Source organism: Perca flavescens, chromosome 9, assembly GCF_004354835.1.
Source record: "Perca flavescens isolate YP-PL-M2 chromosome 9, PFLA_1.0, whole genome shotgun sequence".
Taxonomy (NCBI): Eukaryota; Metazoa; Chordata; class Actinopteri; order Perciformes; family Percidae; genus Perca; species Perca flavescens.
Window position 1 is genome coordinate 3,901,888 of NC_041339.1, and position 119,504 is coordinate 4,021,391.

Genomic DNA, 119,504 nt, shown 5'->3' on the forward strand with positions numbered 1-119,504 from the left:
GTATTTCTAAACCTGAACTATCTCATAAATGTGAGATGCAGACTGTGTGCAGTTAAATGTTTCTCATTAGAGAATGATAAAATCATCACAGGGGGAATAGTATGCAAACAACGAGAGTGCATTTTCTGAAGGAAATGTGTTTTGAATGCTGGGATCTGAAATGTATTAGTGGAAAAGCTTTGAGTTAAAGGGATATGCCACCGTTTGTTGAAATAGGGCTTATCACGGTCTCCCCTAGCTGTAGATAGGAGGGCCAACGCATTTTTTGTGCATGCATCGTTTTAGTCCGGTGCGACACAGGCAGCGCTGCTGCTAGTTAGCTTAGCGTAGTGAATGGAATCCTATGTTGCCGGTTAGCATGTTGTGAGTAAAAGTGAGCCAACAAAAGACAAAAAAAAACTACCTAATTACTTGCACTGAGACAAAAAATGCGTTGGCCCACCTATCTACAGCCAGGGTAGACCGTGATAAGCCCTATTTCAACAAACAGTGGCGTATTCCTTTAAGAAATAGCTGAAGGAGAATGAACTGTAGGACGAGTAAGGGTGCATTCACACCAAAACAGGCGTTGTTGTGGCGATTAGCGCAAGGTTGTGTGGCGGTGTGGGAGTGTCACTTAAATTGCCCATTTGTGTCTCCATTGTGTTCCCCACTCCGTTGTGTTTTATCTGACCGGTAGGATCGGCAGGTTACGTGATGATGTCGGGTTACATTCTCCAGAGGTTGATTCTGTTTCAACTTTTCGCAGCAGGTCCCTGCGCTTTTCTCCAGCGTCCCCTGCGGTCCACACCACTGCAGCCTAAACGCACTACCTACATTCAAATAAATGGGAGGGCTGGCGTTTTTGCAGCAACGCCCGATTTGGTGTGAATGCAGCCTAAGGGTGTTGTAATAATGGAAGAATGAAAGGAGGATAAAACACTGAAAGGAGATGAAGCGTAAGCACAAAAGAAAATGTAGTACTCTTCTCATTGCCTTTCTTATTGTGTCTCTCACTCTCTCTTCAGGAGGTTGGACCGAATTCGCCGAGAGATGTCAGAGGACTCGGTCCCCAGGGTGCTGGAGCCTGAACCCTCCCTCCCATCCACCCCTCCACCCTGGACTATGGAGCCGCCTCCATCCTACGACACAGTGATGAAGAGCCAGGAGCACAGCGAGCCGGACATCTATGCTTTGTGTTAGTGCCTTTTATCTTCGGGTTCTCAGCGGGAACTTTGAATGAGCGGTGTTATGAGGTGCTACGGATGAACTCGCTGCAAGGGGGCCTCTTCTGCGCCTTGACAGCCACCCTGAACCCAAACAGAAGTCAAGAAGCGGGACGAGACTGCAGCTGGTTAAAGGCTTAATATTTGTACAGACTGAGCCCCAGTGTCACCTCTGTGTCTACGAAACATGTGTCGCGACTGATTGGGAAAGGAATTTGAAATGATCACTCAAACTGCTCCGCTCTCTAAACGAAGGGCCTTTCTTGAGACCAGACTTTCACAACCAAGTTAAGGGTTTCATGTCAACAATAAGGATATATTATTGGCCTGCTTGAGTTGTATGTGACCTACTACTGTGTCTGCACAGCAGTCTTCTTCAAACACAATAAGAACTTTTCTCACAGCTCCTCTTTGTATCTGCACTCTCTCCTGTCATAACTTTGCTCAAGGATCATTGACAGCTTATTACAATGCAAAGTGCCGTAACCAGTGACGACAGAATGTCAACAGTTTGTATCCTCTATTTGCAGAATGTCCAGTAATTTTTTCTATGTTTGTGATGATACTATAAACTTGCGTTAATGAACAGCTACTGAGCTCTTTGTGGGTGGGAGGCGCACTTACAAATAATGGATTTTTTTTAAAGAGGGAAAACCCCCTGACAGAAAAGAGGAATGTCAACTTATTTAAAATCATCCAAAACCAAGCAAAACATAAAGCACTCAGCTTAATAGTGTTCAAAAGCTCAGTTGCCAGCCACTTGAGGCAAGGTGACCTATCAGGTACACACACACACACACACCTGCAATTGTATACCTGACCAGGCTGTCTGCAGGCTGTAATAACCAGCAGAGTGGAACCCTAACCTAGCTTTCTCCACCCTCACCTTCAAGCTCGGACACAGAACAAGACCAAACCCTCTCTCACTTTACGACTTTACTTTGCTTGAGTTTCAAGTTTACACAAATAAGAGTTCCATTAGCCAGCAGTGGTTGTAGCGATGGTTGAGGGGAAACCATATCGATACGGGCTGATAGCGGCGGGGCTGTGTGTGTCGGCAGTAGGCCTCTTCATCATGACTCAGGAGCAACCGCACATCTATGTTGCAATGTGCGCTCTGGGCATCGCCATGGTGTGTATCGGGACAGCATGGAGCCTCTGCCAGTGCTATCCCAAGGTAGATAAAGACTATGCGTGTTTTTTTTTTTTGGGGGGGGGGGGGAGGGGACACGGGAAATAACTTGTGATTGCTGTCACTTCGAAATCGATTTGGTAATGGAGAGTGTCTGTTTGTTAGGTCATTTTGGCTGATGAGATTCAGGAGAAATGTCTTCAGGATGTGGTGTGTACTGCAGTTGGAGCCAGGTACTGTCTCTCTCTCTCTCTCACACACACACACACACACACACACACACACACACACACACACACACACACACACACACACACACTGTCCTAATAGTGTTCATTCAGGCCTTAATGATTGTCTGTGGTTGGTCTGTGTATCAAGATGCTAAGCGACCATCATCTAGTGGCCGTACATGGCGACAGCAGTGTAATGTGTCTGCGGGGGGGAAAGATCTGTACTAATCTGTAGATACTAATGTTATTATCTTAACAGGAAAATTAATGGTGATATAATGGAGTAGCTATGGCAGCAGAGGAGGGAATGACAGAAGAGTGGCCAGGACAGGAAATGTGCAATAGAGGAAAAAGGAGACATGGTGGCTTGAAGGTTGTGACTAAAAAAGGAAGATTAGTTGAAAACATATGAGTAATATTCCACCCCCCCCCCCCCTTCCATTAATGTTCCTCAGCAGCCAGATAAAGACATGCATGCTCAGCAAAACCTTCCCTCAGATATATATATATATATATATATATATATATATATTTTTTTTTTTTTTTTTTTTTTTTTAAAGTAAGAAAATGAGGACAAAACACTAGAACCAGACTTCTATTTCTGTCTCTCCTGCTCCTCCCCCCTTTTGATTTAATTTTAGGCTTGCTGAGGCTCTGCCAGGTTTCTGTGGCCAAAAGTCAAGTAGCAGCAGACTTCTTCCCGAAGCCCTAAAGAGCCATAGCTGTCCTGCATTGCACCTGGTCTGAGGGAGGGACAGCTTCAACAGAGGACTCCTCAAAAAACCCTCCAGCACACTGCACTCAGGACAGCGAAGAGATCCTCTGGTGCATTTGTATGACCTTTAATGGTTGAATACATTTTGTGTGTGTTTGTTTATGTGTTTTTACAGCTAATAAAAGTTACTGGTTATGCATCAACTGTATAACTTGATGTCAGTGTGAAGTTATTAAAGTTGAATGTGTATTGCATGTGTATTCCAGAAGGTGGCACTATTAACCATATCACAGAGAGAGACGCTGTGTGTTTAGTACACTTGGGGGACTGTGAGTGACACTGCGTTGACCTACATTAATTCCATGAAGACTCAATTTTTGTCCCAATAAAGTAATTAAATGGGTCCTCCGCCAAATTGGTGTCTCTTAAAATTGTTGGGGGTCTAGCGAGAGACCGTGGTCAAAATCAGTGCAACAGATATCCTAACTTTTAATCTCTAGTATGAAGCATGGGTCCCAAAATGCTGGACCCTACAATTCCTATAATGCAACTCAACCGTGTCTTCCATTACGCCCTCACACATTTTTCATGAAAACCTTTTATTGTGATAATATGCCGTTGTTGCGTTTATTAGCTTCTTTTCAACATGTTTCACTCCAGTTGGAGTTACATAACTGGAATTCACTGGATGCACAATATTAACTTCATTCTCCTACAGTGAAACTGTTGCAGTCACAACTTCTGCAGCTGGAATGCCAGATGTGTGCCGTAGTGTTCACATATTTGGAGTCAAAGTTCAATTAAGTTAAACTTTTGCTGCAGGAAATCATAGTGTGTGCCGCTACGGCTAACCGTCTAACATGTCTCTATGCAGTATCAAATGTGCACTTTTGGTGTGAGAGCCATGTTAGCCCAATCCATGATAACTGTGATGACATCATCAGGGTTATTTTCTCAGTCAAAGCCCCTAAAGAGCTACAAGACATCCTGGAACTGTTTAGATAGGCTGAGTAGTAAGCTACTGTATATGGATAATAGTTTGAAGTGAGACACAGAGAGATACAAAGAGAAGGTTTTATTGAGATTTAGGAGTTTTGGCATCTTAGCACAAAGTTTAAACAGAAGTGCATTGCAAAGGCACTACAAGTATAGGCTACATTAAAAATAATAATAATAAATGAGAGACTGAGCTCACCATGGTCAGCCTCTAGGCACACAATCACGCAAAAAAACAGTTCATAAACAAGTACTTGCACTTGCATGCATAACTCACATAGTTCATATTATTACAGTGTGGTTCAGGGGGTGTATGAAACATGACTCCTCCACAGTAAGAGGTGTTTTTAACGGAGGACAATCATTCGATACAAAAGCGGTGGCGTGAGCCCCGGAGACGTCAGCAGTCCCCGCCTTAAATTATAAAAATCAATTGTTCGATTTTTTTTTTTTTTCTTTTTTTCCCCACCAAATCAGAATAGATGGTTGGTGTTATCTGACTGCGAGGACGCGCGGCTGTCGGATGCACTAAAAACATCTGGAGAACTCAGACTGGAATCATAACTCTCATTTGTGCATTTTTGTAATTTAATAGTCATCCTGATAATTTGACTGGAAACAATCCGAGCGGTTTTGAAGAGATGCATCTCACCTCAGCCTGGGTTGGCTGGGCGCTGTGCTGCTTGTGGGCATCTTTGGCCGCGAGCGCGCAGGACTACCCCGAGGACGACGAGATGATCCTGGACCTGATCCGCGAGGACGGGACTCAACCCGAAACCGGAGCCGAGCCCGCTGCTGAGTTCCTTAAGTGCAACAAGGTAATAATCATTGTCAGGGGCATTGAAGCGCGTCTTGTCCAGACTGCCAACAGCACACAGCCTCTGAGGTTACCTGACAAGTTTGAAGCCCTTATCTCATTATTATGCAGAAATATATTTTATTTTATGATATAGGCTACTATATGTATTTATCTCGATGTTTTTCAGCCTTTTAAGGTATTGGGTCAAATAATCCACGAGGCAATATTTGCTGATTGGTTGACCGAGCCAAAGCGAAGAAAATAAATGTGATTTACTATCTATAACAAAGTATTGAGTGACATTAAAAAATTACTTTTTGTAAGCATGCCTCGTTTCTCCTGTACGTGCATTGGAACAGAGCACCTGTCCTCTTATGTTCCCTGCGCTCCGCTCCAGGCAGCGTGGCGCATGCCCGGTCAGTACCTGGTCGTGCTGCGTCAGGGGACGCACGACTCTCACGTGCAAAGGACCATCAGGAGACTGAGAGCCAAAGCAGCCAGGAGAGGTTACCTGTTGGAGATCCTGCAGACATACTCTGGAGCTCTGCACGGCTTCCTGGTCAAGATGAGCAGTGACGTCCTTCACCTGGTAACTGCTTCATCTGTCCTTGTGTTTAACAGCAAACTAACAAACTAACATGGTGTTGGTGAATAAAAGCAGTGGTGTAGTCTAATGCATTATAGTGGGTATACTGTACTGTGTATATATATATATATATATTGGCCAGAATCTGCCTATTGGGGGGGCATATTATAGTGGGGGGTCTGGGAGTTCTCCCCCAGGGAAGTTTTGAGCATCAACGACTTCATTTCCTCTATTTGGATACACTTTTATGCACCAATTTATGGTGGAAATACCTTTATTTATCCTATGTGAAGAAAGTAAAACACAGGTGACAATTCAAAATATATCAAAACTGTAATGGAAAGTATGTTGTTGCGTGTCATTGCACATTTTTAATTGGGTATAAATCCTGGAGCTTTCTTAGTGGGTATACTGCGTATGACTACACCACCGAATAAAAGTGTGGTTTCAACTTCTTGTAGGTGATCAATGTGAGGAAAATAGAAAAAGTCTATTAACTTATATTAACATTAATGTGTTTCTTTGTCTCTTTCTAAAATACACAGTTGGCTTTAAAAGTATTTGGAAGTTGTGGCCGGGTTGGCTCAGCGGGTAGAGCAGGCGCATATACTGAGAGGTTTATTCCTCGACGCAGAGGTCCAGGGTTCGAATCCGACCTGTGACAATTTCGTGCATGTCTTCTCCCCTTTCTCACCTAGCGGTCCTGTCAAAAATGAAAGGCGGAAAAGCCCAAAAAATAATCTTTAAAAAAAAGGTATTTGGAAGTTGTATTGTTGTACCTCTTTGAATCACAGTGGATGTAATGAGGCTTATTTTACATTAATCAACAACAATGTCAATGCGAATCAAACACACACTAAAAATTGCATTACTTATGCTGTTATTATATTATATCATATTCTATTTAAATACATGGCAAGTAAAACAAGAAAGTACCTTTTTTTAAATCAAAATTTTAAAAGATCAATTATGAGGCTTTATGAGGCAGTTGATGTCTTAAGTTTGCGTCATTCAACTGTAGGACATTTTTGGACAACCTGAAAGACAGGTCAGTAGGACCAAGCTTTATCAGAACATACAGTTGCATGTTGTAGTTGATGTAATCTGGATAACAGTAGATGTCTATATTATGTCTGCGGGTTATATGCCTCAAGGGTAGCATGTAGATGAAGAATAATAGGGGATCCAGGATAGACCCTGGGGGAACCCCTCAAAAAATAGGGTCACGAGAGGATGAGGCATCTTCAACCACAAAAGAGAAGAACCTGCTGGACAGAATCAAGCCAATTTGAGTCACATCACTGATGCCAATCCAGCCTTTCAGATGGTTGATTAAGACATCATGGTCCAGAGTCAGTATGATGAATAAAATGTTCATCACACCATAGAACCTTCCTCCACTTTGATCCCTGTCCTAGTTACATCCATTGTGATTGAATTAAAAAAAATAAAAACATAAAAAAGTTCCAGTAGTGGATGGGCAGCTTCAATCCTCATCAACTTCCTGTGCAGACTTTTACTTTTTGCTTTAGAACTAAGGGGGTAAGCAAGCATCCAGAAAGCATACCTGCTATGGGGAGATTCTGAGGCTAACAAGCCATCACCTTCGGCTAGCATTCCATTGACTCCCATTCATTTTGGCGTCACTTTGACAGCAAATAACTTTTCATCTGAAGTGTTTAAAGACTCTCTTTGTTCATTGTTTATTTCTAAAGAAACACGACAATGTATAAAAGGCTCCATTACCTTATACCTCACGTTATGGCCCCATAGCAGCCGTTTTTGTAAAAATAGGCTAACGATTGTATCATGACCACGCGACTTTCTTTCGCACAGTAGAGAAATGATCGTATAGTCAGGAGAAGCTTGCATGCAATCGGGGGGACATGGAGGCATACAGTCAAGGGAAAAGCCCATAGAGAGTGCATGAAAGCATCGGAACAAAATATTTCAGCAACGTTTTGCTCCTGCTCCTACGCTAATGGACAGCTCCTACTCATGCTCTCCATCTCTGCAAGATTCGGAATGATTGAGATTTCTCTTGGCACAGCTACCAGAAGACTTACAACTTTCAGACAGGTTGCTCATGTCATATCTACGTCGTCAAGCTCAGTTTGAGGCTGCACAGCAGTCAGCCGTCACCGGAAAAGTGACTTCTAATTGACTTCACTGGTCTCCGTCCAAGTCTATGGCGTCGCTGTGTCCATTTCTTTTACTATCTATGGTTAGAACCACAACTGAAATTTGATCATATACCTCCCAGGCGGTGAAGCTCCCTCAGGTCCACTACATAGAGGAGGACTCGTCCGTCTTTGCTCAGAGTGCCCCCTGGAACCTCCAGAGGTTACTGCAGCCTCATGGTGGGACCTCTGAAAACGGAACATACAGGCCACCTAGTGAGTCAGCCACTGTGTCCGTCTTTTACACACAAACACACACCTGAAGTAATCACAGCTCAAATCCACACACCTTCTTCTGCAGACGATGGAGGGATGGCGGAGGTGTATCTGATGGATGGCAGTGTTCAGAGTTCTCACAGAGAGGTTGAAGGACGAGTGCTCATCACAGACTTCAACAACGTCCCTGAAGAGGATGGAGTCAGAGTTCACAGACAGGTTAGACACGCCAAAGAAATACTTGCATTAGGTGTCATTGCAGCTTAATAAAAAAAGCTTTTGGGTTCACTTGTATGTCCAACCCTCTCTCCTACAGGACAGTCAGTGTGACAGTCACGGCACACACGTGGCGGGGGTTGTGAGTGGGTCGGATTCTGGTGTTGCTCGAGGCGCCGGTGTTAACCTGGTCCGTGTGCTCAACTGTCAGGGGAAAGGGACCGTGTCAGGAGCTCTGGCGGGTAGGACTCTCACTGATCCGTTGTACTATGGAGATTATGTGTTATCATGACCAATGCCACCCAACATTATCCACTGCAGTGGGCACCAGCTGCATGTGGCGCGCAGAAAGTTTTCTAGCATGTAGGACAGTTTATACAGCCCGGCATCACGTTTTCTCCACTAACCCTAGAGCTGTGTTTTTTTAAACCTTTTTCAATAATGTACCCTCTTTGAAATATTTTTTTAGCCAAGTACCCCCTGACCAGAAAAAAAAAACCTATAAAAGAAGTACATTATACAGCGTTGCACCATTTGTGTCTGATTTACTAAACAACAACAACCTTGTAACTGAAAAATCTGAAAGAATCAATCACCAAAGTCCTCCATTATTGTAGTATAATTATTTTAGGAATTATGTTAGTGGACATATTGATATCTCATTCTCACCCATATCAGCACATCTTGGCCTATTCAAAAGTAATGAAACATTCATAGCTCATGAACACGCAGTCTCACTTAATTACACGGCAGAGGCACAGGGACCGATTTACAGGAAAGAAAGTGCATAGATAAGATGAATACATTTGCGTCTCTTTACCAAGTTTCTCATTATGGTGACATTGTTATGCTATGAAAGAAAGACATACAAGAAAAATAATATTCTAGCACTCCTGGCTCAGGAAAGGAGTCATTTGTAGGAAATGAGGCTAGTCATTATCATGGTCTAAAAGCTGCATCTACTGATATAATCTGTCCTCATTTGGCTACACAGGCACATAGACATCATTTATTTTCTTCCACAGTTTCTCTTGAATTCTGTCTGTCTGATGATCGCCAGATAAGTTCTACCGGCAACATAGTGACATTTCTTATCAGCAATCTGTGATTTGCAGAATTATATCAGGAAAGGAAAGGTGTGGGAGAGAGAAAGCCTACAGAACAGCAAAGAGCCCCCTACATGCTGTAGATTATAACATTTTTGTTCCGGTGTCCCATTTTGTTGTGTTTTGCTTTTTTCCCATGCTGGGTTTTTGCTTGGATTACCTCCCACAGTCTGAAGACATGCAGGTCCAATAAGGTGGAATCTCTAAACTGCCTGGAGGTTGCAAGTGTGAAATGGTTTGTCGATGTGGTGGTCCTGTGATGGACAAACAACCTGCCCAAGGTGCCTTGTTTTTTCTACAGATGGCAATGTCGGTCTGTCTGTTGGACGCTTGGTCCACTGCTTCGGTACAGACTGAGATAACGATCATATGGATTGCCTTGAATTATTTTTTATTACACACATGTATGCTCCCCAGAGGATGAATCCTATTGATTTTGGTAATCCTCTGACTTCTGGTTTATGAGCAAATACTTGTAAACTAATAACATCCCCATCAGCCTGTACTTGGTGTACTCTGTGCTAATTAGCAAATGTTAGCGAGCTAACACGCTAAACTAAGATGGTGAACATAGTAAACATTATACTTGCTTAACATCAGCATGATACCATTGTCATTGTGAGCATATTAGCATTTAGTTCAAATCATGGCTGTGCATAAGTACAGCCTCACCGAGCTGTTAACATGGCTGTAGACTGCAGGTATGGCAAGTTTAGGGAACTTAAAATACTTTTCAACAATAAACAGTATGGCTCTATATAAAGTAATTCAATATAACCTATCCTTCTAAGTTGATTTATTTTTGTTTAAAACCACAATAAAAAAACAATTTTAGTTTGTTCCACAGAAATATACAAACCTTGACTGTCCCTGTGACTGAAAATCAAGTAACCAGTGGTGGATCTCAGTACAAATAACCAGAGACATATTTACTTTAGTAAAAGTAGAAGTACCAAAATGACAACCCTACTTAAGTAAAAGTAAAAAGTACCTGATTTTAAATGTACTTTAAGTATTAAAAGTAAAAGTACTTGCATGCATAACGATTTATTCTATTAATGTCTATGTCTATGAAAAATAAACTAAAAACTAAACTCTGGTCTGTCCTCCATGTAATGAACCCCCCTCTCTTTACGGAGTCACTTTTCGAGACAAACATTCAGGAAATGACAACCAGGCTGTAAACCATCCTAAAGCCTCAGAGCAGCGGAGCTCTCATCAGCAGTCAGGGCGCCGCCAGCGGGGTTCGGCAGCTCCACGACCCCGCGGAGAGCTACGGGGTTCACCATCACTTGCCATCCCTGACCTGCTCACCCACTCCCACTTCGGGCTCCGGGTCGGCTCGTGCCGTATGTGACGGTCAGGAAGACGTTTTTGGCTGGGGGTAAAACTGATCAGAAAATGTAACGAAAATGTAACAGAACGTTGTAGAAATGTAGCGGAGTAGAAAGTCCAAAGTATGCACTATTGATTCTACTTAAGTAAAGTACAGATACGTGAAAAATGTACTGAAGTACAGTAGCGAAGTATTTGTACCTCCTTACATTCCACCACTGGTTAGGACTGATTTTTTTTATTTTTTTATTTACCTATACAATAATATCTCACATACCCCCTGCGGTAAACAAATGTACCCCTAGGGGTATGTGTACCTCAATTTGAGAAACACTGCTGCAGTGGTTGCCCCCCTGGCCCATTCTTCTGGTTAAGCCCAGCAGCATCTTTGCTTTTTTTTTTTAAAGCCTGCTATCACACTCTAAACCCATTCACAGTAGTCATTTTGGTGTGGAAATGGAGCTGCTGCATACAATTTGCAAAGGGAAAAGGAAAGGCCACTACTTGTGCTGCAGAGAGGGTTTACGTTTGTGTATTATCTTTTCTGAACATCCCTCTCCTGTCCTGCCCAGGTATGGAGTATATCCGAGCAACTTTGCTTGTCCGTCCAGTGGACGCTGTGGTTGTTTTGCTGCCTTTCATTGGTGGTTTCAGCCGTTCGCTAAACGCAGCCTGTCGGGACTTGGTGGCGAACGGAGCTGTTGTCATCGCTGCTGCGGGGAACTACAGAGACGATGCCTGTCTCTACTCACCTGCTTCAGAGCCTGAGGTTACATAACACCTTACCTAAAGAGCCTGATGGATGCATTCACAAACAACCCTTACCTCAACTTCTTATGTGTGTATGTGTGTGTGTGTGTGTGTGTGTGTGTGTGTGTGTGTGTGTGTGTGTGTGTGTGTGTGTGTGTGCAGGTCATCACCGTAGGGGCAGTTAACTCAGCGGACCAGCTCATGTCACAGGGAGCGGGTGGCACCAACTTTGGCCGCTGCGTTGATCTGTTTGCACCCGGCGATGACATCGTCAGTGCCAGTAGTGACTGCAGCACCTGTTTCACCTCCCGGAGTGGAACCTCCCAGGCTGCTGCGCACGCTGCTGGTATGCGCACACACCTAAAATGAAGACGAAACACGAGCTTAGTAGATGCAGCGCAAGAAGTGCTTTATACTTTGGTTTGTGCGTGTGCAGGTGTAGCAGCAGTGATCCTGTCGTCCAATCAGAACCTGTCGCCGGTGCAGGTCCTGCACGTGCTGCTGCATTATTCCATCGGCAACACAATCGACTTCCTCTCTCTGTCTGACACACATCGTCTCGGTACTCCAAACCTGGTAGCAGCCATGCCTCCTGCCAACAGCACAAGTTAGTGACGCACAAGACTAGATAGATCACTCACACACACACACACACACACACACACACACACACACACACACACACACACACACACACACACACACACACACACACACACACACACACACACATAGTTTCACTATCTTTGTGTGGACCAATCATTGACATAAAGCATTCCCTAGCCCCTTACCCTAACCTTAACCATTACATCTAAATGCCTAACCTTAACCCTTACCCTCACCATAACCATAACCTAATTCTAACCCTAAACCTAAACCTAAAACCAAGTAACCCTCAAACAGCCCTTTAAACTTGTGGGGTCCAGCATTTTGGCCCCACAAAGCTGTCCGGACACCACAAGTATATTCCCGTTTTTTGGACCCCACAAATGTAGTTAAACGAGAATACACACACACACACACACACACACACACACACACACACAATTCACACTATGTGCCTGTTTGGGTGTGCAGATGGCGAGCTTCTGTGTCGGTCAGTGTGGTCAGAGAGGTCAGGGGTCACGAGTACCGCCAAGGCTATGAGTCGCTGTCTCCTGGGGGAGGAGATGATGAGCTGCAGCAGCTACACTCCTGACGGTGTTCACGCGGGAGAAACCATCACTGTGAGTTTAAACTGCCCTCTCATTATCACCAAAAAAATGACTTCAATCTAAGGGCCTACTGTTTAAAAACCCTTCCCTCTGTGTTTCCAGGTGAACAGCGGGCAGATGGAGTGCGTTGCCTATAACTCTCGGGGGGGTAAAGGTGTGTATGCCGTGGCGCGTTGCTGTGCGTATGGGGGTCTGCAGTGCCAGGTCCATGCTAGTCCTGAGCCCGGACGAGATGCTGAGTGTGTGAGCCCGCAGCACCACCTGACCGGTAAGTCCACAGCTACAATCTGCTGTTCTGGTGTGTGGAGTTGAAAGCATTATTTTGACTTTTTGGGAAATACACTTTTTTTCGCTCTCTTGCCGAAAGTTAAATGAGAAGGTCAATACCGCTTTCATGCCTGTCCATTACATTTGAAGTTAAAGCCAGCAGATGGTTAGGGACTGTGAGAAAATTATTGACGTGGGGAGAGCGGGCAGAAGTTTATGTTAGACTTTTTTTTTTAAAAAGCAAGACCCTCCCTGGGGTTATTAATACTTCTTTTTTTTTTTTTAACTCAAACCTGATTTGTAGCTTAAAATGTGAATAAAGCAATATTTTTTTTTTTTTTTAGGAGTGGAATGAGCTATTGTGGATCCTGAATTTGATGGAATAAAAACATAATCTGGGGCATTAAAAAATACCCTTTCCGCCCCCCCCCCTCCAAAAAAAAGAAATCTGACTACCCTCTTTTCAGAGAGAAGAAGAAATAGTCTTCCTCTTTTCTGACCCTAGCTCCCCCACTAATCATTTCCAAACAGTCCCTTAGCTTAGCATAACAACTGGAAACAAACAAAAGTGTGTCATTATCACACTCCAATTAATTCATTAATAGGTGATGCTGGTGCCTTTGGAGAGAGCCAGCCTAGCGGTTTACTTCCGTTTCCAGTCTTTATGCTAAGCTAACTGTCTCTTGTATCCAGCTACATATTTAATGGAGAAATATAAAAGTGGTATCAATCTTCGGGTACACTTTCCTTGAAGGTATCTACCTAAGAGTGACATGACACTGTCGTGAACGTGTCATAACATTATAAACAAGTCATGAACGTTTATGATGTAACGCTTCTGTCATTAAGTGTCATTCGGTTTTTGTCATGACAAGTTAGGGTTAGGGTTCATGTGTCACTCTTATGTAGATACCTTCAAGTAAAGTGTTACCCAATCTTCTCATCTAATTCTTAGCAAGAAAGCGACTAAACATTTATTTTTGTTTTTTTTTAAACATTGACCTATTCTTTTAAAAGAGATATCTGCTGACCTTGTAAGTCAGATGCTGTACTGTATATGAAGTATGCTTTCAACCGAGTACAAGCTGCATTTAGAATACCTTGGTCAATTATGCCAGTTACCATGGCAATCACCCTGAAAGGAGAATGTACTCCCCGCCAACATAAATACCAGCTAGGTGGGCAGTATAAAACACAGGGTTGTCAAACGTCATAACATTTGATTGGTTTCTAAGTTTACATTACTTGCCTTAGTGATGAATCCTGTGTGGTGAATGTGTCCGTTTCTGGTCTGAGAATCACTGATGGACAATCCTGTCAAGGTTTTGGCTGTCTGAGCTCATTTAAAGGTGCTCTAAGCGATGTTGGGTTGACATTCGAAATATAGTCAAACAAAACTGAGGCTAGCTCGCCCCTCCCTCCTCCTCATCCCCAAATCCTTCTTGTAGGTTATTGGCTGGAACACTGTTTGTTATGTTTGGTGGTGCAGGTTGGCGCAGTTTGTTTTTGTTGCTGTTTGTGGAGCCTGGGCTGTCTACAGAGACCGCGGTTTTTACGGTGTGTTCCGGGGACAGGCAGCTAGTGGATAGTGAGGAGGTGTGTGCTGTGTGTGACAAAAAATGTTGTAGCTAGGGCTGCTCGATTATGGAAAAAAATATAATCACGATTATTTCGGTCAATATTGAAATCATGATAATTTAAAGGTCCAATGTGTAGGAATTTCTCCCATCTAGCTTTGAGATCATATTTCGCAATCAACTCTCTCGCGCCACGCAGTTCAAAGTACGTATTACAGCTACGGTAGCCTTCACGCTTCAAAAAGCCGATCTCTTGCTCTTTTCAATATCCTTTTTATTTTTCTGGACAAAGAAGAAGACTCCTGTTCCTGAAATTTGGATTTTTAATACGTGTGGTCCTCCATGTTTCCTTCTCCAAACCTGCCGGGGTCGGGAAGCTACAATACCCGTTAGCAGCGTTAGCAGCACCTGTGAGTTTATCGTATGACAGCGAAAACGCGAAAGGCGGAGCAGCATGTCCTGTATGTCCCTTACTGGCTAACGTATTTCAAGATGGAGCATGAATATGGAGCGTCTACCCCAGGTCATGCAAATGCAAATGTAACATTTCAAGCCAAAAGGAATACTGGGAATTGATGGTGGAGGTAAATATTCATGAAGGACAAGTTTGTGAACGGGAAACAGATTTTTGATAATGAACAACTAAAAACGTTACACACTGGACCTTTAACACGATTGCTCGTTGACTTCTGGAAAGATGTTGCAATTATTGAACTTAAAAAACTGTGGAAAAAGTTAAATAAATCAACAGTAAAAAAACACAACTGTAAAATTTGCCTTAATACTTTTCCTAATTTAAACTTTACTTTACTCAGAACACAAGAGAAAATAAGATTTTACTTGCAAAACGTAACGAGCTAAATATTTGTTTTTCCCGATTATTCCGTTTTTGTGATCATTGGGAGCCGAAATCATAATAACGATTACATTTTGATTAATTACACAGCCCTACTTGTATCCTAAAAAAAATATGACATCACTTAGAGCACCTTTAAGCATGTAGCTCGTGTCTCTCTAGGCTGTACGTCTCGGTCCGCTGCTGAGATCTCGTCTGGCTCGCGCCCCCATCACGGGGATCGGAAGCGCTGTGTTGTAAAAGACGGGGGGGTGTCATCTCATGCCGTGTGCTGCCACGCTCCATCTCTGGAGTGCCACCTGTTGGAAAACACATCAGCTGATAAAGATCAGGTAAACATTTTCAACAGATAGAAACATCTTCGATGATCACATCCTAAACTTTTCCCCCTCAGGCCTTTTACCTGTATTGCTGCTTGTTGTGTTGCAGCTCCAGGTGTCCTGTCCCTCTGGCTGGACTCTGACAGACTGCAGCACCATCGCTGGCTCTGTCATCTTGTGGTCAGTTGCTAAGGGCAACAGTTGCCACGTCCGCAGTGCCACGGGAGTCGATGGGGCAGCTGGAATCGCTGTCTGCTGTCGCGTCCGACCACCACCGGACCAGCCCGCTACAACTCCTCAGTGATCGGGTCTCACGCCACTTTAGTCCAACAGCTTTGATTTTGTTTTTCTCTAATGCAGATGTCTCTAATGTTGTCATCTTTGTCTGTAATCAGTGACTGTACGCACTTCTGTAATGCCGTTTGTGTGTTTCAGTTTTAGGATTAGGTCAAAAATATGATCCAGCACACATTTGTATTACTGTCTCAGACTTATGTCTCATCTAGTAGACTTCTGTCTTGTTAGCTATTTTAAAACCATATAGTTTGTAAAATGTAACCAAATATTTTTGTACCTTGTAAAAAACAATTATGATAAATAGAGCCTTAACGTACATCATTTATGTATTTAAAAAAAAAGAAGGAAAAAAACGAGGCCTATTTTGTTTTTTGAGACTTCAGGCAGTCCCGTGGAATGTGTAAATGACTTAATGAAGTAAATGTAATACACAGTTCCTAACCAAAGGGTATCCAAATAATCAGCCTTTTTGACAGCGGACGTTGACATCTCGAGGATTTTCATTTAGATAAAGGTCTGTTCAGTCACTATCTATCGGCGAATGAGGTAACCCAATGGCGACTGATCCTATGGCCCACTGATGAAAGTTGCATTTGCCGTATTATGAACTGGTCGTCCGTGGCGACATTCCCGGGAAAAACCACAAGCGGCGCACAGTGACACGTTTTCCATCCCTTAGTAGTAGCTGGTCCAGCAGAGAGGCTAAGCGGTGCTAACGCAACAGACTCACCCTTTTATTCACTCGTGTGTGAAGTGGTGTGTCACTACCCGATCTGTACTGGAAACCCAATTTGATCAGGTCCTATCCCGACAATGGGCTATCCTGACCCTAGTCTATATCGACAACGTTTCATTTACGGTATTGTTCCGGTGCTGCCAGAAGTTCCGCCGGATGTCCCTCACATTCCACTTTCTTTGTGTTGGCATTCTAAACTGGATTTATGAGGACTATGGTTAACCGCTCCTCAGATCTCTGCATGGTAAATCCAGACAGCTAGCTAGACTATCTGTCCAATCGGAGTTTTCTGTTGCACGACTAAAACAACTTTTAAACGTACACGTTCCACCAAAACAAGATCCTTCCCGAGGTTATTTAGCAGAGGCACCGGGGCTCCGTCCAGAGCTTAGCCCCGCCCAAGACGATTGTGATTGGTTTAAAGAAATGCCAATGAACCAGAGCACGTTTTTCTCCCATCCCTGAATGCTGTGTGGACTAGCCAGACCCCCCTCCGCAGCGCGGTGGAGGAAGGTCTGGCAATGTGAGACTAGCCTGACCATAACCATTCGAGGTCAATGCTTAACCTCAACCATCTTTGCATGTGTAGAAAAAAATCGGGTTCCGGATCGGGCAGTGACACGGTTTACCGCTTTTTCCGGTCCCGTTTCCAACTGACGGCGCCACTGTTTGGATTTTTGGAACTGGGAAAACGGAGATCTTCAAGCTCCGTAACATTCAAGAATCCCACTAAGCCATGATGGCGAGCCAGTACAATACCAGGACCCTGAAACTGAAGCAACTAAATGGAATTCAGTCATAATTAATTTTATTATTTACACATAATTTTCCTATTATCATGTCAGAATTTGTGTAAAAGGTAGTCAACACCCAGGACAGTTAGCGGTTCAGTCAAATCACATCTTAAACACCCATCAGACCACACACACGTTTTTCTGAGTGTGGCAGAGGAGAGGATTTCAGGTCTGACTGTAGGTGAAGAACCAGGCAGCAGCACCGCTGGGATAATCAGCCTGATCTGCAGCTCGATTAATAAGCCAGCTATCTTCTGTTCACTTTGTTTTTGCATTTAGTCTGGAACAGTGGCTGACACAAAACAGGTTTATTAGCTGACTTTATGCCACTTTATGCTTGAATAAAAACACATCTGTCTGTCCTGAGCATTCAACTGCATTTATGTGACAGTAAATTAAATAAAAAAAAATGGAGTGAAAAACAGAATGCCATTTAAACCAAAGACACGCACAGGACTTTAATCCTCATTGATGTTACTGATTCAAACAGATAGCCTTCAGTCTGGAGAGCACCGCACTGCCAGCTGCGGTGCATTGATGAGTGGACTGAAGTTTGATTGGCACAGGAAATCCGATACCATTACTGCTAAATTGATACAACTCTTAATGGCAGTTGTTTTATCAGTGAATGGATTATTATTCTCAGCAGGGATCATAAGCCAATTAAAATGAGGCTGGGGTTAAAGTGAATTAATAAGTGGAGCTCACCTGATTACCGATTCTCATTTGGACTTATCATAGTAGGAAAAGCACAGGTGTTACTAATAAAATTACAGGGATAATTAGGATTTTTTGAAGTGGGGTTGTGTGAGGTACTTATCCAGTCAGTGTATTTCCTCCAATAGATGGCGCTTGGCCCGCCCCCAGTTTGGAGAAGCCAGGTAGGAGGACCGGCAAGGAAAGCCACGCAATGTACTGCCGTGGATGGGGGCAAGCAGCTAAACACATTGAAACACAAAGCCACCGAAAAACACAAATCAATATAATTTTAAGTGTACATTATATTCAGAATATTTGCCTTGCTGTTAAACTGCCCTGTTTAGGTTCACGCAGGGTGAACTGAAGCCGTTATCTATGCTCTCCTCAAAGTCACTTTACCTTGCAGAACAGGGGAGAGGCTCATCTATCGCTGCCTCGGTCGGTTAGTTTGGCAACACTTCTAGGTATTGACATAATCGTGACATGACATGGTCATAACTATGACATGACACTGCCATGAACGTGTCATAAACAAGTCATAAACGTTTATGACTTCTGTTTTTGTCATGACAAGTTGACATTAAATTTCTTTGGAGTGTCCTTATTAAGACAACTTGACAGTAAACAGGATGACATTATATCAAGTTGTCATTACAAAGACAACTTCTGGTAATGTCACTTTGATTAATGTCAAGTTGTCATAATCAAGATAACCCAAACAATGTCCACTTGTCATGACGAAAACCGAAAGACACTTAATGACCGAAGTCATAAACCTTTATGACTTGTTTATAATGTTTAGGACACGTTCATGACAGTGTCATGTCATAGTTATAATAATACATTTTATTTAAAAGGTGCCTTTCTCGGCACTCAAGGACACCGTACACGTACAGGGATACATTTACATTTAAAAGCAGCAAAAAATAAAAATAAAACAATAGAACAGTGTTATGTCGATACCGTTACGTGTTACCGTTTGTTTGTTAGTTCCTAACCCACACACCGTACACAAACTAACCGATCAAGGCGGCGGTAGACCAGCAACTCCCGTGTTCTGCGAGGTAAAATGTTTTTGCCAGTAGTCTGAAACAGGGCTGTCTCACAGCAAGGTAAAGCGGTAGATATTATTCTAAATGTAGCGTGCACTTATATTGATTTATTTTTAAGGTGACTAAAATACGTTAAACAGCTGTCTCCATCCACAGTAGTACATTGCTTAGCTTCCGTGTCGGTACTCCCGTCTGCTTCTCCAAACTGGGGGCATGCCGACCGCCATCTACTGTTGGTAATACACTGATGGAGATACGGATAAGTACCTCATACAACCCCACTTTAAAAAAAAAAAATCGGAACTATCCCTTTAATAACGATGGCTTTGTCCTAATCCATTGTCCCGGTGAGAGTATGACAGTGAGCCAGCATGCAAAAGACCAGGACCCTAAAACGTAATCAACTAAATGGAATTAATTCTTTATTATTCATCATTCATTTGATTATTTACACCTACGCTTTTCCTGCTAAAACTTGTCAAAATGGCTTCAATTTAAAAAAAAGGCATATTCATTGTCAAACGAGTTAAGAAGAAATCCTGCATGAATCAACATATAAAAAGAAAATCTCAATGAAGGTGCACCAACATTTTGTAAGGTGACAATGTCCAAACATAGATAAAAAGTTTACAAAAGGTTGTGCATTCCAGTTTATTTTATATCAAATTTCCTTTTAATCAAACTCTGATGTACAAATTAAAACGGAGTTTTAACATGCATTACAAAATCTTGCGATGGCAGAAGTGAATTTTCAAAATTGAATGACAATAAAAACCCGTACAGATGCCAATCCCTACCCACGCACTTAGCCATCCCTCCCTGCATCCCAGGATTAAAAGAAAAGATTTTTTTCTGATTTGTTTGTGGTGATATAGCAGTGGGGGCAAACCAACGACAGGAGAGACTCTCGGCTGAGTGTGACTCATGTTGCCATGGCCATGTATCACTTGGCACAGACTGCATGCAGCTCCATCAGAACCAGCCACGGAGAAGGGGCCTATGTTTGTGACAATGAGCGCCAATGAAATTAATTACACAGCAAACAACACAGGGCTGTTTACCCCCCCGTCACACAGAAAAGACTAACTTGACCACCACTTACTGCCACACATGCAAACGTGCCGGAGAGCACGACGTGACATTCACATCTAGTGAGATAGAGAGGGACATGGGCTGGGTGGGGTGGGGTGGGGTGGGGAGAGAGGTTGGAAGGGCCCTTCTCAGGCTTTGAGGACGCAGAGGAGCCTCAGTGGATTGATCGTGTGACGACTCCCAACAGAAAACTATTTTTGCATGATTGCTTGATAGGGTTTTCACACTGTAAACATTGACCTGTTAAAGCTGAGAGCTAATCTGCTAAGCTAGTTTAGGATCATGTCTTCAGAACATCTGCGTGAAAAGTGTGGCTTCCTTAAAACTATTTAGCATAACTCAGTATCTACAAATTGGCTCTGCTTGAGCGCAGAGTGAAAAGAAGCAGCATTTTACCATCACCCAAAAACCCTGTCCTGTCACCTACAGTAAAACCCTGTTTTATTAGGGTAAAACTTATACCCCACCCCCTCCCCCATACACACACACAGAATCAACAACCAACAGTTACATTCCTACAATCCTTTGTCACAACACACAGAGGAAAAGGCCCCTGTTATTATTTTGGGGTCTAATGGGGATGAAGAAGCTGTAGTTGCACTCCTACAGCGAAAAACTTATTTGACCACAGGAGACACTGGCTGGGTGTCATGGTCAGGACAGGCGGAGCGGACGTTAACCTACGCGAGACATGGCGTCGCGGTATCGGAGGTGGGCTGAGGGGAGAGATCGGGAGGTTAAGGCACTTCAAGTCTCCCGATGATTGGGGGGGTGGGGACGATGGAAACACGAGCGCTGTTCTTGTGTGAAAGTGGAGCTACATTTGGGTCAGCTCCTCTGTGTGTGTGTGTTTCCAAAGGTAGACAAAAGTGAAAAGGCAAAGCGAAAAGAAAACTCCATTGAAAGAAAAGAAGAAAAAAAAAATCCAACCTGATAAAGCAGAGGTAACAGTGAGGCGAGGAGGATCTGTTCTTTGCGTTTGTGAGCGAAGTGAATGAGTGACACACGCTTGCATGTTTTTCACAAGTTCTAGTATCTGTGTTATTTGTGTGTGTGTGTGTGTGTGTGTGTGTGTGCGTGTGTGTGTATGTAACCTTGGCACCTAAAAATAAAACATGCTCCTGAGCTCCCCCCTCAGTTGGCACTGATGGCCCACCACGATTGATCTGTGCGCTTCCAGATCGGCTTGACTTGCATAAGGCTTGAGTCCCTAAACATCCTTTCCAATATTCAATTCATCCAGAGTCAAAGCAAAGTGGCAACGGAAATAAAACACAGCGATGAAAAGAATAAAAATCCAGCACATGCGGCTGCCTGACGGCGAGAAGACTAGAGTAGAGGGAGAGTGCTGCCCACGGCGCTGCCTGTTTCGGAGTTGCCGAGGGTCGGGACTTGTCCCGTTTATGGGACAGGGCCCGCCCTGTGCCGCGTCCCCATGGCTACACTGTGGTCACCAGGGTGAAGGGTCAAGTCGCAGGCAGAGTGGCTTGCTATAAGGGCGTTCCATGTGTCTGCATATGTGGCACTGAAAATAGAAGTTGTTAAAAGCAAAAGAAGAAGAGGACACGGTTGCGAGGAGGCTCTAGAGGAACTGACCAGTGCTGCTGTACGTCACAATAGACTGGGCTGGACTATAAAGTGCATACTTAACCCCACCCGTCCCAAGTGCTCGCGTGTGGGGGTGTTCCTGTACAAGTGCACATGAGTCTAAGTTCCTCTAGAGCAGCTAACGTGACCTCTCGCAATTTGCAAGGCTGTGGAGCACAGGAGACTTTAAAATATTATCTTACACTTGAAAGTACATCTATGGAACACATCTTTACAATATGAATATGTCTTATGTAGATACATTGGCAAATATGAGCAGAAAATTGTTAAAACACAACCCAAACCCATCCTCCACCTTGCTGTCATTCTGAGTGAATGAATGAATAAAAGGATAAACTGAAGTCATCCGTGACTGAGGAAGGTTTTTCTACTTCCCACCGTAATCAACTCTGCTGCCCTTAATGATAATGCATCTCCATCGTCGCCTCGGCTGCTTTGAAAGGAAGTATTTTATGATTTAGTCATAGCTCCTCCGTTGCCATAGCGACCAAGAGAATACGTTTTCCCGATTGGCTTGTTGTGGAGTCCTAAATGTCCTCACCAATCAGAGGCAAAGTGCAGCCCTTTCAATTGGCTGCCCGGAGCTGTGCTGCCTCTCCTTCGGAGGGATCCTGCTGGTTGGAGGGGCTAGGGGTCTACATCTTCCAGATCGCTCTTCGAGTCCCCGAGCATCATGGGAGACTCCGACCCCTGGGAGAGAGACAAATAATAAGAATTATTATTATTATTATTAACATGAGAACTAAGGAATGTGGTGTTGTTGGGAGGAAAAGGAACACATATTTCTCTGTGCTAAGCAGTGACAGTGGGATTACGACTTCTATTATCTGGAGTATTCATGCCTGTGCCAAAACAAGTCTGACAGTCTTGTGTTGTGTGGGCCTCCTGTCAGGCACAGCAGGAGTCAAGAGAAGAATGGAGCAGTTTTCAAATCCACCGCTATTAACAACCGTGGGAGGTAACAAACGGCCTTTTCAGCTTTTGACAGAAGCTGGCGAGATGTTCCATTTTCTGTTCCATTCTTCTCTTTTTGGCTGCGTGAACCCAACAGGAGCCGCTGCAACGCGATGAGTCATGTAAGAAGCCCGCTGTGCTGAGGGCTACCTGTCGGAGGCTGCGGTCGGCGTTTTCATTTGCTGGGCTGCCATCAGAGCCGTTGCTGCTGCCAGACTGCTCCTTCTCGTTTAACAGCGCTGTGGCGTAGGCCAAGGTATCCTGCAGTTTGATACGCACACAGTGGAACAGTGAGCCAAGTCCAGAGCAGAAGAGAACATCAAGTACAAGTGACAGCATGTGTGTTTGTGTAGTGGTGGTGGAGGAACTAGAGGGGGGTCAGAGGGGGTGTGTGTGTGTGTGTGTGTGTACCTGCGCAGAGATAGTACGCTGGAAGGTTTTGTTGGTGGATGTCTCATTGGAGACGTTGCTCTGTGGAGTCCAGTAATGTTCAGTCATCTGAGGGCAGAGAAAACATGATGCAAAAACAATGAGCATACAGTACCAGACCAGTACCAGATCTCACGAAGTGGCGTATGTATGACACGCCAATTTGTATGCCATTTTTGGCGTGTTATCAAGACGCATACTCGCTTTGTAGCGTGTTTATCAACGCCGTTTGGCCTCCATTGACTTACATTACCTTGCGACTGCGTGTGAATTGACGCCGTAGCGAGTAGTATGAAAGGGCGAAAATCCGCGTAGGGAGGTTGGTCAGGGTGGAGGATGGGTCAAACACAGGACTTTCACCCAGGAGACCGGGGATCGGGTCCCGCGTGTCACGTTTCCTAAACTCAACCGTCGCTTTCTTCTTTTCCTAAACCCAACCTGTCCGCAGTATACGGCGCTCAAAATGCGTACAGATAACACGCCACTTGGCTTTAGAAAGTGCCGTGTCTGTTTATCTGTTTATTATTTAGATCCCCATTAGCTACTCCATTAAGCAGCAGCTATTCTTCCTGGGGTCTTAATTTTTACCAAAATATTAACATCAAAGCTGTACAACAATGAAGACAAATACAGAAGTGTACATAACATCTTCTAAATCATATAACTAAAACAACACAACATAACACATATACACTAAACATAACATAACCATATAACAATATATAAGCTCTTACATGTACAAAATATTACCACTCTCTAGGTATAATATAAAATAAAAATCACATTTCCATTGCCGTAGCTCATTATGAAGTCATTTTCATTTATGCAGTCACTGTTTACGTCCGCTGTATACAGCGTAGACATACACGCGGATAGCTCAAAATGCGTACAGATAACACGCCACTTGGCTTAAGGAAGTGGGCGTGTATGAGCATACAGGTTAATTAAAACGTATCTAATCACAGTGCATGAAATGTATTTCTCTGGGGTGTTCTGGTGGTTTAGGGCAACCAGGGGTAGGTATACCCCAGAGGGCACCTGTGACTACACCTGCATGAAATCTAGTTAGCAGGTGAGCAGAGAAGTTGAAACAGTCACGTATAAACTGTTAACATAGTAAGCTAAAAGTCATGTGTAAATAGTTCTGTCAGATATAAAGGGTTGGAATTAAGGAACCACTGGTGTACATGTTTAAGGTGCTTTGCATGTCATCTCCGATCTCTCTTGTTCTCTCCTTGTTTCCGGTCAAAAAAATGCCTAAAAATACAACAAAAACACTAAACATAGTTCTCTGATGTATGTGGCGACACAGCAATTCAGAAGCTTGCCTTTTTTTGCAGCCACTGTACAGCCCAGCTCCAGTGACCAGACAAGTCCTTGAAGTAATCCTTGGCAGGAGCACACCTGGTGGGACAAATAAAAGGAAGGCTCAGAATTATGTCCCCGGTTTATTTATAAAAAAAGAAAAGAAAAAAAGAAATCATGAAAGTATCCCCCAGAATAAAGCATATTTAAGACAAGTACTACTACTGGACAACTCTTAACATTTGACCCTTAGATGAACTCACTTCTGGGCTAATGTGACCAGGAACTTCACACACTGGTAGCAGCGTCTGCTGTCCACATTGTTGCTCTGGTGCATCAAAGCTGAGAAGAAACTCAGTTAGGTTTTTATACATTCAATAAATCCAAGCAACACACACACACAAACGGACGATGTTGCCACCTGGCATGGCAGTCTACCAACAATGTTGATAAGAAAAATATTACTATATTGTAGATGACTGTCCAAGACGGTTTTGCTCTGTGGTTTTACTCAGTGGACATTAGAACAAAACAGTAACAAAAGTACAAAGACATACCTAAAAGGCCTTTCTCAGACTCAAAGGCATACTTGAGTCTCTGGGTTTGCAGAGGTTCTTCCATTACCTGATGTAAAAGATGTAACTGACGTTAGCAAAGCTGGTCGCAATAGCAATTACATTTTTTTACAAAGTGATGGATCAAAAGGTGAAGGGATGACTGTCACTGACTAGAAGCTCCTGCAGCATCTGAAAAATGTTCTTCAGTTCATGAGGGGGAGCCGTCTCCAGCTGTGTCTATGAGACACAAAGAAGATTCTAAAACAAAGAATACTCATCATTGACTACATGAATAAATGTCTGTCAGCTCTGACTACGTGTCTCTCAGGTTTATTCTGAAGCTTCTTTTTTTCTTTTTCTTTTTTTACCTTGAGCAACTGCAGCACGCCCAGAGAGAAGGGCTCGTTACAGTAGGCGGTGTAGGTCACCATCTCTATCAGGAGGGACAGGGGACCGGACAACTCGCGCATGGCAAACATCACCTGTAAATGTCCACCATTAAAAAAACATCCGTCAAAGAGCTTTTTTCACATTTATTATGTAGTTTAGGCCATAACCCCGTATGGATTGTGCGATTCTTTTACTTCCCTGTATGAATCGAAAAAACAGGCAAAAACACAAACAACTCGGAAAAAGGTTTAAGACTGAGTTGCCGGTGTGTACGTTACCTCTTGAAGGTAAGGCTGTCCCTCTGGAGTGAAGAGCGAGGCCAGGATGTCTGCGTGGAGGGCGAGGAGCTTAGTGGAAGCCGGGACGCAACTCACTCGCAGTTTAAACCCTCCGGGAGCTACGCGGGTGAGAAATCAGAGGATCAGACGGAGAGATGGATTGTACCAAAACATCAACCCTCCAAGATTTGGTTTGAGTGTCTCACCCTGCGTCCGCTGGGCATTGAGGTCAGAGTGTAGCGTCATGAGGGCCAGAGTGTTGTGGAGGTGAAGGAACTCCCGAGCCTGTGCTGGACTCCACCGGCGGTTCTGTGGAGAAATTGGAATACACTGCACTCAGTACAGTTGTGGATAATAAACACAATTTAATTGCCATTCTTGCATCTTAAATCAACATTTTGCTACTTCTAAATGCAGACCACATTTTACATTGCTCAAAATAATTAAACAATTACATTTTTGTTTCTACACTTTACGCATTTCGTGGATGCTTATTTCCTAGGTGACCTACAATAAGTGCAAAGGGAGAATAAAAAGAAAAAGAAAATACTGAGCGGAAAAAGTGTATGGGTGAAAGTGAAAGTAATATTGTGTCTTGGATCAAAAAGTACTACTACACTCTGTATATCGCGTAGTTCTACTGCACCTGGTTGTTTTGCCTATTGGGTCCCAACAGGAAGATGAGCATCCGGCGATAAGCTGAGTGTTTCAACAACAGCTGACAAGGACCACATCCCTGAGAGAGAGAACAGAAAGACAAAAGACATTGTCATTTAACTTAACATTGTACTTTGAAAATTAAAAGATCGCAGAAACGTCTGAATCTACTTATTTGTTGATGGTTTATTACCCTCTGAGCGAAGTTACTGAAGAGGCCGAAGTACTGTGCGCAGTTTTTCACGTTCTCCGGAACATCTTTGTCCAATAAGGAAAGCATAGTGTCGGTCAGGTTGTCCAGTCCCGGGTCTCCAAAGTGAAGCGCGCTCTCCAGAGTCTTTTCAAGGATAGATGCGACCACCACCCTCACCTCCCTTACACTGCACTCTAACAGACAAACCCTGAGGAGGAGATACAATGATCATTAATATCAGTGTTGTAAATGATGGGCACAATCAATGGAAGAAAAACATGTGACAATGATGGATAAACATCCTTTTGAGAGAGAATAAGGCTGACAAACAGAAATAGCAGTCTAAATTACCATTTGTGTAAGGAAAAAAAAACATTGTCCTTTTAGACAAACAGCTGAGTGGGACACTCTGTATCTCCTCTCTGTGGGAATGGCCGTGTGGTATGTAAAGGGGGCCGGGGAGTACAGTTGCCCTAAACATCCGATGTGCGATAACCAATAATGTCCGACAGCCATATCATAAACACAGAGTAGTGTAAGACAACAACTTTTCCCAAAACGCATACTTTTGGGAAAACTATCCTGACTCTTAATGTTAATTAAGCTAACAGTGACCTGCTTTCTCAGCCAGTCAGCATGCAGACAGTGAGCAACACACACACACACACACAGGTGTTTTTCAATACCCCCACTGTCAGTGCAGATGCAATTAATAGCTTGTTCAAGGGCACTCCACAGGCTCAGATGTGGTGTGTGTGTTTGTGTGAGATTACAACATACTATAGAGATCTAAGGGACAGTTATATATAAAGTATGTAGGTATGTGTAGAGAGAGAGAGTGCAAGAGCCAGAGAGAGAGAGAGCGAGAGCGAGAAGTTTTAGAGGCTGCAGCAGCATTACCAGGGTGGAATAATGTGACCGAGGTCAGAGAGTTCAACGGGCATTGATTAGAATGAGGGAGCAACGTTGGGAGCTGCCAAGTCTGTAGCATCGCATATCACTAGGACAGCTACAAAACTGCTGCAGTGGTTAAACCCAGGTCAAGGCCCTGCAATAAATCAATAAAAACAACCCTACAAAACATACAGTATATATAAGCTAGTATCGTTTTTATCGTGGTTGCGAGATTTTTTTTAAAGAAGCAACTGTCATTCCTTTTTTTATTTTCAATTCAATGTTCAAATTGTTCAATTAATGAATGTTGGAAATGATTTCCTTTCATTTGTTTTAAATTCAACAAGCAATTTATTGTATTTTAGCAGAATAGTAAAAGCAGCAAAAATGCAGAACAGAGTACACTTCAATACAGGGGCGAGTCTAGGATCAGCCCTTAGAGGGGCGGGGGCCTAATGAGAATGGGACACAGATACAGTGCCTTGCAAAAGTGTTATAACAGAGGATAAATGCAAACTATTGAACATATGAAAAAACTACGAAAGTCCCTTTATGGACTACCAGACTCAAATGAAATGATAATGAGGTGTAAACAATAAATAAATAAAAAATATAAATGTCCTTGACTGGGTGACAGGTGCATAGCATTGGCGACAGAGACACAGGATATTAAACCCGTTTATTTGAACCTGTAATTGTTCCCAAACTCTCACTTGAAGCACTAAAATTAGATTTTTTATTATTATTATTATTAATATAATTTTTAAGGGGGCTGAGATTGAGCCCCCCTAAAAAGGGTCTTAAAAAAATGGGTCGCCACTGCTTCATTATCTGTTCATTTATCGCAAGTGATATCGTTATCGTGATATTCAACAACGTATTGCATATTTTCCTCATATGGTGCAGCCCTAATCCAATGTGTCCATATAGGTCATTTTGGCTGCAGAGCTCAAATACAGTCACTTATACACATCTATACATGTCTGACAAATGCTCGTGAGGCTTAAGCTTTTTGGAGACCTTTTTATGTACCCTTTTCACTAAAAACTGGCCGTCAAACAAATACAATGGAAGTTATGTTAATCTGTAAGTAATTACAAAAGTAGGCATTTTTAAAAGTAATTTCTTTCTGTAATTTTGAACGACAAAATGGTCTATTCTACAAACCCTTTTCTTTTGATGGCACAGTATGCATCACATATGTAAATATAAATGTATTGCACATATGTAACATGGCCAGCAAGCACTGACCTGGTGATCTCTCGTCCCTCTGGTCCAACCAGGTACTGCACCATCCACTGGCACGCTTCGCTGCTCTTAGACAGCAACACGTCCACTGTCGCCATCCACTCCTCTGTGTCCACCCTGCAGGAGATACAGATGTAATACACGCACTACATTTCTGCTTATAAGTGATGTTTACTATTGACAGGTGTAGGACTGGGTACTGAATTCAAAACATTTTAGGCACCAACCGAAATGCCTCTAAAGTACAGATTATCGAAAAATGCCTCATCTGCCCCCAGGCATTGCTAAATCAGAAGCTGGACTGATGTTAACAGGTTTTATTGTAGCTGCCAGAATCATTTTGTGTAACTGGAAGAGTCCAAATAGACCAGACATTACGAACTGGCTTAAACGTATGACTGAAATAGCGGCCTTTGAACTTCTGATCGAAAGGGTACAGAATGTTCCAAGCAAAAACAGACAAGCATGGATGTCTTTTCAATATAGGATTACTACTGACTTTTAGAGGGGAAGTGGGGCATTTGTGGATAGAGGATGATTATGGATGTGCAGGCACACATATGTGTGTTTAAATATCTGTGGGTAACAGTGTGTATGTAATGGGTATGAGGATGCTGCGCGGGTTCCTTTTTTTTTGGCTGCCTTTTGTTTTTATTTGTTTTATCTCATGGTTTTATTTTCTATTGTTTGTATTTGCAAATGTGAGATATTACATTTGTACCATGTATATATGTGTATGGTGTTGCATTACCAAAATAAATAAAAAATGTTAATGACAAAAAAAGAAAAATGCCAGCAGCTCAATACCTAAGGAGTAAATCTCATCAGCGTCAGTGAGCCAATAAGCACGCAGCATGAGCACCATGAGGAAGGCTCAAGCCAACATGCGTTGGTATATTTTTTATGTCTTGCCCTATTTATAAAAAGGCCTTTTATCACTTTTTGTAACCAACCTTGAGTGCCTGGGCTTGATTGTTTATGACTTTTTTGGTCATAATTCTTCTTCCTTTTTGTGAAAAGCATGCAGCATGCTTCTACCAAGATCTAATGCTGCTGCTGATTGGCTGTCTAACGTTACACGTCGTAGAGTCACACGGGAAAATCTCTACGTCACGCACAGAGACGGGCTCACGTAGTAAGAGCTGAAAAATGACTACAAAGATTTGTGCAGGAATGTGTAATGTTATTTATTTTTGTTTTATAAAATTAGCATTGAAAAAAGTAATGTTTAGGAACCGGTATCAAAGTCATGGTATTGGTATCGGTATCGACATTGTCAAACGATACCCAGCCCTAGACAGGTGTGGATGTGTGTGTGTGTGTATACATACCGGAGTTTCTTTTTGGTGTGCAGGTAGGTGTGAAAGAGGAAGTGAACAGCCAGCTGAAGACTCTCTTTGGCCATCGGCTGGTAGTCTGGATGCTTCAGCTTTGTCTGTAACACACACAAACACAAACATGAAAACCACTGACTGCTGGCGGCTTTATGTTTCCACCATAAACAATTGTGTAGTTTAGTGATATTGCTGTAGTAAATGGTGTATTCAATTTCCCGGGTAGTCCTAGTGTGGTGCTTTCATTACATGTCACCACACTCAATGTTTAAATGAGCTACATGCACGTACTGTATGTCATCAAAGGAAGAGGTAGGATTGGGCATCGAGAACCGGTTCCAACTTGGAACCGTTTCAAAAATGACGATTCCCGTGGAATACGATGTACGAATACGATCACTGGTTCCAAATTTAACACGTGCAAGTTTTGGTTACCGTAGCGGCTGCCGTACTTCCAGGCGCTTGTTGTGTTGCAGCCATGGAGCACAGTAAGCGGAGCTCTAAAGTGTGGCTTTATTTTACGTTGAAAAAGACCGGTCTGTGAAAGAAGCCTCTGACATGTTTCAACTCCACCCCTTAAAGAATCGAGAACCGATAAGAACCAGAATCGAAAGGAATAATCGGAATTGGAATAAGAATTGTTAAAATCAAAACGATGCCCAACCCTAGTGAGAGGTGGATTAAGAGAACATTTAAATAGCATTTAAGTTGGGGATAAAAGAACCTAAAGAAACATTACATACATGCTCGAAGAGAAACAAACTAACTAAATACAACAAACTAAATACAAGAGGACAAAATAGTTCTTTTGAGTATGAACATGTAAACAGCAGCTCTACTTTGTAACGATCATGTTACTATCATAAAACCAAACACAAACAGTAGAAGCACATACTGCATTGACGGAGGCCAGGGACAGGGTGAAGTTGAAGTAGTCGCTGTTGTAGACGTCTCTGTTCCTCATGAACTTGAGATTCTCATCCCTCACCATCTGCACAACACAAATGGAGAGAGCTCAGATGAACCTGGACGTTCCAGCTGATGACTTACAGAACAAATGTTAGGTTGGTGTAAAGATCTCTTGGTCTCTATGGCCTCCATGGTACTCCTCGATGCCGCTTTACCTGATAGATGCTGGCTGGCATCTTCTCTACAAACAGGCCCTTCTTCTCTCCCTTGCGGACCAGGCGGGTGAGGAGGGTGAGGCGGTCGTTGTTGGCCCTGGGGGGGCGAGGAGAGGACTGCGGCGAAACATCAGGAGAGGACGGGGCAGACCTGGAAAATAGAGAGCCACAGGTAAGATCATAATTTGTTTTCTGGTGCCCTTCCTAAATGCTGGTTGTGACAGTGTTACATGTATAAATAAATAATTGATTTCCTGCAGACATAAATTACATCTAAATGTTTCATAAAATGTTCTGACTTCTGTCCGTATGTATTCTGCTCGGTTCTAAAAAACAACATCAGACAGGAGCTGTCAATTGCAGATAGATGCCTTACAGTGCTTTTATTCTGCTGACTGCTGAGGGAAATTGGCTGATACATTATAAATGACGCAAAGGGAATGTTTATGAGGCGAGTATAGTATATGATGAGGATCACTCACAGTGTAAGGTCCTCAGCCTCCTGCCGCATGATGCTGACTCTGCTTTTTTTGGGCAGGACGGGCGAGTTCTGGTCACTGATCTTCTGATAGAACAACATGTAGGCGTTCCAGTACCTCCTCCGCACATCAGGGTATGGGTTGGCTGCGCACACATACACACAAATTAAGGTTACCAAGTGCATGCCGCATGAGAAAAAAAAAAACTGTGCAGTAGTTGAGTTTCACAAGTCCCTCTTCATTCAAACATGTTTTGCTTATTGTTGGAGGTTTGGATGATGGAGGAATGTTTCTCTGTGCTCTCCTTAAATAGAAGTTTACCACGTGTACAGTACACATACAAGAGAAATTTGTGACATCACAACTAATTTAAAAGCCATTCATGGTCTAGTAATTTACACAAATAGTATATGGAAAGGAAGGAAGCGTTGAATCCCACTTGGTTTCTTCTTTTTTTTGTTGGGATTTTTGGGCATTTTTAGGCCTTTAGAGAGGATAGCTGAAGACATGAAAGGGGAAAGAGGGGGGAATGACATGCAGCAGAGGGCCGAAGGTCAGGTGGCGAACCTGGGCCTGCTGCGTCGAGGATCAAACTCCCACATATGGGTGCCCGCTCCACCTATCCGGGCGCCCCCCACTTGGTTTCTTGGCAAGACCCGCCCTACGTAGCAGCCCGATTGGTTGGTGTTAGGCATTAACTTAAAGAGCTAAATAGCCCATTGATCAGGGGATAGGACTTGAACAAATCGATTTCCGGTACCTCGCATGAGGATGAACGGCTGGCCAATCCTAGCGCTTAAATGCTTCTTGGCAAGACACCTACCAAGTGGGATTCATAATAACGCGGAAAGATAGCCTCCAGCACACATACACTGAGAATGGACAGTGGAATAGGAGACATCTTGTGTCTTTCAGAAAAGTATTTGAATATTCATGAATGTTTCAGACATCATTTTTATATAGGTAAAAAAAAAATTTTAAAACACTAAACCCATTAAATGGGATCTTTATGTTTAGATCTTTAATGCACTTTGTTACATAAATGTCAGAGTTTATGCATTACTTACATTGGTCGTAAACTTTGGGACGGTACTCTCCCCCAAAGCATTCATACTCCAAAGTTTCGTCATTCATATCAAACTCCTCCACCACGTTGTCGTTGAACTTGTACCAACGTCCACGAGCGCTACCACTTTAAAGAAGGACAAATAAAGATGGAGGGAGGGCAAAGGGGGGGGGGGGGACAAGGAAAGTGGCAGATTAGATTATGATTCATCACAATCTGCTAAATCAGAACTGGAAACTCGCACACTTGAATGAATAATAAATCAACAATACCAAAAACAAATAGGCATGCATAATAAAACATGCACCCAATGTTCTGACTCTGTTTGCAGACGGGGCAGAAACAAGGTAGTTTCTCCCAACAGATTTAGCCTTTTCTGCTTTACTAAATGGTTTACAGTGAAGCATGGCAGGGCTATATGTGCATACCACACTGGACTGTAGCATATAGCACACCTGGTCGACATACTGCAGTACAGGTTTGCCACCAGGACGCGGTGTCCACCTGCACGCAAACCAGCCTGTCTGACACACAGATTTTGACAGACTTTGAAGCGGCTCCAGAATGTGTCTGAAAGTCTGGAAAGTGATCTACGTCCTGAAGACAAACTTTCTCGGTCGCAGTCTTTAGAGTGGATTGGAACAAACAAGTAAGCTAGAGAGAGAGAGAGAAGGGTGCCAAATATTAGCTCCTGTGGTCTCTTTATGTTCCACTTCTCCAGTGAGCAATCTTGCCTTAGAGAGCCAGACATCTGGAGATGCTTACAAACTAAACCAAGACAGCCCACACAAAGTCTGATGCTGCATTCATGTGCCTCAAGGAGGTCCTCTAAAATCTGCTTAGAAAACTAAAACCAAAACCAAACAGCTTAATGTGCTCCCTTAATCACTGGTTATGTGATTCTTATGTAAAGTAGAACAGGAGCTGGAAAATACCATCAGAAAACTTTGCAGCACATAACTCTGAGCGGCAAATGAAAAAAGAAATGCGTTTGATTTTCTGAAAATATTGGCCCCTTTTTTAAATGAGGGAGAGGTGGAGGAACTTCGGCGCTACAGTGTCTCTTACCGTCTATCTTTAATGAAAGAGTAATAGTGGCCAGCATGTGCCTGACCACTGTGGACAACAACTCCCACGAGCTCATAGTTCTCAGAAATCGTGACTTTCTTCCTGGGCGATCCTCCCGAGGTCCCGTCGCCCCGCCCCTCGCCGCCCTCTCCGCTGCAGTCTTGACGAGCCATCCCAGAGACGGTGTAGGGCTCCATGTTCAACACCCAAGGGAACTGTGCACCAACAAGACAGAATTCACATAAATCATATTCAAATTTCCTCAGATTATGAAAATCAGAAAAGTGTATTTTAGTGACTAGAGATTTGTGATTTTGTGATTAGAAATACTTGGTACCCTAATCTGTTCATCATATTTGATGGAGCGCCCGCTTTCCCAGTCAAAGCCGAAGCGCATGAGGTGAATACAGAGAACGCTGGGCAGGGATTTGATACAGGTTCTCTTCACGGTGGTTCTCTGCGCAGAGGAACACATGTACACGTTGACACATCAGTCCACATGCTAGCAGTGTAGTAGAACAAAAGCACGCAGAGAGCGATACACACCTTCTCCTTGCATTTCTCACAGTAGTAGGCGTTGCTGCCCTCTAGCACCTCTCCTCTGACAAACTGGTCCAAGGAAATCTCTAAGCTTTGACAGGATGTCACTCCAAGGTTCAAAGCCATGAATGTTTCTTCACGCTCGTACCTGTATAATAAGAAGGTCAAAGGTCAAACGTCACCTGTGATGTGTGTCTCAGAATGAAACAGAAGTTTGGGAAAGAAAAAAAGGAAAAACATTCTCGCTCACCGGTGAGGACAGTCTTTACAAATCTTCTGATCGGAGAAGATTCCCTGAAATGTGTTTTTGAAGATCTGCTCTCGACCCATTTTCTGGTGGAAAGGAGTCTCATCATTAATAATAAAATAACCAATTAGGTATTATAAGTACTAAAAAAATAAAAGGTCTGGAGTGTAGAAGTTTTACCTTGAGATGTTCGTCTAGCTGATCCACCAGGCTAGTAAAGAACTCATAAGCATCCTGCTGTTCTCTTACATACAACTCCTTGTTCCACATCTTGAAGATCTGCAACAGACATCACACGTTTGCACGTGGATAAAAGTGGATGTTTTGGGGAGAAGTGTACTTTTTGTTTGATTGATTTATCGTTTAGAGAGAGAAATATATGAAAGAGTGATCGTTACAGCTGAGAAAGTTTGTGAATGTGTGTAGTATAGGGCTGTAGGAACAAATTCCGAAAGTCAAATCAATACTATTTGAATGCGGGAATTACTATTCCATTGTGATTTTTTAAATAAATGTTGGCTAACATTAGCTAATCTCCCTCTTCTCACCTTGGCCTATCCGCATATGAAAACGAAATGCTTTTGTCATGTACCGTCTGATGAACAATATGTTAGCGGGAGTGAGAAACACAAGGCATTGTGAGGACTTAAGATCACGGAACTAACGTTACGTACTGAGCAACGTTAGTACAGGGGGAGTGACAGGCTGCTGCTGGGAATCGGAAGAAGGATGGGAAATAGCTTTAACATGACTTTAAAGTTGCCATCCACCGAGCCAAAATGCTTCGGTTAGCATCATTTAGCTCGTGCTGTGCTTTCTAACATGATGTCATTGTGCTAACCGAGCACCGTTAACCTTTACAACAGAGCTGCTTCACTACACTTGTTAGATCATGTTTCATTACAGAGTTCTGTGTTGATTTGTGTTTGTCGCTGTGTGCTCGTGGTGGAAAATGAATCAGAGCAGCGTGCAAGAAATGCAATGGCCATGACGCAAGTCCCCTTCAAGGCCAGGCTAATGTTGGAGGTCCCTCTAGTGGACAGAACGTGTAACAACAACCACATGCTTATAGTGGCATTGACAATGAATAAGCCTGAGGAGTGTAGTACATATTAATAACAGGCTGCATTTGAGCATTAAATCTTACTTTGCATCCTAATAACAATGGCCACACTCGGAAGGTGAAAGGTCAAGCGCATTACAATCAGATCACACTGAACTGTCAATTACCTTCCAGAAGTTCTCAGGTATGTAGTACTGCAGTTTGCTCTCCATCAGGTGACCAAACAAAGACTGCACCTGGTAGAAGACGCTCTCTTCTGGCTGATCGGTGTCGTCCTCGATGGACAGGAAAGCCTTTAAACCAAACATACATGGATTCACTCTGTGGAACTCAGTCTGGACACAAAGAGCAAATGCCCTCTGGTGAATACAGAAGGTAAACACTAAACAGCACATTAGAACACAATGTGTACCTCTGGCAGGCCGGGCTGCATGTAGAGCTGCTGAAACACAGCATTCATGTAACATGTGGCTCCACCGTTCTTCAACCCAACAAAACCTGAGACTGACCGGCTCTCTACGGGGGGTAGGTACTGAGAGAAACACACAGAGAGTTAGATTCACAGCTAAACTCTATTCCAACCACATGTACCAACAAATATTATTTCAATTGGTGCCATACATCAAACTCCTTGCAGAGCGAAGGATCAGACTGGTGATGCATGGACATCAGCTCTTTGGTGATCAGTCGGAGGTTGGAGAGAGAGCTGTCTGTGAGCATCACCAGCACCTCATAGGCTGCCAGCCTGCTGCTGGCTGTGCTGCACCTGACCACACACAAATGCACACGCGCACACAAAAGATTAACATAGCGGTTCACAGGAGAATAACTAAATGTAACTGATGGATAGGATTAAACGTGCCGTACTTTGGGTGGAAGTCGTGGCTGGGGGCCGGCGAGGGTGTGGGGTTTGAACTGTTGATGATGATGCGAGAGGCGCGAAACAGGAAGTCATCCAATAACTGCTGGATCAGAGATGGCCCTGAACAAAAGAGTTACACATCCTCCCATTACATATTAGTGTTCTCAACTTCATTCACTTCCAAAACGTGTTCAGTGGGTGCAGATATGTACATCCTTGCGTGTGCTTACCGAGATGCTCCTTCTCGTTACCACAGAGGGAGAGCAAGGTCTTGATGAGTCGGAGGTGTCCTGCCAGGAGGATGTTGTCCGCCTCGCTGGTCTCCATCTCAGAGCTCCAACTAGGCTCAAAGTTGTCAAGCCAAGAGATCTCGTCCTCCAGCATCGTGGCTGCACTCACTTTTAACACCTCCATCTCGGACGCTGGAAGAGGCAGAGAGAGAGAATACAAGGCACAGAGATTTTTATGACACACTGGAACCTCTCTATTAAATCAATTCTTACATCTGGGACAATACTTCATATATAGGTGTTGATAAAAGTGACTGTAAGGGGATATGATTTACTTGTTAGGTCATCCAAAAGCTGACATCTTAGGTCAAAGTACTCTGTGCATTGAGACAGCAACCTAAGAAGAAAAGCCACACATTAACACAAGACCTCTGCAGATTTCAGGGATGTATATCCTGTGCGTTTCTTGCTTAAGTACCTCTGGTTGACCCCTCTCATGATAGACGTAGGACTCCATAATGGCAGCTGAGCAGCGAGAATGACTGAGATGAGGAACAAGTTGGGTTTCTGGACTTCGGCGAAGGCTGAAGTGTCAGACTGGCTCAGAGTGTAGAGCTGATCGCAAGCTACACGGCGGATCTGATATAGGAAGGGACAGGGACTACAAGTGTAAACACACACTGCAATGTTGAGGATACATTCCTTCTCTGCAGTCTATTGAACAAAAGAAAGGGTGTCGTTTACCTCTCCGCTGGGAGATCCCAGCAGCACGTCAATGATGAAATCATTGACGGAGGGAAGGTTATAAAAAGAACCTGGAGAGAGAAACCGACCACAGGATTTATGGTCATTGTAGAAGTCTAAATGAAATGTACATACTGCAGCATCATTCCGCTGCATAGAGGACTAATGGCTATGTGTGTATGTGTGCTTGTTGTGTGTTTTACTCCTGCAGGAATCTTACTTAGCTGCTGACAGCGTAACTGCAGACAGGTGACCAACAGTGACAGAGCCTCGCGGGCGATGATGGTATCTTTAGTAGAGACACACTGCTGCCTCACACATATCCCTGCGTGCAATGCTGTTGGCGTGGTCTCCCCCTCGCTGCTGGAGCTGCAGTTACTTCCTGTGAACAAAACAAACGCAAGACATTTGTTTAACTTTCATTTATTTGGCTTTTCTTTGTAGCACTGGAAATGCTTCGACCGTGAGCTGTTGGCAAGAAAACGCAAATCAGGAATAAAGTTGTGCGGGATAATTACCACACCTACTGACGGTAAACATTTGGTAACACCAAAACATCTTCTCAGATTATGGGTAAGTAGGGCTGGGCACAATATTGATATTATATCTATATCGTGATATTAGGCTAGGTATTGCCAAAGATTGTGAATATCGTAATATGACACAAGTGTTGTCTTTTCCTGGTTTTACAGGCTGCAATACAGATGTGATGTAATTTTCTGAACTTCCCAGACTGGTCTAGTTGTTCTATTATTTCCCTTTACCTACTTTATATCCACATTATGGATAATTTTTATCTAAAATGTTATTGCGAAAATATTTTGTTAAAGCACCAACTGTCAACCCTACAATATCGTCGCAATATCAACATCGAAGTATTTGGTCCAAAATATCGTGCTATCTGATTTTCTCTGTATCGCCCAGCCCTATGTCACCTTGTGGAGAATGAGAAGAGACCTAAAATAACATTGAAAGTGTGTTTTTGTGTCACCTGTACTGCTAACTCTGGTGCGGACTCCCTGTGGCAGAAGGGAGCTGTGGGTCTCTCTGATTGGCTGTGGGCTGCCAACCAGATCCAATCGGCCGGCTGCAGCTGCCCAGGTCAGACGCATGAAACAGGCCACGGTGGAAGTAAAGTCACCCACTTCCATGGTCTAGAAAACAGACGGAGCAAACATTGTACTTGAAAAAAATCCTACAGTTAAAAGATTAATCTGGGTGCTGAATTAACTGTGGGGTTACCTGAATAGCTACGCGAGCAGCCGGTATGATCTCCTCGACTCTTATGGAGGAGCGCTCAGAGAGAGACATCTGTCTGTAGGAGGACTTCTCTGGAGTTCCACAAAGAGATAGCTGACGCCCCGCCCGTCCGGCGTTTCGGAACGGACGAGATGACAGCGCCTCGCCATCCCTGATGACATCATCATCCAGCGCAGCAGGCATGCTCTGGCCAACCAGAAGAAACCTGCAAACACAAACAATTGAGTATGAAGTTTAACTTGGGCCCAGAATATCCATCTGTGTGTGTGTGTGTGTGTGTGTGTGTGTGTGTGTGTGTGTGTGTGTGTGTGTGTGTGTGTGTGTGTGTGGCCATTTTGCACCTGGCCAACTGAAGACAGATAGAGTAGACTCCTTGTCTTGTCTCATAGTCCACCTCTGAGGGAATGGAATCTCTTTGCATAACATTCACCACCAGGCTGCAGAGGAAACACAGTGAAATACTACGGTCAGACCTAAAAATAAAAACTTTTTTGATATAAGCTTACATTAAAAAGCCTCTGTGTGCTGGTATCATGTAACGCAGCTTGACAAGTCTGCTGACGCGTGCCACAGTCAAACAACGCAAACACCAGACAGTGAGGGAACTTTTCTCCAACAGGTCTGTTACCTGAGGCCTCCTGCTTTGAGGAAGTTTTCACAGAAGGACTTGCTGCTGGTTTTGGCCATCTCATCATCTGACGTTGGCATGAGCTTTGAACTCAACACCTGACGCAGAGAGAGAAGAGGGAGGAAAACACATGTCAAAGTAATTGAGTTGAAAGCCTTTATTGTCATTGTACTTTACAGCGAAATTAGGAGCGCTACTTCACTGGGTGCATACAATAAATATAATAAATAATCCTTACAGGACATATAAAAACAGAATAAAAATAGTAGCGCAATGATCAGATAAGCCAGTATCGAAGTGCAGGAGTTAACAGTGAGTGACTGGGTTTTGGGAAACTATTGCATTTGGGAAGAACCTATTTTTAAATCTGTTGGTGCTGCATTGTATAGACCTATAAGGTCTACCAGAGGGTAACAATTGAAACAGGTGGGAGCCAAGATGAGTATTGTCCTTGATGATGTTCTTGTCTCTTTAGGGAGTGCGGATGAGTGCAATATCTGATAGGGAGGGAAGGGGGCGACCAATGATTTTTTTTCTGCAATCTTGATAATTCTCTGCAGAGCCTTTTTGTCTGCAGCGGAACACGCAGCAAGAGATGCAGTATGAAAGGATGCTCTCAATGGGGCATCTGTAAAAGGACACCAGGGGCTTCGCATTTGTGTCGTTTTTCCTGAGTATCCTCAGGAAGTGAAGGCGCTGCTGTGTTTTTTTGACCACTCTTGTGGTGTTAGTTGACCATGAGAAACAGTCCGTGATAAGGATGCCCAGGAATTTGAATGAATGAACTCTCTCCACGCACTCACCATTTATGAAGAGAGGTTGGGGGTGTGTGTTATGTTTTCTAAAGTCTATTATGAGTTTTGTTTTTGTGGTGTTTAGGATGAGGTTATTGGCAGAGCACCACTCAGACAGATTCTGCACTTCATGTCTGTAGGCGGACTCGCTCCCGCCCGTTATAAGTCCTACCACAGTAGTGTCATCTGCAAACTTTATGACAGAGTTGGTGGGAAACGTTGGTAAACAGTCAAATGTGTATAGTAGTTAAGCCAACTAATTTACCTTTTAGGTTTGGGAAGAGCGGTTATATACTGGAAAATGATGTGCTGTGTTTAACAGTGTGTATGTTCACGTGTGCGCGTACCTCCAGGTTGTACAGCACTCTGAAGGTGGACATGCCCGGGGCCGAGGATCTGAAGAGGGCCTCCAAGATGGATGCAGCACTGGGCTGGTGCTGCTGCTTGGAGGCCATAGACGGGGAACGAGAGCCTGTACCCTGGAACAGTGTCTTCTATAGAAAAGAGACAGGAGGGAATGTGTAAACCAGAGAGCTAGGGCAAGATGTATATGGATGTATTACAACACAGGTACTTGGACCAAAAACATAAAATGAGAATAGAAAGGTAGAGAACTGAGAGTGTCAACGTTCAGCCAAGGTAGTTACCATATGACCAGAACGCATCTGATGTACCTGGTGGCTCCAGACACTGGATTCTTTGGGAACAAAGTTGTCTAGAGCATCCTGCACTTCTGGATCTGTTGGTATCAGCAGCAGCAGCTTCCTCACACGAAGAGTGATCCTAGAGATTATAATATACTGACTAAATATACAGTCCCGTCTTGTTGGCAACAAGGTCTATGTAACTTTACTATCTTACCTGGTTTCATCTAAATTAGCCAGCTGGTAAAGCATCTCAAACACATTACACACCAAAGCCATCACCACGCCAGGCAGGGACTTTTCCTGGAGACAGAAAGACATGGGCACAGTGTGTCAGAACCGATGTAAGCCCGAGTGTGTCCACAACTTCGTTATGTCTCAGCTGGTACCTGCTCCAAGGCGTAGGCGGAGTTGAAGACGGCGGAGCTGGAGCTGCTCGAGGCGGAGGCCGAGGACTCGGAGCTGCCAGAGGGAGTGCCAGTGCCTGAGCTCTTCACAGTCAGGCTCTGCTCGTCGCTGAAGCTGAGCTGGGACAGCAGCTTCTGGTCCCGATTCATGGTCAACTAACACATGGTGGAGGAAAAGTGGAGGGTAGGAGTGAGAGAAAAACAGGGAGTGAGGTTGTTCGAGCCTGGGTTTCCTCTGCCACACAATAGATACAGCGGACCAACAAGAATTTACTGTGCATTGTAGCTTGCAATGTTGTAATGTACTGGCTTTAGCGAAAACATGATTGGGAGAGGAGTGAAATAATTTGATGAGGGAATGAGGGGATTTTTAAAACAAAGAGGGGGGGGGGGGTCCCTGTCACTTACCACGCTGTCATTGGCAAAGATCTGGACATTATCCACCGGACAGCTCAAGTGCTCAGCTATCTTCCACCGGATACTTCCTATTGTCTCATTACTGTGGGTCTGCAGGACACACAAACACACAGAGAAGGGTTATTTCCTCTGTAGATGTAACCCCACACCACAAAATGGTGTATTACAGGGCACTAGGAAAAGTCTTACCTCTAAGCTGAAAGTGTCTTTGGTTGACTCATAGGTGATGTGAAGAGTGACAGGGTGTCCATTGAACGAGGCCCCGTGAGGTAGAATAGTGCGAGGAACTGAGTACATATCCTACACAGAAACACACAGACACACAGAAACACACAGAAACACACAGAAACACACACACACACACACACACACACACACACACACACACACACACACACACACACACACACACACACACACACACACACACACACACACCAAGAGGCTTAAAAGTACATAAATATTATAAAATATCTTCCTTGAAAGGATCCACATGTATTGTCAAAATGATAACAGTCTTAAAAGGGATGGTTCGGATTTACAGTAGATGGCGGTTGGCACGCCCCCAGTTTGGAGAAGCAGGCCCTTGGTGTTTCAAAGGGCCCCATCTTGCACCCGGCGCAGCACAGCGCAGCGCAAAGACCAACGCAAGTGTCTTTGCTATTTTAAGACCAACGCAATTTCAACGCAATGTCAGTTTCCCGTCCAGCGCCCGCGTCGTTTAAATAGCAAATGCACCTGCGCCCATCTTTGCTCCCATGGTGCTGGTCTTACAGGGAGGTGTGTTCAGGTGAATTCTGTGTGTATTGCTATCTTGAGGCAGCGGTAAGTGATCGTGCCATTGACCAACAAAAACCTGGTCTGAAGTCAATAGACTTTAGACCAGTTACTTTAACAGCGAATTAGTAAAATGTGCATAGGCTCATGCACAGCGCGTGCACACTATGCTTGTTACACACACATAGGAACGCGCAGCAGCACACACACAGAGGATTAGAAATAAAAATATTACGGTGCAAATCTGCCATAATAATAGCAATGCGCCGAGGTACAAACGCGCCTGGCTTTTAAAGGGAATGGGAGATTACTCTCTGATTGGTTTATTGCATGTTACGCCCAAAACACACCTATGAATTAATGAAGACACTAAGTACAACCCTTTTGAACCATGCGCCCGGGGCACGGAACCTTTTTTCCGCTGTCAAACTAGCAAAAGTGGATTTGGACACGCCCTAAACACACCTACGCCGTGTGCTTAGATCGTTACAACAGGGCCCAATAACTCCAACTAACAGATGGATGCAGCGGGACATCAGCTTCACTCGGTACTCCTTCCCGCTTCTACAAACTGGGGCATGCTGGCCGCCATTTACTATTGGTAATACACTGATTACTTCCAAGTGAAGAAGACAGGACCTACCTCTATAGTGATGACGTAGCGTTCAGCCAGTAGCAGCAGTCTTTCGATTATCACCAGCTTTGTGGATCTACAGATTAACACACGCACACACACGCACACACACACAGAAGAGTTTCAACAGACTGAAGAAAAAAAAAACATGTTTAACTTGTCAAGTGTAAATGTACTCTCTATGCTGTCTAGGAACACTCTTAAACAAATGTGTTTTAAATAGGTTTATTAACTATGTTCTTACCCAAACCCCCCTCTGTACCTGGATGGTGATTGTACAGATGTGGCCACAGTCGGCATGGCAGTTGCCGTCAGCATCTTAGTTGCCCTGGTAACAGCATGAGTCAAAGTAGGCCCACCCAGGGCCGAGCTGGCTGCCTGAGAAAAAGAGAAACAGATATGAGCTTTCGGGTGTTGCTTTCTGTGAAATGGCACAATCGCTCCTAACATTAACATATTCCTCTCCTTACCTCCAGTCGCTTGTAACAATCAGCTATGAACTTCTTGTGCAAAGACACGGAGTCCTGTAACAAAGTAAAAGTTAATATTATATGTGGTCTCAAGTATCATAAAAAGGGACAGAGCACACTAATTCACTCAAATTGGTTTACTTTTAACTTCTAACAAAATACTCCAATGAATCACTTAATACAAAATGATGGCTTGAAACAAGATGGCAGCATCTTAAGTTATGCTGTTCTTCTCAGACAGTAAGACACACATGAGGAAACTGCTAGAAGAGTGAGCCACAGGAGAGCGTGCGCAGACACGTATACTGACCTTCTTCATTTTGGGATTGAGGTTGGTGTAGCTATACGTGATAATGAGCTGGATCGCTTCATTGGCTATCTCTTCATCAGGGGTTTCCATGGCGATGCGCCAGATAAAATCCATCCCTGCCAGGTCAAGGCGCTCCACACACTGAGATCAGACCATATGATAAATGAAATATTTATTTATTTAAGATATGTTTCACTCTATAAATATGTGTATTTCAGATCCCATAGACAACAACAGTAGCTGTGCACATCTTTGGTAAAAAAATAAAAGAGAAACTTGTGAGTAAGGACTGACCAGCTGAGTGCCCTGGCGTTTGAGGCGATGGTCACACAGATTGACGTTCTCAAAGAAGGTCTTAAATAGATTGAAACCTAGGAGACACGTAGAACATGTTACCTGCTGTATCACATAGGTATTCATTACCTAATCCTGAATCCTATGATTCTGTCGATGGTGCACGTTCCTTGCAGAGTTTCTCACCATTCATGGTGATCTCGTAGGGCTCCAGTTTTAGGATCTTCTCCTTGAAGAGCTGCTGCTGAACGTCACTCTCCAGGTCATGTTGTCCTTTGGTGAACCACTCAAAACACATCTGCACATATGGAAACACAACATGTTTAGGGGTCATTGAACTGAATCTTGGATAGAGGACTTGTGTTTTCTGCCTATTTTCCTTTGGTTTACAAGAAGCAGCTGTTGCAGACACTACCATTGGTCAGTTAAAATGGAAACATGGAAACTGAACTATGCAAAGACCAGATTCCATACTGGGACAGAGGAAGGTTGCTTAGTGTGAGTGCAACAAATTAAATCAGTCAGATCAACAAAATTACACACAGACCAGACATCTGATCTGTACACCGCTCCATCTTATGTGTGGCTTAAGTGCTTTGCTTGAAAGATTTCTAACCGAAATGTACAGCGAACAAAACAGGAGATAAAGTAACAAATCAAGGAACAGCATGGAGTAACATAAGGATCAGATTGGCAAAAAAAAAGAAATTGTTAAAACGCAATATTTTCTTGCTTTTTTAGTATTTTTATCGTAAGTAGAGTTTTTTTTTTTAAATGAGAAACTCTTACTTACTCACTGCTTTATTCATTTAATGCCAAATTCAGAAAAAAAGACAAAGTTAAAGCTACACTGTTTAAGAATTTCTCTCATCTAGCGGTGAAAGAGAGTGAATATTACTTTCTAACCCTTCCTCCTACGGTGGCCGAACCCGAAATTAGCTCTTAGTATCTCCATTGTTTATCCGTTTTCTTTTTCTGGGCGAAGAAGAAGACTCCTGTTCCTGAAATTTGGATTTTGAAAACCTGTGGTCCTCCATGTTTCCTTCTTCAAACATGCCGGGGCCGGGAAGCTACGATATCCATTAGCAGCAGCTGTGAGTCGAAAACGCAAAAGGCGGAGCAGTACGTCCTGTTTGTCCCTTACCGGCTAACGTATTTCAAGATGGCCCATCATTATGGAGCGTCTACCCCAGTTCATGCAAGCGCAAATGTAAAATTCCAAGCCAATAGGAATACTTGAAATTGATGGTGGTGGTCAATATTCATGAAAAAGGACAAGTTTGTGAAGGGCAATACAGATTTTGATAACAAACAACTACAAACGTTACACACTGGGGCTTTAAAGATGGAGGCACTTCATGGCTGCAGTCATTCGAGCGACTCACTCGTATTTATTCTGAATGATTGTAACGCTTACGAGAATACTTTGATTAGTTGGTGGAAGTAATTCCACATGAATGAGCACATAGTATATTTGTGAAAGAACAAAGGGTTTTTTGCTAAGAATCAACTCAAAAAATTACACAATGTAGGTTTAAGTTAAGTTAAAGTTTATTATTTCTGAGACAGTATCATTAACCAGAATCTAAAAAATGCATGATCATTTTAAATGTGACATAAGAGTTTATATTTTTAACTTATTTTTATGTATTATTGTACCTGCCTTTGAAATCTGTTTTAAATTTTTTTTTTAAAGAGAGTGGAGCAAACAGCTAATGTTTGCAGTCCCTTTGTTCACCCAGAGCAATCATCCAGAGAAAGGGTTGCAAACAAAAACAAATGGACCAAGGACAAAGCTTTCATTTGCATAACAGTTTTCATACCTCACGGTCAAGTTCACAGACATCTGGGCCCGACACCAGGCACTCCCAGAGCTCCTTGGCCCTGTTCCAGACCAGGTAGAGGCTGGCCTCCTGGAGGAAGAAGGCCAGGAAGCGCAGGTGGCTGTCCAGATACTAAACATAGATTCAGAGAGACGCATGTCACCTTCACCCTCAAACACACACTGTCAACATACTGTGCTACTCAAGTTGGATAACTTCCTGTGTTAACCTGCCAGCTCAGATAAAATGATGCCTCAAATTACATTACTGTCAAAATAATGATTCATCAATCAATGATTTGTATGAGCTGCGATATACAGTGCTCAGCATAAGTGAATACACCCATGCTAAAGTAGACTAAAAAGAGGAATAAAGTGGCCGGGTTGGCTCAGTTGGTAGAGCAGGCGCACATATACTGAGAGGTTTATGCCTCAACACAGAAGTCCAGGGTTCGAGTCCGACCTGTGATGATTTCCTGCATTTCTTCCCCCTCTCTCTCCCCTTTCTCACCTAGCTGTCCTATCGATTAAAAAGGTGGAAAAGCCCCAAAAATAATCTAAAAAAGAAAAAAAAAAAAAAAAAAAAAAAAAAAAAAGGAGGAATAAAAGAAAATCATCTTTTGGAAATTGATCTTAATGCCTTAATTAAAAAACAAAAGAGGAAAAATCCAACCTTTAAGGACACCAATTTTCTTTGTGAATGAATAATGTATCGTAAATAAAAAAAAATGCTCTTCCTTAAAATATCGTATACACACCCCTATGTTAAATTCCCATAGAGGCAGGCAGATGTTTATTTTTAAAGGCCAGTTATTTCATGGATCCAGGATACTATGCATCCTGATAAAGTTCCCTTGGCCTTTGGAATTAAAATAGCCCCCCCACATCATCACATACCCTTCACCATATCTAGAGATTGGCATGGGGTACTTTCCATAAGATTATCTCTCAATGCAAACTTAACTGAAATGAAACCATGCCAATCTCTAGATATGGTGAAGGGTATGTGATGATGTGAGGCTATTTTAATTCCAAAGGCCAAGGGAACTTTATCAGGATACATAGTATCCTGGATCCATGAAATAACTGGCCTTTAAAAATAAAAATCTGCCTGCCACTATGGGAATTTAACACAGGGGTGTGTATAATTATGCCCCCTGTATTTTAAGGAAGAACATTTATTTATTTACGATACATTATTCATTCACAAAGAAAATTGGTGTATTTAAAGGTTGGATTTTTCCTAATTTTTTTTAATTAAGGCATTAAGATCAATTTCCAAAAGATGATTTTTTTTTTATTCAACTTTAGCATGGGTGTATTGACTTTTGCTGAGCACTAAAGTTCCATAGAAAAGTAAAGATGATCAATTAAAAGACAAAATAAATATGGTCCTGACTCCTGAAATTTAATTTAAGTAATAAAAGAGCTTGTGAGAGAAAATTGGACTAACCTCCTGGTAGGTGTACCGTCCATCGACCAGAGTTGAGCCTGAGAGGCCGTTATTTCCCGCAGCGGTCACGGCCAGGCGATGGCAGCACACAAGGGATCCGGTGATCAGTTTGACAATCTCAAAGTTCTTCTTCAAGTCCTGGATGATGCTCTGTGGGGAGGCAGGGACGGGTTAGAGCTGTGCAAATAATCAGATTACGTAATCGCGATTACAATTTTGATTACAAGTTTGTTTGCTTGCGTGAGTGTTTGTGTTACCTTGTCTTGTTTCTGATAGGTCTGCTTGATGAAAGAACGGGTGATCTCGTGCAGCTGACGGAGAGCAGGAACCACCCAGACCGCCTGAGGACTGCTCTGCTGAGAAGCCTACACACAGACACACAATAATGATATCCACTAAAGCAGAATGAGCACACAAACGGGCTAATCAGATTTTGCCATTCGATTTCTTTGTCATCACAGACCCACTGTTTTTGGAGGTGTGTAAACATGAGAAAGAAAACCAAAGCCAGGGATGTAAAAGCCTTTGACTGTTAAAATATGCTCACGTTGAAATTGGTTCTCTTACAAATGCTTTTCAAGTCCAAATCAAATATCAAACATGTACTTCTTTTATATATCCGAGGCTTAGATTCCTCTTTGCATGAGTCAATGTGCGAGCTCTTCCACCAAAGCTGACCATTCATCCAGCAGCTAAATCACTCATTTAATGCAGCCAGGCTCCCACCCAGGACAAGATCAACACCACTGTGGAATCATTAGTCAGTGCCAAAACCCTCTTAGTGAGGCAAGCAGAAGAAGATTAACATACACCTGGTTAAACTCCCTCACGTTACAATCAAGTGTGAGCTTATCAACCCGTGACCAATGAAACCCCTCTCCACGAATGGTTGGCAGGCGTGAAGCAGTGAGATTGGATACAGATTGGTCAGTGGAATTATGTGGGCTTCTTCTCTTACTTTGGCCAAAGAGTTAGCTTTCTTCTTGCCCCAAGTGCCAGTAAGAAAAGAGCTTTGAGTGTCGCTGCCTTTACAGTCCTCCTGAGTGTGAGTCTAGAAACATACATTTCATTTGAGGGGCAGCTTGAATCTGCACAATTAAAGCATATTTGGTAACACTTTACTTGTGTCATGTCATAACTATGACATGACTCTGTCATGAATGTGTCATCAACGTTATAAACAAGTCATAAACTTTTATGACTTCTGTCATTAAGTGTCATTCGGTTTTTGTCATGGCAAGTTGACATGGTTTGGGTTGTCTTGATTATGACAACTTCAAATTAATCAAAGTGACATTACCAGAAGTTGTCGTGTTCAAGACAAGTTGACATTAAATTAGTTTGGGATGTCTTTGTAATGACAAGTTGACATTAACCAGGATGACATTACCAGAGGATGTCTTTGTCACGACAGTGTCATGTCATAGTTATGACAGTGTCATGTCACGATTATGTCGATACCTTCAAGTAAAGTGTTACCGCATATTTTTTACTGGCCCTTGTTTTCCCATATGTAAATATTAAATACACATTAATTCCTTCCATAGGCTTTTGTTTACTTCTACCCTTAATCATTTCAGTACCCATAAATAAATCAAGACTATTTGGTAACACTTTACATTAAACATTACGATTTAATTAACATTAAATATATGGTTTATAGCACACTATAATGTAGTTGTAATCAGATATAAAAGATATTTTAAGTGTTTATGTACCTCAGTCAGGCAGGTTATGGGTTGTCTGTTGGTTTGTTTGTCAGCAGGAAAAAAATAAATAAAAAGGACTACTGGCCCCGATTTCCATGAAACGTGGTGGAAGCGTGCAGCATGGGCCAAGGAAGAACGTATTCTATTTTGGAGCAGATCTGAATCACGGGGCTACACAAATTATTATGATTTATTTTATTAGACTTGAAAGTGGAGAGAGAGAGAGAGAGGGGGAATAACACGCAGCAAAGGGCCGCAGGTAGGAGTTGAACCCGTGGCTGCTGCGTCGAGGAGTAAGCCTCTATATAGGAGTGTGCACTCTACCAGGTGAGCTACCCAGGCCCGACACAAATTATTTTTTACTTTTGGTAACATTGCACTTATGTAGTGTCACAATAATCGGAAAAAATTAGTACCCGACTGGGAAAATTCACACTACTACGGTGTTTTACTATATTGTCATTTATCACCTGTTCATACACCAGGCTCCAATGACAGATACATTATTAAATACTTAGGTATATCTACTTACAACTACATTAACGTGTGTTATACAGCATGTTGTCGACTATTTAATAATAACTTTAATCAATTAAAGTGGTAAAAAAAAAAAAGGTTAACCTTTAAAGAACTTAGTTTAACACTGAGTTTAACAATGATATGTGTGGTTTTCTTGAATCGGTCAAATTTATTTGACAAATCCTTAACAATTCCGACGGAATTATGGAAAATTAGTTGGTTAGCATCTTCATAAATAAGCTCAATTATGGAGGCAGAGCTCTGGAACAGGAAGATTGCCAAAGGAGAGAGTAAAAAGGGAGAGGTTGGGTGACATCGGCCTATGTCACAGTGTTCCTGGTATAGTCAGAGGAAGTGAATCAAACAAGAGAGGAAATTAATGTGTAATTATCTCTCTATATACCAGAAACATGATAGACACTTGTTTGACAAGCAAGCCAGAGAGTGATGTTGAGTTGCATTTTAGAGCTCAACAAGGAACAGTGTTGTCCTATCATATGCAAATACAAAATAAACAACAACAAAAAACTCTGAGAGCTGATCCTGGAATGATCTTGTAAAACACTGAATTGAAATAAACACTTGCCCCCACATCTACACAGACAATACTACGCATCTGTAGCATGCGCGTCTCACCTTCTTAATGTCCTCAATACATTTAATGATGTAACTGCGTTTCACAGTCTCCTTGACAGCGTAGGCGTCGCTCAGAATCCCCAGATGCTCCTCCAACGCCTGCTGAACTAGACTGGTAGGCAGGGTGGGGAGGTGAGCCAGCTCCCACAGCACCTCCAGCACCTGAACACACCACACACAAAACACAAGATGCTTCAGACTGCACTTTAATAATGAAGCCGAGCATACTGTAGTTTTCCACATCTGTTTATCCATTTACTCCTCAATGGGTACGCTTACATGCACACTAATATTCCATATTCCACCATTATTCCGAATATGACAATGTTCCAAATTTTGATACAGGTCATGTAAACAGCATATTCCGTTTGGATATTCTCAAAGAAGGCCTTTTTCGATTAAGACGTGGGATATGCCAATATTATTCGGGTTTTGGAGGCATTCTTTGGATGTATACAGGGCATTCGGAATATGCGTCTCAATCTGGGTTTTTAACAAGAGTTTACAGCCTCTTGCCTGTTTACGGCTTACGGTCAGGGGAGAAACACAGCTATACTTTTTAAACATTATGAAAGACTTGGATATCAACAGGTTTTTGGATATGCCCAAACGTCGTTGCGGCGACCTTTTCAAGACGGTGGTTGAAGGACTGAAACAGTGACACTGTGTTCGCATCGTCGAACAAGTCCGCCACTTAAAAAAAAACAAAAAAAAAACTATTTTGCGCGGCTGCATGTAGACAGAAATATTAGAGGAATATTCACGTTCATTAGCCATGTAAACAGCTTAGTCGGTATATTGTCTTTATTGCAATAAGGGCAAAAAAAAACAGAATATTATGTGAATGTAAACGTAGTCAACGTACTGAGCCTTGACAGGATATCAGATATACCAACGTACCTTTCCTGTTGTAGTTTCAGAGCGAGCCTCTCTGCCGATCCTTCCGATCAGACTGAGCAGCTTCTGCCTCACGCGGTCACTCTCAACCTCCCAGCTCTAAACAACATGCAAACCGTATTATTAACACTAGAAACAGACTTACAAACTACTTTTCATTGAGCCAATTTACTCCCAAAAGTCACAGAGACAGCACTGACCTTCTGTATGAGGACGAAGAGGTGGGTTAGTTGATCAAAGCTGAACTTCACAGCAGCAGCAGCGATGATTGTATGAATGTTTTCTATCACAGTTGATGACTGGCCCGCCTGAAATGGCCACACAAGAATCAATAGGTCCATCAAAAGCAGGGACATTTCTCTTTTTCAACATTTGTCACAAATACGTGCTAACACATAAGGTATCAGCAATGCTTCCGTGTACATAAAATATGCCAACAGTTTAGTTTAGCAAACAGAAAAAACTTCTTCAACATGCTTAAAGTGCTCATATTATGCTCATTTTCAGGTTAATAATTGTATTTAGAGGTTATATTAGAAAAGGTTTACATGGTTTAATTTTCAAAAAACACCATATATTTGTTGTACTGCACATTGCTGCAGCTCCCCTTTTCACCCTGTGTGTAGAGCTCTCTGTTTTAGCTACAGAGTGAGATATCTCACTTCTGTTCCATCTTTGTTGGGAGTCGCACATGCGCAGTAGCTAGGTAAGGACTACTAGCCAGTCAGAAGCAGAGTATGAGGGCGTGCCACGCTAGCAGCTAGGCAAGCGTTTTAACATGTTACAAAGTGACACATTAGTAAAGGCTGGACTACAATAGAACTGTTTGGAGCAGTCTGTTGGAGATGGAAATTCCCTTTGGGGTGGACTTTGGGCTTTTTCACTTTGTATACTGATTACATGTACAAAAAAGATATATAACACAATAAAGGAAAGGGAAAAAGCCAAAAAGCATAATATGAGAACGTTAATGAAAATCTGATAAATAATACAGACATGACGCGATTACTCTTGTGATGTGTGCACTGGTGCTGACCTGTATTTTCCAGATCTTGGAGAGTTCGTCCAGCGACAGTTTACTCCCCAGCAACTCAATGATTCCCTTAATCCTCTCACAATACTGAGCCTGGTCAATGTTACCTGGGAGATTAAAACAAATATTGAATGACCACTTTGAGGATTTCTGTCTTGTTTGTAAGTGGTTAGAGAGTTCAATTGTTTGTTTAAGTGTGACACATTCAATTTTAGTCAGTGGCACAGGAAGTGATGGATTTTCTTACCCTCCAGTGCTATTGATAGGACTGAGTTCTCTACCAACCAGTCCAAAAGTTTATCTGTGTCAATGGCATTTTTCACCGTCTTCGACACTGTACTCTCCTCTATCAACTTTGTCACCTGATCAACAGAAACAGAAACAAGATACACAACAACAGTGTGAAATGAGATCAAAAACGAATTGCAACACCCAGAAATGTTGTCTAGTTTAGGCCCGAGAGTTCAGAGCCTAGAAGAGCTGACCTCTTTGAGGGAGTTCATCTTGGTAGAGAAGTGGGGGGTTTTGAGCATGCGCAGCAATGTGTCCAGCCGCAGGTCATCCACCACAGTGACCAGCTCCCTCTGGAACCTCATACACAGCAGCTTGATGGCCGACAGCAGGTCTGGGATGCTCACCAGACGCTACGGTTAACAGACAAATGAGGAAAAAACTAAGTCATAACATCTTGGTTAAGTCACAATCACCAATAGGCCTGCACAATATTGGAAAAAACTGACATTGCAATATTTTTTTCTCCCTGCGATATATATTGTGATATGAAAAAAAAAAAAGACTAATTTTTACAAGATGACAAAAATAGCGCTATTTAGAAATACTAAATCATTCTCAACTACTGGGGTGATTTTGTAGGGGAGTGCATCTACATAGAAAATAAAAAGGAAAAAGGAAAATACTTATGTGAACCATATATCTTTGTTGAACTTTAATGCTTTACAAAAACCAAAGCAAGTAAGCGCTGTGACTACTCTTCTGAAGTGATTTTGGAGAGGGAAATCAGGAAGAAATACACAATGACACCATTGTGTATACAATATAATACTATTAACATATGTTGCTTCCTCTAAATTTCAGGTTGTGGTTGACTAGCAGGGCCTGCTTTGGTTGATAGATAAGCTGATCAACACTGATTGTGATTGGTGGTTTGCTGTGCATGCAGAGACTGCATGTCACACATGTGCAACAAAGTGTGTATCCAAGAACACTTAAATAAGTGTAAATGACGTTATATCAGACACAGACTGCTGTTGTAGATTAGTTTTACATTTCCAGCGTCGCGGCTTCCGAACCGTAACGATAGTTGGGACAGACGCCTTGTTTCTTAAAGCTAACTATATTAGCTTTTGCCCAGCTGGTAGCAGCTTTATGAGGTTCATCTTTGCAGCGAACATAAAACACTGACTACTGTAGCTTCACTACCCATGGAAAAGCATGTGCATCACTGTCAGTGGCAGCTGCCGCTTACCGTACTTTTCTACACACAGAGAGCCTCACTTCCCATAACAAACCCCGTCGGATTAACGTTACATCACATGACCACCTGTCTTAAAGGGGAAGGGTCGCCGGTAACAATCATGTCAAAGGAGAACGGTGAAAAGTTTACTTTTCTATCAAGCAGCAAATAAGTTTTAGCGTCAACATCGCAACATCCTGCGATGTGACTATCGCACATGCACGATGTAGACGATGAAACAAAATATCGTGCAGCCCTAACCACCAAGTTCATAAAGACACTAGGACAATAGGAGTCACTATTGCAGCAACAAGGACCCGATCCCTAACCGCAGGGTTCAAAATTTACTTTTTTGTCCACTAGCCAAATGGCTAATGAATGTTGAAATTTGACCAGCCTCTCAATAGATTACCTTTGTTTGTTTGGCTGGTGAGTGAAGCAAATCTACCAGCCACTTGCATAATATACCAGCATTTGGCTATTAGGTGGTGCTAATTTTGAACCCTGCCTCACCGGCTTCCCTATCCAAAAAGGTACACACAAGCCGGGCGTACCACACCCGGGAACCGAACAATCGGCAAGTGTTTGTGTCCCTGCGCCTTTAAATAACAAGAGGGTGACAAATATAAATACACAAATGGCTAAACGCTACCTTGTCTTTGAGGTCCTTTTCCTCCAGGTTCTGCACATATGTGATCATCTTGTGGATGACTGGATCAAGCATGGGCTAGGAAAAAAACAATATGAAACATTGTTGGCCATTGCAGCAGCAAAACAATAAGAGAATACAGCGAATAAAAATAGAATAAAAATCGGAATGGTATACAAGGGTCATATTAACAAATACAACGGATAGCACTGGAACAAGGTTAGAAAGAAAACAAACTAACAAGATGGAATCACAATATAAGGAGAAATAGAGAAAGCGTAGGTACACACAGTAGCAGCAGTTGAACTAATTGGGAAAAAAGGATACAAATAACCAGATGAGGGTCAGTAAACATCCATCTGGATGTTCCAAGTGTGTTTATGTACATGTGTGCAGATGAGACGGCTCACCTGGACAAGGCTGGAGTTTAGGTATTCCGCACCAACTCCAAGAGGCTGGACCAGAGCTGACACACACTGTGTCGGCAGAGGGAAAGAGACAGAATAACTCAGACTCAACTTATTAATACCAGCTGAGTATGACTATATAAACTATGATAAGAATTGTTCTTTCCATCTCTCTGTTTTTGCAGGAGCGTCAACAATAATCGGCCTTACATAGTTGTGAGAGCGGGATGTATCCACGGGGGTCACTTTTGATGGCTTATCGAAAAAGACTTGCACAACAACAGCAATCTACCATTCCTACAATTAAGTGTTCAGGCCAGAGTTCACATTGTGTTTAAAGTGCTACTGGGTTTTCACTGGTGCCGTGTGAGGGTAAACAGATGTGTGGATGAGTTTCCAGCTGTCGTTTGTCATTCAGTGCTAAATCACAGGAGCTTAATGAATGGTTCCCGTGTTCCTGTCTTTTTGTCTCTTTTCTGGCTTTCTTCCATCTGTGCTTCTGGGCTCTCTGAGAGCAGCTCCCATCTCCCCCACCTCCCTCCTCTATTCACTCAGTGAAATCTCCCTTGACTTCCTGCTCAAAGCAGACAAATGAATGACTCAGCCCTGGGAGTCAGTAGAGGACCGCTCCTCTCCTTTCACTTTCATAGTCTCTCTCCCCTGTGCTTGGAGTATGTTAGGTATCTGACATAGAGCCAGACCGATATATCGGCGGGCCGATATTAGGCATTTTCCAAACTATCGGTATTTATAATGGCCAATAAATGAATTGTTTTTTTTTTTGTTTGTTTTAAAATATTCGTTTATCAGAATCATTTATAATGACAAATAAATGATTCAAAAAATAAAATAAAAATGGACAAAACACCCTTCAGTGTTGGCGTTGCATAGTTTGTCCACCAGAGGGCGCTCTACACCATTTTTGTTCAAAGCACTTTAAGTTTCATATCTTAAAGCGTAACCCTCGCCAAAATGCAACCTAGGGTCTTTTTTGTGAATGTACCCGAGTCAAACTTTCGTTTAAAAGCATATTTAGGACGGAATCGCCACTTTTAAGATTGACCGTATTTTCGTTTTTTCGTCAAATGGCCTTTTGAATGGGAGTGCTAGTGGCACTCTTTTGCTAGCATCAAAAATAGCTATTTTTAAAACACTAAGAAGGCTTGACACAACATGAGACTTTGCTCCAAGTATCACCACTCTCTACACCTTAACAAAAGCATTGACAACACTGGTTGTGTACCCAGAGTTTATTAAAAATGGTTCCTCTTGTTGTTTCCGGCCGCTACCATCTCGGCAGTCAAAACGAGTCGATATCTGAATATGAATGAACGGACTCCATATGAGGCTCCTTTTTCAACTACAAGGTCAATATTGTTTTTCAATAACGACGAAAGAATTATCCGTGCATTTATATGGAACTAAGCTTTAGGAGCTTTCCGTCTTTACTCTCCTCCCTTTTACGTTGCATTCGGAAATCAATTGTTTTTGACTGGCGAGAGGGCTGTGAGCGGAAACAACAAGAGCTACAGCGAGTTGTTCAAAACCATTTTTAGTAAACTCTGGGTACACAACCAATGTTGTAAACGCTTTCGTTAAGGTGTAGAGCCCCTGGTGATACTTGGAGCAAAGTCTCATGTTGCGTCGAGCCTTCTTAGTGTTTTAAAAATAGCTATTTTGAGGCTAGCATAAAAGTGTCCCTAGCACTCCCATTCAAAAGACCATTTGACCGAAAATACGGTGCGTCTTAAAAGTGGCGATTCAGTCATAAATATGCTTTTAAACAAAAGTTTGACTCGGGTACATTCACAAAAAGACCCTAGGTTGCATTTTGGCGAGAGTTACGATTTAAGTTTGTATTTTTATACATTTTATTTATATGTTGATGTTCCTCTGTTCTGTTGTGACAATAAAACAAAAACAACATTTGTGAGGACTCATAAATAACTACAAATAACTAATGTTAGGGAAATCAGTTTATGTTTTGTTACGCGTTTCTGGATTTATTTATTTTTTTAAATATATATCGGCTGATATATCGGATTTTTTAAATCACCAAATAGTTGTATTGATATCGGCCTTTATTATATAATAATCCTTTATCAGTCGGGCTCTAATCGGACAGCATGCACTGCCACTGAAGCGTGGTCTGGACCCAGTCTCTTCTTTATTAATATGCTAATGGTTAGAGGGAGTGGTTGTGTGTGTCTGCGCTTGTGTGCACACTGAATCAATGGCTATGCACTGCAGTGGTTCCGGCCAGGTTCCCAGAAGGAAGCATCAGTACAAGGATGCCTCAGAACACACAACACAACCGAGCATTTCAACCATCACACAGCGGGAGGATGAGAGAGTGTGTTTGTAGTGAGTATTAGCGAGAAGGGGAAAGAGAGAGACATTCAGTACCCTGCAGCTGAGACCACTGTGGGGAAACATGGTGACCTTTCGCCTGCATAGGTGGCCTCAAAGTCTGTCTACAGTGCATCTCTCCATCCATCACCAGGGTAGGAACTATCTCATTACTCTTTAGATACGTCCATTTGTAAGGATGGCAAAAAAAAAAAGATTAAAGTAAGGACGGTTACTCTTACAGCAATCTCGATTTCATCTGCGTTGAGCTTAGTCTGGATGGCAGTGAATCCTCCCAACTCTCCAAACTTGACGCCGAAAAAGGGGAGGAAAGGAGACATGTGAGGTAAAACTGATACTATGAATTATGGCATATGTATAGTGAGACAATATCTGGGTGACTGCTCATTACTCACTCGATTCACCAAATCAACCAGCCAACCATGAGGCTCCTGAAAGAGAAAATTATGTTTTTAGTGGCTTTATTCTGCGATGACACTCCAAATCTCACACACACACACACACACACACACACACACACACACACACACACACACACACACACACACACACACACACACACACACACACACACACACACACACACACACACACACACACACACACACACACACACACACACACACACACACACACACACACACACACACACACTTTCTGACAGCTGTTGCGTGTCAGTCACACATGTTTTGCTGAGCCCCAGTGGCTTAGTTACACAGGGCGGCTGCATGGCAGCTCTGCCACCATGGGTGTGTGAACGGATGAAGGAATGAGAGGCAAACTGTAAAGCGATTTGCATGCTAAGGTAAAAAGGCGCTATATTAAAGGGGATCCATTTACAACACCAGAGAAGGGGAACTCGTCTGTCTGCCCCCTTAACACGACTATGAGCAGTAAACAAAGGCTAATAAAGAAGTTTGTATATTAACGCTATCACAGCTTTACACACTTGCAAGGGCATCTGGATACATTGACACACATAATCCAATAAGCCATACGAGTACAGGAAGAGTCCAGACACACTTACTTTCTGATAGGTGTTGCTAGGAGAGACCGCAAACATGTTGGCCTCTTCTCCGAAAACCTCAGCCCAGTTCCTCTGACAGGCCTTCATCCGGTTCTTAAAATGGTACTCGTTATCAGGGTTGAAGGCCTGGACACAACAACAAAGACACAGAAAATAAATACATATTTTTTTTTCACATGCCTGATTTCCAAGGGACAGCCAAAATAGGGCCGCTTGATTATGGAAATAAAATCATAATCACAATTGTTTTGGTAAATACTGACATCACGATTATTTAACACGAAAAAGAAGAAAAGATGTCGCAACTATTGAATTTAAAAAGCAGTGATATAGTTAAACAAATCAATAGAGAAAACAAATACTTTTCTTGTTTGAACTTTTTTTTCAGAACACAAGACAAAATAAGACTTCCCTTACAAAACGCAATGTGCAAAATAATTGTTTTTCTCGATTGCATCGTTTTTGTGATCGTTAGGAGCCCAAATCGCAATTGAGATTAAAAATGTGATTGGTTGCACAGCACTAAGCCAAAAATAAGCATTTCTTGTTAAAAGTGGGCCAATACCTTTGATGAATTGACAGATGGGCATTGAATTTTCACACTACAGGTCACAGTTGCAGATTCAATTTTAAACATAGGTTCACTAAAACTTCAGTATTGGTAATTTGCTGATTCAGAGCATGAGGAGTATTCAAGAGCTTTATTGTCACCGATCATAATGTAATGTCAGATAGTACCAATGAACTAAGAATCTACATTTAAAGTAAATGACTTAATTCATCATTTGCTACAAAATAACAATTGCTTGATCATTTAAATTAAAATGTTTTAGTTATTTCAAATAATAAAAAAGGTTGGTATTAAAAGACTTATTATTATTAAATAGAGAGAGACACAGAGGGCCCAATTTAATGATCTAAGCACAGGCGCTGCCTGGTGCAGGTGTGTGTTTAGGGCGTGTCCAAATCCACTTTTGCTAGTTTGACGGCGGAAAAAAGGGTCCGTGCGCCGGGCACATGGTTCTAAAGCGTTGTACTTAGTGTCTTCATTAATCATAGGTGTGTTTTGGGCGTAACATGCAATAAACCAATCAGAGAGTCATCTCCCATTCCCTTTAAAAGCCAGGCGCGTCTGTACCTCGGCTCATTGCTATTATGATGGCGAATTTGCACCGTAATATTTTTATTTGTAATCTTCTGCATGTTTGTGTGCTGCTGCGCTCCCCTGTGTGTGTGTGTAACAAGCATAGTTTGCGCACTGTGCACGAGCCTAGGCACATTTTACTAATTCGCTGTTAAAATAATGAAATGCTGCGCTATTGACTTTAGACCAGGTTTTTGTTGGTCAATGGCGCGATCACTTCCCGCTGCCTCAAGATAGCAATACGCCCAGAATGCACCTGAACACACCTCCCTGTAAGACCAGCACGCCTGTGGGCTCAAAGATGGGCACAGGTGCATTTGCTATTTAAACGACGCGGTTGCTGGATGGAAAATTTACAACTTAAACTAGCAAAGACACTTGCGTCGGACGCTGCGCCGCACCGCGCCGGGTGCAAGATAGGACTCAGAGAGCGGGAGAGAACACACCATAGTCAGGACTCCCATCAGGTTTACAGGTACGGGGTCCTGCTTCACCCTCTCTGCTACCAGCTCCACCAGCAACATGAGCATGTTGTAGATTCCCTCGTGAATCTCGGTGCCCCATTTGTGTACGGCACTGCTGGTCAGCAACTGGTGATGGCGAACGAGACGGACAGAAAAGGAGAAAAAGTCAGGAAAATGTACTGTATGCATGTAAATCAATCAAGTATTACACAGTCACATGGATCTCTGGTGTCTCACCTTTTTAAAGGCCTCCGGCATGCACCGATCTATGAACCGCTTGCAGTTCTCATCAGCGTCAGCAAGACCTGACAGAGAGGGGAGATGTTGGATTCACACATTTATCTCACATCCATACATGGGGAGAAAATAATGTACCTGTGACGAAGGAGATACAGATTGAGCCATGTAACACAAGTGTCCAAAATAACGTGAAAACTAAACATACCACCCACACAATAACGCAGATGGAGAGCATTTAGCTTAATGCATGCAGACCTTTAAGAACAATTTTCATCCCACACAATCGTGGTCTTACCGTGCCGGGCGAGGCAGGTGGATGCGATAAGACATTTGCCCAGGGACTCCTCTCTCTTGTAAGGTATGGACCAGTGGTCGGTAAAGACTCGACTCTCCAGCTCGTACAGATTGGTGGTGGGGAACTCCATGCTGCCCCCGGAGCAGTTCCCGTTCTCATCATTGCTCCGCTGCAAACACACATGCATTACATAATTAGGACCTAGCGCAATGGCTGACTTTATTATCACACGGCTAGTCCCTGCGTCGGCCCTTGTTCTAGGACACTGCAGCTGTCCTCTGCATGAGGTTAATCTAAACGGCCTCTGGCAGTGATAAAAGTCGGACAGGATGATGCTGGATTCTTCTCCTCCCTCTGGGAGAAGGGATAGGATAGGAGCGATAGCAGTCGTTTGGAAAGTGTGCCCTCTCCTCAAAAAAACGTGCCTTCCATCTCTGCATCTTTTTTTCCCACCAAGTCTATTTCCTACCAAGAAGCGTTAAAAAACAAATCCAGACAGGTGCTCGTTTGCGATAAAGTCAAAAGGGTTGCAATGTGTAAGAAAGGGTGTGAGTACACCCTGCCACATGACATGACACAGTCTTGTTAGCAGTAGCCACAATGACATATCGTCCGCGGTCATATCTGAACAGGTTGTGAAAGGCAAGTTAAAATTCAACTTACTCAAAGTCACCTCTCATACCTTCTGCATGGATGGTTCAAAATGCTGAGTTCAGGCTCAGCCTACTGTTGCTACAAAAAACCGAAATGACCAGTAGCAGTGAAGTCTACGAGTCCATGTGGTGAAGGCAGACAAAGGACTATTGAATTATTTAAATCATAAAGTTGTTTACATATTCATGAAGTCATCTGAATATTCATAATAAATTGAGAACTCCCTCCTCTGAAAGAGTGCTGCTCAGTGGAACATTTCAGAACACATGTGCAACACTAACGCGCGTCACATTTGAAATCATCACCATAATTTATGTTGGCACTGTAATTGTGTGAAGCATTTAAGTATAGTATCTATGGAGGCCTGACCTGCTGTCTTGTATCATAATCTAAAACTATGAATGAGCCCTGGGACTCAGCTCGCACTACATTATGATAGTATAGTTAGGTCGAGTCTGACCATTTTGAATACATCTCCACATGTTAGCATACATGATATTCAATGTGTTCAGTATAAAGTGATGGACTGGACATAAAGAAAAGAAGTACAGGAGAAAGGGAAGGGGAGGAGAAAGCAACAGAGGAGCGTCATATTTCATCCCTTCCCTTTCTAGGATGATTAGAAATGACAGATAGATGGACGAGAGGAAGGAAAGCGAGCGAGAGACTAACCTAACACCGGTCTTAGAAAATACTAGGTTCAAAGAGTAACGAGGATGAGACATTTTATTACTGTTTTTCCAAATCAAGACCCACTCGAGTATAAAAACTGGTGCCTTTGATTTAAATAAGAAGGACAGCATAGAGAAAGAAGAAACGTACTGTCTGTGTATACAATATACAGAACCTCTCACAAATAATCATCAAACAGGGGAACAAATGTGCATACACACACATGCAAAACCTAAAGCTCTTAGGGGAAAGGTTCAGGTCGATGAGGTAACTCGGCGCCACTCTGTTACTATGCACCCTGTAACCCTCCTGGGAGCCGCTGCAAAAACTGCAATGTGTGTTGTGTTTGTTAGAGACTGCAGGGCTATATTTAGGAGCATAACGTTGGGCCAAAGACCTATGACATGTTTCTTAAGCAGGTCCGGCTCTAGACTTTTGGGGGCCCTAAGCAGGATTTGGTTTAGTTTTCAAATATAAAATACTATTTAATATTATCTTGTGGGATATTCAAGCGCTCTTGGGCACCTTCTGGTAGCCACAGGGCCCTAAACAGCCGCTTAGTTTGCTTTTGCGTCGGGCCGGCTCTGCTTGTAAGCACAAATACAGCAAACAGAGGAAGCAAAGGAAGGAAATAATGCACTTTCATCCTTGTAGCTTATTCCATATACTGCATGTTTCTGAACTTATTAAGACATGTGGGAGTGACACTTGTTAATTTCTCCATCTCACGACAAAACAAATTCTGTAATGTTTCAATAATATCCATGTGTACAAAGCCATTACAATAAAACATGAATTAGACGAGCTAGTTAAGATGGAAGGAATTAAATTTAGGCATGTGGACATACAGGTAAAAATATTTTTGGCAGCCCTTAGAGAGATTTAATGAACTCAGAGAGTGAGTCACTTTGGGATGAGTTAGTTTGTAACATCATTATTGGCAATTTGGCATATTTAAATATTAATAGGCATATTATCTACAGTACCCTGCAATTGTGTGCTATTTTCTGCATACTGTGAATGCCAACTGTTGTTTATACTACACTTACTATAACAGCCTGCATCAAAGTGTGACAGCAGTGGGAGAGAGGCGAAAGAAATATGGCTAACACCAGCCATTATTGGGGCCAGAATCTGGGTTTTTTATTGTACCTATTCTGCTTACCCATAATCAGAGCAACCTAAACAGCCATCAATTGGATACAACAAGTGTTTGTAAAGTAGGAATCAATAATCTTACAATTCAAATGATTTGTGGCTTTCTAAAGGAAGTGTTAATCTCTTTTGACAGCCCATGCAGGGTTTCAGGAGATCTACTGTAAGAGATCTACAGGCTTGAGGTCAAGTTGCCGAAGGCAAACATCCATGAGTTTCTCAAGGTGCCAGTCAAAGCAATCCTGACATGTCTTGTGTAGATAGGTATTTATGAGTAGCCAATGCAGTTTGCTGTTACAACATCACATAAACACAGCAAACTAGGACGAAATGATACGACCTGCAGGTAAATCACTGGCAACTGCTAAAGAACCAACGACTGGCCTTAGAGCATCAAATGCAACTGTCCTCACACAGACTCTTTACAAGTAACTATCGCTCAGTGACACAAGAAATTGACATTTTGACAGCAGAATGTGGACAGAAGAATGATCAAAATGGCCACGAATGCCAAAGACGTTGCGAAACCGCTATTAAGTGCGGTTCGAGTGGACTGCAATCTCGGTAGGAGCGGAGCACAGTTGACGCTGTCAGACAACCTGAAAGCTAACGCTGGCTAACCTTTGCAAAGCAGATATAAAGCAGACTGAATAGATCTAACAACTGTCCCCAATCTAACGGATAGGGCTGATTACCCACTACTGCTAGTAGACATCTGTGATTGCAACTCTCAAGAGGGATGCCTCTGTGCTGCTAACATTACACCTAGTCCAGTTACTGGCGCGTTCAACTCTCAACCAACGTTAGCTAGCCGGCTACTAGCTAGCTTGGTTAGCTTGTAAGTTTGGAATAGCGAATTAGGTTACGTTTATCATTTAAGTAGCTAACTAGCTTGATTTAAGCACTCCAGTCACTATGAGCCAGTGACGTGTCCTGTCCCGTAGCACTGGAGAGTAATGCACCCCCTTCTCTGACAGCTCACGTTGGGCTCGGTGCATAGCATTGAAGCCGCTAGGTTTAGCTAGCTAGTTAAATGGGTGAGCCCACTGTTTCCCACTAAGTTGCAATTAGCCATGTTCTCCTGACTCGTTCCTTTAATTAATGCTTGGTGAAACGCTAGTTTATCTTACCTCGCTATCCACTACATCGTGGTATGCGGGCGGGGGATCAAACCCTCCCGTCCCAGTCCTCCCGCTGTTTTCCCCGTCTCCAGTCGAGCCCACGCCGGGGGCAGGCCCACTCTCCATCGGCTCATATCCATAGCCGAGTCCGGGGCTTTCGTTTGTCAGGAGCGCCACTGCCTCGTTGATATCGTTCTTTGCCAGCCGAAGCGCTTTCCGTATCACGTCGGGGTCTGGGAAACCCATGCATAGGAGCGTCGTTATGTGCTGCTCCTCTTCGGTCTCCATTTTTGGGATGTCTCTCAGACTAATAGTAACGGGGTGTTCGGCACAGCCCTGTAGCTGTGCACGCCGCCATGTTTACAGTCCACTGCTGCTAGCCTGTCACGATCTGGCTTCCCCCACAACAGCGCCGACACAGGTGTTATGCCGAGTTCTGCCAGCCAAGAACTGCATGCTTCTCGCGGGAGCGCGCACAGCGGAAACTTTGTAATGATTTCTAAGATTAAATACTGTTTAACAGTATATTTTTTACTGTCGGGGGTATCAGTGAACTATGATACCATCTCAATGTATGAATACATATATATTTTTTTATAATTTGTAAACTTTTCATCAGTTTTTTCCCTGGACGAAATTGGCTTCTGTAATAACGATATACCTTATAAAATGCATCCGAAAAAATGCATCTCCTGTTATTTCAGCGAAGGTATTAAATCTTTTCACGCTGTCAAGTAAAAGTTGCCCAAAATGTATGCTGGTAAAACCATTTGTGTCCGTCCAAAGAGAAACGTAAGAGATGAATGTGTGAACATATTGCAATGGTATCTAATTTAGAATTACACTTTACAAACAAAAACAATTCACTTTTGGTTAATTCAATTGTAAAAAGTTAATATAGCTATTATTATATATGCTTTACTTATTGGGGAACAAAACGTATGCTTTAGCATGGGAAGAATCTATAAAATAGTTTTGTGCATGTTTTTAAAATGGTGATACAATACTAGGTTTCATCACATTTTTAGGTGGCACATTCATTTTCTCACCTTTAAATTGCAGAGAGAACTGTCCTCAAATTAAAGCAATCACAAAATGGAAACAGTAAATGTTAAAGCAGAAAGCATAATGGAATAACAGTTAATTTTAAAAGCCTTTTTAAAAATAAAAAAATTGGAATAGCAAATTCACTCACAAATTCAGTAATCTTTGTATTTATTTGTTTTGAATTAAGACATTAATTGTAAAAGTCTATAATTATTCCAGTGACACACTGCAGCCTCCATACCACATAATTACTTACTTAGCTACTTACTTACAGTGTGTACTTTTTCTTGTTTTTACTGGATAATTAAATACTAATTTAAAGGCGCCTGTTTGGTTATACCTGTAACCTTGTTACCAGTAAAATTTGTAAAAAAAAAAAAAAATAAAATAAAAAGTAGGCCTAGTATTAACATTACTGACTGTAATTTGCCACGGATGCCTCACATTCCAACCTCAAGCAACATCAGGGCGTGGCAATGCGCGCGAGTAATGGGTAGGGGATGCCGGTGGCGGCGGACGGACGTCACGTGAAAACTGAGCTCAATGCCCATCATGTGACAAGGGAAAGTCAAAACAGGAACAAAATGGCTGCAACGGGCGACGACGCCGCAGCCATGGACAGCATCTCCAGGGCGCCAGCGGCTCATTTAGCGGCTCTGAACGCGGCTGCGAGCTCCAGCAGTCGCACAATAGGACCGGAGAATGTGGCGGAAAGCCCGGTGGTTGTTCCCAAAAAGACCAGTACAAACAGTGAGTGGTGTTTACCTGCAGCTTCCTTAGCTTAGCTCCTTAACGAAGCACAGAATAAAAGTGTGGGTTACATTGTATACATTAGTGTAAATGCTCTTGCTTTCGTATTTTTACTTATATTTGGCTTCATTGATTTTCCATTGTGGAAACACTTGTTTTTATATATATATATATATATATATATATATATATATATACACACACACACACACACACACACACACACACACACTGTATTGAAATGCTGTGTTCTGTGTTGTATTTATTCTGCTCCCCATGCTTGTGTTCAGGTGATGGTGGTGTGGAGACGGCAGAGGAGGCTTTGGAGCCTGCAGAGCCCGATATCAATGAGCTGTGCACTGATATGTTTGAAAAGATGGCCATCTTCCTGCAAGGAGAACTAACTGGTCCGTTAACACATTCCACACTTCTTCAATTTCCCTTCTTTCCTCTACATGCACTCCTTTCATTTCTCACTACATCTCTAGCCCTCTTGTTTCCTTCTTTCTCATACATATTCTCCCTGTGTCCTTATCTGTTCAGGAACTTGTGAGGATTACCGTCTGTTGGAGAATATGAACAAGCTCACCAGTCTGAAGTACATGGAAATGAAGGACATCAGCATCAACATCAGCCGTAATCTGCAGGACCTCAACAACAAATGTAAATTGAGATACATCGTTTGCTCAAAAACTAAGAAAAATTGTGTCATTATATTCATGTATATTTCTAGTTTTTTATATATATATATATATATATATATAATGTCTAATACTACAGCATGAACATCTGGTTGGTATGTATGTTTGCTTTAGATGCTAGCTTACAGCCCTACTTGGACCAGATAAATCAGATTGAGGAGCAAGTGTCTTCACTTGAACAAGCTGCTTACAAACTGGACGCATACTCCAAGAAACTGGGTAAGACTTTAATGAAGGGAAGTGTGCATGTAGAAAATGTTCAGTCCAAGAATATATTGAGTGAGACTGATTCTATTCAAATTAATTAAAATTCATCACTAAATTTTATAATGTAATACCTGCAATTTTAGTAATAGTCTTGCATTGCCAGACCTTCCTCCACAGCACCGCGGAGGAGGGTCTGGCTAGTCCACACAGCATTCAGGGATGGGAGAGAGACGTGCTCTGGTTTATTGGCATTTCTTTAAACCAATCACAATCGCCTTGGGCGGTGCTAAGCGCCGAACGGAGCAGCGGTGCCGCTAACGTTCAAAAGTAGTTTTAGTCGTGCAACAGAAAACTCAGATTGGACAGATAGTCTAGCTAGCTGTCTGGATTTACCCTGCAGAGATCTGAGGAGCAGTTAAAGAAACACAGCGACTTATTGGGACTTTAGCTTATCCCCAAGAGTTAGAGAAGTCCATACATACCCTTCTCATCTCTTTGCGTGTTGTAACTCTGTCTGACGGCTCCAGCACTAGCCTAGCTTAGCACAGATCCTAGAGGTAACCAGTTCCATCTAGCCTACTGCTCCCAATAAGTGACAAAATAACGCCAACATGTTCCTGTTTACATATTGTGATTTGTATAGGCACAGCATGTACAAATAACAAGGTTATCTCTGCTCCTCACCACTGGGCTTCAGGTGCTGCGAGCAAAACACTCCACCCAAGTAGCAGAAGTAGCATTGCTTCGCCTTTCTGAGAATATAGTTCCCATTATGAATACGGTTGGAAGATGGCTGTGTCTCATGGGACCTTGTTATTTTTACACGCTGTGACTATACAAATCACAACATGTAAATAGGAAAATGTTGGCGTTATTTTGTTACTTATTGGGAGCAGTAGGCTAGATGGAGCCGGTTACCTCCAGGATCTGTGCTAAGCTAGGCTAGCGCTGGGGGGCGTCAGAGTTACGACACACACGGAGATGAGAAGGGTATGTATGGACTTGTCTAACTCTGGGGGATACAGGGAATAAGACAAAGTCCCAATAAGTTGGCGTGTTCCTTTTTAACCATAGTACTCATAAATCCACCTGGGTTTAAAATTCCAATACAAAGAAAGCGGAAAGTAACGGACATCCGCCCGAAAAGAGTGACATCTGGCGGAATTTCCGGCGGCAGCAGAGCAATCCCGGACGTGGAACGTCGTGGATATAAACTATTTTAGTAACATTCTTACTGACATGGTCAAATCAACAAGTATTTGTAAAATTCCACAATGTGCCTACTTTACTATGTTTGGTTAATGTTTTGTCTTTTTTTTTTTGTCAATGAGAGCAACTCCCCACATGACAACGGGAACATAATGGACCTTTTTCACAGCAGACATTTTGACTTGTTCTATTAGGAAAAGCACAGCTGAAAGTGATAACCTTAACAATGGCTCAATTCCATCAAGTGTCCCAGTAAGCTATTTCAGTGAGTCAGCATGCACAATACCAGGGCCTCTCCTAAGACCCTGTTTACACGTACATGGTTATTTTTACCATTGACATATATATATATATATATATATATATATATATATATATATATATATATATATATATATATATATATATATATATATATATATATATATAGAGATTTTACAAACTGAGACATCTCCCTTCTTTTGTCCCCTTCGTTTACACGCAAATGGAGAATTCGCCTCTGAAACCAAGTCTTTCTAAAAACTCCGGCCAGAGTGGAGATTTTTGAAATCTTCGTTTCCACGTTTGCATGTAAACTGAGACAAACTGAGGTTTAGGCAGCCGAGAGAGAGAAAGAGGAAGTGATTTTTTGCTGTTGTTGCTATTTTTGGGATTCTGATTGGCTAATGTGGGCTTGAGCTTCTCGTTACACCACCACCTACAGGTTTGGCGTGCTCTTGACGGCATATATACACGGGTACATGTAAACAAACACTTTTCTGAAAACTGACAGCTGTGCACAATGTTATTTTTCAAAACAGAGGTTGAAATGTCCGTTTATGAAAATAGCCGGCCACGTGTGAACATGGCAAAAGTGGAATGTGGCCATCATTAATAGTTTTGAACACACCTGTGCTTTTCCTACTATGACATGTCAACATGTCTGCTGTGAAAAAGGTATGTAGCCTCTCTCTATTTGCCGTCTATTTTGTCTTTTATGTGGAGCACAGACCAATAATAGTTCAGCTCTCGGCTCAAATTGCAAAGAATTATGAAGTTCACCAGCAGGTGGTGCTGTGACACCACAGACGATTCCTTACCTACAAATTTACAAATTACAGCTTACAAAGACAGCCAAACATCACCAGAGCTTGTTGCATTTCATTCGCTAAAGAGTGATCACCTTGTCTTTTCTTATCTTTACAGAGGCCAGATTCAAAAAACTTGAGAAGCGATGAGGGGTGGGAAAAAGAGACTCAAAAATGATGGTGCCTTCTCACCTTCTGTAACCCTGCGTCACCGCTTTCTCTCCCTGCTAGTGGAGCCAAGAGCTGCGGGGAGGATGTGAACTAAGACTGAAACAACAAACAGTCCGAGCCACTTTGACCCATAGAAAGGACCCGGGAGGAAGCAGCTGAAGGCACATGAATTAGTACTGCAGTGCTTGGCTTAGATTTAACTCCAGTATTCCTGATTTTGGCAGCAATTGTGCAGCCAAGATGAACGAGCATGTGTGGTGTGTGTACCCACATTCTTTTGCAGATACACTTGATGTTGAAAAATATCAGCCTAAATTACTAGCATATCTTAATTGAGTGGTGGAATCAGAATATACTAATTTACTTCTAGACACAAAGAAACGTAACAGATTGGTAGAGACTTGTGACTGGATATAACAATACTTTTGTCATATGTAGATATTTACATAATGAAACATGCTCATAGATGTGTTTTTAATCCAGCCAGTTCCAACCTTCTTAGTCTGAGCATTTCAGGCAACCAACCTCTTGACAGATACGATTCTGACTTAGTAGCCTGCCATGTACATTGGGATTCTTTGTTTTTACACATTTAGTTTTCTGGGCAGTGTAAATAGTAGAACAAACTGGTTAACTTGTATAGTGTGCTACAAAAAAAAAATGGTTACTGTGTAGAGAGCAGCTGGAAATCACACATTCTGAAGAGCGTTAAAAGTTTGCAGTGTAAAATGAAAAATATTTGATATGGGGGAATTATATTATGCAATGAAAGATCTTTGATATGGGTGAATTATTGTATTATGTCTATGTGGAAATGTTGCCACTGAAAACTGGAGTTTATAAAACAAATAAACCATGATGTGCATATTATTGAATGGCTGTTTCATTAAAACTAACATTTTACTGACAGCAGATGGCAGACCTGCACCATGATTGGGACTTACATTAATGCAATGTGTCAAATATTGTGAAGCTCTGGAAAACCGATCCACCGCTGAATGGAGATTTGACTTGCAGCATTTTCAGAAAAAGGGAAGACTCTGGAAAGTAGGGCTGAACGATTTTTGAAAATCTAATTGCAATTTCTTTTTCCCAAATATTGCAATTGCAATTTAATATGCGATTATTTTTTAAGCGCTTTGTCTTCTGTATTATTCAACAACGAAACAATAAATCATTGTATAGTATGAACAACACACGATTAGATAGATTAAACAAACTGTTCTTTCCTGGAGGCCAGGCCTGGATGTGATGATGAAATTAGGTGATGCATGAATTTATATGAATGACATCTTTTATTTAACTTTTTCAATCACCGTAGCATATTGAGCACTGACCAAGCCTGGTTTAAACATGCATATGAAAGTCAGAAACAAATCACACAAACTAAAGTGCAGATTGCAGAAATATAAAAAATATGTGGCTTTACCACACTTAGTAGTATTTAGATTATTTAATTATTTACTGTAATAAACATATGTAAACATGTGGATTGTACTTTTTAAACACAGTCTTTGAACTTTACTAACTGTATAGTAAATGTATTTCTTTTACAGTGCACAGAGAGGAGCTGCCTCCAATGACCAAATCGCAGTCTTTGCGATTAGGAAATCGCGTTTTAACTTATCGCGATATTATTGCAAATGCAATTAATCGTTCAGTCCTACTGGAAAGAGTTAGACCAAAGGAGGAAAACGGATAACTATACTTTATACTTGACAATTCAAAAGAAATGGCTGACTAAAGATGTATGTGTGTGATGCCTTCTGCCTCCTTTGTTTCCTCCTTTATATTAGCTGTCCCAGAGCAGAACCCGGAGCTCTTTTTGCCATGGGCAACAGATTATCTAAACTGACAGGACCTCCCTCTTGAGTGTGTGGGTTTGTGTGTGTTGGGTTATGCACATGTATGCATGTGTGTATATGTTTGTGCAAGACCTAATCTAAAACAGGTCTCTGTCATTAGTCCAGTTGAGGCCCCGGTACAGAGGGAGCTCATTATTCATACTGTAACATTATTTACTGTTGCACTGTGATCCTTCCATCTCTACCTTTCTCTGCCTTTTTCCAGAGGCCTGGGGCATACATTTAGTCCTGTTTTAATGTTTAAATGCATCAATCTGGTGCACTTTGAAAAGAAATTCAGACAACCAGCAGGGGGGGGGGTTCTATGTGTGGAGTATTTTTGGAGACATGCCTCTTTGTAATTATGACATATTAATTTTATTTTTTTTAATGGCAAAAAATATTTCCCAAAATTTTTAAAGTAAGTGCTGTAGTACAACTAACAGGAGAGAAGTTATAATTGAGGTAAGTATGGAGACACTACCTTATTTAATCATTAAAATAATAAATCTTTTTGTTGTATCTCTTTTCGGTGTTGTAGTTTGTAGACGGTCCCTAAGCACTCGTCTTACTGCCGGCTCACCGCCAGCTGCTCGTAGAGACCAATTTCTCCAGGTCAGAGGACGGCTCGTGTAGGGTGTGTGACTATACGTTTGGTCAATATCCATTCCAATTTTGGGTCTGTCAGTCACAGTGAAAACCAGGGACATTTCTGGAGACAGGTCACCCAAACCGGGGAGGTCTGGTCACCCTAAAGTACAGATTCAAGGTCAGGCCTATACTCTAGGTAGAACTCAACCAATTATCGAATTGTTAAGAAGAAATTATTAGCACATTTTTACATCCCACTATCTAGAAGTCGTATTTTCTAAAGAAAGTGCTGTTATTCTAGGGTGTTGCCTATACAGAAAAGGAAGCAATGAAACAAAAGTAATACACATCAAAAATGACGTAGCCACTCGGGTTGATTAGTAATCTTTACAGGAATGATCGTCATTGCAACTGTGTTCCTTTATCTTATATCCCATATTTTTCCAGTGGAGACCTAATAAGTAAAGTGTTCCCACGTGCCACTGTGTATGCGTGTGGAGACTTAACACATACGCATCGTCCAACAGCCACACACGTTGAGAACAAGTGAGCAGATGTGTAATTATTTCATGGTATTGATAACGGAAAATGTGTTCCACTAGCTGTGATTATCTTTTGTGTGTGTGTGTGTGTGTGTGTGTATATTGTATTAATGCGGTTTGTCTAGTTTGTGCAGTATGAGCAGTGCGACTTAGTAATGAATGGAACCTGGTGATGAGTATAGCCGGACGCCACGATCTTCTGAACATAGCCATACTGAGAAATCCAGAGAGAGTTGTGTGGAGCTGCTAGTCTTAATTAGCTTTGTAGCAACTCATTTGGCAATGGCTTGAATGTAACGGACGTTCATTAATATCAAGTTACACACTAAAGATTTTAGTAAGCATTAAAGAGTTTAGTAAGCATTAAAGAAATAGTTTGACTTTTTGGGAAATACGCTTATTTCTTTTATTGTCGAGAGTTCAATTCAATTCAATTTAGTTCGAGGAGACTTTTGACACCACTCATATCTCGCCGTGGAATGAAACTACTAGCTAGCATCTGCCATGCTCAGTCATGTAACATGATTATGTTTGACCCTCTATAAGTTCAGAATGAGGATTTTTCAGCTGCACTCAGTGACCAACAAGCCATTTTTTTAGGAGATTCCATAATAACAAGAAAACATATGATTTCCTTCTGTTCCTCAGAAAAGACATCTCTCTTCTTACTCCCTTTTTTTATATTCCTGATCCCTATCCACAATGTAAATGCTGATTCCCAGGGTTGAAATACACCACAAACAGCAGGGGACTTTGTGCAGACAATGGCTCTCCTGTAAATATGTTCTAAAAATGATCCTGCAAACCTCATCCGCTTTCCAGCATCTACTAATGTAACTGTACACATACAGAGAGAAGAGACTGAGACAATGCATACATATATCTTAACACATGTCACATACAATGCCAGGTTATATATCAGTTACATAGGAATAATTCTGATTGAATTACATATACTGGGGCTTCAATTTATATATATATATATATATATATATATATATATATATATATATATATATATATATATATATATATATATATATAATTAATTTAAAATACAGATTACGCAAAATGGACCAAATAGGCCTAATTCAACAAAGAAATGATTCCAATTCAGATCTTTTGAAATGATACAGCCTCAATTTGATTTGGTCTGACAGACCTCAGGAGACTCCCAGAAATGTGACAGAGAAAGCATCAAACACATCAGCTTCAGCAAAGGAGTTGTTTTTCTCCATAAGTCTAAAGTGGAGACTGGGCCAGTTAACAATAACAGGGCAGCATGCCACACCGCAGTGTTGTGTAAGCAAGCACAAAGTTTGGGAAAATTTCTGTGTTCGTGAATGAGAGCGGACAAGGACACTCAAAAAGTCATTTTTGAAACCACATTTGTTCTGTGTTTTTTCGGCCTTGCTCAAAGTTTGCATTTCACTTAATTGGGCATAGTCAACAAATCTAGTAGTATTGTGAAATCTCTCTTTATCGTGTTGTCTTTTACTCTCTTTCACACAGACAGACCGTGATGGGATAAACAGCCCTCCATAATTGCACATTTTAATACCCTCCTATGTCCCTGTAAAGCAGTGGCACTATAAAGACAGCCAAATGGCCTGAGATAAATGGCAAAGAGCTTCATGTTTACATCCATTTCAAAGCAGCCAATAGCTCTGGGAGGTATTTCAGTGCAAATAAAAGCCACATGTGAGATCTGAGGGACTGAGTCAAACTTCAAATGCCTTCTACGAGAAGGGCATGAAAAGCCACAGGAGGTCAACGTTTGGCACCACAATCATTCACTTCACTCTGCTGCTCACACCTTCATCATACACTGTGCAAGAGGATGCAAGAACACGTCCGCGCACAACCCACATGTCACATCTGACCTCTTGGAAACTCAAGCCCAAAAGCCAGCGTCTGGCAGGTATGTAGTCTTTGGAAAACTTTGACCAACACAAGATGAACGCAATCCATTTTGATTATACCAAAAATGTCCACGCCGTCACTCCATTATTACAAATCTAAAATGAGACCAGATGGGATCGCGGCACAAAACAACATAGGTGCAGCGCTATTTTGGATGTGAGACAGAGCCCAGCTGTTTCTCAGCAGGTATGGAGAGTCCTGGTATCAGACTCTTCTGACTCCGGCTTCAGATCAAGCTCTGCTCCTGGGGTTGGAAAGTGAACTGAGGATCCTTTCTCCGCAGGATGTTGTAACCAGCAACACCTGAGAACTGTCCTCTGTAATCCTTGTTAAAATGGGATGTTAGTTTAGTCCTGCTGTGTCTCCCTGTGCGCTGCTGTTCCCATTTTGACTTTCTGTGAGGAGTCTTGCTTTCATGTACAGCATGTCCACCACCAGGTCACCAAGTGGACTCAGCATCTCTTAGACACACATTCACATTGGGCCTCATTCACCAATATCTTCCTAAGTTTTCTCTTAAATATGTTCTAAAGAAAGTCCCTAAGAAAAGTCTACGTCGGATTCATGGCGTGTTCTTAAACAACAGAATTGTTCACACCTGTGTTCTTAGGATTGATGAATCCCATCTTCGTAATTGAAAGCGCGTGCCAGTTGTTCCTAATTAGCATAAGAAAATGCGCCGCAAATTCCCATTTAAGGACATGACACTTCCTGTGCACCTCCTGGGAAGCGAGACACCGCCTTCAAGAGATGATCTGTACATTGCAGTGGTGAAGGAAGTACTGAATCTCAGTACTTAAGTAAAAGTACAAATAACCAGAGACATATTTACTTTAGTAAAAGCTGAAGATGTCCACTACCACAAACAAGGCCTGGCTTTTAAAAGAAGTTCCTATCCTAACCAGCATAAAACGGAAATATATTGTTAGAATTGGAATGCGGTTGGTTTTATTCATGGATGTATTTTAAGACTGTTTAATTTCCTTTAACCATGGGAGCGTAAGCAAAAAAAGTGTGTGAAGCAGCGAACATGGGGAGATGTGAAGAGGTCCAGCCAAATAAATAAGATATGAATGCGTCTTACACTGCCTGGCGGAGAAGTAAACAACGCTGTAGAGAGGCAACTATGATTTAAAAACGGGAATAATAAAAAACAAACATTTTCATTATCACTTTTACCGGAGGCTGTATTACCGAGGGTCAGCGGCGCTGCGCCCTGGGCTCTGGAGCACCGGAGCCGGCTTGGAAGCCGATGAAGGATCAGCGGTGCCCCATATATCTACGGCAACCAAACTTCACTGGTGAGACAAACGTGTGACGGTCAGGAAGACGGTTTGGCAGGGGGAAAATCTGATCAGAAAATGAAACGCAACGTTGTAGAAATGTAGTGGAGTAGACAGTATAGATAATTCCTGCAAAATGTAAAGTAAAAATCAAAAGTATACACTATTGATTCTACTTAAGTAAAGTACAGAGACATGAAAAATGCACTTAAGTACAGTAACAAAGTATTTGTTCTTAGTTAAATTCCACCACTGCATTTTGGCCCTACAAATAGCGTGATCAATCACCAAATAACGCAGGATTTAATCAGTTTAATTGCTGATGTAAATTGCAGTTAGTGTTTCTTTGCATACTATGATTTTTTTTTTCAACAAATGATCAGAATACGATCATTGTAAACGACTGTAGAATGAAATAAAAGTAACCAATTATTTGGAGCAAATTGTCATCACTCAAATGTGCATAAGAGTGCTCTTTAGTGTTCGTAGATTTTGTTCTTAGCTAAGAACAAATCCAAGATAAGAAAACATCATTAGTGAATGTCAGAATCTTCGTAAAAAGTCCGTAAGTGGGGTTTAAGAACACATTTCTTCGTAAGAACGGTTGGTGAATGAGGCCCATTGTTTCCAGACACAACCGGAACCTTTTTTTAGCAAAGAAAAAGCTCCGATAAACCCACTGTACACTACCTTCCCAGCACTAAATGGCAGTCAGACATATTGGAGCATTTAGTTGCTAAACAGGCAGATTTTTCAGGAGTTGGTGGAGACCAAACCAGAGCTAAAAAGGAGAGTGAATGTTGGCGTTACATTACAGTAACTAAGTCACCAGAAACATAACCACAAATGAAAGTTACCAGATGTTTAAATAGTCACCTGTTTGCTTTCACATTTGCCATAACAACTATTTAAGGTAATAATATGTCAATGTTGTGTTTACAGCTTGTTCCCCAGACAAATTGCCAAACAATTATTACTAATATTGCTGCTTTAAAAGTCTGTTTGTATAATAAGTGATTCCTTTTCTTAGCAAAAGGAAATGAATGCCAAGTAATCAAAAAATGTTATATACAGTACAGCAGCCATTACCTCATTATTTTGATTGAGACATTTAAGACCACAATGTTTGAGAAATAAAGGGGATTTCTGGCGGGGACAGTAGCCTTTATAACAAGACACATCCTGTTTATCAGGAATAAAATGTTAGTAGTTCATAATTAGCTCGCAATTTAGAATTTTCTCCAAAAGGGCTTTTATGTGATGCACAGTGTGTGTGTGTGTGTGTGTGGGTGGGTGGGTATGCTTGTGTTTTCCTTTCAGTATGTGTGCATTAGCTCATCCAGTATGTGTGCATTAGCTCATCCAAATGAGTAATAAGGTAATAACCCAAAGGCTGTTCCAAAATGAAATAAACATTCAGTACCAGAAAACTTGTCAAACAACATAACACCATCTTAGCTTGGTTCTCAGTAATGACACACACAAAGACACTATTTCTGTCCAGCACAGGCACACATTTAAATGAGGCGCTTCTTTCGGTAAGATTTAGCAAAATTGACTGATTAGGCAAATAATGACCCTACAACAACCTCTGCATAACTGTTTATTTCTTTGATCTCCACTGCACTGTCTGTTCGAGTTCCATTTCTCAACGGATAACAAATAGCATGCATGCTGTAATTTCAACTGATGAATCCTGACTGTAGAAAGGCCAAGCCTCAATTGCAGAAAACTAAAGTTGTACACAGATATTTCATTCAGATCTACCTCCTATTCTGAATAAAAAAATGAAAATTATTATATATATATATATATATATATATATATATATATATATATATATATATATATATATATATATATATATACACAAACATACAATGACCAATGTTTATTGGCTTGGATTACTGTGACACTCACTTTCTCAAAATATTTTTAAGATTTTATTTGTTTAGTTAGATGCTGAATTTTATATCTTGGCGGTCTCTTTTTTTCTTCCTTTGCATTTTTCTCTCATCTCTTATAAATCCTCTTTAAACCCCTTTGTATCATCTCTTTTAAAAAGTGCAACACAATGTTTACTTATTGGCTTGTAAGGCCATCAGTCCAAAGCGTTCCCTGTGTCTCACTGAAACCGAGACAACTGAGGACATGGGAATGTTCTGCTCTGTGTTACCACTGAGTGCATGTGAGCAGTGTGAGAGAAATTCAACAGAACATTGAATTAGACATGCTTTTATTTCCCTCGGCGTATGGACAACATTAGAGGGTAGAGTGGAACAAAGCCACAGGACAAACTGTACAAAATACTGTACAGAGACCTGAGGAGAGTCTGTATAAAATGTGCATCTTAGGTTGAATAATTAAATCAAGTGAGCACTTTAGTCCATTGAATGTTTTGCCTGTTTCTGTGTTTAAAGGATGTGGATCAAACCGTCTGCAGCTGCTGTGATCTCTCTCTTTCTCAACTGGTCCCACTCTGTGTGAATGAGCTTTGGCCAGTTGTCCAAACTAAGTGCACCATCAGAGCGGAGTCGAGGGCAGCGGGCTGCAATAATATTTTCCATAATTACCAAGAGAACATAAACATAACTGCACCTGGCTCAGCTGGCTACCTGCTCAGTTCTGCTGTATGTGTGTGTGTCTGTGTGTGTTAGTCTGTAGTCTTTAGCTGGGGGTGCTACAGTATCTCTGAGCTCAGGTCATGATGGGGTCAGGCTAAGGCTGCCAAACATATCGGGTGGTTCTTTTGTCTCTTTTGGGCTTCAACACCAACTTTCTCAATGTATTTTTTTTATGATTTGGAAACGCCTTTCCTATTGAATGGTCAACATCATGAACCAGTGGGTGTACAGGAGTCACTGTCATTCCAACTGTGAGCCAGCATTTGACTCATTCTGACTTTGAATCCAGATGAGGTGGTGAGATGGGGATTCAAATGTTAGAATTTCAATGTAGTTATCAATACACGTAATAGCTGTAGCTCGGAGGTTGAGTGGATTGGCCCTCAACCACAAGATTGGCAGTTCAATCCCAGGCTCCTCCAGCCAGTGCAGCCACATGTCAAAGTGTCCCTGAGCAAAACGCTGAACCCCAAGTTGCTCCCCGGATGCTGCATGTATAGCTGTCACCTGCTCCCAATACTTAGGATGGGTTAAAATGAAAACAGTTTTTTTTTCTTCTGGTGACTGTTCCTTTAAGAAGGCGATTAGCTACCTGCTACTAAACCTTAGGGGTTATGGATTATTACAGGCAGTGGTGGTTGGAGAAGCGAGCTTGTGACCGGGAGGTCATCGGTTCAATCCCCAGACCAACAGGATTAATCTGGGTGGGGAAAGTGAAAGAACAGCGCTTGTCCCTCCCTCATAACCACCACTGAGGTGCCCGTGAGCAAGGCCTTAACCCAAACGGAGCTGCTCAGTGGCCAGCAGATCAGACTGCTTCCTCCGCCATGCGCCATACCACACCGGGAGCGTCTCAGAAGCTGAGCGTCTTGCTGCCCGAGCACTCCTGCAATTTAACTCCATGCCTTCTCTTTCTGGTGTTGTCCTTAAAAAACAAACTGTAATGTCTATTATGTTTGTCAACCTCCAAGATGAACCTTCCCTGAATAAATAAAGGTTAAAAAAAATTCAGTACAATTTCACTACATTTTACTGTCAATTGTACCTGACATATTAAGAATAAAGTTTAGATTTTTTACATTGATAAACGTGCCAAAGGTTGGGTAAGCATTCCTATGGAAGCCAGGTATTAATAAGTCATACATCTACTGAGCCCTCTGACAGGTGATGCCATTCTTTAACCCTGAGTCCTACCCCCCACAAGAGCAGATACCCAGCTGCTGCACCAGACCTTATATCTGCATTGTCTCCGCTTGGGCTAAGCTACAAGCCCAACTGGCTTGATAGACAGTTTCTTCTAAATGCCATGGCGCGCTCAGTTGTCCAGCCATCCTCTGCGCTTATCTAGTTCACAAGTCTTATAAACAAGTTCTATCAAAAACTTTTCATACCATTCTCTGGGGTCCCACGACACGGAGAAGGCTCCACGCCAGGCACGTAGTCAGTAATGGGCCAGGGTGGCACTGGCCCGCCCACTTTACTCAGTGGCCCATCCAGCCAAGTTTGATCAAAATATGCTTTGTTATGAAAAATATTCAAATGTATGTAAGAAAATAAAGAGTACCAGAAGTAGTTGCGTGTGTTTTATGTGTCTTCTCTTCTGATTAAAACAAAACTGTTTAAACCATGAGGATCAAACAATTAGGAAGCCTTCGGAACGTAGGTGGTTGCTATGGTAACAACAGGAAGACTCTCTGGGCTGCGATATTTTATTTCCCACTATGGCCACTCCAAGACCCGCCCTTGAATAGCTACTATTGGCCAGGCATCTATGCTTACGCAAGGCAACGTAACCCCATTTGTTCAGGTCCTATCCCCTAACCAATCGAGCTGCTACGTAGGGCGGGTCTTGGCGTGGCCATAGTGGGATTCGTAATTTTGACATTTCCCATCAGTGAGCGAGAGAGGGGTTTGTTTGAGTGCTGGCCCTCACAGAGGTAACATTAAGTAAAACGTGTTTCATGCTTCTTGCGTTATTATTAGGTAACCTAGTAACCTTCCTATTTAGTAAGAAATCGTGAACACTGATGATGGCTTCTAGCTGAAACACGTTTGTGTTTTGCCCACATTAAATAAGAAGATAACTTATCTGTGAGTGACGTAGTTTTGGGTTTTCGCTGATCCTTTCACTGCCGTGGACTCCATACACTGTCTAAGATTTGGCGCTTTGCTGGCCACTCTTCATATATATCTTTCATGATTCAAACAATGCTTGGCTGGAAGTTTTCATTCTTTGAGGTTCTTTTACTGCTGGTAGAGTATTTGCTGCTCATGATCCAACCTTAGTCCTGAAGCAACAATGCTGTTATGAATGCACAAAGGATATGTTCCATGTGCGATTCCTGTCTGATGTAGGCTGTTCTATGTCGTGCAGTATGTAAACGCCTTCTCTGCTGTTTGGGTTCATCTTTAGTTGCCACTGCAATAAAATGGTTAATTTTATAATGGTGCTGTGCAGAGCCAATGCTGCTGGTTCTGCCAGTGCAAATAAATATCTATCTGCGTGTCAATCACTGCTCAGGCACGCACACGCATATAATAGCGTTCTCCCCTCCCCTTCCCCGCGCACGAGCTGCAGAAAGGTTTCCCAAAACTCGGGTGAATATTGGAGTGGCTTTTCAGAGGTGGCGTGACCTGTGAGAGTTTAAAGATCTGAAGAACGATGCAGATGTAGCCAGATTTCTTCTCGACAGGTAACATAATTACCATGAATGATTTATCTTTCACTTGGTTATTAGTAGTCAAAAGTCCACAAAGCTACGTTGGTGAGGATAATAGTAAGTGGTCGGTCAGATATGATGCTGAAACAGTAGCCTGCTAGTTAGCATCGTTTTACTGTTGGTGAGTAAAGTTAACATTGTGTTAGTGTTTAGTTATTGAAAATGTTGTCTGACATGCCTAGGCAGTTGTGTCAAACTCCCTTGTGTGGGAGGGGCTTAGGAGACGGTTTGGGCTTCAGCAGAAAGGGGGGAGGGACTGAGAAGTTGTCTATGTTCAAATTTTTTGGACAATCTTACCTACAGCACCTTTAACTGAATATGTCAAAGACATTGCTTGACATTACTGAGCAACCTGGAATTGTGAGTTTTAGTCTCAAAGCAACTTTTCCCAAGGCAGGATTTAAAAAAATGTATAATTACTAATTTGCTGTCTGACGAAAAGGGGTTATGGATAGGTTTGAATATAGCCTACTAAAAATGAACTGTCAAAGTTGTCAAAGAGGTCAAAGTTAAAGTGAGTCAAGTGATGTGACTCGCTGAGAAGCGAGCAGGCTGAGGCTAGTTGACTGGAACGTTAGTTGTAGAAAAGAGTATGTCGCAGAAAAGGATACAAGATTTTTTCTTCCGGCATAGTAATGCGGCTAAAATTAGCAAGATTTCATCTGTAGAGGTTACAGTTGATGTTTCCTCGTCCACCGCCGAGGCAAACTCTGTTGTGGCAGCTGAAGAGCCAGAGTGTGAAATAACGTTAGCAAGCAACTTGGCTAACGTTAGCAGCACCATCATAGCATTGAATGTTAACTTTACAGAAGGATTCGAAAAGCCCTGTCAGCCAAGCAACTTCAGTTATCCTGGAAGGAGGTTCGAGAAAGAAACAAATGCTGTGATGATAAATAGCTACCGCTTGTTAATGTTTTACTCAGTTGGCTCTCATCACTTGGCTTTCTCAGTTCAACTGAGGTGTGTTGTTATAAATACGATTACCCTGGCTATAACATTCAGGAGCTTCTTGCTAATGTTATTAACTCTTAATAAAAGTACTGAAGAGTTTCAAACAACTTTTTTTTTAAATTGAATCATCATTTTTCCTATATTTCTTTCTTACTTACTTATAGCCTATCCTCTTTATGATTTATAGTGAGTATACTGCCATCTACTGTTCTTTACATGTAATATAATATGTAATGTAATAGAAATGCGGCATCCATGAGCAGGTAGGCCTAATGGACTATTATTTTATTTATAACACAATATTGAGACTATTTAACCTTGAAGATCCAATGTGTAGGAATTTCTCCCATCTAGCGTTGAGATCATATATTGCAATCAACTCTCTCGCGCCACGCAGTTCTATGTACGTATTAGCATACAGCTACGGTAGCCTTCACGCTTCAAAAAGCCGGTCTCTTGCCCTTTTCAACATCCTTTTTCTTTTTCTGGACGAAGAAGAAGACTCCTGTTCCTGAAATTTGGATTTTGAATACGTGTGGTCCTCCATGTTTCCTTCTTCAAACTTGCCGGGGTCGGGAAGCTACAATACCCGTTAGCAGCATTAGCAGCACCTGCGAGTTTATCATGTGACAGAGAAAACGCGAAAGGCGGAGCAGTATGTCCTGTATGTCCCTTACCGGCTAACGTATTTCAAGATGGTGCATGAATATGGAGCGTCTACCCCAGTTCATGAGAATGAAAATGTAAAATTTCAAGCCAAAAGGAATACTGGGAATTAATGGTGGAGGCTATTCAGAAATTGTTGGCGAGGTCATTGCAGCCTGATTATTAGCATATATTTTCAAGCCAAACATCTCTGGTGTGGTTTTGACGATCAGAAAAGTAATTTACCTTAGCTATACTGAAATAGGCTAATGATGTCAAGTGTGCTTCTGTGGGGTTGGGGTGCGCGCAGTGGAATCGGAGTGGCGAGTGCTGTTGCATAATTGGAAAACAGTGGAATTTGTGGCTGCCCACGACTTTTCTGAAACTTCTCACGCTCACCCATACACTGTGCTAAAATGACGTATTTAGCTGTCAAAATCCGAAACATTTCCTGGGGGGAGAAATCGTCAGTTATCCATTATTCAGCACCCCTGGTCAAAAACAGGTTCCTGCACGCCTGCGATTGTTGTTGTTAACATGTTTTAAATGAATCAAATCAAACCAACTGTGAGTTCTTATGTTCATGACCTTGGTCACAAGTGTGGATCCTCGTTTTACGCTCTCCTGCAGTGTGCCCCTGTTTATTACATTTTACACCCTCCCTGTCTCCAAACCCTCATTATCCTATCAAAGCTGAGTCTACCGTTACATAGAGGAACTGTCCACATATTGAATTAGGACAAGTATGGCCTTACACCTGGATTAATGAGAAAATGCTGTTAGCTCTGCACCACTTAAATACATATGTCATGCATATGTGTGTGTGTTAGGGTGACCATACATCCCGGTTTGACCGGGACAGTCCCGATTTGACCGGGACAGTCCCGATTTTGAAGTTAATGTCCCGAGTCCCGACAAAAGCCTGTCGGGACACTAAAATGTCCCGGTTTTAGGAGGAGCGGCGTCAGACAATTTTGCTTGGGCTTGAGCCCCGAATGTTTTGAGTGTGGTCCCAAATGTAACTTTTTCCAGATAATTTTTCAGAGGCGAATAGAACGGGCAGCTACGTGCGGGGTCCGACAATGCTGTATTTGTTGCTATCACCTAGCAACCGTCTCTACGTGGAGGAAAAGCTGTGAAAGCCGGGTAAAGTTTTTGGAGGAATCCTAGCCAAATCAGTGTAATACATTGACACCATCAACACAAAGTTAAGGAGCGCAATACTAATGATTTAGTTTGAAGTTCCTGTGACGTGATCTTTACAGTCTATTGTTCAGACTCAACCACACGGAGCTCTGAAGAAGACCTGTGGGTCTCTTAGTGTCCACTCTCTCTGTAAAATGCAGCGCAGCCTCAGGTTATAACGGATGCGCTCTGCTGTCGACATGCTGCGGTAGATGTGTTGCGTTTGTGCTCCGTGTATTTCTGCAGTAGATTTGGTTTTCCACCTCCGATGTAGAGCAGCGTACGGCCACTTCCCTAGCTAAACTCTTTGTCTCATTCAGACACCCAAACAGGGCTCTGTGTCTGTCAGAAGGTCTGAGAGCTACAGCAATCATGTAAAACCAGACTATGGTGCAGGTAGATTTCTGAAATAGTGACTTTATTCTTGTAATAGCCTATTATAACTTTATTTTTCTCAAAATCACGACTCCTCCAAATCACAGAGAACACAGATAAACTGTATTTTGAATGTGCACAAAGTTAAGGACATTGCTCAAACACATCTGAAATATTACAGTCCAGGGGTTTATTAATAGGCCTACATTAACAACAAAAGAGCAAAACAGGAGGGAGGAGTAAATGATGCCTAAGCTACATGTGTGCTGACTCAGCTATAATTAGAAAAGTCCATCCAAAGGAGAATACATATTTGAAAGCAATACATAATGCCTGTTAGCCTTACTTCAATATATTCCATTATGTTTTTATATTTGGATTGTAATCTATTTTTCTCTTTACATAACGATATTTGCAGCATACATTGATTCAGAAAAAGGTAGAAATAGGTGCATAAAAATTCACCAGAATGCAGGAAATGAAGTGTTTAATGCTCAAAATTTTCAATAATTTTAATTCTTTTGGTGTTATTGGAATAAATAACACTTCAAAAATCTTTTTTAGAAAAGTCTCAACATAAATCTCATTCTGAACTGAAAAAGGCTGTTGCTGCAATTTTGTTAATTTTAAAAAAAAAAAACAAAACATTTATTATTAGATGAGGAGCCTATGATCAAAATAATGAAGTTACTGTCTATGTCTGACCTCGGCTGGCACATGTTCACGTTAAAAAGCGTGTGCGCGTGCACAAGCACTACGGTCACACGCAAAGTGTCCCGGTTTCAGCTCCCGGAAATCTGGTCACCCTAGTGTGTGTGCGTGTGTGTGTGTTGCAGCAGCTACACATTTTCCCCAGAAGCAGTTACATTGCTCTTTGCAGACCATATGTAACTGAATCTCCGTATTTACCCTTCTGACTAGAGTCCGCATACCCTGATTACCTCAAGTTACCCTGTTGACGATGACAATCCCTCCCTGTGATTTTTTTAAATTAGTTTACGACTAACCAGCATGCAGTTCCCCTCTTCGTTCTCGTTACAGTAGAGTTGAAACAGGAAAAAGGCTTCAGCTTCACCTTACTATCACAGTAAACACAAGTGTTTCCCCTCGTAGCCTCAAGCGTCATGAGGAGAGTGAAAAAAAGAAAGAGGGGGAGGCATGATTGATAGCTTTACCCCCTCTGGTTTGGCGATTCATGCACTCTGTAACAGATCTAACATACACCAGATGTAAGGTGTGTGTGTGTTTTTATGTGCATGTGTGTGCACGCATGAGAGAAAGAGACCGGCCTCCACAATCTTTTCCTCATTTTACGGTCAAGTATTACTCTCTCAGGAATGAATATATAATCAATAGTCATCAGAAATGAATGGCAGTGACCTAGTGTGTGTGTGTGTGTGTGTGTGTGTGTGTTTGGCTTGAAGTACAAGCAGAGGCGGAGTGGCAATCGGGAGAGTCAGGACTTTTCCCAGTGAGCCGGTAGCGTTTCGAGGCCGCGTGGGTCGGCCTGATAATAGTTTTAACATTGCAAGTTCTTAGCAACGCCATCCGGCGGCCTGGTGTGCGCTGGTCAAACTGTGCAGCATCTGCTCAACCCGTACGGCGGGCCGCAGCAGCCTCTTATTTCCGAACATTCACCCCCCATTCTCTCCGGTAGCGGTAGCTATTCTTGCCCAGAGCTATGTTTCGAAGCAAAGGAAGCGGGTTGGATGGTTAGTAAACACTTCCTGTAAACACAACAGTATCCTATTTCGAGTGAAATTGTTGTAGTGAGTGTGCATCTCATGCGAGCAACCAGACTACAACCAAATGCACCATAATCATTTCCAGGTTAATAACTGTAGTAACGCCACATTATTTGACGTGTCTGCAGAGAGAAAATGTAAGCAATGTTCCCTCCATGTTACATCACCGTTTATCACAGGTTTAAATCTGGATCAAGACAGATGTTTAAAACATCAATTGATAAAACACGGTGTTTTTTTTTTTTGGCGGTTTCTGCCTAAGGAAAGAGAATGTGGATACAAAACATCCTCACCATTCTAATATCAGCAAATAAGCAGGGAGACGAGGAAATGGCTATTTTGAGAGCAGCGCAAAAGGACCTTAACTGTATTTATCAAATGTGCGTGTCTGTGTTAAAATGAGGCTGTGAATGTGTATGTGTGTGACTGTTCCACAGGCGTGTCCGTCAGGCCACCGGTGACCCTCAGATTCCCTTCTGCGCGACGTCATGTCACTTCCCCCCTTTGTTTCCCCGCTCAAGAGGACCTTTCTAAAAATGTCTTTTTGTTTAAAGGTTCTCAACAGCCCTCCTTCCTCCTTTGCCTGGCAGCGCTGTGTGTGTGTGTGTGTGTGTGTGTGTGTGTGTGTGTGTGTGTGTGTGTGTGTGTGTCCATGTGTTTGTACATCAGTGATACCCTATATAGTTGGCCCCAAAAACAGGAACTGTTGGGATGCAGATGAGGATGCTGAAGGGTGTGTATTTTCCTCTCCGGTTTGTACCTATATACAGTCAAGGATCCTGTTTAATAACACACTGTGGATCTGGTGATGTGCAGATGGAGGGGCCCATCATGTCACCACACACTCTCAAACATAACATACCTCCCACACTGTACTGTACTGTCTCACCTCTGCACAGAGTAACCTCTGGCCCTGACCACAGCACTGTTGGGACACAAAGCCTCTCCTGAGGCTCAAAAGGAACTGGCAATTATATTTTGACAGGCATGATGTAACATTCTCTCTGAGTCACTATGACTATTTTGATGTGATGCTGCAAGAACACAGTGCGATAGTTTTATGATGTTATAGGCCCTCCACATACAGATACTGAGAGTACAAACTTATTCTTTTTCTCCTTCATGGAAAGTGGCCTTTGTCCAGGTGAATAAGTCACTTCCAGACTTCCAACATGTCCCATGAATTCCTCGCTGTAGCGGTGCAACAATAAGAATTTCCAGTGGCTATTCAGAGGCAGAGGTATAGGATGCACCAGGCGGGAGAGCTGATAAGCTGACCTCAGGGGACCAGCCCAGCCTTGACCAGGCCCTGCCCTGCCCATGAGACGGAAACCATGCAGGGAAGAGGATGGTGAGGATTATAAAAACAGACTGGCTGCGTAGCTGTTTGTAAGGTCTGTGCATGTGTGTATACTATAGTTTGTTAATAATCCATTTTATGGGGGCCTGTCTAGCTCACCTGGTAGGGAAGGCGCCCATGACTTAGTTAAGTTTAGGCTACAACTTCTCAGTTCAAAAATAGATTCAAGAAAACAATACTTGACCAATACAGAAAGGTGACCGATATATGAATGGGAATGTAAACACAGAGGGTCCCATCTTGCACCTTCGCAGCACAGCGCAAAGTCCGACACAAGTGTCTTTGCTAGTTTAAGACCGACGCAGTTGTCAATTTCCCGTCCAGCGCCTGCGTCGTTTAAATAGCAAACGCACCTGCGCCCATCTGTGCACCCATGGGCGTGCTGGTCTTACAGGGAGGTGTGTTCAGGTGCATTCTTGGCATATTGCTATCTTGAGGCAGCGGGAAGTGATCGCGCCATTGACCAACAAAAAACAGGTCTAAAGTCAATAACGCAGCATTTCATTGTTATTTTAACACCGAATTAGTAAAATGCGCCTAGGCTTATGCACACTATGCTTGTTACACACACACACATGCAAAAGATTACAAATAATATTACGGTGCAAATCCGCCATCATAATAGCAATGCGCCGAGGTCCAAACGCGCCTGGCTTTTAAAGGGAATGGCAGATGACTCTGATTGGTTTATTGCATGTTACGCCCAAAACACACCTATGATTAATGAAGACACTAAGTACAACCCTTTAGAAACATGCGCCCAGTGCAAGGACCCTTTTTTCCGCCGTCAAACTAGAAAAAGTGGATTTGGACACGCCCTAAACGCACCTGCACAATGCACTTCACACTGTGCACCTAGATCGTTAAAATAGGGCCCAGTGTATTGTTGTATGTTGTTGTAAGTTATTTTATATATTGGATTGATTTGTATATGATTGTTTTATCTTTGTAATTGTATCTGATTTTTTTGTCTTTTGCAGTATGGTGATTGTTCAAGATAAATAAAAAATAAATAAATAAAACTACTTGGTTGAGGTTAGAGAAAGATCGTGGCCATAGTCGTCTAATCCTATATGACCAGACTAGAACGTCAGCCGTGGACCATTCTGCAAACCCCCGGTTACATTCATCTCTTTTACATCAAAGGTCAACGTTTAAAAATGTTTTGCTTTCGCCAATAACGTGGATGGTTCCATACAACACTCTTCACAAGTTAAATAACTGATACTGGGTGTTTTATTTAATTTTTATAGCATCTGAATGTCAACAACAAAAAAAACGCAGAAAAAAATCGACGAAGACATTTGAAAAAGTGAGAAAATGTCAAAAAGTGACAAAAAATGTTGGAGAAAACTTCCAAAACTTGGTCAAAAGAACAAAAATTTCCAAAAAAAATAAAATCGACAAAGAACTTTGGGAAAAGTGACAAAAGTGTCTGGAGGTTTTAACTTTAAATTTTGACCCAGAAAAAATAACAGTTGCATGGGAAGACAACGCAAGGGTTTAAAGTTAGGGAAAACAATCGTGGTTAGGGCAAATAAAATATGGTTAACGTTTGGTTAAGGTTAGGCAAGACCGATTATTAAAGACTATAAAGAATTATTTATTGTTGAGATATTCCAATGCCAATATGGTGGAGCGACCAACATGCCATCCATAGATCCGTGCAGCCAGCACGGCTAAAAAGGCAAACATTAAATGCATGTCTGTGATAGCAGGCACACTCTGGTCTCCGGAATGAAACTCAGACATGCCACATGCCATTCCACCGCCCCCACCATCACACCCTGACTTTCTGATACATAAAGAGCATTCCTGCGCGGGCACTCAATGTTGGCATTGGATCTTGAGGTGCATAAGCGTCCAATATGATCATCACTTCTGTGGATAATGGACTGGGTCAGTAGAAACCAATGTAAAATGTTGGTAGGAGACTCCACTCTGGACTCCTTCATAGCAGATTTTGCGGTGCTATCTTTATTTGCACAAACCCAAGAGTTCACAAACTTTAACATGGTTTACTTTAACAGGTGTTTTCCATATTGACCAATGCCGTTTGCACAATTTATTTCACCAGTTTTTACCTCGGCGGAAAGGAGACATGTAAAATGAAGAAAAAGCGCCTTTAGTAAAGATATTAAACTCTGTGTCCACTGTCAACACATCTTGTCCTCTTCTGTCTTCTCCTGTGCCTCTTCATCCAATCATTTACATACACTCAACAGGGGATCCTGTCTTAGATACCATCAGGAAACTCAATCCTCACCGAGCAGCTTCCCCACTCAGCTTCTTAAAGGGCATCATAGCCCATTACTATTTACAGGCCTGTGAGTGTGAGTGTGTGTGTGTGTGTGTGTGTGTGTGTGTGTGTGTGTGTGTGTGTGTGTGTGTGTGTGTGTGTGTGTGTTTTCCGGTATCATAGCTCTGAAATAGCTCTGTCAAAGAGAGCGCGGGGAGCCAGGGAGGCACCAGACTCGGATGTCCACCTCAACACCGAGCGACAGTCTCACAGACGACTATCACACGGAATTCTGAATGAGATTTCCAAATGCCCAAAAGTAGCAGATGAGAGGAAGGAGGTGGGACAGAGACAGTAGGAGAGGAAGAGGAGAAGGAAGTTGAAAGTGAAGGGAAGTGAAAGAACGACTAAAGGGTGAAAAGCTGTGCGGAGTCTTTGTGAGGTGGAGACTCCTTGGGGGGTTTTGGAGCACAGATGAAGGGGTTTGTTTGAAAGACAATTTGACACATCCTTGAGGCTTTGCTGCACTTGGCATTTGAATAAAAATACTGAATCTCACGGTTCGAGCCCCAAGGAACACTGACCAGCAAACTGACCCCTTGATCAAACCATTTACCCACCACCCACTGAACTCAGATCAGTTACGTGAGACCCCCACTAGGCCCCTTCAAGCCAGATAGGACTGTTTTATTCCCTGGCAATCTGCTGCTTTACACCTCATCCAAACTAAACACATTATAAAAGCAGGAGCCTGCGCACGCAAGCATGCACACACACACAAACACATGCACACACACACACCCTTTTGTGTGCCTGGCTGTGGATCAGAGGACACCACTAACACAAACCTTTGGAAAAAAACAGCATCCTGAGGGACCATTGAGTCGAGTCCATCCATCCACAGCAGTGTGATAACACTGGGCCTAAACCCAGATATACACAAAAAGAAACGCAACATATTTGCGCATAAACACACACTCACATAAAGCTCGCAACTGGCTACCATACCCCTCCCCCCCAACTCTCATAAATACACAGGGCCCCTGGGCTTTGATCATTCTTGGCCAACAAAAGACTGACTAATGACTTAGCAACAGAAACATGCGTTAACGGCTTTTGCTAACTCTTTTATAATGTTTGCCAGGTTCTGTTAGTCATTGTGCTGTTTAAAAGGGGGCAACACAACTCCTCCTCCTGCACGATATTTTCTGCCCACAGTTGTGCCACACGCAACAGCATCTAGAAATAAGATAGAACTGAAATCCTTTAATATTTCATGTGAGATTCGGAGTATGACAGTACAGCGGCTGCCCTCGTCTCATACGCCCATGGTAGTGTAACTATCAGAGAAATGTTTGGGAACTGTGTTATCCGTATTGTGACCTCTGCTGTGAGACGAGAGGATTCCAGGTCATTGAGTCTGGTGGATGAACAGTAAGGGGAAAAGCCTTGGGGTTGCTTGTAAATGATCTGTGAGGAAGTAGGAGGTGTATTTGCACAAATCTGTTGTGTGTTTATACATCATCTTGGGGTTCGTGTGTTCATTCTTCTGGAATCTGAGTCATTTTGTGGTGGGGTCATTTCACCCAAATCACTTGGTATCCAATCTTACAGGTGGTTTCAGTTTTATGAACCCAGGCAACTACATTTGAAAAAACTCAGCAACAATGTGTTTTTACCAGAAACAATGTCCCAGTCACTCATTGGTAACATGGTGAGTGAACTTTAACTCATAAACTATTACCTTAACCCTCCTGTTGTCCTCGGGATTCAAATTTGACCCATTTTCAAAAAGTTTCTATATCAGAAATTTGGGTTTCCTTCAACCAAATTGTCCAAAAAAAATAACGTGGATGGTTCCATACAACGCTCTTCACAAGTTAAATAACTGATCAGTTCATTATTGTCATTGAATTTGGGTGTTTTGTTTAATTTTATAGCATTTAAAGAAAACAAAATTCATTAAAGAACACTGCAAAAAGTGACAGAATGTAAGGGGGAAAAAAAACAAAAAAAAAAAAAAAAAAAAAAAAAATCAACAAAGACATTGGAAAAAGTGACAAAGAACTTCGGGAAAATGTGAAAAAGTGACAAAAAATGTCAGAGAAAGCTTCACAAACTTGGTCAAAACAACAACAAAAATGTCCAAAAAAATCTACAAAGAACTTTGGGAAAAGTGACAAAAGTGTCTGCAGGTTTTAACTTTCAATTTTGACCCAGAAAAAATAAAAGTTGCATGGTCTACGGGAAGACAACACCAGGGTTAATACATTGTGAGCATGCTGACATTAGCTTTTAATTGAAAGCACCGCTGTGAAAAAGGACAGCCTCGCAGGAGAGTGTGTGGATACCGGATCTGAGCCCAATGGGAGCTGATGGGTCGGGCCGGGATCAGACAAAATGTTTGGGTTCAGGTCGGGTTTGGCCTACTTAACTTGGTGCTTTAAGTTCTTTTTTGGTGTAAAATATAGTCTAAAATTAATAAAAATGATAGACCAACTGTCTGTGTTGGGCTGCTTCTTGTTCAGTGCTGGGGTTTGATAGACAACGCATGAACGCAACGCATAGGCTATTTCAGGCGGTAAATATCCATGTAACACAAACTCGTGCTTCAGCTTACATCCGCTGCGTCAAGCTCAGATAGGGACAGACATGAGAAACAGAATGCCTGTCTGGTTCGGCTCTGGTCGGTTTCCAAACAGAAAGATGCAGCCCGAGCAGCACTCTACCACACAGAGCCGCTAGCATGGCTGTAGACTCCTAGTCTTGTTTCTAATGTAATTTCTCAAGTTTTGAAGTTTTAAAGAGAGGAAAGTGAATTGTGTGAGTGTTATTTGGGTGAACTAGACCTTTAACCCTTGTGTTGTCTTCCATTGGACCATGCAGTGGTCATCCTCCCGGGCCAAAACAAAAAAAATCCACACTTTTGTCCCTTTTTTCGACACCTTTGGTGCTTTTTTCAATGTTTTTGGCACTTTTTTGTTCTTGCCATTTTACACTTCTTTTCACTACCGTGTATAAACACCGCTAACACCAACTTATTACTAGTTTTACACTTATTTTTGGAATTCATGGTCAATGAACCTCATTTATAGGAAATTATACCTAATCCTTGAGTTAAAAAAGCAGAAATTATGAACAATTTAGACTAATATTAAAGGAAGGATAATCACAGACTGGGCAATGTTCAGTTGGGATACTGTTTTGAAACGTTTCAATTTCTTTTCGTTTGAATTTTCAGAGCCAACAGTTTAGTCACCAGGGAGGGGTAGGGGGAAGGATACGTACTATACTGCAATATTTCCATGAATCCAGCTTCACACTCGCCTCACTGGGAGATCTCTTATCAGCTGATGATAGGAAAGTAATAGATACATGCTGAGGCTCGGCAAAATGACTAGTGTCAATCAAGGGAGCGGCCTAACCCGTGGCCTAGAATAACTGCTGTGTAGTGCGTGTAGCGCGTGTTTCTGTTGCGTATCGGCCATCCCTGCTCTGCGCCTGCCTCACGTATAACCTATGATAATGATCCATCTATGCCTCATATATATATATATATATATACACACACTTTAGATATAAAAAAAAAATCCTACTTAAATAAATATATCTTTCACGATTCACATTCTCATCTCTGCATCTGAAAGAGAGGACCCCACTTATTTGAACAAGTGCGCTCCATAAAAATCACCTATTTTTAAAACAGGTGTGTGTGTGTGTGTGTGTGTGTGTGTGTGTGTGTGTGTGGAGTGGTTAGGTGGAGGGGGAAGCTGCTGACTCTGGGGTCAGGAGTCTGACCCCAGAGTCTTGCTGGTGTTTGACAGACAGGATTTCCTGTCAGCAGGTTGTTTACCTGGTGCACTGTGTGTCTGACGTGGGGGGGTGAGACCAGCACCTGACCCCTGCTAATAATCACCCTGTGCAGGCCACCTGGCTTCTGTTTGTCCCTGCTCTAAGGCCACCAGGACACTGCATGATGGGCTGTTTATAGTCACGACTCTAAACACTGTGCTATTATAATTACCTCTATCCTGCTCAAGAATTGCCTTCTTTCCATGGTTCAGTAATGGTTGTCAGTGTAATCTTCAGCAGGGTAAGGTCTGGATGGTAAACACGTGGACACACACGTGTCCTGCTGGGTAGAAGGAAAGAAGACAAAACTAGAAGAAAGACTCCGCTCTATCAGCCCTGTGGTACCAGGAACAGACCTGTCACTCAACATAGGCAGGGGTCCTCCATGCACACAAACACATTCATGCCTCCCCCTTCTGCGCTCACACCGCGTGCACCTGGTTTAGTTTTGTGGGGTCGGAGGTGAGGCATAGATGGATCATTATCATAGGTTATACGTGAGGCAGGCGCAGAGGAGGGATGGCCGATACGCAACAGAAACACGCGCTACACGCACTACACAGCAGTTATTCTAGGCCACGGGTTAGGCCGCTCCCTTGATTGACACTAGTCATTTTGCCGAGCCTCAGCATGTATCTATTACTTTCCTATCATCAGCTGATAAGAGATCTCCCAGTGAGGCGAGTGTGAAGCTGGATTCATGGAAATATTGCAGTATAGTACGTATCCTTCCCCCTACCCCTCCCTGGTGACTAAACTGTTGGCTCTGAATTTTTCCTCTTGGAGTGGGCAACTATTTCTCCAGTTGGCATTCACAATACAACATGTATAGGCAATTGTAATCACACACACCCACATGGATGACCTAACAATATCACAGACTGATCATGTCGGAAAAGGCAATAAGAGTTGGAGCGCATTGTCTTTTTGGTCTTTTGGTCAAGTTTTTCTTGATTGATTAAAACGTATTGTTGCTGCAGAACCTCAGCCTGCTCTGTGTCTTTGTTAGAAAAGTCTGGCTGGACCTCTTTCATTCCCTGATTACTGAGGGATGTTTCAGGTTACACAGATCAACCTGAGTAGATTAGTTCATGTCAGTGTGACCTCATAAAGAAAGCACCATTTCACATTTCTGTGTTTATTAGGTTATGTAACTGCTATTGTTTTGGTCCTACTCCCTCTCCAGGCACACAAGTTTGTAATTTTTTTGTGTGTGTGTGTATTTTTGCAAACGTAATTTAACTCTACTCAGCAGGCTTGGGGGATCAATCCCCAGGTCTCTTCAATTCATCAGTTCTTGTGTAAGAGCTAAAGACAGCACCGCAGCACTCCATCATTGACTTGGCTCGCTCAGAGGGTTGTCATTAGGGCAGAGAGGTATTGTAATACTAATGATAAGTCTGTTTGTATAGTCACATGGGGCCACATACATTTTGCAACATTTACACATATTAAAAAACAAGTCCTGTTTTTAAATTATGCAGTCAGATGCGACCAAACTACCTCCAGATGTGTAATCAGAAAAGCAGCACTGATGTGGGAGGGTCTGGATTCACTTACATCATTTGCATCTAATGTCACATGTACAATAGGGGTCTGCAATGTCTGTATTTGTGCTATTATAGATGTAAATGCAGTGTTAGCAGTGGGCGTTCAGACCAAAAATAGCCCTGCTTTAAAACAATGCAATGGGCTGGGTCAGTTGGGGCGTGTTGTTTCAGGTACTGGTGAAACAGGATCAAGGCCGGTTTGAGAAAGAGATCCATAAGTCTGAAGGCTTATCAGAAGCCGAGGCATTCAAGTTTATAATACTATGAGACAGGATTTTACAACTCTGGAACTGTATCACAGGCAGGGATGTAGTGGGGGGTAAACATATTTATGTGCGTTTTTTAATAACGAAATAGTGTTTACTGACATTGTTATGATTGTTGTTTACGGAGCATTATAAGACAGCTCAGAACATAACCTCACCTTGCAAAGTAAAGGAATTAACGTAATGTAATTTAATTAAATGTAGGGCAAACTGTGTCGGCTGCATTTTGGACACCATGAAGCCATCTAATAGCCATCTTTTAATAATCCAGAGAGGAAGTAATAAAAGCATAAATAACTCTTTGAAGATCATAAAAAGTTATAAATGAAGAAAAAAAAAAAAAAACATGAGCTAGCCTTCTAACATGGATCTCAAAATTGAGGTTTTGAATAACAACAAGATTCTTAACAGTGGGTACAACCTGTTGTGCTAGAGTGCCAAGAGCAAGCAGAACTTGGCCACAAGTGTGCTCAGGGTCTATAGGATATATAGGATTTCTGTTTTGGAGGAGCTAGCCAAAGAAAATTGTCTGCCATCTAATCCTTAACGACCAAGCTAGGCACCTTAGCTACTTTAGATTGTTTGCAAGACAAGTACAGCTGAGTATCATCTGTGTACAATACATTTAAATGTTATGCTGTTTGATAATGTGGCCCAAAGGGAATAAATCAAATTGGTCCTATAATAGAGCCCTGCGGCACCCCATACATACATAATACTTGAGGAGGTAAAGCCATCTATAGACACAACTAATTGTCTGTTAGAAAGGTATGAAGAGACAGTCCCTGAGATACCTGTTATCAACCTATCATAACTATGCTATGATCCACCATGTCAAAAAAGGCACTAAGATCAAGCTGAACCAGCACCAAGCATTTAGCTGCATCGGCCTACATCAGGATTCAGTCATTCGAACGTGCCACATAGGAACAAATTTATTTGTACGAGTGGTTCTTCTCTCTATTTTTATTTCTATATGTGTGGGTATGGAGGCTTTGAAGCTGGTCTGAGTAATATAACTAATTACATCCGTTAATTAGTAATTAGTTATGTTTTTAAATGAGTAATAGTTAACAAGTGATTTATCACTTTTTCAAGTAACTTGCCCAATATTGTGTGAATGTGTCAGACAGAAAAACAAACACACACATGACCGTCCCGACACACTGACCCAGTAACCTCCAGCTGGATCCAGTGTCCGATCCAAATTATCCTGACCTTATCCAGGGGTTTCTATTCAGCCCTCAACCTGACCTCAGACCTCCCTATGGTAGAGGGTCTTATCTCATGTTTATAGGTTCACTTAATTTCACATTTTTCAGTCGCCTACAGGCATTATTACATGACAGGATTATGTTACTGAGACCACTGTGGAGAAACAGCAGTGTGTATTTATGTGTGTGTGCCCAGTGGATGGATGGATACATGAGAGATGAGCGTAAAGTAAATGAAAAGCAGATGTGAGCAGTGCATCACAGCAGGGGTTATCCACACACAAAACCAGATATATCTTTCACGTGTGTGTGTGTGTGTGTGTGTGTGTGTGTGTGTGTGTGTGTGTGTGTGTGTGTGTGTGTGTGTATGTGTGTGTGTGTGCGCGCATGTGTGTGTCTGTATGGTACTTATAAGTACATGGCACTTTTGAGAATGGGCAAGACAAGAGGATAGATGGAAACAGAGAAGTTCATTAGACCAAAACTGGAGTAAATCGTAGGAGAGGGGGAAAGAAGGGATGTCAGGAATGGAATAAGGGATGCAGAGAAACAGGTGAAGAGGGAAGAATGTTGAGGGTGAGGAGGGGTGGAGCTGGCATCATTATAGGACACAGGTGTATTTACATTAGGAGGCAGTGTTTCTTTGCGATTAGCACACTTTGGCAAAGTGTATCACCCACAAAGCCCTCCACATCACTCACAGTGCTAACTCAGGACTGGCTGACACCTCCACTGGGACCTCACTGTTGAGAAATCAGAGTCCAAGACAATTGCTAAGCCTGAACTGTGTGTGTGTGTGTGTGTGTGTGTGTGTGTGTGTGTGTGTGTGTCCTGACCCAGAGATAGGGAGAAAAGACTATAGAACAACATATGAGATCATCCTGACTCCCTCACTGACAAGTCTTTTATCACCCCCAGCCCGAGGCCAGCTACACACCAGCTCTCTGGAGGAAAGCTGCAAAGAAGGTTACACTTAGTTTGCTTTCCTCATTACTGCGACATAAGAATAGGCCCATTAGATTTAACTGCCTCAGTATGTGGTGCAGAAGATAAGGTGCGAGTGTATGTGTGTGCTCACATCTGAATGTGATTTTGGGTGTGTAGAATGGTGTAAGACCCTTCATTCACCACGCGGCATTGTGGTATTAAAGCACCATCTGATCATAGTTATGATGAACACACATTCTTTCTCTTGTGGTCCAACAAGTCCTCCACACTAGACGACAGAGTACTTTGTTTGTCCATGCCCTATACGAGTCATAGAGGTATTTTCTGTTCTGACGCTCCTATTGTCAGGTTGACACCATTTGTTTGTGCCTTCCAAAATCTTTTGCAAATCCTTGTTGAACAATAAATCAGTTTTACGATGGGAACATTATGTTTATGGTTTGGTTACATTTACGCACAAAAATGACTTGGTTTGGTGAAAAGACGACTTCCGTATAAAGGTTAGGGGACCATTGTCATGGTTACAATAATAAACGTGGTGAAGGTTAGGAAAGATGATGGTCCTACTTTAAAATACACAACGCTGTTGGTTGGAAAGCGGGAAACAAACAGCCGTCTCCCGTGCTCAAGTCCCCATAATATGAAAAAATCACTTTTTCTGGGATTTGGGGTGTTATTTTGTCTCTCTGGTGCTTCCACACACATATAAACTTTAAAAAAACAACAACATCCATGCTGTTTTGAGTGAGAGATGGGTTTCTGAATGTGTCCTGCCTTCAGTCTCCGGGTGAGCTGTTCAAAATCTGCACGGCTTTCTACGTAACTAGCCGAAACGAGGGGCCTAGGGGGCTAACCGTTAGCATGTTAGCGCTAGCATGCTAGCTCGTTCTCAATGGCAAAACACTGCGACAACACACACAAATTCACCCGAATCTACAAAATAAATTGTACAGAACTACTTCCATGTCCCTGTTCTGCAAGTATTCCACGCAAAGTTGGAAGTGCGTCATCGTTTAAAAGAAGTCTCCCGGCTAATCCTGCCTTGTACTGACTGCAGCTGGAGAAACAGCTAGCTAGCTCATGTAATCCTTACCTAGCTACTGCGCATGTGCGACTGACAACAAAGATGTTACAGAAGTTGAGAGGTCTCACTCTCTAGCTAAAACAGAGACCTGACAGGGTGCAGCAATGTATAGTACAACAAAAATATGGTGTTTTTTGAAAATTAAACCATGTAAACCTATTCTGATACAATCTCAAATTACAATTATGAACCTGAAAATTAGAATAATATGGCCACTTTAAAGCCCAATATTTTGTTGACCCTTCCCTCCACCCCGACCTCCTCCCTACGCAGACTTTTTCACTCTATGACAACTGACTTTCCACCTTTGCTCCCGTTAGAATTACAACGCCCCCTAAAGGTCTTTGTCATTTTAACCTAAACATATGTTGTTTTGGGGCACTTGCTGAAACGACTAATGCTGTCCTTTTTTGTTGGGAAGTCTCGCTCCACTAAATTTCAGCGTGTCTCCACCATGTTTATTTGACAGCCAGGGGCGTCGGACAGGGGGGAAAAAGGGGACTGAGTACCCAGGGCCCTCGTGTGAAGAGGGCCCAAAAAGATGCTAGAATTAATAGCTGTGGATGCAGGGAAGGGCCCATAGAAAATGCCTTTCTACAGGGCCCAGAATTTTGAGCTACGCCCCTGTTGACAGCTGTACTGGTTACTTTGAAGAATTAGCAGTGTAGGCCCACCAAGGTAAAGCGAGATAAAATAAGTGGTTAGTAGGATATAGAAAAACACAAAAGACAGATGTGTTTGTACCTCTTCAAATGCAACAATCTGAGAAGGGAAAATCACTTTCCAGCTGAACTGCTCTCAACTCACATGCAACCTGTGATGAGTGGACACAATTAAATTATGATTTATGATCATGAATCATAATGAAATAATAGGTTTACCCTTCAGCAGCACATGGCCCAGCCACACAGCCCTGTCTGCTAAAAGTTATGATCCCATACAACGAATGTTTTCGAGGGAAAATGATTTAGTCACGGATTCCATTCGGATTTGACATTAGCAAAAATACGTTTCTAATCAAAGTTCTACATAACGTACGTAACTTTACGTATGTAACTTGAATTACGTAACAGACTTGTTAAACCCAAACCATAATCTTTTCCAAGTGACAACGCTGACGACATGTTACAACAGTGACTGTTTCACAACTTGCGCCATTCGCTGGAAAATATGTTCCCCTCGAAAGGTAACTGAGAATGCAATTACGTTGTATGGAAATGTAATTTTTTGGAAACAGGGTTGAGCTAGAATATACTTCAAAAAATGTCTCATAAGTTAAGTGATTTATAAAACAAAATGAAAAAAACACTTTGCAACAAATTAGTTTTTACTGCAGGACTTTAGTATTGTAAAGGTGTTTCTGTTATTTTAAAGTGCTCATATTATGCTTTTTGGCTTTTCCCCTTTCCTTTATTGTGTTATATATCTTTTTTGTGCACGTTATAGGTTTACAAAGTGAAAAAGCCCAAAGTCCCCCCCAAAGGGACTTACCATCTCCAACAGAAAACACTGTTCACAAACTGCTCCAAACAGCTCTATTGTAGTCCAGCTTTTACTTCAGAGACAAACGTGGTCACTTTGTAACACACGTTATAATGCTCGCCTAGCTGCTAGCGTGGCACGCCCTCATACTCTGCTTCTGACTGGCTAGTAGTCCTTACCTAGCTACTGTCAGGGCACACCCTCATACTCTGCTTCTGACTGGCTAGTAGTCCTTACCTAGGTACTGCGCATGTGCGACTCCCAACAAAGATGGAACAGAAGGGAGATGTCTCACTCTGTAGATAAAACAGAGAGCTCAACACACAGGGTGAAAAGAGGCGCTGCAGCAATGTGTAGTACAACAAAAATATGGTGTTTTTTGAAAATTAAACCATGTAAACCTATTCTGGTACATCCTCTAAATACAATTATGAACCTGAAAATGAGCATAATATGAGCACTTTAAATAATACTTTTTTTGGTTTTTGAATGGATTCATTAATTATTAATGAGTTTCAAAGGTGCTGGTAAATTGATTTTTTTTTTTTTAAAGCTTTGGACAAAGCCAGGTTAGCCGTTTTCTCATGTTTCCAGTATTTATGCTAAGCTAACCTAACCGGCTGCGGCTTTAGCTTTATGTTTAATGTGCAAACATGATGGTGGTATTGATCACTATTTCCCAAAATGTTAAACATTTCAATGTAATGGGTAAAATAAATCATTTAATTTTACTCTGACGACTTTGATAAAATGCTTTAAATTTGGTTTCTATCTTAGTTTTCCATACAGTGGATTTAAAGCAACACCAAAGCACTTTTCCTCTTCGGTCCCCCTACAGGTTGGAAGCGGAATTGTCCATTACCGTTCTCATTCAAACTACAGATCCGCTACCCGATCTGGCAAACTTGCATAGTGCGGTTTTAGCAGATAGAGGGCTGCAAAGCGAACGCGGGTGCCGTTCACCCTGTGACGAGTTGATGAACCACTGAAACAATTTTTGGAAACATTATTTTAAGGTATAAAATAATCTTTGGTGTTGCTTTAAGTCACTGTACCCAATGACTTTACCAGTGTTAGTTTTGATTCCACATCTGCATTTGCAAAAGCGCTTTTCAACTATGCAAATGATAAATAAAGATGAAGAAAAAGTCGCAGGTCAACTTCTCCAGCTGTGGTTTTTACCTAACATATTTCTTTAACCACAAAGTTACCTTTGAAGTACAGCAGGAAGCTCACAGGAAACATCCCCACTACTCGCGGAAAAACATACTGTACAACACAGGATTCCAGAGATCCCGGAGTTGCCATTTCAGAAATGATTTTATCATTGAGAAATACTAGTACTGATAAAAGGAATGTATCTGCTATAGAGAAATGACTGATCTGTGATTCATTTTGAAAGAATGGTGGCTCACTTTTCTCGAGAGATTTGCAGAGGGAAAGAGTCTGAGAATTTTGGGAGAAAAGAGGCGACACAAGAGAGCTGCCAGTGAACTCTGCATCCTGAGTTAAACTGTCAAGTCTTTTGATTAAACAACAGGAAAGCAACATGAGAGTGGGAGAGAGTTTGTCCCACGGAGAGAGAAAACAGTCAGCAGTTTGTGTTAAGTGTCAATGAGAGTCTCTGTCTTTTCCTTTCCCTCTCAGTACCCCTGAGGGCCGAGGATATGCTAGGTCCACACACCCCCATTCTTAAAAAGCTGGAAAAGGTTTAACAGCAGAGTCGACTTTGAAGTCACAGAATCAAACACTAATTTGTGCACTTTTTTGGTTGTTTCATGCCCGGCAGTATAATTGGATAAGATCGAGATAACAGCACTAACAGTCCTCGTGACTCATGGCACATCACATCACGTCACAAATTTGACGAATTAGTCGGAATTAAAGACTCCAACGAAAGAATAACCTAACCGACAGTATGACATGCTGCATTCCTGAAATTGCTTTCAATCCCAGTCTATTAATACACTAATTGCTGTATAACCAGTAGGGCATATAGTATTTCCTCTCATACACAACACTGTCTCTGTTGATGGTTAGGTAATGAGCGGCTCGTTCTATAGGCTGGCCTAAACAGTAGCTGCTGTGTGATTCCTTTTGGGGTTACACTAGGGTTGACATTCATACCCAGAGAAACACATTCATACCGCAGAAAGTTTACAGTGTGTGTGTGTGTGTGTGTGTGTGTGTGTGTCTATTGTACAGCAATTTATGTGTGAAAATACAGGTGACTTTGACGCTGTTTACTACCTCTTGGTCATGTGATGCAGTAGGCCTGTTCATCTTCAGAACTCGAACCTCCTATGGCGCCATTTTGATGCTACAAAGCGATCACCTCCCGTTAGCATTCCATTGACTGCCATTCATTTTGATGTCACTTTGACAGCGAATAACTTTACATCTGAAGCGTTTAAAGACTCTATTTGTCCATTGTTTAGTTCTAAAGAAACACGACAATGTATAAAAGGCTCCATTACCTTGTACCTCACGTTATGGCTCCGTAGCAGACTTTTTTGTAAAAAGAGGCTAACGATTGTGTCATAACCAAGCGACTTACTGTCCGTATACTGTATAGTACAGGAGAAGCTCGCAGGCAGTTTTGACTTACATGAGCTGTTTAGGTTTAATTACTAATGTTAACTAGCCTGTTAGTTAGCAATAATTAGCCTGTGTCCATGTTATCTCCTTACATATACCTACACTCTCCGTCTCTGCAAGATTCGGAATGATTGAGATTTTTCCTGGCACAGCTACCAGAAGACTTCCAACTTTCAGACACGTTGCTCACGTCACATTATGTTGTCTCTCTCAGTTGGAGGCTGCACAGTAACGCTCAGCGCTCACCGGAAAAGTGCTTCTAATATCCTTCACTGGTCTCCGTCCAGAGACACAGGATCTGTTGGTCCAGTTTATATACTGTCTATGGTTCATCCTGTCAGAGAGAAAGCAGCATGACGAGGTCATAAGTGCTGGACTGGTTTGGGTTATTCTGCATCAACGGAAGTACGTTTCCATAATAAAGCCTGACACCTGGCGCGTCCCTCACCTTCCGCTCTCCGTGTGTTGCTGTTCTCAAACTCTGTTCGCTTCCGTAAAAAAAACAGCAAACTTTGAGCTAGCAAGCTACACGCTGAAAATGGCAAGTTTTGAAAACGCCGATACACTGGTAAGAGCAAATTACGTTTAACCACGTATCTAGCTAATTTAAATAGCTCATGTTGCTGTATTTTGTGAACAGTTAACTTTAACAACAACAATAACATTTAATATTGTTTGTGGGGTTGTCTTTTGCGTGGTGCAAATCTTCCAGCAAAAACAAGTTTATTTTCCGGGACCATTTTGCAGAGCCAGCGTTGCTGCGTCCGGAGCTTAGCTCAGCCCAAGACGATTGTGATTGGTTTAAATGAAATGCAAACAACTCAGAGCATTTTTTTTATCTGCTATCCCAGAATGTATGTGTGGTGTAGCCAAACCTTACTGCACAGCGCTGTGGAGATAGGTCTGGCAATGTGAGACCAGGTTTGGGAAACAGTTAACCTGGCCTAAACCTGGGATAAACACACATGCACACAAATGTTTTCACCTCGACACTGTTGTTAACATATGCACACACACACACACACACACACACACACACACACACACATGTACATAAAAGGTGTACATGCACAAACGCACATCTAACTCACCCAACTCAAAACACACACAACTCAAAACAGACACATTCTTAAACACTCAAGCACACGCACACACACCGACACACACTCACCGACACACACACACACACACACACCCTAGTCCTATGAGGCTGCAGGATATCGTCTCTCCAGGTCTGAAGCCTGTGCTGTTTTTCTTGGCACTGGACCCAACAAAGCCTGCTGGGGAAATGCAGGAGCTTAGTGGTCAAAAAGAGCCGGCCCTACCCTCAGTACCGAACACACAGAAATAAACACAGGACACTTTTCAATCCATTTTCATCGCCAAAACGTTTAAACCGAACAAACACAGCGCTAATGCGCGGCTCCGTATGAAGAGGAAGGATGCTACACGACACGACAAGGCCACGCAAACTTGCCCTTGTCTTTTGGCAGAGGTTAGTCCTGGTCCCGTTAGTATAACTCTGTCTGACAGATAACCGCTTGATGGTAGGAAACATATGGACAGTAGGACAATAGACAGCGGCAAAAGGACTCAAAGAGAAACACAAAACTCTCCTCTGCTGCTTTAGGAAAAGAGTCAACCCCTTCCTCTCCATTTCCTCTTGGTCTTCCCCTTCCTCTTATGTGTTATATAAGTATTCTCTATACTGCATCATACCGTTCTTGGCCTCCATCTTGTTGCTTTATTTTCTTAGAATTGCATGAATCCTCTCTTATATGTAGGCTAATATTTTAACATCTATTTATTAGAAGCGTAACTCTCGCCAAAATGCAACCTGAGGTCTTTATGTGAATGTACCAGTCAAACTTTCGTTTAAAAGCATAATTAGGACGGAGACGCCACTTTTATGATTTACCATAGTTTCGTTTTTTAAGTCAAATGGCCTTTTGAATGGGAGCGCTAGGGGCACTACTATGATCGAATCAAAATCACTATTTTTAAAACACTAGAAGGCTCGACACAACATGAGACTTTGCTCCAAGTATCACCAGGGGCTCTACGCATGAACTCCAGCGTTGACTACATTAGTTGTGTACCCAGAGTTTACTAAAAAGAAAGGTTTTGAACAACTTACTTTAGCTGTTTGTGTTTCCACTCGCCGTCATCTCGCCAGTCAAAATGTGTCGATCTCCGAATGCGATTGAACGGACTCCATATGAGGAAATGTCATTCTTATATGAGGCTCCTTTCTTAACTACGAGGTCAATATTGTTTTTCACCAACGACAAAACAACGAATTATCCGTGCATTTCTATGGAACTAAGCTTTAGTCGCTTTCCGTCTTTAGTCGCCTCCCTGTTACGGTGCATTCGGAGATCAACTGTTTTTGACTGGCGAGATGACGGCAAGCGGAAACACTAACTGCTAAAGTTCATGTGTAGAGCCCCTGGTGATACTTGGAGTAAAGTCTCATGTTGTGTCGAGCCTTCTTAGTGTTTTAAAAATAATGACTTTGATGCAATCATAGTAGTGCCCCTAGCACTCAACACACCATTCAAAAGGCCATTTGACCAAAAAACGAAAATACGGTCAATCTTAAAAGTGGCGCTTCCTTCCTAATTATGCTTTTAAACGAAAGTTTTTACTCGGGTACATTCACAAAAAGGCCCTAGGTTGCATTTTGGCGAGAGTTACGCTTTAACATCCTCCTCCTATTTCCTTACCCACTTGTCTCAGATTTTAGCTTTCTCTCCTTTACCAGCACCTCTGTCTCATGTCTGGTGTGCATGGCACTGTGTATTTATGACGGAGGTTGTTTAAGTTTATCGGTGGATGCCAGATGTCTGAGAGCGTCAGAGTATCAGTTTACTGTCAGGACCTTCTCTTCCCTGAGCATCTGCAAACCACACAATACTGTATGTGTGTATTATGTTTCCCCTATTAGTGCTGTCAGATGCGTGTGTTATATTCTTAGGTTTGCAGTTGACTACGGTCAACTGTGTTGATCCCTGAATGAGGCCTGCATACATGTCTCTATATGTGTGTGTGTGTGTGTGTGTGTGTGTGTGTGTGTGTACAGTGAGATAAGGTGCTATTGCAGGCGATATGTCTAGGCTGCTTAATGAGATTATCTTTAGTTTCTGACTCAGCCAGACTGTTGCAACCCTTTTGATCAGTATTACAATATATACAGTGCTATGGCACATGGTAACGATCAATTATTGTAATAATATTTCAAATATAGAGTGTAGGGTTTTTTTAAAGCCATTTTAGCAGTGTGGCTATATTGATGGCATTGGCGGTGTGTTCGTCAATCCACCACTTTGGTCCAGACGGAAATATCTCAAAAACTATTTGAATATCCCCCCATGAAATTAAAAATGTCATTATTACTTACGGTAGCGGAATTCTTCTGCTATGGACTGTTAAGGCCGCAGGAGGTCTACAGGAAGTTGTTTACATGATCCTGATTAAATCAATCTAAAATAAAAACCATAACCACTAGAGCATTCGTTCTTTTTGCAGCTTAAAGCTAAGGCTTCGGTCTTTTCGCGACCTTACGTTGCACGCTTGCGGTAACGCTATGACGTTGCCATACTGCGTGACACCATTCTGATGCAGATGAAACTATCAAATGCATTTACACTCTGCTCATAAAAATGAGCATATCTCAAATCTTTTGGATCAATATGTTTTATCACACAATTTCCATACTTTTATCAATTATTATGGTTTGTTGATTTACATAACCGTTTAGCTTAGGTTGTAAAGATTTTATGGATATGAAGCATTTACAGATACTCTAAGAAATGACATCAAAACACGCAAACAAATACCAATGAAGGCACTGGCAAATCTGACTTCAAAAGGGTTAAAAATGTTCGTGTTTTCTCTTCCTGTCTAAATGCTTTTGGTGAATCATATCTAAGCTGTAGAAACACTGGGAATTTCCTGCATCCCATAAAAAAGGCTGGTGGCGTTTGTTTTGGCTGTTGCACTAATCAAAATCTTTATTAACAATGTATCAAAGGACTAAATGTAATGTAAAAATCCATTATTGCAGCTGCCAGCTGTCCTAGCTGCAGTAAAACAGGTCGGGATATGTTTGGGTATATGCAAAAAAACATTGTTTCCAACTTAAAATGCTGTGGTTGCAGTTCAAGTGGCTTAAATTTAAATTCAAATCGTGTTCCTCAGATCATTTACTCCAGCCCAAACATCCTGTTTCATGCAGCAACACGTCAAAACATGGACGGAGAAGCTAGATGAGGATTTCAAGGCCATTTGTGTGGGGCTAAGACCTAAAGTGATTATGGCTGTGTGTTTTTATTCACTATATACCGTGTATTACGGTTTCCTATTTTTAGTGCAGTGTCAATTCTCTTGTGAGGATTATTATAGCCTATAGTGACCCCAAATGATAACACGATGCAACAATAAAAGTAGTAAGCGACAACGACGCAGTATAATATTCTACATAAAGTCCCCTGCTGAATAACAGGAAGTGAATAAGTGAGTAAATCTGGACCCAGCCTATGTCCTCATGCGTTTATCAAACCATTAGGAACACATATGTTGGCCTACTTTTTTTTAGATTTAGCTTCTGCTCCGACCTCACATGCTCCCCTGTCAAACTGATTATGTGTTAAAGCGAACGCTTGCTGTTAAACCAATGACGTGATCGATACAAATGCTACGAGACACGAAAGTAGCTTCCACAATACATCGTTCACTTCCTCCTCTGTATCTGTCCGTGGAGATGCTGCAGATCAGAAGTCGTGCACAAAGCTCAGTGATTGAGTTCTAAAGCGCTGACTTCAACTGGGAACAGGTTACTTGGCATGCACGTCCAAACCCGAACACAGACCCCCCCTCCACACAGACGCACTCTGCTGAAGGAAGCCTTTGAAGAGCTTGCTGTGGTTTGTAAATTGATGACAACTTTAATGGCAGCAATGAATCCAGCAAAGAGCAAAACAAATGTGGGATTCATCTTCGAGGGCCCTGAAGTAATTGTTTCAGAATGCTTTGACCTCGAGCCAGTAAACTCAGGTTGAAGAGCTTTAAAAGATGCGAGGCCGTTGTGGAACAGAACTCGTCTCGAAATCATCGCTCAATTGTTGCAACTACAGTATGTACCGGTACACAACTGTAGTTGAGTGCACCTTATGGTTGTACAGAAAATGATAGCTTTTCTTCTTTTTGCATGTAGGTTTGTTGGTGTGTGCTGATATCGAGTGAATGTGACGCTGCAGCTCTTTTAATGACTAGCAGGCCGGTGTAGCTCGTGGCCATCGAGAAAATGTTTATTTTGATGGATAAGCCAAGAGCGGACAGCTGGTTTCAGTTGGGAACAATACCGGAGATTCAACCTGCATATGGTTTTGATTCCGCCCTCCCTCATCCACCTCAGATTCTCGATCCCCTTTCTCCATCTTCCCCCTTTCTCTCTCCACAGGCCTGTATCTTCATTTCCTGGGAATCCTGCTATCCCTCTTATCCCTTACCTCACAATCACTCTATTACTTTCTCTGTTTTGTTTTTCTGTCACCCTCCCTTACTCCCTGACAACCCCCTGATGATTCGAGCTGATAAAGTAATAAATGACTCATAGAAGAGCATCGTGTTTTATTGCTAAGATTAATAGAACCAAAAAAGTTAGCCCTGAATTATTGGCCCCCCTGGTCTAGTGTGCTCTCTCTGGGAGAGCAGAGGTGCTTATTGGCCTCTGTAGCATATCAATCCCAGTTTTATCTGTATGGGAGCTAGCTTATAATACAGGGAATAAAAGGGACTGGTGCACTTATGAAGACTTTGCAATCATTTAGTAGAATGCTTGTACTGTATCGGCACAAGCTGCTGTGTTTGAGTGTGTGAAAACGGCAACAAAAGGACATATGTCAGCCAGATGAGAACTGTGAATGTGGGCCTGCATGCACGTGGGTGTATATGCATCGGCCACACTATCCATCTTGTTACACGGACCTTTTGCCACAGTCCTGGTGACTGCTGGGTGCCCGGTCATCTCAAACCTCTCCTGTTTCACCACGCAGGCTGTGGTGGAGCTCCTCTCACTCTGTGGTCTGTCTGTGGTCAGTGGCCTCCTCACACAGGATCTACTAGTGTTTTTTTCCTCCCTCAGTTCCCTGTTTAAAACCTACATACACACACACACACCGGCATGAACATATAAACACAAGCCCACATGCATGCGTGCACGTCACATATGGGATGTGAAGCCATTTGGTACTGTGGTGAGCCAATTAGTTTTATGAAATGGCGCGTATCAGACTTTGTGGCAGTGCAGGGGCATTTCCCTCGCAGTGCAGCATTCTAAACGACGGAAATCCCTTCAAGATTTTCATCCTTCCTTTATTTTGTTTTTGTGTTTTAAGGCTCCAGCCATTGTCGGCCTGTACATCAGTTGGATGGTCAGTCAGTCCACTACTTTGGTTCGGACTGGAATATCTCAACAACTATTGGATTGATTCCCATGATACTTTGTACAGACTTCTCCTCTAGCGCAACCAGTCGGTTGATTTTTTTGTGGGTTGGAGTGAAATATCTCAACAAGTGCTGGATGGATTGCAATAAAATTTGGTACACACCAGCCACAAACGAATTCCAGAGCGGTCTGGTTGTGGTGGGAACGTGATCCAACCTCGATCTCATCCAATAACAAGGCGTTACATTCCTAAAATAATGGCCTATGTCATTTTTTGACAAACATTATTTTCTTGCCTAAATCATCTCCTCATGGTGCTGGCCACCATTGCCTACATCCTCAGTTGAACAGGTCATGTGATTATACACCTTTAGTATAATGGCCTATGTCAAGAGTGTGACTTAGGCAATTTTATTTTGCCTAAGTCAAAAGACAATGGCCCTCATTTATGAAACGTGCGTACGACCTAAAACAGGCGTAGGACAGGCGTACGCCGATAGGTTGCGATAAAATCTCACGTCTGGTCTGAACTCGTGTACGCAAGCTTTCGAGTCAGTGTGGACTTGTATGTGGTGCGGTGCAGCATATAATCAGAGAAGGCGAAGTCATCAGTTGATCACTTATCAGCAATGGCAGATCTGGCTCTTCTAGAAGACCTCTATGCGGCGGTACAATAGTGCACACGTACGCACACGGGCCACGGTGGAGCGCTCCATCGGATTGATTAAGGGCAGATGGCTCTGTCTTGCATCAGCGGGGGGCACCCTACTATACACGGCAGAAAAAGTCTGCAACATTGTTTTAGCCTGTGGGATTTTGCACAACATTGCGCAGGAAAACTGGGTGCCATAAATGTAATGATGGAGCCAGATGACCCGATGCCCAGAGAGCAGTGTCCAGCACAGCCCCAACTGGGGGCTATACTAAGGAGACAGGATATTATTCCTCACTTTTATAAGGTATAGTGTTATGTTTGGCAATGATACTCAATACAGGAAACATGACGATGCACAACATTCATTCATTCAACAAACATCTTCAGGTTTTCGTTTCTCTTTTAAAGTGTCGTTAATGGCCACAAGTGAACGATTTATTTCTGACATATTTCTTTTTGACTTGGGCCATTATTTTAGGAAGGTGACAAAGGTGTACTCTGCAAGTCTGAACTAAACAGTTGTCTTTGCTAGGTGCGCTTTGCATACTGGGATGCAGATGAGCGAAATCAACAGTTGCTAGCATCTAGCTTGAGAATAGATCAAGGTATGACCTGGACTAGCAATGATATATGTTGGCTTTTCGATATTTGGACAAGAGCTTTTATCTTGAGTTTAATGTCTGGCTCACACCCCAGACACATTAACTCTGTGAGGTCTGAGGGCATTTTCACATATCGGGCCCTATCATGAACTCAGTGCAATTGACTTTGTACACCGATGCATGTATCATTCCTATTTTGCACCCGACGCACAGCGGACTTTTCCCTCCACAGACGCACGTCGGTAAATTAGGGAATGAATTTGCGCTCCCGGGGGCGTGTTCAGGCGCAAACGTGCTATTTTGCAGTTTCAGACAACAATTCCGCCACAGAGCAGGAAAAACCTGGTCTAAAGTCAGTGGCGCTAGTCTAAAGTCAGTGGCGCTTTATTCAGATGCTATTTTAGGGGCGCATGCTTGGCCATAATGTAGCATGTGCACACCGCGCATACACTTTGCATCTCTCATCTACACGGACGCAGCAGTTCCCATTTTTTGCAAACCATACATAATTACAAGGAAAAATATTACTAAAAATGCGCTTCAGCAACATCGCCACCCGGTCAAGGCGGGCATTATTACTTTGCCGCATCCCGGACAGCTCCCTCTGGCGTGCACCAGGCAAATCCGCCGTCATAATAGCAATCCGCCATAGAACAAGCGCGCCTGCTCTTAAAGGGAATGTGAGATGACGCCAGAGACCGGGGAGCGTCCCGCGTGTTGCAGTTCCTTTCCTCATTATTCTCTTCCTAACAACAACCGTCCCGTTCTTGTGGCGCTTCATTTCCCCGTTGTTGTGTGCCCCTGTGCCCGGGGATTGCGTCCTGCATGTGGCGGTCCGTCCTGTTGTTGTAGCCGGCGTGTGGCGCCTCATTTCCCCGTTGTTGGTTTCGAAAATCGTGACCTGTACACGTTCAAAATTCGTGGCGTGTACACGAAATAAACGTCAAAATCGTGACCTGTATACAAATTAATAAATCAAAATAACGTGACTATTTCATGACCTGGCGTGAGACCGGGCTGGCCCTTCAGACCCCAGCTCATTCTGTACAGGCTCTGCCAGCCAACCAGCAGGAGTCCCTACGGCAACAACAAGAACACCTACCACGGCAGGCTGGTTACAGCTTCTGCCTAAAACCCTGGTGGGATCCATAATTGCACAACAGTTGGGTTTGACTTTCAAGTTTGTATCGACTGATACTTTTTGACAGTAACATGTTGAGCAGAAACAAACTCTGGCAAATCTGCCTTTTGTGTGTGTGTGTGAGAGACTGTGAACACATCGCTCGCTGAAGGTTCGGCTCAACCGTACCGTTACCTTTAGGGATTAGAGAATTAGGTTACATTGGAGCCATGTTAGTGTCCTGAAATGATTGTTTGACTGTTTTGAATTCAATTACATTTTGGGTCAGAGTCATGGTAGAGTCATGTTGCTCAATCTGTGTTGAATTAGGTGAGCATTCATTACTGAATCAAGAGTCGAAATGAGAGCAAGTGAGTTTAAAGAGGGAAAAAAGGGGCACGGAGAGGGGTGAGCCCACCTCTGCTAATGGTGGTGGTCTATTTCGTGAGAACTTATTATTTAACAGAAAAAAAATACACCATTGACCCCTCCAGTATTTGTTTATGTTCTTGGCTATGTCTTGGAATCGTTGCTGAGCCAACTTCAATACTTTGTCCCAACAAAGATAGCACTTTCACACAAACGTGCACACACACACACACACACACACACAAATTCCTTCCTCGAACACATGACTAAGTCTATTAATAATCAATCAGATGGCGGTCTCCCTCGGTGCACAAACAAACAAGAGTTTGATTCTGATTGAATCCAGATCCCACGTGGATCTCATTTCTCTGACAAATATCTTTCAATAATGTTTCCCATCCTGTGGCTTTCATTACGATACTGAAACAGAACATCTGTGAAACATACACATCACTCTCTACAACATACATGACAAGCATGGCTTCTTCACATGGCTTTTATCCTTTTCGTTTCACAGCTGAAACATCATCTATTTCTGAGCAGACATAATTAAATCAATGTAAACGCTTGGTTCATCCTTCCCTCATTCAACTTAATACAACTGCTCAGCTACTTATGTGCGTGTGTGTGTGTTTGTCTGTCTGTCTGTCTCACGGGTGCTAATGTGTTTGCTGAGGCACGAGTGTTCAATTTAGCCACTTAGTGGTTCACCTATAAACTGAGTACAGTTGGTCCATGCTTGGCCTCTATACGGAGATCACACACGATGGAGGCAGCAGTAAAATCACAGCTAAATGAATTCCACTGGTATTATTTACAATGTAAACACATTTACTACATAACCCCCTGCTTTTCCTCCTGTTTGCTGGTATACCAGTGTGTGTGTGTGTGTGTGTGTGTGTGTGTGTGTGTGTGTGTGTGTGTGTGTGTGTGTGTGTGTTGTGTGCATGTGAGCATGTGTTTGAACATGTGCACCTAGCATTCCGTTTGTGTGCTAAAAGTGCTAAAATAGATTTATTGGGACAGTTCATCAAATTTGACATTTTGGGAAACATGAAAATTTGTTCTCTTGCTGAGTTTAATACCACTCTCATGTCTGTAATATATCTCGGCCCATAACCCCCAGTGAAACCACAAGTTGTTGTTTTTACACTTAAAAAAAAAGAAGACATCTAACATGTTAATTAAGCGGTTTTCTCAGATGCTCTCTCACCTACTAGAAACTCTGTTTGGGTTAGGCGAGAGGTGGGGCCTGTGTAGAGCGTGAAGGTGGCAGGACTTGGCGTAGATTACATCGCCGTCACGTAGCCGGTTCTTAATTTGGTCATAAATCACAGAGTCTCTTGCCATTCCTGGAATTTGCGATTGCAGTGCCAGCCCTTACCGCAGAAGTTCCTAAATCTTGTCGTTACTCCAGTTAGACATTTTCGTTGGTGTCTTCGTGTAAATCACCCTTCTTCTTCACCCTGGAATGTTTTTATTCTCCTGGTTTCGTGCCAGACACGTTTGAAACTTCGTCATCATCATCGTCCACTCGCTCCCTGTGAATTATTCGCACAATGACCGGCTCTATTCATAGGCTTAATACAACATTACATGGACTTTGTACTAGGGAGCTGGCAGGGTAAAGACCGTATAATGTCCGTCCAACTGTGGTTGGTGAGCTTTGGAGGTGCTGGAAGGCAGATTTTGGACGTAGTCTATATCGAACACGTTTCATTTCCGGGTTTGTTAAGGTGTGTTAAGTGTGTGCTATGCTAATCTAAGCAGCTGCTGGCCGTAGCTTTCTATTTAGCGTTACACGGATGTTCTTTAAAACATGTTGGGAGACAGTAAAAACACTGGGGTGGCCTCCACCTTATCAGTGATCTCCAAGCCATTGCTCTGCTTTCAAATCATGCAAGTGTTTCACTGCATGTGTACCGACCCTCTCGGTTTTGTTCTCCACTCATCACTTTTGCCCTTTTGCCTCGATCTCGGCTGTGTGTGTACGAGGGAAAGTAGAGCTGAACAGTAACAGGACAGAACGTTCCTGATAGTCCTGCCAGCTCTCGTACACGCCTCACACCTCTCTGTGGGGCCGCAGTCTGTGATTTGTGAGCCAGAGGGTCCTTTCTTTACTCTACCCATGCATGTATGTGGGTAAGTGAGATTTCTTTTTCACTACTGGAGGTGCGTGACCTGTGATCTCTGTGCGAGTGCAGTGTTGCACATTCCTAACGTGGCTCAAAGCTGCTCTCCAGAAACATTGCCCAAAGGATTCTTGGCCTTCTCTTCAGCCTGTATAAACCAGTGGGTGGGGTTTATTGCTGCACGGCAAGTATGTTCAGGTGCCAGTGGTCAATCACAGCAACATAGGCCTATACTAAATTAAAAACTTATGACATAACAGTGATTATTTAAATGCTCAGGGATTTAATGGTATTGTTATTTGGGCCGTACACAACCATTAATAAAGCCAAATTATAATTTTTGAAAAATGCTGTAGTGCTATTTTACCCAGATGTAGTGGCTTTCCTGGAAACCAGGGTAACGTAATGACAGCCTCTCAAAAACACTCCATTAATATTAAAGCCTTTTATGTGAGTAAAAATAAATGTGATGTGAAACAAATAAAAAATTCCACTAACTAGAAAAAACTAATAAATTAAGTCAACAAGAGAAGTCAAGTCTGCAGGGAATTAAAAGAATAAGAACCATATTTTGCCCACGAGTAAGAAACCTGAGCAGTGTGTATGAACTACTAATCTGTCAGTTTGGAAAATGTTCAGGGTTAAATCAAATTTAGTGCCGTTGCTGGGGTCTGGATGAAGGAGCTTTGCTGGGGGGCCACCACAGTGTTAGTTTCATGCTGGCAAAGCAACATTTGGAGCGTTTCTTTTTCTCCGTGTCGCCTCAAAACAGAAAAACAAATCCTCGCCACCGCTATCTATTAGCTGTTGTTTTGGTTATATAGTAGGTAAAGTAGATTTTTTTTAAATGCCTTCCGTCTCTTTCTGCCTTACAATCCCACCTAAACCCTGATGTTTGGACAGTTCGTTTCAGATTAAGCTGTGTTTTAAATCTGTTGTGAGATCAGTGTGAGAGAATAATGGGTCCGAGCTGACCAGCCGTGGGGCTCAGAGCGGGCCGTAACCCAGTGATGAAAAATAATTCTGTTGAGAGGTAAAAGTATGGAGGCAATGAAATACTGCGGCCATGGGACGCCAGACCCTCTGGGGAGAAAAACAGAGTGGAAAGGGAATGAGAGAGGACTGGAGTGGTGTATCTGAGGAGTGACGTTAACGCTAACTTTAAGCTTTTTCTACGCGTTTGTGGCCTTCCGTCCACACACACAAACAGCGTTTAAGGTTCGTTGTAAACGGAGCTTTTGGAAGACTCCGGCCTGGGTGAAGACTTTTAGAAACACCGTTTGTGTGTTGTTGTGTAGACAGGGAAAACAAAGTTTTGGGCATTGAAATGTCAGGTTCGACTCCGACCTGTGACCCTTTGCTGCATGTCATTCCCCATTTCTCTCCCCTTTCATGTCTTCCTCTGTCCTGTGAAAATAAAGGCCTTAAAATGCCCCCAAAAATAATCTTTAATGAATAACTTCTTTCACCAGTAAATTGCTGTTAAACAACAAAAACAGATAAGAAAAGGGTATTTTACAATAACTTTGAATGCACCATGAGGTTTACCAGTTTAAAGTAAACGCAACCTTTATTCACGCAAGTGTGTAAGCCTCTCTCCACAACCCGTAGCTCCTATGGCGCCATTTTATGCTAACAAGCACTCACCTTCCGTTAGCATTCCATTGACTGCCATTCATTTTGACGTCACTTTGACAGCGAATAACTTTACATCTGAAGCGTTTAAAGTCTTACTCTCGCATAGTAGAGGAATTACCGTATAGTACAGGAGAAACTTGCATGCGGTTTCAACTTACATTAGCTGTTTAAGTTTAATTACTAATGTCAACTAGCATTTTAGTTAGCAATAATTAGCCTGTCTCTATGTTATTTCCTTACATATACGCTACGCTCTCCGTCTCTGCAAGATTGGGAATGATTGACATTTCTCTTGGCACAGCTACCAGAAGACTTCACACTTTCAGACACGTTGCTCACGTCACATCTACGTCTTCAAGCTCAGTTGGAGGCTGCTCAGTAACGCTCAGCTATCACTGGAAAAATGCTTCTAATATCTTTCACAATAACCGGCAAAACAGTACCATAAAGTGCATTATCATTATTAGGCCTATTAGATGTGTTGCAATGTCTCACTGAAAATAAAATGTATGCACAGTGTGTACAGGATTATGGCGCTACTGCACACCTTATACATTAGATTATGAAATGGGATTATTGCGAAATGGTGATGCGTCTCTTTAAATTTTGCTACAGTGAGGACAACATTATCTCCTTTCCTTTCGTAAAGGAGGGTCCAGTGTATCCTATGCTAAAGGAGGTAACAAAGGAAGCAATGAAGCACCTTTCCTTATCACTTAGACAAGATGATTTATTGGATTGTAAGCTGAGTATCAGTGGACCATCCATAAAGATATACATTTGCACACGCAATTGAAAAGTTGAGTTATTTATCTACTCACGGTTATATTGTGGTGTTGCTGTTGCAGCAGTAGTTTGTGTGGGGTTAACAATTTTCTTCTTTTGGTGGCTGTGTCATGCCAACAGTTTGCTGTAGCTTTGGGCTGCATGACAGTTTTCTGATCAAAGCCTGCTCCACAGTGATCCCACTGGAAGGAGTCCCATTCTCAGTCTCCCATGAACCACATAAGCCTGCGGGGGACAACAATCCCACTCATGTGTAAATATTTGAAAAATCGATTAAGAAAATGGCAAAAAGGATTTGTATAATTCTTCGAGGAATAATATCTGTGTGTGTGTGTATTTTTTTTAAGATAATTTTTTGGCCATTTTTAGGCTTTTATTTGACAAGACAGCTGAAGACATGAAAGGGGAGAGAGGGGGGGGGAATGACATGCAGCAAAGGGACGCAGGTCGGAGTCAAACCCAAGCCTGCTGCTTTGAGGAGTAAACTTCTATATATGGGCGCCCGCTCTACCAACTGAGCTATCCGGGCGCCCAGAGTGTGTTTTTTTTGTACCTTACTACTTGTAGTAAAGTTTTGTGCAGACTGGTGTGTTGTCATTCTTTCAAACTGCGATGACAGAGTATAGCTTTGTTTTAAGACAGTGTGGTAATCCATTTTAAAATAAGGCACGCTTGGATTGACAGAAAAAAATGTAAGCAAAAACCTTAAGTTTAAACCTTGTAAATGTATAAAAGATTACAAAATAGACAATCCAACTGAGTTTCCATGGAAAAATTGTGCAATGCTCCCACCTACACACTAGGACACAGCTCATTTCTGTGTAAACTAGAGAAGATATTTGTCTCCTTGCTGTACTTTAAATGTTGTCAGTTCAAATCAGCTCCCCCTTGCATCCTGCAGATTGCTCTGCTTAGTCTTGGATGGTACTCTAATTGTGCCAGGTTTAAACCAGGACGTGACTTTTCATGTCTTTCCCATGGTTCTCAACTTCTTGGCCCAGAGAGGACCCTCATCAGAACCATTTTTCTAAACTTTTATGTGATTCAAGCCACCTTCCACCTCTCGCCTCTTTCCTCTCTGCTGAAATGAGGTCACACTCAAAAAAAAGAAAACTCCTCAAGCCAGCTGACATTTATCATACCCATTTATACACCGGCCAACTCTGGCTTCACACATGACGCTCACAATAACCCTTTCAAAACTCATGAATTCTCTTTTCTTTATCGCGGTCTCCTGCTCTCTCTATTGCAAGTTTTTTCACGCTTTGAGACCAACAAAGAGAAAGCTCCACTAGAGAAATAAAACAAAGCTCGTAAACCTGCTGAACTTATATTGAGTGAGTGCTCCTCACACTCCAAACAAAGGTACATGCGTGCGAGAATGCAGAGCCATGTACGCACTTACTGTACACTCACACTAAAAAAAAGAGATATCATTGCGTTAGAGGCAATTTTTCTGTGACTGTTTTAATGTCATTATTTTACAGTCTATAAAATGCTCATTTCCAGGTTCATAATTGTATTTAGAGGTTATATCAGAATAGGCTTACATGGTTTAACTTTCAAAAAACACCATATTTTTGTTGTACTGCACATTGCTGCAGTTCCTCTTTTCACCCTGTGTGTTCAGGTCTCTGTTTTAGCTACAGAGTGAGACATCTCACTTCTGTTCCATCTTTGTTGGGAGTCGCACATGCTCAGTAGCTAGGTAAGGACTACTAGCCAGTCAGAAGCAGAGCATGAGGGCGTGCCATGCTAGCAGCTAGGCGAGCATTGTAACGTGTGTTACAAAGTGACCACGTTTGTCTCTGAAGTAAAGGCTGGACTACAATAGAGCTGTTTGGAGCAGGTTGTGAACAGTGTTTTCTGTTGGAGATGGTAAGTCCCTTTGGGGGGGACTTTGGGCTTTTCACTTTGTAAACCTAGAACATACACAAAAAGATATATAACACAATAAAGAAAAGGGAAAATGACAAAAAGCATAATATGAGCACTTTAAATACCACTCTGATCTTAACTGTTTTGTTTTGTTGTTAAATTATTAAATTATGTTTTATCTAAGTTCAATTATTCCATGTTCAGTATTTTATATCGCTGTGCTGCAGGTCAGATGGTCTACACCGTCAGGCAGCGCTGTGGTCGGCAATTAGCCATCGAGGCTCCAACAGACGCAGACGTGGTCAGCACTGTACCAGAGTCTGCAACTCCTGCTGCACTGGGCTACGCTCAGCAGGTCTGTCTCCAAGTTGTCTGCTCGAATAGAGCTGTTTGGAGCAGTTTGTGAACAGTGTTTTCTGTTGGAGATGGTAAGTCCCTTTGGGGTGGACTTTGGGCTTTTTCACTTTGTAAACCTAGAACATACACAAAAAAGATATATAACACAATAAAGAAAAGGGGAAAAGCCAAAAAGCATAGCATGAGCACTTTAAATGAAAAACGCGAATGAATATTTGCACATCTGTATCACAAGACAGGTGCATCAAAATCATATGAAAAGCACCCTGTCCACTCATATCCAAAGCTATTTCTGTCTTACATTTGACATGTTTTGACATAGTCAACAACCAAATGACCTATATATGAAACTGACCGCAAAAAAAACTTTCTCATGAAATAATTTGGGGTATTTGAGCCTACTTCCTAAAAACTACAACTAGGATAATCCAGCGCCTCAGGCTCAATTAAACAGTTAGATCCCTGTTAGTCTGCTTCTGCTGCTGTGGGAAAAGGGATGAGGCAATGATCCATGGTCTGTGTTTAACTGTGTGTATTAGAGAGAGACAGAGAGAGAGAGAGAGAGAGAGAGAGAGAGAGAGAGAGAGAGAGAGAGAGAGAGAGAGAGAGAGAGAGAGAGTTGTGACTAAAGTGGGTGACAAACACTCATTTTCCGCCCTGATAGCCAGAGCAGTGGGAACTTCCTATCGGCAGCATACTCACAGAGCAGCTAAAGCCCAGAGCCGCAGCAGTGTAACAACATACAGCAACAACTTTCCACTTACTTGCTTTAAAGATATGACATATCAATATGAAAGATTCATCTTCTGATACACTGACCTGATACTGTACATTTTTTTAAAGCGAACAATTTATTGTGGAAGCTACTTTGGTGTCTCGTAGCATTTGTATTGATCACTTCATTGTTTTAACAGCAAGGATTTGTTAACGCTAGCCGTGTAACGGACCATCGCTGATCAGTGGTCCGTACGCAGGGGCGTTGGACTGGGGTGAAAAAAGGGGATTAAGTATCCAGGGCCCTAATGTGAGGAGGGCCCAAAAAGATGCTAGAATGAATAGCTGTGGATGCGGGGAGGTGCCCATAGAAAATGCCTTTCTACAGGGCCCAGAACTTTGTTCAACGCAATACAAGCCTTCTGTGATCGCTCAAACCGCCCCCCTCCACGCAGTTGTTACGTTGTTGAGTTACCCGAGAATAGGGGGCTTTGAGCCGGGTACAGGTCACTGCGAGCTCCCGGTGGCTTCGGTGGACATTACAGTTAAGTTTAAAAAATTGAACTTTGAGGATGAAACCTAAAGCCTAAAAAATAAAAGTGCCTTTCTATTTGTA

General features: G+C 42.3%; 4 protein-coding genes and 1 long non-coding RNA gene across 8 annotated transcripts; 3 read left to right on the forward strand and 2 right to left on the reverse strand.

The window, feature by feature from the left end:
• Positions 1-1,898: 1,898 nt before the first annotated feature.
• On the forward strand, positions 1,899-3,490 carry bsnd (barttin CLCNK type accessory subunit beta). Its single transcript, XM_028587888.1, has 3 exons — positions 1,899-2,382; positions 2,503-2,570; positions 3,209-3,490. Exons 1-3 carry the CDS (start codon positions 2,206-2,208, stop codon positions 3,312-3,314), a joined length of 351 nt encoding a protein of 116 aa, XP_028443689.1. The 5' UTR covers positions 1,899-2,205; the 3' UTR covers positions 3,315-3,490.
• A 1,187-nt stretch (positions 3,491-4,677) lies between these two features.
• pcsk9 (proprotein convertase subtilisin/kexin type 9) lies at positions 4,678-16,371 on the forward strand. Its single transcript, XM_028587604.1, has 12 exons — positions 4,678-5,096; positions 5,475-5,666; positions 7,927-8,059; positions 8,145-8,278; positions 8,376-8,517; positions 11,289-11,485; positions 11,629-11,812; positions 11,903-12,073; positions 12,544-12,692; positions 12,783-12,948; positions 15,543-15,712; positions 15,810-16,371. The coding sequence occupies exons 1-12, from the start codon at positions 4,920-4,922 to the stop codon at positions 16,002-16,004; spliced, it is 2,010 nt and encodes a 669-aa protein (XP_028443405.1). The 5' UTR covers positions 4,678-4,919; the 3' UTR covers positions 16,005-16,371.
• LOC114561548 (uncharacterized) lies at positions 6,341-12,019 on the reverse strand. The gene is made up of 4 exons (XR_003693379.1): positions 11,637-12,019; positions 8,133-8,246; positions 7,920-8,032; positions 6,341-6,366 (listed from the first exon to the last, which is right to left on the reverse strand). It is a non-coding gene; the product is annotated as an uncharacterized LOC114561548 (long non-coding RNA).
• Positions 16,372-19,910: 3,539 nt separating the features above from the next.
• usp24 (ubiquitin specific peptidase 24) lies at positions 19,911-64,465 on the reverse strand. 4 transcript variants are annotated; one of them, XM_028586809.1, is made up of 67 exons: positions 64,026-64,465; positions 60,415-60,583; positions 60,117-60,184; positions 59,862-60,005; positions 58,272-58,397; positions 57,640-57,675; positions 57,466-57,531; positions 54,878-54,943; positions 54,471-54,545; positions 52,830-52,988; positions 52,592-52,706; positions 52,348-52,451; positions 51,512-51,619; positions 51,315-51,410; positions 50,415-50,576; positions 48,509-48,601; positions 47,808-47,915; positions 47,551-47,700; positions 46,099-46,230; positions 44,462-44,573; positions 44,276-44,352; positions 43,982-44,122; positions 43,672-43,725; positions 43,464-43,579; positions 43,211-43,277; positions 41,980-42,090; positions 41,782-41,880; positions 41,356-41,529; positions 41,184-41,269; positions 40,970-41,105; positions 40,670-40,816; positions 39,529-39,626; positions 39,242-39,337; positions 38,883-39,105; positions 38,632-38,794; positions 37,861-38,022; positions 37,641-37,711; positions 37,375-37,535; positions 37,232-37,293; positions 36,897-37,088; positions 36,672-36,786; positions 36,426-36,570; positions 36,217-36,336; positions 35,972-36,097; positions 34,922-35,020; positions 34,745-34,827; positions 34,501-34,642; positions 34,292-34,411; positions 33,955-34,169; positions 32,888-33,012; positions 31,824-31,965; positions 31,342-31,492; positions 31,113-31,208; positions 30,215-30,318; positions 28,887-29,000; positions 26,742-26,949; positions 26,538-26,627; positions 26,098-26,200; positions 25,892-26,010; positions 25,592-25,705; positions 25,395-25,460; positions 25,224-25,290; positions 24,930-25,008; positions 24,690-24,765; positions 23,344-23,430; positions 23,083-23,193; positions 19,911-22,668 (listed from the first exon to the last, which is right to left on the reverse strand). In XM_028586809.1, the coding sequence occupies exons 1-67, from the start codon at positions 64,302-64,304 to the stop codon at positions 22,606-22,608; spliced, it is 7,884 nt and encodes a 2,627-aa protein (XP_028442610.1). In that variant the 5' UTR covers positions 64,305-64,465; the 3' UTR covers positions 19,911-22,605. The 4 variants fall into 4 exon arrangements, with proteins under 4 accessions (XP_028442610.1, XP_028442611.1, XP_028442609.1 ...); XM_028586810.1 differs by having other exon boundaries at positions 40,997-41,105; positions 43,446-43,579; XM_028586808.1 differs by having other exon boundaries at positions 43,446-43,579.
• Positions 64,466-65,577: 1,112 nt separating this feature from the next.
• bloc1s2 (biogenesis of lysosomal organelles complex-1, subunit 2) lies at positions 65,578-70,038 on the forward strand. The gene is made up of 5 exons (XM_028587851.1): positions 65,578-65,813; positions 66,104-66,220; positions 66,357-66,476; positions 66,629-66,733; positions 69,116-70,038. The coding sequence occupies exons 1-5, from the start codon at positions 65,648-65,650 to the stop codon at positions 69,145-69,147; spliced, it is 540 nt and encodes a 179-aa protein (XP_028443652.1). The 5' UTR covers positions 65,578-65,647; the 3' UTR covers positions 69,148-70,038.
• The last annotated feature ends 49,466 nt before the right edge of the window (positions 70,039-119,504 follow it).

Excerpts from the sequence above, each read along its gene's own strand:
- bsnd (XM_028587888.1), top strand. The coding sequence starts at position 2,206 with ATGGTTGAGGGGAAACCATATCGATACGGGCTGATAGCGGCGGGGCTG. Across the intron at positions 2,383-2,502 it reads TCTGCCAGTGCTATCCCAAG|GTCATTTTGGCTGATGAGAT; the intron begins GTAGATAAAGAC and ends TCTGTTTGTTAG. Across the intron at positions 2,571-3,208 it reads TGTACTGCAGTTGGAGCCAG|GCTTGCTGAGGCTCTGCCAG; the intron begins GTACTGTCTCTC and ends ATTTAATTTTAG.
- pcsk9 (XM_028587604.1), top strand. The coding sequence starts at position 4,920 with ATGCATCTCACCTCAGCCTGGGTTGGCTGGGCGCTGTGCTGCTTGTGG. Across the intron at positions 11,486-11,628 it reads CACCTGCTTCAGAGCCTGAG|GTCATCACCGTAGGGGCAGT; the intron begins GTTACATAACAC and ends GTGTGTGTGCAG. Across the intron at positions 12,949-15,542 it reads CCCGCAGCACCACCTGACCG|GCTGTACGTCTCGGTCCGCT; the intron begins GTAAGTCCACAG and ends GTGTCTCTCTAG.
- usp24 (XM_028586808.1), bottom strand. The coding sequence starts at position 64,304 with ATGGAGACCGAAGAGGAGCAGCACATAACGACGCTCCTATGCATGGGT. Across the intron at positions 58,398-59,861 it reads TGATGGGAGTCCTGACTATG|GCCTTCAACCCTGATAACGA; the intron begins GTGTGTTCTCTC and ends TGTTGTGTCCAG. Across the intron at positions 44,353-44,461 it reads CTACGAGATCACCATGAATG|GTTTCAATCTATTTAAGACC; the intron begins GTGAGAAACTCT and ends CGTGTCTCCTAG.
- bloc1s2 (XM_028587851.1), top strand. The coding sequence starts at position 65,648 with ATGGCTGCAACGGGCGACGACGCCGCAGCCATGGACAGCATCTCCAGG. Across the intron at positions 66,221-66,356 it reads CCTGCAAGGAGAACTAACTG|GAACTTGTGAGGATTACCGT; the intron begins GTCCGTTAACAC and ends TTATCTGTTCAG. Across the intron at positions 66,734-69,115 it reads CGCATACTCCAAGAAACTGG|AGGCCAGATTCAAAAAACTT; the intron begins GTAAGACTTTAA and ends TTATCTTTACAG.